Genomic DNA, 144179 nt, shown 5'->3' with positions numbered 1-144179 from the left:
TCCACGGCCGCTGCGCCCCGCCCCCTTGCTCAGCGTGGCCCCCGCCGTGGTCCCTGCCTCCAGCCGCAGCGCGCCCCGGCGTCCCCCTTTCCGGGTCAAAAAGCCACGCAGGTCGAGTGGGGCCCGAAAGGTGCAGGTTTCCTCCCGGTTGGGAGCGATGGCGTCACCCGGTTCACCAGGGCAGCCACCCTCCCTCACACTCACACACAGTCCCTCACACTCACAACGTTCACAGACACAGGGGCACACTCACAGACACGCTCATTCCGCACGCATTCTGTCTCACACTCTCACACACACACAACAAACATTCTTACGCAGTCACACAGACACTTGGTTACAGACATGCTCACACGGTCTCACATTCATGTACATATTCACACACTCGCCAACACATGCACACTCACACATAAACAGCCTTGCTCCTACACACATGCTCTCACGCACACACAAGCCCGGAAGGTGGGGCTGAGGGTGACTCAAGCCATCTGGGCCACTGCTCCTGTTTACTGAGAGGGGGTCATCAAAGCACCGGTTTTTTGGGAGTTTCCTTTCCTTCCTCCCTCGGCTCCTCCCCACCCAGGAAGTTGGGTCTTGGTCAAGTGTGAGCAGGGTGGCCAGTTTGCCATAAGCTCCCCAATTTCTCAGCTGCCCTGGATGCCTCTCTCCTCCTTTGACCTCAGGCCTTCTGGGGCATGTGTAGCCTCCAGGGCCAGGGGCACCCATTTCTCCAGAGGGCTCAGCCCTCTATCCCCAAAGCCATCAATGGTTCCTCAACATCCTCTAAGAATACCCAGCCTGGCTGGGCCTGGCAAGATGTGAGCAATGGCGGGCCTGTCTCAGCCCGGCTCCAGGCCAACAGAGGAGCGAGGCCATCTCCATGCAAGTTCACTAGTCAACACGGAGCAGACAGAATGGACTTTTCATTTTTCTCTTCTTAACAAGACTTATAAAGATTCTTGGACCGAACACACAATACAATATACAGATGGTAATCATAGAACTGAATACCTGAAACCTATATAATTTTATTAACCAATGTCACCCCAATAAATTAAACAAAATTTTTAAAAAATAAAATAGATTCCTGGAGTGTGACCAGCTTAAGCCAGTCCTCCTCCTTGTATTTCTCCAATGACTCATGTGACTAGAGGCAGAAAGTCCAGCATCTCCTGCATCTTCCCCATAGAATGTTCCAGAACCCTGGACAGTCTGACCAGGCTGATGGAGCTCCATCAGCCCAACAGATGCTTGTTCTCTAGCCACAGTAGTGGGGCCTTGCTACTCAGACTCAGCCAGGCCCCAGTGGCAACCCTGCTTAGGCCACTAAAAGGGCACAGCTCTTTGAATTCAGACCAGAGAACCAGAGGAGGCCTCCATTCACAAAGCCATCATGTCAGAGTGACAGGCCAGCCCTCGCACACAGGCCCCTGGGCTCTGAGTTGAACCAGATTCACCAGACTGGCTCCCCCTTCCCTCATGGTGGGTTCCCCTCTAGAGCCTTGGATGTCCCTTCCTGCCTGTCAGAAGTTGTAATGACACTGACCTAAATGAATCATGGGCTGGACCACATTCCTTACCCTGAAGTACAAGACCTCGGCATGTTTGCCCATCTCCTCCCAGGTCCCCAGGCCTGGGACACTGTCTGCCAGGTGCCCACTCCCACCTACTGCCTCACACTATTATATCACAAGGGATCCACTTAAGACTTTGCCAAAAATTCCCTAGGCTGAACTATTTTTGGTTCTTTTAAGCCATTAGGTAGACATTTCAAAGATCTTTCAGAGGGGTTTTCTACCACTTCTGTTCTCTACCAAAGCAATTATCAAACAACATTCAGAATGAATAGATTCAGATACAACCCATGGTTGAGCCCTCTGCTGGTAAGACCTGCTGCTTCTCATCTCCCCGTTCCTCCTCCTCCTTTTTCTTCTCCAACTGTCAGCAGTTATGGAAGCCCTGCTATGGGGGATTGGAGGCCTGCAGCACAAAGAAGTTTGCCTGCAACAGGGCAACCGCTTTGGGGGCCGGCATTCTGTTCTCTGCAATTATAGCAGCTGGGCAGCAGTGATGGGCAGCAAGGAGAACCAATCACAGCTCTCTCTTCAATGCATTTCAAAGGCAGAGCTCTGTTCCCTATAGCAACGTGGAACAAGCTGACACTGTTTCTGGACAAAGAAATGTCTTAGAGGAATGTATGTAGCATTACATGTTCTCTTTGCTGCGTTTCTGGGAGAGTACACACAGATACTAGAGGGACTCACAAAAAAGCAACGCTCAGAAAGAAGCAGCATTTGCTGTAGAGTGTCAGGGGGCTTCAGGCCAGTGAAGGGGCTTCATCAGGCCTCTCCCTGAGTATGATGAGCAGGCCCTCAAGTGACATCTTCCCACATAAAGAGCATTGCCCCAGGGGTCTAACTTGGGCTGAAATGTACTAGCAACTTCTCCCATTAAAACATTAAATATTGCATCAGGAGGGACTTCAACACATGGCAAAACAGTTACAGTAATTGTTCAGACAAGTGGATTCCCAACTTCGCATCCTAAGGAGTGGCCGAGATAACCAGCTCTGCCTTCGTTCTCCTGCTCAAGCTGCACTCGGGCAGCCTACAGGACTTGTGTCTTGTTTTTCACTTGAAGCATGTGAAATGAACTGAGATTAAGAAAGTCAACTACAACTACAACCCCAAACTCGGGCATTTTAAGGCCTTTAGAGAAAGCTGAGGCTGGTGGTGGGTGAGTCGTATGAAGGAACCCAGTCTAGCTCTTTCTTCAAGGAGCTGGGTCTGAAGCAGTTCCCAGGGACAGCAGATGGGATGGGAGTTTCCAATCTGGAAGCCGAAAGGGGCCTGATGAGGCCTGTAATTGCCAGACCTCCTCCATTCTCTGGCCTGGGTAGGAAGGATAAAAAATGAGCATATTCACAAATTCAGGTTGTCTTTAGACCTCCAGTTAATTCATTGTTCTAAGATGTTCATCTCTGTGAGTGATTTGCCATGCAGGTGATTTTTTACAACTAACCAAGTCTGAATTTCCCTCTACCATTTCTCAACATGGATGTGAACAGTAAGCTCCTGTCACAGGGGGCTTCTACGGTGCTATGTGCTGATACCTAACATGACAGTCTTAGGGCTTCTTTAAGTAAAGACTTATTTTCTTTGTAATTAGCAGGCTACTTTGTAATTATTTTCTTTGTAATTAATCTTCCATCCATCTAACAAGAGTTAGACACCAGTTGTATTGTACTTCCTAAAGCTGGGATGAAGGAGCCTGAGGATGTGACCAAAGGGAACAAGGACTGGAAGGGATGTCCACCTGGGCTCTCTGCTGATCCTGTGGCCCAGGGACCGGGTGTCTTTGGCATGCTGCTGTACCTCTGAGGTGGCATGCATCCCCTATTCTGGGTATAGGCACGAGCCTGGTTAAGAGTAAGTCAGGCAGGGTTTATGGAGGTGAGGCCCTGCCAGGGTGGGCACCCAGGCACTTGGGCACATGAAGCATGGGGTTCATGTGGCTCTCTCACAGGAAATGGCCTTTCCTCCCTTGCTGTTTCTTTTTGAGTATGAGGCAAACTAAAAAATTTCCCCACAGATGGTTAGGGAACCAAAATCGGACACTCTAACTTTGGTTTGGGGATTTTGTCTTCTGGTGGGGTACTTCATTCTGCAACTCCAAATGCAGAAACTGCTTGCCGGGCCCCCCAAAACAAAGGCTCTTCTGAGCAGCCACTTCCAGCCTTTCACTCCCCAGAAAGGACATTGTGGGTCCCTGGGCCTCCCTATGGGGAAACTGTTTGAATGGGCATGGCCTATCTGAAGTTGTCTGGGGAACTAGGAAATGGGACCTGGGTGTTCCTTCCTGCTTTGACTCAGGAAGATGTGACATCTCGTTTCCCAAAAGAAAACAAGAGGTAGAAAAGGATGAAGGAAAAGTTCCACATTTGGTTCAGAGCCTTGATTTCATTTTCTTCCTCCATTTTTAAAGATAAAAAATATTGATTTTTACCCCAGGATCAGTCACAAATAAGATCCACTTATGGATCTTTGAAACAGTCATTCATTCATTATGTCCACTAGACAGTTGAGGAATCAGATCTACTCTGAGCCTATTCTGCTTGTAAATCCCCAAAAGCTGCCCTGACCTGGGGGTGAAGGGAATGCAGCTGTCCCTCCCATGGGCCCTGCTAATTAATGCCTTTGAAGATGTCTTCCCTGCTCCTTCCTCTTCAGTTTCCCTCTGCCTGAGCTTATGACTCCCTGGATGGACTGTGAAGACAGGCAGCCATGCACTCATTGAAGTTGTTTTCAGAATTGTGTGTTGTGGGGGTTTTGTCCCTGGACAAGGGTCCAGCTACCACTGGGCTGCTGAAAGACCTGAAACCCTAATAATACAATAGAAGCTCTGACATTTGCCCAAAAAAACAAGACAGCCTAAGCATACACCTCCTTTTGTAGTTAGGCAAAACCCGGTAGCATCATTTAGCTACATGCATTGAAGGTTAAGATCCTTTCAAAATGTTGGAATTTTGCCTAAGCCATTCCTTGCTATCCACTACCCATCACCCATTACTACCACCCACCATTGCTCTTCACCCTTCTGCCCAACAGGTCTCTCCATCTTTCCCCTGACAACCATTCTCTTCCCAACATGCCTTCAACACCCACCTTACAATTCCCCTTGTTCTCCCACATGCCTATCTTCCCTGCCACTCAACGTTTCTCCATCTTTCCTCTGCCAACCATTCTGCCACCACCATTCTCAGCTCCTGGGTGACAAAGTGTGTCACTCTCCCACTCCTGCTCACCCCCCAGACCCAGCTGTTAAGCCAAGGCTGAAGAGCAGGCAGCCGTGGTGGGCTGGGAGCGCATGCCACCACCTCTAAACTGCCTCTTAACCCCAGAGCTCTGACCCAGGCACCAGCTCCTCCTGGAACTGCCCTACTCGCCAGGTCCTCGAGAGCTTGGGCTCCTCTTACAGTCACACTTCCAGGGCTGGGGACCTGCTCTGACAGACCACAGTCTCAAAGGAAGCCCACACAAACTGGTTCCTTTGAAAATGGGCTTGTTTCCAGGTTCCAACAGAGAAGAAAAATCTGTCACTGACCCCACCGTCCTGTCCAGTGGGGAACCACAGAGGCAACACTGTCCTGGAAGTTTCTGTCCTGGATTCTCTAATGCAAGGGAGGCCTGAGGGGCAGAATGGCGGCTGGACAACCAGGATCATCTGCCTGGCTACAGACACGAGCTCCTGAGGTGCAGGAACTTTCACTAACATTCACTGACACTGCTGTGAGCCAGGCACGTTGAGAGGCTCTAGGGGCAGAGAGAGAAATGAGACTAACAGGGTGGGCAGACACACACACATGCAGTTAACCTGCGCACAGAATGACAACGGAGGACCAGCGGTTTGGACAGGGTCCCATGTCCTCGGGAAGCCCCTCCTTGTCTATGTTCCTCATGATAATAGGGAGATAGACACTGTCTAAAATCAATATACAATCTCTTGCCCTGGCCAGTTTGGCTCAGCGGTTAGAGTGTTGGCCTGCGGTCTGGAGAGACCCGGGTTTGGTTCCCGCTAAGGGCATGTACCTCGGTTGCAGTTTGTCCCCGGCCCTGGTTGGGTCGTGTGGGTGGCGACCACTCGGTGTGTCCCTTTCGCGTCGATGTTTCTCTCTCTCTCTCTCTCTCCCCCTCCCCACTCTATCTGAACAAAATATCAAAAAAGGTGTCCTCGGGTGAGGACTAAAAAAAAAAAACAAAAATAAATAAATAAAATCAGTATACAATCTCTATTACCACATAACAAATTAGACCAAAATGGAGTGGCTGGCTTAGACAGCAACAATCACCTTACTGTCTCTCAAGGCTTCTGTGGCCAGGAGTCGAGAAAGGGTTAGCTGGAAGGATCTCTCCTCAGGCACAGTCCACGTCGGTGAACTGAGAACAGCTTGGCTGGCCGGGCGACTCTGCACGGGGCCGGTTCGGGCTTCGTCACAGCACGGCAACCTCGGCACTCGGCCAGGCCGAGGCTGCGAGAGCAGGTGCGCGGTCCCGAGGCAGGGGCTGTGTCACCTTTCGTACCCTTCCACTGGAAGCCACATAGGCTCACTTTTGCCATTCTCTGTTGGTTACAGGCAAGTCACCAGCCTGCCCAGATTCAAGGGGAGGGGTACAGACCCCACCCCTCAATAGGAGGAATGTCCTGGGCACACTGGAGAGAAGCATGCGGCATAGGAAATGTCATTGGGCCACCCTGAGAAAAGTTTCCACAGCTGAGTTCCTTAGGGGCAGAGCCTGAGAGGGATGTGGGGGCATGTGGACTGTTGAGGATATTTCAATAAAAACCTATGAGGGTGGGAGGGAAGCAGGCAAGGGTGTGGGCTCAGGTCAAGTCTAGCCCCAGACTGGTGCCCAGTGGGTTCTATAACACAAACCACACCAGAGTTGCCCCTGCTTTGAATGAAGGGGCCAGTCTTTTGTACCCCCGAATCAGTCAGCCATTGGCTCCGAGCCACCACCACCCCACCCCACCCCCCAGCAGAGAGGAAGAATATAGGCTGGGGTGCATGGCTCCCGTCGGCTGAGGCCATCTCTGGACGAGAAGGCAGCAGTGAGCTCTCTGCAGCCAACATTCCTTGGTGCTGGGGGACGGGACCACCAGCCCTGTAAAGGGGGCCCGGCTGGGGGCCCTGTGTTAGAATGCAGAATGGCCACAAATCCCTCCTTTTCCTGCACCCATGCCATTTTCCTCCACCGAGAGGAGTCTAGGGCATTTCACTAATATGTGGCATCTCTAAAATAAAATAAACAAACAAACAGAAACAGACTTATAAATGCAGAGAACAAACTGATGGTTGCCAGAGGGATGGGAGGCTGGGGGACTGGGTGTAAAAGGTGAAGGGATTAAGAAATACAAATTGTCAGTTATAAAATCAGTCTTGGTGATGTAAAGTACATGATAGGGAATATAGTCAATAATGTTGTAATAACTATGTGCAGTGTCAGGGAGGTACTAGATTTATTGGGGTGACTTCATTGACTTCATAAGTTATGTCTAATCACTATGTTGTATACCCAAAACCAATATAATATTATATGCCAACTAGCCCTGGCCGGTTTGGCTCAGCGGTTGGAGCATCGGCCTGCGGTACAGAGAGGCCCGGGTTCGGTTCCCGCTAAGGGCACGTACCTCGGTTGCAGTTTGTCCCCGGCCCTGGTTGGTCGTGTGGATGGCAGCCACTCGATGTGTCCCTTCACATCGATGTTTCTCCCTCTCTCTCTTCCTCTCTCTCCCTCCCGCTCTGTCTGAACAAAAAATGGAAAAATGTCCTCGGGTGAGGATAAAAAAAAAAAAATTTAAAATATTATATGCCAACTATATTTTAATAAAAATATTTTTAAAAAGAGAGTCTATTCCCTACTTCCTAAGTCTGGGCTTGGTTGTGTGACTTGCCTTGGCCAATGGGACATTAGTGAACATGAAGCAGACAGAGGTTTAAGAAACGCGTGTGCACTGGTGGTTACACTCTCTTGGGGCACTTGGAACCCTGAGCCCATGGAGACAAGTTCAAGTTAACCTCCACTGGGGCCACAGGGAAGAGAACCAAGGCATTCAGGCAAGAGCCTTCATCTGTGGGAAATACGCACTGGGCCCTCCTAAATCATCCAGCCCCAGCCGAGCCACGCGAGTGAGCCCACGCCAGATCAGTACAACCGCTAGATGAGTCCGGCCCAAACTGCTGACTCACAGAATCACAGGCCAATAAGTGATGGTTATCGTAAGTCACTAAGTTCCCGGATTGTTTGTTACTCAGCAAAGCTAACTAATACAGGCACCAACACTGTCCACTATGGAAATCTAGAGGCCCTACAGGCCTGCTAATCCTCTATAATTGCATGGATGGAGAAAAAGAGGAAGTTTCTCATGTGTCCATTCCTTGGCCCTCTGACCCTCTAACCCTATGACCCTTTGGCATGCTACTCACAGAACTGCACAGCCATCAACCAAGAGCATTCCCTGAACAACCAGAGTTCCCCACCCCACAAAGAAGACCTGTGCCTCAGTTAGAAGTTCTGGGGCTCCTGAGGGTCCTCGAGACAAATGGGAATCACCCTGAGGAATTCCCAAAGCAGTGCCGAAGCCCATGCTTTTTGCCCTTGGGGCTCTGACCTGAGGCCCCCAACTCTGGATTTAGGTAAAAGTCAGGGTCATGGGGTCATCTTTCCAGTTGCCACATCCTCAAATTAGAGCCAAGGAGCTATGTCAGCACGTTTGGAAATGCCACACTGCCCCATGCAGAGCACTTTTGGGGTCTCTTGGATAAAGATTTCAATATTAAACATTAAGATTTTTCTATGATTAAATTCTCGCTGGGCATAAGGAAAGAGCTGTAACTACATTTCAGTGTAGCATTTGAAGGGATTTAGTGATTTTCCATTAAAATTTTTTTTAAATGTCAAGGGTACATATCTTTGTTCAAGGACTCAGCCTATGGCAAATTTCAGATTTAAAAAGGCCCAACCCAATGATGGACTTGTGAGCTCAAGAAAGGGAGGTGAAAATCTACAATTCAAAAATTCTGAAACTGCTAAGTTTTCAATTGGCTAAAAAATCATCTCAGTGGAAAATTCTGTAAGGTTTCCATGCATAATCAACGAGATCTGGTTTGGAATTACAACTAAAATGAACCCTTGTAAGAGCCTGCTTTCTGAATAAAATGATCAAGCTCAGATCAAAGGCACTGGTGAGTGATCGGATCTCATTACAGAAAACCCAAATGAAGGCTCACGGTAACGCTACAAGGAGACAGGCCAGACCGCCCTTCCCTTCCTATCCTGGCCGTCTCTCTCCCCCCAAGCCCTGCCTTTTGGGCTGAAAAGCACGCAGAGGCACAGTCTTCAACTTTATGGAGCGATGAGTTCGTCGTAAATATTTATTAGCTATTTGGTAAATACAATTAAATTTCTAGCTGAGCTTTCTTTACATGGCTATTTTATTAGAATTAGCTAAGGCCCACTTTCAAGTCTAAGTGGATACCACAGAGGAAAGCAGTGTAGACATTAAAGCACAAATGAAGAATCAGTCCTGAGCACAGCAGGCGAGCAGTGTCTTCCTGTCTGTGAGGAGCAAAGGGCCCAGTCTGGGAGCCAGTGCTGGGGCAGATGCCCGTGCCCGTGGCTTCCATGACCTCTGCGTGTGGGCACCATCATCTCTCCCCAGCACAGTGTCAGAGAAACCGTGGGCTTCTTCCCCAGGAAGGAAGTGGGCATGCAGGTACCTCTCAGAACTGCACAGCGCCCTGTGGCTGTTGGCCAAGGTCCTACAGTCGCCAGACTGCACAGCCCGGCCCACAATCTCCCTGCTCCTGCTCTGGTGCTCAGGACACTGGCCCCACCCGCTGACCCCTTACATGTGTGTATTTTCACTTTGTAAAAAGGACCCTTCCCCGGAGATTCTGCTCCTGGGTATCTACCCTAGAGGAATGAAAACACCTGTGCACACAAAAACGTGTACACGCATGTTCACAGCAGCCTTAGTCATAGCAGCCGAAAGGGGGAAACTACCCACTTCTTCATCTGATCAACGAGAAACACTATCCGTACAACGATTATCATTTGGCGGTAAATGAGCCAAGTACTGAACCACGCTACAACATGGATGAACCCTGACACCACCACGTTACGTGAAAGAAGCTAGGACTGGAAGGACCACACTCCATGGCCCCACTACTTAACATGCCCAGAACAGGCCACCCCAGAGACAGAACGGGGACTAGTGGTTGCTGGGGCTGGAAGGTGGGAAACGGCGTGACCACTAAAGGGTGTGTGGTTTCTTTCAGGGATAATGAACTTGTTCTAAAATTGTTTGTGGTGATGGTTGCACAACTTTGTGACTGCCAACAACCACTGGATTGTGTACTTCAAAGCAGTGGATGTTAGGGTATGCGGGTTATACGTAATTTTAAAAAGGATTTGCACTGGGTGGTGTAGTGACACCTAGGCTCTGAGTATGAATCCCAGCCCCCCTTACCGGCTGTGGGGCTCACCTCAGCCTCAGGAACGGTGGCGACTCCCCAGCAGCTGTGAGGACCTGATGAGCTACCCAGGAAGCTGCCCTTGGTAAGACCAAGTCCTTGGTCCTCGTGGTTTTAGGCGAGGCCCGGGGGCCTTCCTGGAGGTGGCGCCCTTCGCACATGCCCGTCGAGGCCCACAGGCAAACAGGCCCCACCTACCTGCTCGCTCCTGCCCTGCCTTCGCTGGACCACGCCCTCGGACACAGGGTGGCAAGGGGTGGCCTTGGCCAACACTCAGCGGACATCCTGCCTGGAGACGCCCCCTTCCGGTTCCTAGAAAGTTCTAGAAAGTAGCCTTCTCCTCCCATAGTGCCCTCAGATGGACTCAGACACTGGCAGAGCCAGTGACACCCGTGGGTCTGGCCACAAGTTTGACGTGGCTTTTACGACAACCTGGGCCCATGGAGGGCAGGCGAGCGGGAGCCGCAGCCCACTGCAGGCTGCCTCTTGATGGCGCCGTTTCCCAGCGACGGGCCCTGCCCTGTACGCCTCAGGACTGGGCTCTGATTGGCGAAGCCAATGGTTCGCCTAGCCCACGATTGGCTTAGCAAGGGCAGGTGACCCAAGCCTAGCCAATGAAGTGTGAGAGGCTGGCTTTGGAGGAATGCTGGGAAAATTCTCTTGGTGGATAAAATGACAGAGGCAGAGATGACCTCTCTTCTCATGGTGGTGGGTGTGCAGGTGACACTCCGAGTTGTGTCAGCCACCTGGCACCCATGCAGGGACTCACCAAGAGAAAGGCCGGCCCTTTAAAAGACCACTGACGGGCCAACTGGTCAGGCCAGAGTGGCCCTTTTTTGGGAAAGGTCACTCGCTTTCCTTATCTTTAAGCCAGTGGCCCAGGTTTCCTTGACTTGCACGTGAAAGCATCCTAGGCAACAGTGGGCGAGATGTCTAATGTCAGAAGAGGGATGGCGGGTGGGCACATTTTCCAAGTAGGTTTCTGACTCAGCTACAGGGTTGTTTTCTCCTGGAAACACACTCCTCTTTCAAAGCATGCTTGCATGGTGTGTCTTCTCCATCTGTGATCCACGTGCACCGGGCTCTAGGACTGGCTGCTGCCAAAGAAAAAAGACATCTTGCTTGCATGGGAACTTTGCAGTTCACTTGGATTTTTCCTTTGTGAACCTAATTCTTGACGCTAGCAAGAGAGGATGTCAGGATCCACTGACACTGTGCTCAAGAGGTTCTCCAGAGAGGTCTGAGCCTGTTGCAGCCTGCCCCCTGGATGGTCCCTCAAGGAGGAGCTGCCAGGGAGAAAGCTCTGATACGGCCTGCAGGCTGGAGTTCCCTTTTGGACACTGCAGTCTTCCAGACTCTGACCTGTCCCAGGAGGCTGGGGACTGGTTCAACATCTGCCTCAGTTTCTCTGTTGTCAGTGCACAGGTCCACAGGGTTTCCACATACCTCCTATTTCAGATGTGCCATGATTCCACAAAGACGGTGGCAGGTGACAGGAGGAACAAAGGGCCACTCCTTCCTGTTTTGGAGAATTCATTCATTCATTCAGAGTTCTTAAGGCTCCACAAAAGAAGTAGCGGTTAAGCTGCCTCTCAAGCCACTGTGGGAGGAAGACAGGAGGGTTCAGGCAGAGAACCCAAGATGGGCTGGGGCGAAAAGACACCAGGGTGCACTCAGGACACGGAAGGGCAACAGGGACCCTCAGTGGTCATCACTAGCTATGGTGGGAAGGTCAGGAGCAGGTCTGACTCTTCTCTGTGGGCCCCAGGCAGAGGTCACTGAGGGAGAGGTGACAAGAGGCTGGGCTCCTTTCCAGGAAGGGAACTCCAGGCAGAGTGAGGACTGAGGCAGCCGTGGGCAGAGTGGGCAGCGGCTGAGACCCAGCAGGACAGCAATGCCGAGCATCTGAGCAGGAGCCAGGCCTCCGGCTGGCAGGTGGGAGGCTGGGATTGATCCGAGGTGTGCTCAGGCTGTCATCCACAGGGTTTAATGACCAACTGGACATGGAGGAGGAAGAAGACACAGTGGATGCTGGGGCTTTGAGGGCTCTGGCTCAAGGGCCAGGGCAGGTGGTGCCAGGAGAGTGAGTCTGGGGAGAAAGGGCTATGATGAACTTGGACATACCCTGTAGCATGTCCTGGGGAGACCCAAGAGTGATGTGGAGGTGCAGGGGTGGTGGAGCTCAGGAATAGGAGTCACTGAGGTGAGGACAGGGAACCTGAAGATAAGGAGAACCCACAAGGCCCTCGCCAGCCTTCCTCTCCAGCAGGAGAGTTGTGGCCAAAGGCCTACTGAATCCTTGGACCTTGGGTTCCCCCTCAGTTTCCATAAACCTGAGCACCTCAGAGGAGGAAGGAGCGAATCAGTGGAGCAGAAATGAGGCCCCGGTGACATGTACAGTCAGGACATGCATCGTTTACTTTGGGGTAATAAAAATAACTCAAACTCAACATCTCCCCTGAGCAGCTGAAATTCCCCAATTTTCCAGTGGGGTTAACTTTAGCAAGAGTGAGGTTAAGCCAGCTTGGTGGAAGAGTTTCCAGGCCTCATTCTGGTAGTTGGTTCCACCTCTGCCTCAGTTTCCCCATTATCACTATCAGAATTGCTTTCTCCCACAGTTTCACCCAGGAAGCAGCCCCAGCCCTTGAACTTGAGGCCCCAGATGGGAAGATGAGGCATGACCACGTTTGAACCACCACTTTCTGCTCACTCATACCCCAAGTTCATGGTCCTCCGAACCCAGCCTCCTCACAGTGCTTCCAGCAAGGATTTATAAAGATTTAATAGCTGAGGACTGTTATGAGAGCTCTGATTATTACGCTCTCATTTCTCTTTGAAAATATCTCATGAAGTATTCTTTTAAATAATTGAAACTATATTCTACCAGCAAAATAAATGAAAAGGTGTATTTGGCTCTATGGTGCCCTCAAGTGACTTCTCAGGGCCACCCGTTCTTTTCTGTGTGTCACCGGAGGAATTGGCCTACAAGTTCTGAGCTTTCAAAGTCCATTTTCTTCTTCCCTCAGGCCACTGTTGTTCGCAGTGACACTGGCCAAGTTACGGACCTTCCCAATATACCACTGTCCTGAAGACACACAGGCAAAAAAAAGTCATGCGACATCAGATGTTGACACCAACCCCAAAATAAGGATTTATATGTATTCCAAGAACGCAATCTTATCTATACTTAGGATGTGGAATTCAGCCCTGCTGGTCGGTGAGCTCATCACCTCCAAAAGCCAGAATTTGGAGCAGGGCTCAGCTCGAATCTGTCTGGGGGGTGTCCCGCTGGCCTCTCTGAGCACTGGGCCCTCCGAGTGAGTCCCTTCATGGCCATTGCTCTCTTGTGACAAAAGCGGAGATGTCCTGTGGAGTGAGGCTACAGTGCTGGGTAACAGAAGGAAGGCAGACTGAGCAAGCTGGATCAGTCCGATGTTCTTTCCCACGATGTTCTACGGCCCAGAGGCGTATTCCCTCCCATTTACTCCTGTGGTCTGGTTCTGAACCTTCCTTACAAGAGACTCGTTTGCTGCATGGATTGATGTCCCACCAGGTGCCAGGCAGAGCACCAGGTGGGCCAGGTGCTGAGCTTTTTGTGAATCTCAGTGACCCAGAGCCCTGGTGCCCAGAGCCAGCAGAGCTGGACCGAGAATCATTCTAGCGAATCAAGGGCTGCCAGCCTGGGCCTCCCCACACCTCCTCAGCCACCTCAGACCTTTAGAAACCACCGCTGATGTCACTTCGCTTTAGAACACACAGTGGCTCCCATGGCTACCACAGCGGGACCAAACGCCTGAGTGGAGCCGAGCAGGTGAATAGAGCGCCGACTGTGAGCCAGGGCTGTGTCTGCCACCAGGGGAGAGGGACATGAGGGTGAATGAGACATGGTCCTCCCCTTGAAGGGCTTCACTTTAGGGGGGAGACAGCTAACATCCACACAGTGTGGTCCATACAGGAGTGTACCCGGTGCTCAAAGGTGATGGAGGCAGAATAAACTGGGCCAAGGCACTGGGGGCTGAGAAGAGAGGATGGTGAGCCCTGGTCAGTTTGGCTCAGCGGTTAGAGCATCATCCTGTGGTCCACAGAGACCAGGGTTCGGTTCCCGCTAAGGCATATACCTTGGCTGCAGTTTGTCCCCGGCCCTGGTTGGGTCAGGTGTGTGGCGGCCACTCCATGTGTCCCTTTCACGTCGATGTTTCTCTCTCTCTCTCTTCCTCTCCCTCCCGCTCTATCTGAATTAAAAAAAAAAGAGAGAGAGAGAATGGTGAACTGTGATGCTCAGGAGTGGAGTTTGGGTGGCCAGGTGCCACCCACTGAGATGGGGACCCAGGAGGAGAAGCCAAGGACTGTGGGAGAAGGGCCAGGCACAAGCAAGTGACAGGAAACAGCAAAGAATCCAGCTTCCAGAAGGAGAGAGAGCAGTTATTCATTCAACCGTTTCCCTCCCAGGGCCGCAGGGGACAGGCACCAAGCAGGTGGGGCCACACCAGCCATCAGCAAACAGGTCCCTGCAGCACATACAGGCAGGAGGCCTTAACTGACCTGTCTCATCAGTGAATGTAAAACCACAAATGGGGCAGGAAAGCCTGGGGGTCAGGAAGTTTCTTCTGAGGGGAGCCATAAGGAGGGGAGTCCTGGAGAAGGCCCAAAAGGAGGCAGGGCCCAAGGCTGTGGAGGGCAGTCCGGAGGGTCTCCTAAGGGTATTGGGGAGCCACGGAGGGGTCCCATCGGGGTGCTGACATGACAATCTGCACTGAGGAAGGGCAGAACGAGGCCTGCAGTGTCCCTGCAGGGCAGCAGGGTGCACAGGCTGGCTCTGCACATGGCAGACGTGTAGGAGGTGCAGCTCTCGGTGCAGACGCCCCAGACGTGCGTGCAGCAGCGGGTGGGCGCTCACTGCTCCGTGCGTTGTGACCACTCTCTGTCAGGAAGGGGCTTACCACATGGGAGGTTCCAGAAGACCTGGGACAGACCGTTTTCTGGAGTACAGGGGCCAGAACCCTCTGGGGCAGGAGACAGGATGGCCTCTGGGAGGGGCCGGACGACCTGAGCGGCATCGGTGGGGGAAGGGACACGCACCACGTAAGACAGCAGAAAACGCCGATGCTTAGGACTCAGCCTCTGACAATCCTGTAACTTGCTCCTGGGCCCCATGAGTCCACTCAGAGTCCCACCCGAGCCCTGACCCCAAGGCCCAGCTCTCCCGCTCCCCGGGGCCCAGTGGAGGTACACTGGGATGTCTGGCCTCTTTCCTGCAGCTCTGTGGCCACATGCCCCTTCCCGATAGCGGAGAGCCGATCTCGGGGTTGCTGAGCCCGGCAGGCGGCTCCTTGCAGCACATTTGCTGAGGCTGAAAAGTGAAGGGTTTTGTTGACCTTTAAGTCTGTGGGGGCGTTTTGTAGAAACAAACCTTCTTGTCACCATTGTCACCTTTTCCAAGGCCACATGGTCTGACCTGCTCTCTGGGTGTCTCTATCCTGCACCCCGATTTCTGCACAGCCATGGTGGACAGCGCTGGATGAGGCCAGGTCCTGTGTCAGGCCCGTGCCACCTGAGGGGTTGTTCCAGCCCCAAGGGTCACGAGTTCCTCTGAAACCATGAAGGTCACCAGCCTGCACCCAGCGGAAAGAGTGGGTGTCATCACCCCCAGGGGCAGCCCTCGACTGTCAGGAGCTGCGTTTCTAGTTAAACCCCCAGCCTCCCCTCCTTCTGATCAGCTGTCCTGAGGGGCCGGCTAGACAATTTCCAGGTAACCCCACCTGGGGCTGAACGCTCCGTGCCCACGGAGTTGACCAGCGGCGTCCCCCTGCCAGCAGTGGTCCTGACCTCCCAGGTGAACTGCCTGCGCGGCTTCTTGCTTGCCCTCTGCTTCCCGGCACTTGGACAGGGCTGTGACCTCTGTGAGCTCCAACCTCCTCACCTGGAAAGGGGAGTAAAACACAGACCACACATGCCCTCAGGGGTTTGAGGACCGACCCCACAGACGGGGGCTGGGCCCCCAGCCAGCTTCGGGAGGGACACAGCCGGGCTGAGAAATGCCCAAATGCTGAATCTGAGCTATGACTTGTGGATTGTTGGTATAATTTTTGTTGATTTGCTGGTTATTATGTGTTGATTCTGGGCTTGCACAGCCACAAATATTCACATAGCTCAAACCTCCATCCCTGCTGTTTTCTGGCTAATTCTAGCAAAGCCCAGAATGTTCTGCCAGTGCCTGGCTGTCAGGGGATAATGGACAGGAGAGGGCCCTGCCCCCACCTTCTCCAGGAAAACAACAGAATGCTCAGCCAGAAAGATTCCCAGGCAGGCCGGCAAGCAGTCCATAGAGATGGCAGCTCCGGCCAGGCCGGACGTTCAGAAACCTGAAGCACAGTGATGGGGGCCTGTCCACGCAGACACCCCCAGAGGCGCTGGGAACAGGCCCCAGTGGGTGGCCACACACTGAGGTGCTCCTCCTCCCCCGGGATTAGCACCTGCAAGAGCTGCCTGGGTTGTCTCAATAAACGGTGAACTGCTCAGGCACTGGCTCGTTAAGGGACACATGCAAAATAGGTAACATCCCCATGCCTGCTTGCAGCTGGGCACCACGTGGAGCCACTGGTGGTGGCAATGGTGACAGCATGGGGACACACATGGCTCATGCACAGCACCCTGCTTTTTATTGCACTGATTCCGGGGCTAGGACTTGTCTCCAGGCAGACCCCAGTGTGGCCTTGTGCAGACATGGACAGGACGTGGACAGGGCCCGGACGCCCAGCTCTGGGGAGAAACCAGACTCGGGGAGCTGGGGAAGGCAGAACCCATTTCTGCTACAGGAGAATTCTAGAGAAAATGTCACAGATTCTCCTCCAGGCCTTACAGGGACACATGGCGGCTGTGTGTGGTCCTGATGCCGCCAGGGAGGGGAGGTCCCGGGGCCAAGAGGCTGGCATACAATGTTTACAGCAGCTTTGGAGCTGAAGGTGCTAAAAATAGCTGGGGCCTTGCCCCCTGAACCCACTCCACCTGGCCACTCAGCAGGTGGTGAGACAGGAATAGGCTGGCCGACCCCAGGCACAGGGGGCTCCACCTTGTGGGGGGGTGAGCCAGACAGCGAATCCAAGACCCTAGAGCTGAGCTACAGCAGGAATGCGGAAGGGTCGCATCTGGCCACCCGCTGGGACCCTGTCCTACTGGGCTCTGGGAAGCAGGCCCAGGATAACAAGGAACGGGTCCCACCAGCTTGAGAGCCAACCACAGTCCAGGCAGTGCCCTGAACTTCTGGGCTGGAGTGGGGGTCTGGTCTCCGCACCGGCTGTGTGACCTCTCGGGGTGCAGCCACCCCACCCCACTCTGGGCACCATGAGTCTGATCTCGAGGGGTGGGGGGAACAGGGAGCTGGGCGAAGGTGGACATGAGCCAGGCCACACGAATGGGGGAGTGAGGGAGTGAGCATTCGGAAGTGACATGTTCTGCAGGCTAAAAAGGTTTGGTCACCAAAATACAGCAGCCGGGGCGCCAGACGTCTGGGGTAGAGGGCTGGGCCGCACTCTTGGACACCGAGCTCATGCGTTCAAAATATCACACCTCATGATGACTCACGGCATGGCCAGAGGGCACAAGAGTCTTGCCTTCGACTCCTTTTTAATAGTCGTGGGAGCAGCTGGCTCCTGGACCCGGTCTGAGCACGGAAGTGCCCGAACCTAGAGCTGGGGGCAGGTGGGCAGCTGGGCTGCGGCTGAGCCGGGCATGCCGCTGGAGGCTTAGATTTGGGGGTGGAGAACCCCACGTGCCCCCTGCAGAAGCTGATGTGGGGTCTGAGAGTGCGAATCCAGCCTCGCCTGTCCTGAGCACTGCTGTTCACCCTCCAGTGTCAAACTTCTACTGAGCACCGCTGTGGGGCCACAGGCACGGGGCACCGCCAAGGCCCACAGGCGCAGCCCACGCTCAGCCAGCAGGTGTACACCTCCTGTGCACTGGAGCCTGGCTGGGTGTGGGGACAGAGACAGGCGGACAGTGGAGGAGGTGGGAGAGGGGGGCACAGGACAGGTGTACCCACCGGCCCTTGGGACTCTCCCTGAACAACCTGCTCCCCTCACTTCTGACCTCCTGACAGCCGGGCTGGGCTGGTGCCAGCCGGTACACCTTGGTGCAGGAAGACTGTTGCCTCCACAGCCCCACGGGCCTCTCTGCCCAGGCCACACAGTGTGGCCTCGCCCACAGCCCTTCTGCACCTTGCCGGCCCCGTCCAAGACCTTCTGGGAGGACCCGGTCGCTCTCCCCCTAAGCCCCCGCCACGCCGCACAGCCTGTGTACAGGCTCCTTGCTCTCCTGAAGCATCTGTTTGGGACAAAGGGCCAAAGAGTGGTCAAAGCCTCTTCTCTCAGGGACCTGTGGCTCCAGGTCATTGTCACTGTTCACTGGATACTCCTCGCCTAGTGCAGGAGCCGTAGCAGGCCATGGCTGGCAGGAGCGTGCCTGGCCCTGTAGTGCATGCCCAGCCCACCTCCTGGGATCCCTGCTCTCCCGCTCTGCCCTGCCCCATTTGCTCCTGGCCACCCCAATGGCCCCAGGGCACAGGCAGGCACGGCAGGGGCTGGCCCGGGGCAGTCTCCAGGGCTTCTGCCACCTCAGAACCTTCTTTTTCTTTGTTTAAACGTGCCCCAGGCATGAAACAGCTGGCCACCCACACAGGCATCAGCCAGAATGAAGGAAGGGCTGTGTGTCTGCTTTGCCCTGATAGGAGAGCAACAGCGCCAATCAGGTGCCTCCTTGCCCATCCCCGGGGGTTAGAACCTCTGAAGAGCTGCAGTCAACCCAGCCCCAGGATGTGACTCCTGGGGCAGGTCTAACCCCAGGCTGTCCCTGCTTCCCGGGAGCGCCCGGTGAAGGGCAGCTCCTGAAGCAGAGCTGACCAGCTCCCCTCCGCAGCCTCCACTGGCCCGGGGCCTGGACCCCACTCCCAACACGGGCCGCAAATGCAGAGGACAGAGGGGTTCTCGGGGACATGCCCAGCACAGTGTCTGCTGGAAGGGGGACAAGACCGGAGGGGCAACTGAGTCTCACCAGTGGCCCTTCTCCTCACTGCCACCAGAACTGATGTCCTTTCGGAGTGGACCGAGGACCGAGACAGGGATTTGCTTTCAGACTTCTTGGCCGAGCTGGAGGGCACGGGGATCCCCCTAAAATGGCTTCTAGGAGACTTTTGCACCCCAAGCCTGCCAGAAGTCCTGGGCACAGTGATGGCCCAAAAGTCACTGGGCTCCCCTCCCCACACCTCTAAGTGCACATGGACCCTCAACACCTCCACAGTTGCTTCCAGTAGTTTCTGGAGCACAGGGTCTCCATGGGTTCACCCCCAGCCAGGCAGTCCCCCAAGGGCTCGTGCTCACGGTGTGGGCCTCACTTCACCTCCCCTGGGACACACCCGAGAGTCAGCCCTAGGAATGGGGTGGGGACAGGCATCTCCCACCCAAACCATCTGACACAGGCGTGTGAGGGGAAACTCAGAGTCACTAGTCATCAGAGAGATGCAAATTAAAACCACAGTGAGCTATCACCTCACACCTGTCAGAATGGCCGCCATCAACAAAGCAGCAAACAAGTGCTGGTGAGGAGGTGGAGAAGGGAACCCTGTGCACTGCTGGTGGGAATGCAGACTGGGGCAGCCTCTGTGGAAAGCAGTATGGAGCTTCCTCAAAAATTAAAAAATGGAACTGCCTCTTGACCCAGCTATTCCACTTCTGGGTACTTATATAAAGGAACTCAACACACTAATTTGAAAAGATAAGTACAACTCCTATGTTCACTGCAGCGTTATTTACAATGGTCAAGCTAGGAAAGCAAGCCAAGGGCTCAACAACAGACAAGTGGATAAAGAAGAGGTGGAGCATATATACAATAGAATATTACTGAGCCATAAAAACACACGAAATCTTACCATTTGCCACAGCATGGGTGGACCGGGAGAGTATTATGCTAAATGAAATAAGTCCTATAGCCCGGCCGGTGTGGCTCAGTGGATTGAGCGTCATCCCATGGACTGAGGGGTCCAGTTCAGCTCCTGGTCAGGGCACATGCCTGGGTTTCGGGCTCCATCCCCAGCAGGGGGCGTGCGGGAGGCAACCGATCGTATTTCTCTCTTACATGGATGTTTCTCTCTCTCTCCCTTTCTCTGTCTCTAAAAAAATCAATAAAAATATATTTAAAAAAACAAAACAGAGAAAGACAAACACCACATGATTTCATTTATATGTGGAATCTAAAGAGCAAAACAAAACAGAAACAGACTCACAGATACAAAGAATAAACTGAGGATTTCCAGATGGGGGTGGGGGGGGGTTGGGGGCTGGGTGAAAAAGGTGAAGGGATTGAGCAGTACAGATGGGTAAGTTACAGAACAGTCACGGGAATGTAAAGTGCAGCATAGGGAATGTATTCAATAATATTGTAATAACTATGTATGGCGCCAGGTGGGTACTTAAACTATTGGAGGGATCTTTGTAAAGTATATGATTGTCTAACCATTAGGCTGTACACCTGAGGCTAATATAAAATAATATTGAATGTCAAAAAAATAATTAAAAACAAAAAAACTTCTCTGTTGACATGATGAACCGTTTCTGTCTTCTGATTTTTTTTTTAATCCTCACCCGAGGATATTTTTCCATTTATCTTCAGACAGCGGAAGGGAGAGAGAGAAACATCGATGAGACAGGCACATTGATTGGTTGCCTCCTGCATAACCCCAACCAGGGTTGGGACCAAACTGCAACGGAGACACATGCCCTTGACTGGAATCAAACCCGTGACCCTTTGGTCTGCGGGTCGATGCTCTAACCGCTGAGCCAAACCGGCCAGGGTTGTCTTCTGTCTGGAAACTGAAGGTACATCTAGTCTTTGACCCACACACTTACCACTGCACTGCCGTCCGTTCTACCCGCAGAACTGAGGTGTCGGCTAGAGTCACCCCTTAACGTAAACAACTCGCTTCAGCATTTCTTAGAATGAAGGTCTGCTTGGAACACTTTCTCCCAATTTTTGTTTAGAGAAAATGTCCTTATTTTGCCTTCATTTTGAAGATTTTTCTGGACAGCATTCCTGTTTGACAGTTTCCCATTTTAGTGCTTTGACTGATGTCCCAAAGCTTTCTGCCTGTTGTTGCTGGAGAAGTGGGTGGTTGTGTAAGTGTCCCTCTCCCTGCTTTCAAGATTTCCTGTCTCGTGGCTCTCAGCGGCTGGGCTGTGATGTCCCTGGGATGGCTTTCCGTTGTTTGCACCCTGCGTCAGCTTCACCGAGACTCTCGGATCTCGAATGAATGGTGTCCACAAAATCTGGGGTGGTTTTTGCCGTTATTTCTTCAGATGTGCTTCCTGTCTCTTTCTCCATGTCCTCTCCTTCTGAGACCATTTCACGGGTGCTGGCTGCTTCCTGTCGTCCCACATAGCTGAGGCTCTGTTCATCTCTTCCATCCTTTCTCTCTGTTTTTCGGATTGTGTAACGTCTATGCTCTGCCTTGAAGTACACCAATTCTTCTGCCATTGCTAATCTGCTATGCAAAGCATCTAAAAAATACCACACACATTTCCCACTTCAGTCTTCATACTGTTCAGTTCTAGAAAGTCCATTTAACCCTTTTTAAGTCTCTCGAAGTGCAACCAAGGCTGCTGACAAAGTCCTCCTGGGCTCCACATAGGGAAGGAGCCTCTGGGCTGAGCAGGGTCGAGGCCTGTGGTGACCTGCTGGCCCATCCTTGCATGCCAGGCCTCCGGCTGTCCTGGCCACACCAACAAGTCTAATCATGGTTACCTTGCTTGGCTGTTTCCGCTCCTTTGTTTGCCCCTGGAATTCATGGTCCTTGAGGGCAAAGACCCTATCTATCCTGCTCAGTCACTCTCCCAGGGCCACACTGAGGGGCCCGCCAACTACTTGTTGACAAGCAAATGAACCCCTTGACTGATCGACTCACCTGAGCTCATACCGCAGGCGGACACTGAACTCTCAGGTGGCCTCACCCCCACTCCCCACCCTGCTGCTGGGTCCCCAGGTTGCACGAAGGCTGTGCAGAGCACACTGGCCCCTAGCTCTTTGGTCCGACAGCCTGTCCCAGGGGTCCCAGAGGAGCAGTCCCAAGGGGCTGCCCCGTTCTCTCTGCAGTGATGTGTCCCAGTGGGACTCTACACCTCCAGCCCCAGGAGCCAGACAAGGTGGCTGTCCCAGTCCCAGAGGCAGGCAGGAGCTCACATTCTCCTCTCCTCCCACCTGCTGCTTCCTCCTCTCTGAGAGCTGAGCATCCAAGCGGCACCCCGGCAGTGCGGGTCCGAGCGCCCAGCCCTTCCCTGCGCCCGTGGCTTCTCCGCTGCTGCGCAAACCACGCCAAACCTCAGTGGCCTAAAACACCAGTTGTTCCATTTGCTCTGATCCGTGGGTCAGCAGTTCGGACTGGGTTCGTCTGGGCAGTTCCGCTGCTGGCTCCTGGTGGCCCCAGCAGGGCCGGGGAGCTGCCAGCCGGTCACTTGTCTCCAGAAGTTTGCCCCAAGCGTCTTCCTCGGGCAGCAGGGTTCTCAGCACGAGAAGGCAAACGCTGGTGCCCCCGTCCTGCTGGCTCAGGTTCCGCTGAGCACAGCAAGTCGGCGAGCCAGCCCGGAGCTGGGGCAAGTGACGACACAAAACCCTCAGAAGCATGATTCACGGGGCCATTACCCTAACAGTCCTTGCTACCAGGGGCGTCAGAGAGAAGCGGCCAGGGGGCCACGTGGTCAGGGGCTCACTGGGGCGGAATCGGGGACGAGCCCCGCGGTGAAGGCTGTGGTGCTGGGCCCAGCGTCCCGGGGCTGCACACGGGCCAGGTTGCACCACGGGGAAGAAGGGACCTATGGGATCGACCTCAGTGGTTGGACAGCATTTCAACACGGGCCTGCAGTTGGCGGTGGGAGTCTCAGGGGGTGAGTGGCTACAGCTGTAGGCAAACCAAAGAGCCCCCAGTTCAGCGCTCCCTGTGCCAGCTCGGCCCACTCACAGTGGCCAGGCCCAGTGACTTCTGTCTCAAGGCCAGTGGGCCGAGCTCACTGAGTGACCATAGCAAGAGCCCTGACACTGCCCGTGCTTCCCTCCTCTGCAAAGCTGGGGCCGCCTGTTCAACAGCACAGAGTAGTGCAAAGCCTCGGGACAATAATGGTGACGGACAGGGTTAGCTCCTGGAAGAGTGGGTGTAGGAGGAAGACACAGCGGGCTCACCCAGTGCTGAGCGCAGTGACGGTAAGTTATCGGCATTCACGCACACCCTGAGCCTGTGTGACCAGCGAACCCGCGCTGGCAGGGTGCGACCACCCCAGGATCAGCGGTCTGGGGTACGACTGCTTGGCGCCACAGGGCTATGAGAAGTTCAGCCCTCACTCTGCCCCACCGCAGACGCCAGCCACACGCACACCAAGACTTGCCTTCAGAGAAAGAAAGGGCCAGCCGCTGGCCGAGCGTCTCTACAACAGCAGCTGGGCTGGATGGACACACGTCCACCTACGAGCGCGGCGAGGCTTGCCACCCTTAACAATGGCTGTCACCCTTGCTTTGCAGGTGAATAAACAGGCCAGGAGGTTGAGGGGGGGACCAAGGTCACAGCAGACTCCATGACAGAGCGAGGGCTCGCTGCCTCTCGTCCCGACCCCAGCATTTTCTGGTTGTCCAACTTGGGCAACACATGCTTCTCTCGGTCTCGGTTTCCTCGCCTACCAAGCCAGGACGACAGGCCCTCCGTAAGGTTGCTACCACATTAAGTCAAGGGGTGCATGCTGGGTCCTCAGGGGTCAAGGTGCTCTTCAATGAGTTAAGCAAATGTCACTAAAAACCACAAATCATTAGCACCGGGTGATTATCCACAGTGTGAGACTCACTTGCTGCTCAATTTACTTTTCCTTTTTAACAAAATTTATTGCCTGGCTGACATGACTCAGTGGATTGAGCGTCATCCCATGGACTGAGGTTCTAGTTTGATTCCTGGCCACACGCTGGGGTTGTGGGCTTGATCCCCAGTAGGGGGCGTGCAGGAGGCAGCTGACCTGTGTTTCTTTCTCACATTGATGGCTCTATTTCTCTCAAAAGAAAAAATATCAATAAAAACATATTAAAAAATAATAAAATAGCCCTGGCCGGTTTGGCTCAGCGGTTGGAGCGTCGACCTGAGGCACAGAGAGACCCGGGTTCGGTTCCCGCTAAGGGCACGTACCTCGGTTGCAGTTTGTCCTCGGCCCTGGTTGGTCGTGCGGGTGGCGGCCACTCGATGTGTCCCTTCACGTCGATGTTTCTCTCTCTCTCTCTTCCTCTCTCTCCCTCCTGCTCTATCTGAATAGAAAAATGTCCTCGGGTGAGGATAAAAAAAAATAAATAAATAATAATAATAATAAAATAAAATATTTCAAAATTTTATTTATTTTAGGTAGATAGATAGAAACATTGATCTGTTTGTTCCACTTATTTATGTATTCGCTGGGTGATTCTTGTATGTGACCTGACCGGGGATTGAACCTGCAACCTTGGTGTACTGGGACAATGCTCTAACCAAGTGAGCTATCTGGCCAGGGCAGCGATTTACTTTTCAACCTATTAAGTGCCATGAGTCACCATAGACAAAATGATGGTTACAGATTCTGCAGGACCGAGCCCCTCCAGCGCTGCCCAGGCTGAGCCAGGGGTCCCTGACACAGTCGAGAGAGAGCTAGAGGGTCTGTGGAACTGCACGGCCACCTCCTGTCACCTGTTCTCAGCCAAACACTCAGCCCCTGACTGCCAACAGGGCCGCCCAGAGAAAGGAGCCTTGGGCGCTGGAGAGACTGGGCTCAAGCACCCCTCCCCACCCTTCTGCAGTGTCCATGGAGGATGTGGCGTCTCTAAGTTTTCTGAGCATCAAAAAACATTTCCTAGGCACCTGCCACAGGGAGGAAAACAGGCCAGTGCACAGATCACCAAAGAACCACATGGAATCCTAAAGCCCTCTGTCAGCCGGTGAGGAACCAGAGCCCTGACTTGGCTGCAGGGGGGCCAGCTCATCCCAAGTGAACCACCGGGTCTGCTGAACACCCTCAACCACCACCTCCTCTGGGACGCTATCCTCAGTGCCCCGTGCAAGACGACCCCTTCCCACTCCTCAGTTCTGCGGCTTGATCTCAGCAGAAGGTGCCCGCCGGCCTGCCCAGGCCAGAGCACGGAACCTTTGCTCACCTGTCAGTCAGCCATCGCCCCATCGAGGGCGAAAGGACAGTGGGGAGCATGTGCGAGGTGGAGGACCTGAAATGAGAACCCACAGAATCCTCTTCAACCTGATCGCAATGCACAAGCACCAGCTCTGGCGTTTGAACTCATCTCTCGCCAGTACTCTGGCCACGAGGAACTCAACAGAGCTCAAGTAACAAGCCAAGAGCCCAGCAGACCCCCCTCACCCGTCTGGAATCCACAGTCGTGCACCTCACGCCTCGGGTGCCGGGCACAGGGTGTAACAGGGCTTTCAGCCTCCCGCAGAGGAGGGGATGCCTTTGTTTCTCCTCCTCAAAGCTGTTACTACCAGTGCTGAAGACCGAGATGGATACGGCAGTCCTGACCTCAGGGACTCACAGTGTGGCGGCCCAAGGAGCTTATCAAACACTGCAGATGAAAACATTTCGTTCCCAGTGCCGGGGAAGGTGGCAGGGCCGCGGGAGGTGCATGGCAGATGGAGGGAGAAACGGGTGCGGCCTCTCGGGGGCACAGTGAGCACTATGGATCGAGTGTAAGAACGAACTTTGTACCTGGAATTTCCAATCCTGCTTATTTATTCTACAGCTACTCTTGCATGTAGGCAAAACGATACAGGTTACGTCCAGTCTGCTGATGTTTCAAGTGACACTTCGGTGCCCACTGCCTGATGACGGTTTAGAGGAGTCCTTAGCTGGGATAAGGTCCCGTGGTTAGAATGCCCCGAAGCCGATACAAAGGAACGAAACAACTCACACATGTGCTGATACAGAAAGACACATACCGGTGTGTTGGGTGAGAGGTGAGGTGCAGAACTGGGTACCCGGCAGGGTGGGGAACGTCTGGCCTGCCAAGGTAACCGTAGGCGGAACTCGAAATTCAATGAATCTAGCTTTTGGTCATAGCAACATAAATTTATATTAAGTGAATCATAATAATCATATAAATTTGAGGGACGAGAAAGGAGTGTCTATTATGGTCATGAGTACATGACCGGACAGACATGTGTGCATCTTGTCGGCTGCCTGAGGCCTGTCTGCCTGTATTTTGGTAACTCAGAGGACAGTCAGTGCCAGGAGGCTGGGGGTGTACACGCTGGGAAAGGGTTGACACACTGTGGGAAACTACGGTGATCTGGTGATGATGAGATGAGATGAGGTGATTTCTTGTGATGTTGACGACCTTGACGACCTTGACAGTGATGTTGCTGACATAGACGATAACTCCAATTCAACCTTTATCCACATGTCCATGATCAACAGTCCTCGAAAAAACTGCATCTCAGATGAAGATTAAGGAATTGACAGGACACAGAAAAGACCTTGAGAGTCGGTGATGTGAACGTTGGGTATGTTCCAAATCCAAGATGCAGGATTAGAACAGCAACCAAAGGAAAATTATCATGTCGCTGGTGACACACACACTGGATAGTTATTTAAATTTAACTGGTGTGACATTTTACAAATGGCGACTACAAAGAAAAGCTGATGCAGTGTGTCGATCTCTCCAAGAGAAATGGACAAAAGATTATTTTTTTGCTGAAGTCAAAGGCAAACCTTTGTGCCTAGTTTGTGGTGATGCATTAACAGTAATGAAAAAAGCCAATCTGGAGCGTCATGACAGCTCAAAACATGCAAAACTCAGTGAATTAGGAGGCCAAAGTGTCTGGATAAAACCAATGCTCTTCAGCGGAGTTTGGAATCACAACAAGCCGCTTCCACTGGGCCTCACTGTGACAGAGACAGCGTTATTCAGACGAGGTGTGTAGTGAGCGTGCTAATCGCAAAGAAGCTAAGCCTCACGTAGAGGGAGAGTCTGTGAGGGCGTGCATGGGGGCTGCTGCGGGGTTGTTAGCACCAAAGTAAAATTGTTCCAATGTGTGTTTGTCTTGGAGAACTATCTCTGATTGGATTACTGGCTTAGCACAAGATAGTGAAAAAACACTGAAGGGTTCTGCAGGAGATTTCCAAGTTTTCTCTCTGGCTTGTGATGAGACAACAGACATAACAAATACTGCCCAACTGGCTGTTTTCATTCGTGGGATAACTGCAGAGTTTGACACGTGAGAGGAGGTGCTGTCACTAGAAGCCGTGCATGGCACTACAAGAGGTGAGGACTTGTTTGAGAGACCTGTTTTATCAATGAAAAAACTGGAGTTAACATTTGAAAGTTAAATGGCCTTACTGCAGATGGAGCTCCAGCAGCCATGGTTGGTTCGCAAAAAGGGATTAATTGCATTTGTCAGGAAAGAACTGAATTGATTTAGTCTTGATCTAAGTGATTTAATTCTATGCCACTGCATCCTACAGCAAGAAAGTCTCTGTGCACATTCCTTGCGGCTCAACAGTGTGATGTCAACAGTAGTGGCATGCATAAATTTTGTCAACAGCAGAAGGTTTAACAGCCTCCAATTGAAGGAGTTACTGAATGATCTTGATTCTTGAGTGTGGTGATCTTGTTTATCACTGTGAAGTGCAGTGGCTGAGTCGCAGGAACTTGCTCATGAGGTTTTACAAACTGCAGGATGAAGTCAAGCAGTTCATGGAGATGAAGGGAAAACCTGTCAGGGAACTCAATGATAGCAAGTGGCTGTGTGATTTAGTATTCATGGTGGACATCACCAAGTACCTCTCAGAGCTGAACGTCAAGCTGTAGGGTCCCAACCAGCTTCTCAGCTCCCTGCTTTCAAACATGAAATCATTTGAAGCTAAATTAAGGCTGTGCAAAGTGCATCTCAAAAGGAATAACAGGGTGCATTTGCGAAACTACTTGAGGTATTTAATGAAAGATTCAAGGATGTGAAAAGTAAACCAATGGAACTGAGCATCTTTGCTACACTGTTCAGTGTGAAACCAGCTGATGTGCCTGGTAACCTACAACATGAAATCATTCCACTGCAAAGCAATGATGAGCTGAAAGTTAGGTACAACCACCTACGCTGCTCGAGTTCTGTAAATGTTACATAAGCGATGGTGAACTTCCCACTCTGAGGAGACACGCATTGAAATATGCATCTGTGTTGGGAATGACTTAGTGCTGCAAGCTGGTCTTTTCAAAACTTGTCACTGCAAAGAGTGGACTATGCTCCAGACTGACTGGCGCAAATCTGGAAGGGCAGTTGCGAGTAGCAACATCAGTACCAGCCGACATCACAGCCTCACACAGAGAAGCAGTCCCAGCCATCACATTAGGGGTGAGTTCATTAAAGGTTTGGCCAAATAGAGCAGGCTAATTTTTAAGTGGAAAATTGTGCATGGCCTGAGAATGATGTTATAACTATCCAAATGGCCCTTGGCTGGAAAAAGATTCCCCACCCCTGGTAGGGTGTTGTTTGTATGGAAAAATGACGATTGGCACAGGTAACGGTGGCCTGTGGAGAGAACAGGACAGAGACAGGGAACTGACCGTTCCTGTGTGCCTTTTATTCCAAGTAGACTGGTTGCCTATTTAAAATTAAAAAAATAAACGTTTAGAATTTCTTTATAGTGTAGTACAAAGTGCAGTGCCGACAGAGGCCAGTGGTAGAAACCCTGAGAACGGTTCCGGTTCCGTCTGGTGGAGGGGTGGGCGGGGCAGCCCAAGGCAGAGGGGCGGGCACAGCAGCAGAGACAAGCACTGACATGCACCTGCGGTAGGACTGTCACCTGGTGTAAGACAGAACAAAGGACTGTGTGCTTTTCCAGAAGGCAAATGGAGCGTTTGAAGCAGGCAAGGGCCCTGGTTATGGTGGGGGTGGCAGTGAGTGAGGAAACGAGAGAGGGGTGTTGGGGACAAGGTGAGCTAGGAGACAACAGTTACCAACTCGGGAGCCTGGGAAGGGCTTGAGCGGCCACTGGCACAGTACCCGAGGGAGAGGTGCAAATTCCAGAGGCAGGCGATGTCAGTGGTTCTAGTTCGGAGACGATACGGCGAGGAAAAGGGCTCAGGAAAACGTTGGGAGAGACCTTAGTCCTGGACACGGCGCCCTAAGGTACGGGGGACATGCCAGGGGAACTTGGCCGGGGCGGGGGCGGGGCTGTCACTGGTGCCAGTTGTCAGGCCGCAGCCCCTGCTGGGCGGTGAGGCTTCGAGGGGGAAGGAGACAAGGCTGCTTCAGGTGGGTGGGAAGCCACCGGGGAGGTTGTCCTGGGGGCTGGTCCACCCGGGTCAGGACCAGAGCGCGTCAGGATCACCCACGAGGCCCAGGCACGAGGCAGCTGCGGAGAGGAACGAGAATGGTCTGTGCACCTGCTGGCCACTGGGCGAGTGCACCTATCTCTTTCGCCCCAGCCAGCCCCTCGCCCGTCCTGGGGACCCGGCACAGCACCCACGAGAGGCGACCCAGGAGGGCCAAGCACTGGCGAGCAGCGGGCGGGCTCTTTCTGCGCATGCCCGGGGCGGCCTGACCAGGAGGCCGGATCCGAGCTCCGCGCGGGAGTTGTCGCTCCCTCCCGTGTCTGCGACAGGCTGGTGGGGAAAAGACAAAGTCCTCTCACTTGTGTGCTGTCTCGGCCTAGACCCACCAGAAGGCGCAGTGGTTGTGAGGAGAGTGTGTGCGTAGTTGGGTTGTCAGGTGGCCCCAGGGCACAGCAGCAGTTCTGAGTTGGTCACCACTGTGGCGAGGAGGTGCAGCCCTGCAGAGTGGGTCCGCTGTGCAGAGGACCCTGCCCGCCCTGGAGTCTGACCTCCCTGTACTTCCAGGCTGGGTCCCCACCCCCCAAGAATGCTCAGGCACACCTGCCTGAGGCTGGGGCTGCAGCAAGGCCAAGATGCTGTGTGGTGTGGCACGAGGCGGCCTGTACACTGGTGTCCTTGACCTCTAGTCTGCAGGAGGGGGTCTGACCCATGCTCTGCATGTGCCCTTGACTTGGGGACCCATGACTTGTCTCCTACCCCTCCCCACCCACCTTAGGTCAGAGTAAGAGCCAGGCCCACCCAGCAGCAGCGACAGCGTCCCCCTGCCCCCCCCCCCCCCCAGCCCTGGCCCCTCACCTCTCCACACACTGCTGCACCGCCTCCTGGCTTCCCTCTGCCTCCAGCGCATGGCAGGAGAGCCCGGGCTCTGGTCTCCACAATGCTCCCTCTGGTCTATCCATGAATCACCTCCCTAGGTCACATGGAGCTCTCCGCGCCTTTGACCTCAGGTCATTTCCTTCCTCAAATGCCCCCAGGCAGCACTGGGCATCCTCTCCTTGGTGCTCAGCTGGGTGAGCTGGTGCTGCTGTCTCAACGAGGCCAGGGACACGGAAGTCACGTCACGCCCACACTACGCAGTCACAACAGAGGGACCTACCCGCGAACGTTAAGAGCTGTCTGGGGCAACACTGGATGGGAGAGTCCAGATTTCACGGTAGTTATCTAGCGAACCTACATTCCAGCTGGCAAACAGGACAGAGATGGCTGGCGGCCGCTAGTGTCCCTCACATCGCCCACAGGTGCCCTAGTGGCTGCCCTAGTCCAGAGGCCAGCATCCCGGCCAGATAGCCTGGTTGAGCTGGAAACAGACACACACGCCTTCCCTTCAGAGCGTAAACCCTAAATTCGCGTGAACTCGATGAACTCCTGCACCTCACTTCGGTCCCAACCATAAGATTATCACATACAAAAAGGAGTGTAGCTCACGCAGAGCTGAGGCGGAAAGCTAAAGGCACCCCTGGCCGTGGGTCTCCATAGGGGGGTGGGTTTCTGGGGCATTTACACATTCAAACCCTAGAGCCCAAGGCACAGGCAAGGATAAAGCTCATGCTGTATCAGGGTGGGGTGCTGCTCTGATTGGGGTGGGTGCAGAAAACTGTTTTGTTTCATATTTTATTACATCAATGGCTTGAAAATTTTTATTTAACTTCAGCAAATATTAGAAATAGAAAAATGAATTCTGCAGAATTTCACAAATAAATTTTCCAATCTCCACTAACAAATGTTATCATTCAATGGCTAAGCAATTATAATGCTATGGACATTCACCGTAATGAATGTACTGAAATAGAAAACAGGCAGAGAGACATTAAAATATTACTTACACAGCATTATTACATCATCTTTTCTTTAAAATCCCAACGTGGATTTTATCACTTCAAAAGATATACAGCATTTCCATTATATTTTCAAACTTAACCTTATACATCTTTTAAAATCTTGAAAAAATTTTAAGCAATCTAAAAAGCACTTAGCAAAGTTGATAAGTCTACATAATGGAATCCATCCGCTCCAGGACAAAGTTAGCTTAGGAGAAGGCGGCTGTAAACACTCGTTATCATACAACATGCATAGACTGTACTGACCTTCCTTCTGAATTGTGACGCTACTGCAGTTGTGCTTTGTCTGACTAGGAAAAGCTGCGAGACCAGGGAGCGCGGAGGGGGCTTGTTTCTGAGCACTGCACGGCCTTGCTCAGATGAGCTAACTTCCTGGAGTCAATGTGAGGCAAAGTTTCACTTGATATTAAAAGCTTGAATCCTGGGTCAGTGGATTTAGAAACAGGCTAGAAAGAGAAAATGAGGCTCCCGACTAGGCTGGCTCCACCTTTCCTGTGCTCACATAAGCAGGGTCCAGTTAGTGTAATGCACTGTTTGGCTTATTTTTGGTATGCAATTATACCAATAGTACATCTGATATTCAGAAAGACAAAAATAGGGGTAGTTGAAATTTAAAGTGACAATGAGCACACTTAAGTGGTGTGTGGTATTTGAGGAAACTTTATATACACAGAAAACAACTGCTTAATTAATCCACCATAGTCAAGCTATAAAACAACTATATTTTCATACTCATGTTTTGATTAGAGGTTTGTGACCATCACAGGTCTTATAGGTTAAAAACGATCGGAAACCATTTCATGGGACTGGCGTCTGGGTCACACGAGCTCAGTGAGCCAGTGCAGTGGTGTGTCACCCTGACCGCTGGCCCCCGACGCGCTTGCTGTCAGCACGGGAGGCGGCCGGCTTCCTGGTTAAAAGAGCTACATCACAGAACTGATCACCGTTTCAAACCAGCCAACACGACATTCAAGTAACAAGGTATTTCAATGGATAAGTGAAAAAATTTACCTAACACTTTACACAGCTACATAAAATTAAATAAAACAAACTTTTAATGCATATGCAATACAATTTATATCTTTTAGGATTTCTAAACTAAAACTATCATTTGTTTCAATGGTACTATATTTTGCACAATAACTTATACTTAGGAGAAATCTTTCACAAAAATATATATATAATTATGACATTCACATTGATAATTTTTAAGAAGACAAAGCTTAAGGGAACATTGCATCCGAAGCAGATGTCACTGCGGACCCTCACACATCCAGGGGCGACTGCTGATGCACCGAAGTCTTGATATGTTTACAAGGGTCTTCACATAAATAAGACCAGTCACTTCGCTTTTAGCAAAGTGATTTCTTGCATTTACATCATTGCAAAGACAGTGTAACGAAACAGTTGAAAACACAGTGCTATCTTATTCGTGAAACCACAGCGAAGGCAGTCAGGCAGACAACTCTCTCTTCCTTCTGCCAATGAAAACAACATGCCCCTTCTCCTTAGACACAGAGCCTGGATCCAGCCACTGGGCCGGCGAGAAGACCAGCGCAGGGCCTCTTCAGGGCTGAAGAGCACTCGGTGCCCGAAAGCGAGCGAGGGCTCGGTGCAGCGCAGACAGGCCTGGCACTGGGCGTGCCTGCCTCGCCACAGAAGAACTAGCATCAAGCTCTCTGGCACTGCCAGAAGGGATCAGTTCTTAAGGAAAATAGCCTGGGCGTGAGGAGAGGAACAGACCTGGCAGAGAGAGAGCCCCCTGCAGGAAGCTGCCTCCTGCTTCTGTGAAGAGGAAGGAGGTCGTGAGAAGAAGTAAGGAAGGAGAAACTAAAGCTCCTGTTCAGGCCTCGTGTCCCCAGCGATGTGCAAAACGTACGCACCTCCCCCCATGCCGTCCTGCTGTCTGCAATCACACAGCAGGCTTGCGGTGCACACAAAACCAAACCCTCGTGGCTTCTAGTGTTATCGTGCTCCCCTGTCTGGGCAGGACAGTGGGCTGTGCCTGCCTTCTGCCCTCCCGATGCTGGTCACTGGCTGTCACCTGCCTCACAGACACCCAGTGCAGGGACAAGTGATGAAAGTTGAGAAAGTCCCATTTTACTACCCCTTTTCTGAATGACCTTTGTCCAGATTCCTTAAAAAAAAAAGGTCCAATTCCAAACAGGCTATGATTCTAGCTGACCCTTTTCCTAAAATCAGCTGACTTAAAAAAAAAAAAAAAAGGCAAGGTGCTTGAGAGTCAAAACATCAAATTTTAATTGCATATTTTAAATACTTAAGAATTGTTTATGCCACCTTAAAGCATCACATTTTTTTTCTTTTTGGTATTGAAAGCAGGAAAAATATTTAAATGATGCAAAAACAACAAGAAGCTCCTTTAGCATGTTTAGTGCAGGCTGGGCTGACTGTGGGCGGGAACGGCTGACATCAGACGCAGCTTGCCGGTCTAACCCTCAGCCCCTCGGCAGGTCCACGGTCTGCTGAGAGAATCGAAGTGATTCTGGAAGTCTCGGGACAGTTATTAGAAATTTTCCCTTGTTCCCAGTCCAACCAAAAGGTAGTACATACCGCTTTGTAGGCTGTTCCCTTTCATCTTGGGCTCACTAGAACCAACAAGCTGATCCCTTCTCTGTTCTGTGCTACACTGTGGAGAGGGCGGGGTTTATGTGGTCACATCAGTGCACAAAGGACCAAAGGGCATGTGGAGTGACATGAGAAGGCCAGGCACACCAAGAGGATGGGGACAAACATGTACTTTCATAACCCTCGCCAGCTATGCTAACACCCTGTTGAGCTAACCTGACATTTGAAGTCTGCTCTGTCAGAATCTGCAGCCCCCTTTCCTGTCTCCAATCTCGGTGATGTCATCTTTGGCAAGCAATAAACATTAAAGAAGAAATAAGACACTACAACAGAACAGGATTGAGAACATGGTTGCCAAAAGGAGAAGGCACCAATTCCAAATGTACAAGCACCAGGTACAGTGTGTAGACCAATCTCTTGGAGTTGGGTGGTAGTGGTGGGGAATCGGGAAGAGGGTGGCACTCATCCTGGGGTTGTGATGCTGAGAGCTCAAGGCAGAAAGTGTTGAGGTCCACATTCCTTTGAAGCTACATGTCCAAAGCTGCTGCGAATCAGCTTTTCTACCAAAGGGGAAGGCAGAAGGGAGAGAGTTAAGAGAACTAGACTTATAAACCATAATCACACCCTACTTTCAGGGAAATGGGAGTTGAATCCGGATGTTTGGCACGATAAGGTTGTAATGCAGTCTGCCAATATACTGTGATTTCCAAAAGAGCATGATCTCACTTAGGTGGATGCCTCAGAAAAGAACAAGAGAAACTTTCTAGAAGGCCAACAGTCATAGTAGCTGGAAATGACGTTATGCACAAAGTAGAAACTGCAGGCCATGCAGGAACAGTCGTGCCTTCGGAGTCGGCTACCTGTTCTGAAGCTGCTGACAGGAAGAGCTGCCATTGGTGGGGCTCCGGAGCTCCGCTGGGGAGGTGGTCCCAGAGTCAGGGGCGTGCAGGCCATGAGATCCCCGGCTCGCAGGCAGAGGGGGAGATGCACGGAGCTCTCTGGGAAGCGGCGCCAACATGGAGGAACGAGCAAAGCATTAAGGCAGATGCAGCACAGGGCCGGAAGTATATGCCTTTTTTGGTAATAGCTGCTTGTCCACAGAGATGTGATGCAGATGGCAGGTGATGTCTTGAATACCTGATATCCTGGGGACACAGCTGTCCACACTGAGCACTGGAAGCTACCAGTCTCTCTCAGGAGGCAGACGCGTATCTGACATCTAGAACAGAAGCGGCCTGAGGAATAGAAGAAAAAAGAATTGAAGGGCAGGAAACAATACAAATGGCTCATTCCAGTATCCTTGGGGGGGGGGGGAGGCAGGGGGGTGCGGAGAGGGTGCTGCTAGCCACCCTGCAAACACAGGGTACAGCAAACGGTCTCTAAGGGTGGGCAAGGAAGTGGCTGCGCAGCATGGCCTCCAGATGTCCTAGGTGCCAAGCCTGGCTCTGCTACTTCCCAGCTGTGTAGCCTTACACGGGTTACTGTTTTGAGTTTCACTTTCCTCTTCTGCAGAATATACACAATTATGGTGTCTACTACACAAGTTAAATAAAAACCCCTGAAAAGGGCAGTTAGCATATGCTTAGCAAATAGTCATGCTCCAGGATGTTAGCACTGGCTGGAGGAGTTGCCATGGCACCTACTGAGTCTACAAACAGCCCCTGGTTCCTCCTGGGACACAGGGACACCTAAGATCCCCATGGTGGCAGGATCCTTTAAAAAGCTCCACTCCAAACCTACAGGTGACTTGTGTGCCTCAGGCTCACTGCTCTCCTCATGGTATCTTATCGCTGGGAAATAACCAGGCTACGATCCAGAACCTAAACATGCTGCTCCTTCAGGTGAAGTCAATTTATGGGAACTGCTGGTAGTCAAATCAGGAGACTCCTCATTAGCAATACACAGACTCACTCGCCCATGTTAAATGAGGCTCATATCTGCTCTTCAACCTGTCAGTGTCAGCACTCCGTGCTCTCTCTGACATTCCCCCACCCCGAACCACCCGAGGCCCCTCGGAGAACTCTGGATCTCAAAGCTCTGAAGAAAAAGAGCAGGTCCCCTGTCCTCTCCCTGTAAGGAGATGAGGGGTCCAGAGCTTCTTCACTGTTTATACAATTAGCCTGTGGTGAGACTGGTTTTGTTAGGCGTTTTGACTGAAGGTGCAGAACCTGTCAAGGATACTAAGGGAGGGTTCCCTGCACCAGGACTTGGGGCATCACACACAGTCTGAGGGCAAAGGCGCAGGCAGGACCCCACAGACAGAGACTATGTGAGACAGTGTGTGTGATAGAGAATTTGTGGTGTGTTTTAAATGACCAAAGAGGTGAAGGATTTAACATTTTTTCTTTATTGATTTTAAAGAAAGGAAGGGAGGAGACAGAGATAGAAACATCAATGAGAAAGAACATTGATTGGTCACGTCCTGCACGCCCCCCACTGGGGATCAGGCCCACAACCTGGGCATGTGCCCTGACCGAGAATTGAACCAGCGACGTCTTGGTGCATGGGTCGACACTCAACCACTGAGCCACACGAGCTGGGCAAGAGAAGGATTTTTTTTTTTCATCCTCACCCGAGGATATTTTTTGTACAGATAGAGTGGGAGGAAGAGAGAGGAAGAGAGAGAGAGAGAGAGAGAGAAACATCGATGTGAAAGGGACACATCGAGTGGCTGCCACCCGCACGACCAACCAGGGCCAGGGACAAACTGCAACTGAGGTACATGCCCTTAGTGGGAACTGAACCCGGGTCTCTCCAGACTGCAGGCCGATGCTCTAACCGCTGAGCCAAACCGGCCAGGGTGAGGCGAAGGATTTTAAAGGAAACAAAGATTACACATTAAAGGTAGGCTGGGCGATTCCATGCCCCATAGCAGGGTGGGTACATGGACCCAGGGATGGTCACCCCCACCGGAGGCAGAGAACAAACAATCCACATGGGAAGTGCACCACTAAGGATGGACGTTCTAGACTAATCAGAGAGGAAGGTAAGGACTCGACCGCTCTCAGCCTGTCAGTACATGGCCCAGGCAAGAGAAGATGAAGAAGAGAGCTGACACCCTGAACTGCCTGTCACCTTTCTATGACGAACTGACAGCACCAGCTTTGGTGAGATTTGCAGAGGGAAGAGCCGGTTTGCCATTATTTCTGCTTCCTGGGGCTGAAGTTGGAAAACACATGTGGAAGAAAGCTTTCCTTCTGGCAAATCCTAATGTTCTGTCTCTAGGAAGTCTCACCTTTCAAAACTTCCTACATTGAGTCCAGGGCTTGAGGAAGTCCATTTGCTAAAGGGGCAATGAGCACTGGGACAAAATCACTGCCGAAAGATAGAGACACCTTCGTTTTGCTCAGATGCTACTGTGTTCCAGGGCTGCAGGCTGGTCCATTCATGGGTGTGACTCAGGGGAGCCACTCACACTGGCAGTACTACAAATTCTGTACGCTTATTACAAAGATTTTCTGGTAGGAGGCTCTAGAGAGTCTCATTCCAACACAATCAGCATGTTTAATGTTCTGGCCCGCGGGTGCCGGGCACTGCGTGCCTCTGGCTCACAAGGCACACCTCCGCTTCGCTCAGGCCGGGCCTCTGGGCTACTTCTGCAGCCAGGCTCTTCAGAGCACAGCACAGGCAACAGAAAACGGGCCACTTCAAATCATCCCCACATGGTTGTTGGAAGACTTCGATGAGAAAATGACTTTCGTTTTAAGGCTAAATTAACCCTTACGTCACCGCATCAGTGAACAAATACAAGTGTGAAGTGACGGGCAATGAATGTTGCCCTGTGCTCAGCCCCCTCTCCTCTTCTGTGGATGTGAGGGGCAACCACACAGCAGGGCAGGCCAGGCGACATGCAAGCAAATGGCAACAACATTGTCACAGGAAGCAGGGGGTGTGGTGGGTCCCTGCAGCCTCAGGAATCCTCCTGCCTAACCTCCCCTGATGGGGCTGATGACACAGTGCCGCCACCCTGGAAACTATTAGGTCAGCCACCACCCTGGAAGTCCCAGCCAACCACGACAGCTAGGGCTGTCCCCATCAATACAGAAGCCAGCGGGCCCCAAACAGCAGCGAAGGCTGAAAGTCTGAGCAGCAGAGACAGACCTGGAGCTCCTGGTCGGCCAGCCGTGCACTCCCAGCCAGCTCACTAACCCGCCGTGTGAGGACAGCACAGCGCATGAGGCTGGCTCTCCCTGACCTCCCAGGCACTTCCAACTCCCTGTTCCATGCGCAGTTCTCACTGTGCTTAGAGAAATAACTGGTAATGTGGGATATGCTGTGGCTGCGGGAAACCAGAAATTTTTTTCCCCTAATCCTTACCCCAGGATATTTTTTTACACTTATCTTCAGACAGAGTGGGAGGGAGAGGGAGAGAGAGAGAGAGAAACATCGATGCGAGTGAGACACATTGACTGGTTGCCACCCGCACGACCCCAACCAGGGGCAGGGACAAACTGCAGCCAAGGTATGTACCCTTGGCTGGAATCAAACCAGGGATTCCCTGGTCCCCAGGCCAATGCTCTAACCACTGACCAAACTGGCCAGGGCTGAAATCAGGAATTGGTCCAGGAATTCAAATGTAAATAATACACAGTGATAAAAAGTTGACTGAACTCCATTCACATATGATGATATTAACAGGCAAAAGTCAAGTTACTGACATAGCCACAACCTAAAACATTTCTGCAGCTGAAAAGACCATCAGGGGAAACAACTAGAAAAGGGGCCCGAGTCCGGCAGAGAAGAGACCGTGCTGCTTCAAACGTACCTCGTCTTCCTCTTCAGGGACTTTGACAGAATTATCTGGGGACTTGGCTGGTTTCTGGTTACTGGGCCCATTGGCCTCTTCTTTCCCATGCTCTGCCTCCCATTCTTGTAAAACTTCATCTATGTTGAAGCGGCGTCGATAATTTACAAAAAAGTTTTTCACTTGTACCACTGATTTGTTCCCAATCACATCTGAGATGGCCTGAAAATCTCGGCCATATTTCCTGATGGCTAAGGATGTAAGAGAGCATTTTTACTCAATACAAGAGAAAACCAATTAAAAAACACACACAATTTAGACTCACTCGCATCCAGACTAGAAAACATACAGGCTTTTAGCAGCAGGCGCTGTCTCAGTGTCCCAGACCCGTGAGAAAGTGATAGTCTAGATGCATTCCGCAGATGAATGATGCAGTCCAGTGTGGCCCCGTCATCCAGAAATCGGTACTGGGCCATCAGATGTCACATGGAAAGTGAAGTCACCCAGCAATTACTCTATGTTTGTGGACATTCTGCATCAATCTTTTCAGGATCCCTAGGACTAGAACACCCCCAACCTTAAAACCCTAACACTCAGTCTGCTCGTCAGGATTTTGTACTTTCCTGACTATTCAAGACCCAGCATGTGGCTGTTAAAGCGAACCACTCACACCTTTAAAAGGGACACCTCCACACTGATTTTTAATCTTGTGAGACCCAGAGGAAATTGGTAATGTGGCTCAAATGACTTCCACTGCGAGAACGAATCTTCGGAGAATGTGTTTTAGTGTGAGCACTGTGCTGGGCACAAGTCTCTCCCTCAAAGCCCTTTACGAGAAGGACCTCTCCATACCTTGTACGGCAAGAAGCTGCTCCTCTGTGGTCCAGCGCGCGTTACATTTCTGAATGACCTGGACATCCAAATGAGTCATATTAGCACCCCATGCATCCTTACAAGGATTAATAAATCTTTTTCTCATATCAGAATTTTAACATTGACTACGTTTATAGAATTCCGTCTGCACCTTTCTTTCTAACAGGTGTGTACTGGAGACATATCACATGGCTATCACTTTGAAACACACGAAACTAGGGTATGGCTTCTGAGATGATGTTAACACAATCCTACCTCTGGAAGTCGATACGGTTCTATTCCACCATCAAGTTTTTCTTTGAGAGCACTGTTTGTCTGTTTAATATTCTGAATCTAAGAGAGAAAAGATCACATGGGGTAGAAGTCAACATAAGAAAGCAATATGTCTGCTTTCCACAAGCCCAATTTGACCAACTGTGACTCAGTCGTTTTCTCAAAAATCAGCTTCCCCACGTCCCCGCTCTTTCACTGCCCTTCCCCAGTGAAGAGCGACACGGAGACTCCAAACCAGCCCACGGCCCACGGCCCTCAGGAGCTCTGCAGACTCCTGGATAAGCGGGGTCAGAGAGCCTGCTCCTTCAGCTACGGTCACAGGGCATTTCTGTGCTGAGCACCGGCGGAAATCAAACCCTAGCACTTTTCATTCCTGAATAACCACACGAGCAAATAAGAAAGCAAGGGGAGGAATAGGTTCATTTTCCCAAGAAAAACATCAGAGACATGAAGGAGCAGAAGGTGCTCTTGAAAGCAGAAATCTTATTTAGGCAAATGTAGAAAAGCAGGGATTTTAGAGGTAGGAAGGGGTGGTGTGGAGATGGTGATGAAGGACCCTGTCAAATGAACACTTTTGAGTAATTCTCTCTCTCTCTTTTCTCTCTTTTTTTTAATCCTCACCTGAGGACATTTTTCCATCCTTTGTTCAGACAGAGTGGGAGGGAGAGAGAGGAAGAGAGAGAGAAAGAAACACCGACGTGAAAGGGACACATCGAATGGCTGCCACCCACATGACCAACCAGGGCCTGGGACAAACTGCAACCGAGGTACATGCCCTTAGCGGGAACCAAACCCAGGTCTCTCCGGACCGCAGGCTGACGCTCTAACCGCTGAGCCAAACCGGCCAGGGTGAGTAATTCTTTCTTTTAAAAAACCTTTTATACTTATGTAATTTTAAAATTTTCATTTTCAAGTACTAACATTTCACAGAATTCCAATTTCACATATACTTTCCTCCTATGTTTTACTTCCTCTAAAAGGTTTAAAAGGGCTGGGGGATGTGCAGAAAAAAATTTCCACACTGTGTGACCGAAGGCCTAGTAAAGAAGACCAGTGCTGTATGGACCAGAAACTGGCCCTGTCTGACGTCTACCAGAAACACAGCCCAATCCAACTCTTTGTGCATCAGTGTCACATCCAAAAAGACAACTGAAAAGAGAAGAAAAATATCAGAAACAAGCACAACATTCACCTCGCAATAAAACCATAAATGAGTTACTAAGATTGCTTTAGTTGATTTTGAAAAGGTACAAATCAGAAGAAAATCCCAGAGCGTTGTTCACAGTGAGGTCTTGGGACCAGCACTCCTAACAGAAGTCTCCCCACCCTGAAAACAGCCGGAGCCATGCGGCCCGACACAGCCACTGCCGCCACACTGCTGCCCAGCACTGAGATGTGTCTCGCGCAGCTCAGGAACCGAACTTTCAGCTGTTTGCATCTTAATTTATCCAAACAAACGTAACCACAAGTGGCTACTGGCTACCTGGTTGAACAGCATCATCTTAGACTCTTGTTCTAAGCATTCAGTTACCAGGAACCCATAAAATACTGCATGGTACTCAGATTATGGTCAGTGAATTCTCTTTGAGCTAAAAACTAGGCCTAGAAACTTCTGGCAGGGAACCAGTGAATCCTCAAGAGTCAGGGCCTAGAGTACTGCACGTCCCCCTGCAACCCAGTTAGAATGTCACGGTCCACTCTAGCTGACGGCACACAATACAGCACTGGGCAGACAGTGCATTACAATTAAGTAATGTGTATTTTTCTTTTTTTTTATATGTTTTTTTTAATCCTCACCCAAGGACATTTTTTCTTTTTTGCATTTATCTTCAGATAGAGCAGGAGGGAGGGAGGGAAGGAGAGAGAGAGAGAGAGAGAGAGAAACATCGATGTGAGAGAGACACATTGATTGGTTGCCACCCACACAACCCCAACCAGGGCCTGGGACGAACTGCAACTGAAGTACGTGCCCTTAACAGGAACCAAATCTGGGACTCTCTGGTCTGTGGGCTGACGCTCTAACTGCTGAGCCAAACCGGCCAGGGCTTAATAGGTTTTTTATTGATTGTTTTAGAGAGAGGGGGCGAGATAGAAACAACAATGTGAGAGACAAACATCAACCAGCTGCCTCCTGGACGTCCCCTACTGGGGGAGCCCAAAACTGGCCCAGAGAAATAATATGCATTTTCCAAGGAGACCAACCTATCTTATTATTAACACATGCATTTTCTCTCTAAAATCCATAAAATATAAGATTGAATAAATGGCTATAAGGCAAAACATCCACAGATTCAAAACTAAAAGTCAGCTCTAAACTTTCATCAACCTACAGCTCTGTTCCTGATGCATTTTCCATATTAGAAATAGCCACTGTCACCATGATTGGGTGGCTCCATTGGTTGGAGCGTAGTCCTATGCACCAAAAGGTGGCAGATTTGACTCCTAGTCAGGGCGTGTGTGGAAGGCAGCTGATGGATATTTCTCTTCCTCTCCCTCTCTTCCCGTTCCTCTCTCTAAAAATCAATTAAAAGAAAAATAAATAGCCCTTGCCAGTTTGGCTCAGTGATTAGAGCACTGGCCCACAGACCAAAGAGTCTCAGGTTCGATTCCAGTCAAAAGCATATACCTTGGTTCTGGTTTGGTCCTGGGCCCTGGTCAGGGTCATGTAGAAAGTAGCTAATTGATGTGTTTCTCTCACATCAATGTTTCTCTCTCTCTCTCAGAAGATAAATGGAAAAATATCCTTGGATGAGGATTTAAAAAAAAGACTAAGGGTTTGTTGCCAGCTTAATGCCAATTGGAAAGAAAGCCAGGGTAGCGACAAACTGGGTAAGAGGGTACAAAAGTAATAGGCATTTACTTTTTATCTTATTTTTTGTTAATCCTCATCTGAGAATACTTTTCCATTGACGTTTTAGATGGAGTGGAAGGAAGGGAGGAGGAGGAGAGAGAGAGAGACATTAATATAAGAGAGACATATCAATTGGTTGCCTCCCACACAACTCCGACTGGACCCAGGGATCAAACCTGCAACCCAGTTACATGCCCTTGACCGGGAATCGAACCCATGACCCTTTAGTCCTCAGGCCAATGCTCTAACCACTGAGCCAAACTGGCCAGGGCAGAAGTCATCAGCATTTATTTATTTATTAATCCTCACCTGAGGATATTTTTGCATTTATCTTCAGACAAAGTGGGAGGAAGGGAGAGAGGAGAGTGGGGGGAGAGAGAAATACTGATGTGAGAGATACACATCAACTGGTTGCACCCACACAACCCCAACTAGGGCTGGGGACAAACTACAAGTGAGGTACAAGCCCTTAGCAGGAACCGAATCCTGGACTCTTTGGTCCAAAGGCCGATGCTCTAACCGCTGATCCAAACCAGCCAGGGCAAAAGTCATCAACATTTAAATGGAAAAAAGCAGCCCTACTTAGACCTCCTGGTTGAACTCAACTTTCTTTTTTCTACCCTGCTGTGTGTTTAGTGATTATTCTCTAATGTCAGACCGTTTTATTCTCCACTCAGAAAGATCTGATCGACAGGCTCCGTTCGCTGGCTCACACAATGGTCTCCGCCCCCTTCTCACTTATCCTTGGAGCCCTGCTGCAAAGCTCTGGCACACAGACAGTCTAGGAGTTTCTGGTAATGCGAAAGGGCCCAACGAGGTAGCCCTGCCTCCATCTCCTTTTCTCATGACCTTGGATGCAGATGTGAAGGTTACAAGACTGCTTCTGCAACTTCCAAGGGGACAGATGCAACAAGCAAGGTGACAGGCCAAAAACAAAAAATGCAGAGTGGAAATGTGAAAGAATCAGGGTCCCTGAGAGCACTGCTGAACAGATGAACTAACGCCAGCACCACTGAGGTTGGGATTTCTTGCTATTTGATAAAAATAAATCCTTAGTTGTTTAAGCTATAGTCAGGTTTTGTCATTTTCCAGTGAACGGTTGGTTCCCTGATACACAACCTAACACAGAGCTTCAAGAATAAAACGTCGCTGTGTGACTATCATTTTGAGTCCAGAAGTGCGTTTGGCAGGAGCCCTAAAAGGTTGTGGGAAGTAAACAACCTGTCCTCCCTCAGCAAGTCAGACTCTAAGCCCTCTCTCTTCAACAATGTGAACTGAGTAGTTACCTTCAAATTAAAAAGACCTGCTCTTGACCCACCCTGGCTCTGAAAACCAAAGAAGCTCTTATCTGTCATACTACAGAGTGAGCAACACCTCGGTGGAAGAAGGGCCTCTTTTTCCTTCTTGAATGTCAAGCAGCAAGCACTAGGTCTGCACGGAAGAGGGACAGGGGTCTCCTTGCAGAGGAGGATGACAGTGCACCCGAGAGCTCACGGCCCCAGCAGAGCGAGCTCTTCCAGTGCAAACAGAGCTCCGCACGCTCTCACACAGCAGCCCTGACACCCTGGGAGATCAGGCAGGCAAGGAGTGATCTGCTCATTTGAAAAGAAGCCCAAGAAGATTAAGCGATTCTCCTAAGATTAGAATGCAGCTGTGCCAGCAGCCAAGACAAGGAGCCAATCCTCTGGTTCAAGGGGGCATGCTTGGTCCTGGTCTGTGCCGCCTCCCTGCACCAGTAGAAAGATTGGGCCACTGAACCCACTCTTCTCATCTCTGAAATGATAGCTGGTCTCCTATTTAACCTTCCAAGGGAGCAATCAAGACTAACAAGTCAAAGCAGCAAAAACTAAAAGTAAACCATCAGTCCACAATTTGCCATGAATTCTGGATAGAGGGAGATGAAGAGGGAGACAGGAAGGCGAGGGGGAGTGGGGAAGAGAGAGAGGGGAAACAAATAAAAAGACAATACTAGGCTATTAAGCTAAATTTTCAGTTTCTGTACTATGTAAAATCAGATTAAAACAAGCCATTTCTCACATTAGCCATAAATATGTAGAAAAGGGCCCTGGCTGGTTTGGCTCAGCGCTTAGAGCGTTGACCTGTAGTCCAGAGAGACCTGGGTTCGGTTCCCGCTAAGGGCACGTACCTCGGTTGCAGTTTGTCCCTGGCCCTGGTTGGCTCATGCAGGAGGCAGCCATTTGATGTGTCCCTTTCATGTCAATGTTTCTCTCTCTCTCCCTCTCCTTCCCACTCTGTCCGAACAAAATATCAAAAAATGTCCTCGGGTGAGGATTTAAAAAAAAAAAAAAGGAAAAATGTCCTTGGGTGAGGATAAAAAAATAAGTAGAAAAACGCCCTGGCCGGTTTGGCTCAGCGGTTAGAGCATCGGCCTGCGGTCCAGAGAGACCCGGGTTCGGTTCCCGCTAAGGGCGCATACTTCGGCTGCAGTTTGTCCCCGGCCCTGGTTGGTCGTGCGGGTGGCGGCAACTCGATTTGTCCCTTTCACGTCGATGTTTCTCTCTCTCTCTCTCTCTTCCCCTCTCTCCCTCCCACTCTATCTGTACAAAAAAATGGAAAAAATGTCCTCGGGTGAGGATAAAAAATTAAAAATAAAAAAAAATAAGTAGAAAAGGACTCATGTTTATTTTTATTGATTCTAGAGAGAGGAAGAGAGAGAGAGAACATCAATGTGAAAGTGAAACATCAATCGGCTGCCTCATGCACATGCCCGGACCGGACCGGAACAAGCCCACAACCTAGGTTTGTGCCCTGACCAGGAATCGAACCTTCACCCTTTGGTGCACAGGATGACACTCAATCCAACTGAGCCACACTGGCCAGAGCAGAAAAGGATTCATTTAAAAAACAATATCCCTGCCCTGGCCGGTTTGGCTCAGCGGTTAAAGCGTCGGCCTGCGGTCCTGAGAGACCCAGGTTCGGTTCCCGCTAAGGGCATGTACCTCGGTTGCAGTTTGTCCCCGGCTCTGGTCAGTCGTGTGGGTGGCAGCCACTTGATTTGTTCCTTTCACATCGATGTTTCTCTCTCTCTCTCTCTGGTCCTCTCTCTCCCTCCCACTCTACCTGAACAAAAAAAAAAAGGAAAAATGTCCTCGGGTGAGGATTGATTAAATAAATAAATAAATAAATAAATAAATAAATAAATAAATAAAAAACAATATCCTTTACAAGGACATCAAAAAAGTACCAAATATCTAGGAATAACTCTAACAAAAAATACACAAGACCTATGCAGAGAAAACAAAACACACAGAAATTAAAGACGTCTCTAAGTGGGGAGATAGTTCATGAATCAGAAGATGTTAATTCTCTATTTTGAACTATAGATTCAATATAATCCCAATCAAAATCCTAGCAGAATTATTTTTCTAGAAATTGAGAAGGTGATTCTAAATTTTAAAGGGAAAAACAAAGGGCAATGAATAGCCAAGGCAATCTTGGAGGACTTGTACTACCAGATACCTGGATTTATAATCTACCTAGAATTAGACAGTACATACTGGTGAAGAAGGGACGAACAGGCCACAGCAACCTGACCGTACACATGGACAGTGGACTGAAAACAAAGGTCCCACTGCTCTAGAACAGGGAAAGGACAGTCTTTTCAGCAAACAGCATTCCATATAAATAGACAAACGGCCCTGGCCGATTTGGCTCAGCGGTTAGAGTGTTGGCCCGAGGACCAAGGAGTTGCAGGTTCGATTCCGGTCAAGGGCACATACCTCAGTTGCAGTTCATTCCTGGCCCTGGTTGGGGTCGTGCAGGAGGCAACCAGTGATGCGTCCCTCTCCCGTCTATGTTTCTCTCTCTCCCTCTTTCCCACTCTATCTGAAGATAAATAGAAAAATATCCTTGGGTGAAGATTAAAAAAAAAAAAAGACTAATAAATAGTGATCCTACACATAACAACATACACAGAAAAGCACTTCCAGGTGGACTGAGGACCAAACTGTACACAACACTGGTACACATGACATAACATCTTCCTGACCTGAAGGAAGGCTGTTAAACTCAAGAAGCACTAACCACAAAGGCAAGACTGAGAAACTGGACCACCGTAAAAGTACGAACTTCTGTTAATCAAAAGATACCATTAAGAGACTGAAAAGATAAGCACTGAATGGGAACCCGGACAAGCTGCGTCCCCTGCTCCAGGGGCAATCTCACAAGGCCTTGGACATTTGTGCTGTCACAGCTGGTGGGAGGAGGGCACTCTGATCATCTAGTGGGGAAAGGCCAGAGATGCTGCCGAACATCTTACAATGCACAGGGCAACTCCCCACAATTATCCAGCCCTAAGTATTAATAGTGGTACAGTTAGGGAACCTGATGCAATGCAACCAGAACTCACCTGAACTGACACCACCACTCTGGACACCTGTGGGCACCATTCCTAACACTGGACACTGCATACACCCTAATCCAGCAACCCCACTGAGGTACACACCCAACAAGGGTGCACACAGCGCACCAAGAGTCATGTAAAAGCATGTTCATGTCACCCTGGTCAGTTTGGCTCAGCGGTTTGAGTGCCAGCCCCAGGACCAAAGAGTTGCAGGTTTGAGATCAAGGGCACGTACATGGGTTGCGGTTCATCCCAGACCCTAGATGCGGTCATGCGGGAGACAACCAATCGATGTTTTTCTCTCTCTCTCTCTTCATCCCTCCCTCCCCTTCTGTCTGAAGATAAATGGAAAAATATCCTTGGGTGAGGATAAAAAAAAAAAAAAAGTTCACGTCAATGTTATCTTCCATGACCCAAACGTCTACTCTAGGGCATTTCCACAGCAGTAAGAAAGAACCAGAACCATGGCTCTGTACTACATGGACGGATCTCACATGCTGAATGAAAACGGGATATGAAAGAAACCACATCATGTCATTTTTATATTACATCCAAAAATGGATACCAGTAGTTTGTGGTTTTACAAGTCAGAATAGTGGCCACGTGCCGGAGAAGGTGGTGATGAGCGAGAGGGCACGCGTCAGGCCAGGGCGGCGATGCCGTGCTTGGAGGCATCGTTCCATTTCTTGATTCAGAGAGAGGTGAGCTGGGTCTGTTTACCATGTGAAAATCAGTGCGCACACACAAACATTTATATATACACACACTTAACATCAATTTCAAAGTGAATTTAAGAATAGTCAGTGAGCCAGCACCTAAGAGCTTCTGTCCAACTCCTTAAGGAAAAAATGCCCTTTTGAGATTCGTGGAAAGAACACCCACGTGTGTGAGAAGGGAAACACGTCTAGAGCACCAGTCAGCTCCTCCCGGACCGAGCTGTGGGTACCTGCCGCTTGACTGAGACCAAGTCCATGTCCAGCTGCCGTAGCACCGTGGCCGCGGCAGTGGCGTTTGCAGAGACGGCCTCCACGTCTTCTTGGGAAAGAAACATTCCTTTCGGAGGCTTCCTTTTTGCTCTATTTTTAGCTTGAGTACTATGTTTTTCTTTCTTGATCTGAGGAACTGTCTCAGTAGGGGGCACCTGTATGATACACATATTTTGATAAATGAGACACTAAAAAATTGAACGCCAAGTAAACAGTAACATGTATATTTCCTTAACAGGGCTCCAAACAATCTAAGACAAATACCAGGCTCTATCACAGTTTCCATCTACCAGTTCCAATAAGTAGTTCACAGACCAAAGCACTGGCTACTGCGTTTGGGCTCCACACTCCGCAGTGGACCCCAGTTCCTCCTTGTAGACACACCCTTACTCTGCCACTGAAGCCTCTGGCAGGAAGCATTCTCAGCTTCCTGTGGTAACAGAGGAAGAAAAACCCTGTACTTGTCTGCTGAGCTATATAGATATGAATAAGGAGCTTTTCATCTTCACACCTAGCGATCCAAATGGACACAGGAAGACAGAAAGAAAAGATTCAGCACATGTATAAAGATCTACTTTAATTCTTTAAATCTTTATACAAGTTTAAAAATATATAAATATCAATACGAAACTATGACTTTTTCACTTCTTTTTTTGAAAATGACACAACTTTTAAGGGCAACTGTGCCATAAAAATTTGCTTCAAAAAATATATGTAGTCATTTTAAATGCATGACTGCTGCTCATTGTTTTAAGTGCTTTCTCTGAATCTAAAAACTCCAGAAATGAAATGCAGTGAAATCTTGGCAAGGAAAGACAGTGTCTTACTGTTGACCAATTTAAGAACAAGAAGTTTCTGTAATTGTTCATAATCTCGTCTTGTTAAGAGTATTAACATTTGCTGATAAAGCTGGAAATATCTCGCAGGCAGGCGACGCTGGCAGCTGGGTCCTGGCACAGGCGCTGACAAACCACAGGTGACAACACCAGCAGCAGCACACGGCACTGTCACAGCACTATGCTGCTTAGCACAGACCACCTATTGGTGGTGTGTCTGTTTTAATAAAACTCTAGCGTGTAAACAAACTAAGGTTTAACTATTTTTCTTTCTGCATCAGAAAAGACCTATAAAGCAATTACAAAAATTAATATAAAATCAACCCTTTTCTCTTCTATTTAAAATGTTCCACTGAAGAACCTAACAGACAATGCAATAAAACCAAAGCTTACTAAATATTTCAAGTATAATTTGATTTCCCAAACAATAATTGAGCTAACCCTTGTTATCTGGACTCTCATATAAATCACTGGCAAAAGTGCCACTGGAAAAGAATTACTAGTTTCCCATTTGGGAAAGAAGCCTTAAAAACTTATCTAGCCCTGGCCAGTTTGGCTCCGTAGGTAGAGCATCGGTCCAAAAACCCAGAGGTCTTGGGTTTGATTCCTGGTCAAGGGCAGGTACCTAGGTTGCAGGTTTGCTCCCTGGCCTCAGTCAGGGTTGTGCAGGAGGCAACCAATCGATGTGTCTCTCTCACATCAATGTTTCTCTCTCTTTATCCTCTGCCTTCAACTCTCTAAAAATCAATGGAAAAACATATCTCACGTGACGATTAATCAAAAATAAAAATAATAAACAAACAAATAAACAGTCCTGGCCAGTTTGGCTCAGCAGTTAGAGCATCAGCTAGCAGACTGAAGAGTCCCGGGTTTGGTTCCCGCTAAGGGCACGTACCTCGGTTGCAGTTTGTCCCCGGCCCTGGTTGGGTCGTGTGGGTGGCAACCACTCGATGTGCCCCTTTCATGTCGATGTTTCTCTCTCTGTCTCTTCCTCTCTCTCCCTCCCACTCTATCTGAACAAAAAATGAAAAAAATGTCCTCGGGTGAGGATAAAATAAGTAAATAAAATAAAACTGCTGTTCTCATGCTTTAGAATGTTCTGAGATAGAGAACCCTTGAGATTTTACTGAAAGTAGAGGCTCTGCCTTCAGAAAAACTCTCATACGACCACAAGTCAAAGCCATATATCCACAGTGGGGTTAGCACTCCAACTGACTAAGGAGCTATCCTCCAGGCATCATGGTGGCACCCCAGGCTGCTGCAGGTAGTGCTGGATTGTGGGGTTTCTGACCTGAGCCACGGAGCCCTGGGTTTCCTCGGAGGGCCCTTGGTGGTCCCACATATGCTTTACTCAATTTTACGAAAGGACAAAATGCAAAAGTGCAACTCCCACTTCAAATGCTAAGATCATCCCGACACCCCACTGTTCTCGGTGAACAGTTTACAAAAGTCATCCACAATTATAGGGTTTCATGGGCCTCCTGAATCCAGACACCAGAAACCTCTGGCATAATGACTTTCAAGATGTGAGTGATTAAAACTTCACCATGTGTGAGGCTCACCCTCGTATGACCTGTGCTGTTGTTTCTTCTGAGTAATGAGAGGAGTTGCACTGAGTCCCTGTCAGCCCTCTGCTGTCACCTCCTGACCTAGAGTGTGCAGAGCCCTGGGCCAGTGACAGCTTGGGCGAGCTGCAAGGCTGAGGGGAGGAGCCATGCTCTAGACCAGGCCTCACGAACACCACTTTCTAACGGCCTGAGCCAGCAGCTCAGGAAAGATGGCATTGAGGACTCCGCCCTAGATAAACCATGATACAGCACTTAACATATTAAGTAGAATAAGTAAGAGGAATGAATGTTTTGCTCATGGGCTAGCAATAAAATTTGTTTGCCTAAAGGGAAAAAAATACCTCCTTTTTGCTCTCCTTATTTTGATCAATCTCAAGGTCAATTGGATTATTTCCATTTGCTTCTTCTAGTTCATCCTCGCTGAAAGACAAGAAAAAGTTACTGAAAGATTATTTTGTATTATTTTTACTTAATATACAAATAAACCGATAAGTTAACAATGACATATTTAATGTGAAATTTGTATGTTTTCAGACTACTGAGATAAAAACATTTTTATAATTCAAATAAAATATCGATTCCATAGTTCTTTTAGTCTAAATGACAAATAAATTATTAATATAGTTTCTAACTCCCAAACCAGGCCTAGAAACCTGTTGCTTTACATATGTGAAGTGTTTTCTCTCAACTGAAAAGATAAAATTTAGGACGTTTACTTTATTTTCTCATAATCACCTAGTGGAGAACTGGGACATGCCATTAGATGTAAGTGAGAAATTGTTCAAGAATGAAATCCCAGCCCTGGCCGGTTTGGCTCAGCGGTTAGAGCGTCCGCCTGCGGTCCGGAGAGACCCGGGTTCGGTTCCCGCTAAGGGCATGTACCTCGGTTGCAGTTTGTCCCCGGCCCTGGTTGGTCGTGCGGGTGGCAGTCACTCGATGTGTCCCTTTCACATCGATGTTTCCCTCTCTCTCTCTTCCTCTCTCTCCCTTCCACTCTGTCTGTACAAAAAGTGGAAGAATGTCCTCGAGTGAGGATAAAAAAAAAAAAAAGAATGAAATCCCACTGCACTGGAAACAAATTCACCAAGTAAAAATGCATCCCAAGCCCCACCTGCCAGCACTTGACCACCCAAGTCCGAGCACAGGAGTGGCTTTCTGGTTGCGGGACACCTGGTATTTTAAACTAAGTTCATCTCAGAAAGGATACTCAACTGATGTGGTGTTTCAAATGCTTCTGCTTATACCCTTCCATGAAGTAGTTCTTATTTTAAAAGGCAAGAGCTCTGTGGTAGTTGGGAGCATCATCAACATGAGAAAACAAGGTCCCAAGCAGCTGGCCCACAATGAAGTCAACTGAACGGTGGTGGCGCAGAGTGTTCATGTTTTCAAATGTCCACAGCCCACTTGGTGTCAGGAATCCACCCCAGATGATGACCACGCCCACTGCCCTAGCTTCTCCTCACCCCCCACCCTCCAAGGCCCAGGTAGTATAAGTTCTGGCTGAGGAAAGAGGAAAGAGTGCCCAAGAAAAGAAAGACCTGGGGTTGAGGGAATTTTGCCCAGTCACGGCCATTACTATCACAGGCAGGTCCCATCAGAGACAAGCTTCGGGTGCTCCTGTCACAGCAGGGTGCCCTCCTCAGTCTGCATCCTGAAAGTGGTGAAGGTACACGCAGGAGGTGGGAGCAAAGAGACCACCTGGGGTGTCATTTCATGCCCAGCACAATAAATCCCAATCTATTTTTGTATCTGATTCTGATTTCAGCTGAGTAGACTGCATCTGTGTGCAGTAATAAATTTAACTTACACAGAGTCAACGAGACCTGACAGACAATGGAAATACAAATTTTTAATCAAAAGTTGCTGCAACACTAACAACACTCAGTGAGTAGGTCTGCCACACTTCTTTGGTTATTAAGAGTACTAATCTACACGGACATTAGGTTGGGGAAGGCAGGAGGGGGATGGGAGTGGGAAGGAGGGGGTCAATGGGGATAAAAGGGGACATCTGTAACACTTTCAACAATTAAAAAAAAAAAGAGTACTAAAACAGACCCATTTGCATGTAAGCTGAAGACCAAAAAACACGCCAATGTCTCAAGGGCAGCAATATCACAGACTCTTACATTGGAAAGAGCTTTGGAGATACTCAGCATCACTCTCCAAAAGTAATACTCAGCTCTCAATCTGTTCCCACGTTCTTCTCTTTAGTTTGAAATCATAAAATACTCTTCTGCAATAGGGCCAAATTATTACTAATTTACAAAAATAATATATTATACAAAATGTGGAAAATATAACTTTAAAAAGCCACCTATAGTACCACCAACCCAATACAAAAACCATTATGTTGCATACCGGCTTCTGGACTTTAAGCATCTTCATTTTAGAGTTGAGGAAAAAGGAGCTCGGGTAAGGAGTATTTGAACTAAAACTGGCCTACGAGTGAGCAGAACCTTCCCAGCAGAGCCTAGAGCCTAGAGCCTAGAGCCTAGAGCCTATTTCTGTGTGAGCACACAGCCACTCCCACTGTGCTGCACTGTACAGAAAGCTGAGGAAGTGATGACTAAGATGTATCCTTTCACTAAGCAGCCGTAGAACTAGCATTCACTAAGAAATCATGAAATGTTTCTCACTCACAATACACAGAACAGATGGTCAGAGAGGGAAGAAGGAAACCTAAACCGCACTGCATCTTTTAACATACCAAATATGAAAACATGCTGAATGAATCTGTACACCAAACAGATCTCAACCTAGGATATAATAGATCCCTGCTACTAAAAGAAGACACCCTTGTCCTTGCTGGGAAGCTCAGGTGGTTGGAGCGTTGTCCCGATATGCCAAGGTCAAGGGTTTGATCCCTGGTCAGGGCACATTCAAGAGTCAACCAATGAATGCATAAATAAGTAGAACAACAAATCAGTGTTTCTATCCTACACTATTTCTTCTCTCTCTCTAAAATCAATTTAAAAAAATAAAATAAAAAGACTGCCATAAGGGGCATGAAAAAATACGAGGGAAAGTCCACTTATTCAACTGGAAGTTACTGACCGCAGAAAGAGCAGTGAAAAAAATGCCCGCAGAAACTAACCCTGATGCACTAACACAGCCCATCAACAGTGAGTGAAGCATACTTGTAAGCTTGGTTCCAGCAGGAAGGCACTAGTGAAATCTGGTCACTATCTTTCCTTTGTGTGTCCACCAGCTCACAGGATTCTAGGGACTCCGAAGGTCCCTGAATGGTGAGACATCCCCCAGGAGCCACTGACCTTTCCTCCCGCTCACGCTTCTGTTTGCGAGCATGTCGATCCATCACACTGGTCTTAGTCCTCGTCTTCTTCCAAGAGTAGTAAAATTTCACCAGACTTGCTATAGACTTATCCGGAAGCTAAATATAAAAAATGAATTGATTTAAATTTTAAACTAGCCTTTCAGAATCAAATGTGTTTAAATACACTCAATTAGGATCACTCTCATGTATTCAGAAATGTCGTAAGTCACAGCTCTTGTCCAACACAATTCATGAAAGGACTCTCCTCAACACATTTTCAAATTACTAAGTGTGACTGAGGGTGAAAAAGCCCATGAAAGATTGTAAAGTCAGTTTAAGATGAATCAGAGTTTTCACACACCTAAAGCTTCTAAAATCACTTGTGGGTTACTTTTAAAAAAATTAACTTTAGCTCTAACGTAATTCAGTGGGGCTTTGTGGTAGAAACCCACCAAACAAGCATTATAGATTGTGAGAAATAAGCAAACCTCTTCCAGGCTGACAGGGCTCCACTACATCAGAAAATCATGGAAAACCACTTCCCTACACTAACCTTCTGGGGAATCTGAACGAGAGGCTGGGGCGGGGAAGACTCACAGCCGTCAAGCTGCGAAGCACCAGGAAATGCTTCACTGCTGTAATCTGCAGCCTCTCGTTCCCCCAACAGCAAGTAGTGAGCTGCTGTTTGTAAAGGGAATTTTATTAAAAATGGAATACTCATGCCTGCAGGTGACATCCCTGTCCCTCAGGTATGCTGCAGAGAAAAGGGACTGATGGAGGGGGAAAAAAATCAAAGGTCTCATCTACTTACCATTTGTTGGATTCTATGAAAAGTTTTCCCGTGAAAACTAAAGGCTTGCTCAAACAAGACTTTATCTTCCACAGTCCACTCATCTGGGAAGGGGGTAAAGTTGGGCAAATCAGCCAATGATTTTTCAATATTATGCTTATGCCAAAAGAGCATCCCAAGAGCCTAGAAAAATAGTATCAGTAAAATTTTAGGCCAAAGATGTGAATGCAACATTAAAATGGAAATGAGATTGGCAAGAGAAGAGTGTGTACATTTTTATACCCAGAAGAATTAATAGCTAACTCATGTACACTGCTACGTGGTTCTCACAGATATATGACCTTTTGTGCACTAACTCATTTATCCCACAGCCCAAAGAATAAGGTCTATTATTCTCACTTCACACATTAGAATTTGGAGACCCTGAGAAGTTAAGTAACTTGCCAACATCACAGAGCCAGTGAGTGGCTCTGGACCCTGTGCTCTTGCAGGGTCACGCTCTATCTAATGCCTCTGCACAAGGAAGGAGAAGCTAAGTTACAAAAGTACTCCACTGCTTTGTCATCCCTTTGCTCGAAAAATGCAAACAGCCCTGGTGAGGTTGCTCACTTGGTTGGAGCCTAGTCCTGTGCACCAAAAGGTTGCAGGTTTGATTCCGGGTCAGGGGACACACCTAGATTGTGGGTTCAATCCCCCAGTTGGGGCGCATAGGGGAGGCAACCAATTGACGTTTCTCCCTCACATCAATGTTTCTCTTTCTCTCCCTTCCTCTCTCTCTAAAATAAATAAAAACATATCCTCAGGTGAGGATTTTTTTTAAAAACTTGCAGCCCAGCCAGTGTAGCTCAGTGGATTGAATGTCCTCCCATGAACTGAGAGGTTCTGGTTCGATTCCTGGTCAGGGTGCATGCCTAGGTTTTGGGCTTGATCCCCAGTAGGAGGCAGCCGATGGATATTTCCCTCTCACTTTGATGTTTCTATCTCTCTCCCTTCCTCTCTCTTAAAAAAAATCAATAAAACATATAGTTTTAAAAACCTTGCAAATATAAAAGGTTTTTTTTCAGCTCAGGAAGAAAAAAAAAAATATAAATAGATGAGGAGCAAATGAGAAACGAGAGAGATAACTCAGGAATACTTTCCTGAGAAAATCTGAATTAAAAATGATCATACTTTTGAAGATCAGAGTACTTAAAAATTCGTATATTTAGCAATCAGGCACCCAATAATATTTACACTTTCTCAATAAAACTTAAGAATCAATCATTTTCTGGGTCACCTGGTGACATTCACGAGCAGAGTTGGAAAGAAACAGCACACATTTCTTGCTTTGAAAGATTCTGGAATTGTCTTACTGTAAACTGCCTTTTTAAACAGTTCTACCAGGATAGAATAATTAAAAATAAAGCCAAGGCTGAGAAAAAAAAAAAAAAAGAGTCCAATTCTACCTAATTTTAATTACTGGTATCCTCGAGGCATTAGGATAAAAGAAAAATGTTAACTTACAGCCTACAAAGTCTAGACCAATGCCAATGCCAAGGAAAGCACAAATCCAACTTAATGTGCTTATTTTTAATAGTAATTAGAAATAAGGCTAAAATAAGATATCACACTTTTGGAGAAAAATTAATCCTGTGGATTTCTCATTAGCAGGTTCCAAACAATTTTGAAAGCCTGAGCCAAGTTTTACAGTCTGAAAGTGACTCAGAACAATTAATATTAAAACACTATAGGTTTGAGTGTGACAGAATGAATCAGGAAAAAACCATCACACAACCACAAAAATGACAGATCACACATTCACACAAGACTATGTTACGCCCCAGTATCCCGCACCTCCGAGCCCCCGCTGCCCAAAACCTGCAGCCTGGCAGAGACACAGACACCACCCACCAAGGAGAGTCCTCGCACACTCACCTCGGGCAGCGGAAAGGGACCAGTGTCCCGTGTAATACTGTGAGTAACCACCAACACTGCTGATGACGAGACACTACTACACTACACACAGAACCAAAAGAATGCGATGGGCTAGCTCTGAAAACCCATTTCTAGCTACAACAAAAGAAAGCATGTCGTTACCTGCTCCATGTTGTACCCGTGCTTCTCTTTAGCGATGGCGATGTACTCGTCCACTGAAAAACAAGACAGGGGCGGTAGACAGAGCCGGGGCGCTAGAGCGGTCTCCAGGCTGTGAGTGGCTGTGCCTCAGGCCTGCTGCACACAAGATCAAAGGGGAGAGCAGCAGGAACCACACAGAATCATGGGGTCCAATCCCGCTGCAGAGCTTACATAAATAAATCCCACAGGGAAATGGCCGAAAATATACTCAAATATTAACAGCACTGATCTCTGGATAGCAAGACTATCATTCTTTAAAAAAAAAAACAAAAAAACTTGGTCCTACTTGTTTTCTATAAACAAGTATTTCTTTGGTACAGTAAAAAATATTTAGAAATAGAAACACTAAATTAGGGTTTGTTTTTAGTCTTAGCCAAGGCAAAAGAATAAGCAACCTACTGTTATATTTTAAAATCTAGGAGATAAATGACATGAACCAGTGACTGGTATTTGCTTTCAGGCACTAAGGAAACAGTGAGAGAAACTGACTGCCAGAAATGAACCTACTTCCACTCTACATTTTTTTGTCTTCTCTCCAGAAATATAAGAGACTACTCATCTGTAGCACTTCCTTATATTCATATATGACTTTTCTACATAAATTACAAAAATAACTCAAGCCCCCCCAAATAAGTAGCAGAGAATTGGATGAAACAGAGTGAAGACCCACAGCCGGACCCCTGCCCCCGAAACCTCGCTCTGCAGCGAGAGGGCTGACTCGAGCTGCTCGCCCAGCCACAGACAGAAGGGCAGCACCGAGTCGAGTCAGAGCTCCAGAGTCTCAGCACACTGCTCCATCATGCCACAGCCATGGCTCCCAGCTGCGGCAGAACTGACAACCAACCCAGGGAAAAGAAATCCATTTAGAAAAATAATTCAGACTCTTTTATTAGCATGTATTTCTAAAGCTAGAGAAAACTTTTCCACTGATAGAGGGAAAAGTAAACTTAACTCAAACAGTAGCTACACACAGCAACATGAAGGCACCATTTTCTACTTTCTTCTTCAACAATGAAGTATGTGCAGACTGGCTGCTTGCTTCCCTTAGAACACAATGACATTCCAAAACAATTCACTAAATGACATCAAAACTAAATTCTTTATGCCCAGCAGGTGTGGCTCAGTGGATGAACCTTGTCCCATGCACTAGGACATCCCAGTTTGACTCCCGGTCAGGGCACATGCCAGAGTTGCGGGCTTGGTCCCTGGTGGGGTGGTGTGTGGGGGGCGGCCATCGGTGTTTCTCTCTCACATCGATGTTTCTCTCTCTCTCTCTCCCCCTAACTCTTTCTCTAGAAGTCAACAAAATGTATTTTTAAAAAAACCTAAATGGCCCTGGCCGGTTTGGCTCAGCGGTTGGAGCGTCGGCCTGCGGTACAGAGAGACCCAGGTTCGGTTCCCGCTAAGGGCACATACCTCGGATGCAGTTTGTCCCCGGCCCTGGTTGGTCGTGCGGGTGGCAGCCACTCGATGTGTCCCTTCACGTCGATGTTTCTCGCTCTCTCTCTACCTCTCTCTCCCTCCCGCTCTATCTGAACAAAAAATGGAAAAATGTCCTCGGGTGAGGATTAAAAAAAAACCTAAATGATTTTACTTATTTATTTTTAATCCTCACAGAGGACATGTTTATTGATTTTTTTTTTAAAGAGTAGAAGGGAGGGTTGGTGAGAGAGAGAGAGAGAGAGAGAGAGAGAGAGAGAGAAACATTGACGTGAGAGAGAAACATCAATTGGCTGACTCTCATAAGTACCCCAACTGGGACTAAACCCACAAACTGGGTATGCACCCTGACCAGAAATTGTACCCACCACCTTTCAGTGTACAGGAAGACACTCCAACCAACTGAACCACACGGGCCAGGGCAAAAAAACTAAGATTTTTTAAATGGGGGAGGGAATTGCTCCAAAGTGTGTCCCTTGCTTATTACTTCACAACAGGGTGGATTGTGCCCAATACAAGAGAAATGCTCTAAGGCAGCGGTTCTCAACCTGTGGGTCACGACCCCTTTGGGGGTTGAACAACCCTTTCACAGGGGTCGCCTAAGACATAATAGTAGCAAAATTACAGTTATGAAGTAGCAACAAAAATATGTTTATGTTTGGGGGTCACCACAACATGAGGAGCTGTATTAAAGGGTCATGGTATTAGGAAGGTTGAGAACCACTGCTCTAAGGTTCTAAGGAAGTGCTAAGTGAGGGTGAGGCGTTCACCCTGGGAGGGACCTGGGTGCCAATGCAGCATGGACCTGTGGGTCAAATGATAAAAATAAGGTGATGATGGTGTCAAGGTCAAGAATATGTCAGAGGAAGAGGGAAACCAGTGACAGTGAATTGAGGAAACCCTAGAGAGGGTCTGCTTTTAGGGCTTCTTCTAATACAGATTTGGTGAGCACGCAGTAAATGAACTTCAAGCTTCTGCCATACAAACCCATCTCTGCGAGCACACGGATTTCCAGACACAATTACTCACCTGAACAGAGGGAGGAACAGAACATGTGGCGTGTGCACAGTCACCAGGCAGTCACGTGCTGTTTAAGCAAATGAACACACAGGCTGACTGCGTGCACCGGGAGCCGTCTGCCCGCGGCTCTTGGGCAGGTTTCTCTGCCGAGTCTGTTCTGCTACCTCAGTAACAGTTCATTGAGCCTGTCCCTGTTGTTGCCGACCACACTTAGCTAAAAAAAAATTAGCTGGAAATCCCAGGGAAACAAAAGCATTCTTTGAGTGTACTCTATTTTCATGTTTTGTTTTTCAACATAAAAATTGGCTTGGAACAGTAAAACAGACAAAAACACTGGATTCTGACTGCTGAACGAATGCTGAGTGCTGAGGCAGGCACAATGTCAGTGTGTTTAGATTCCTTTCCTGACAAGTGAAACAGTGGCACAGGTTAGGTGTTCAGGAAGAAAGAGGTCAAACCCTGGCTCCATCTCCTGACAGAATGAGTTTAAGGGCAACAGCGCCCAGCACGTACTAAGCACTATATTTAAGACCATGTTTCCTTGAGCAATTCCTTGACCTTCCCAGGAAGTAGTTCTCACCAGTAAAACTGGGTTACCACCTGTGTGAAAGCAACACACAGGGGACTCTCCACCTCCTCCTCCTCCTCCTCCTCCTCCTCCCAGAATGTCTGCACTGGTGTCCGCTCAGAATGAACATAGCCATCTGAACTAGTAATGCTGCTGCCAGGCCTTGTCTCGTCCTGCGTTCCTACTCTATTTCACTGACTTCCCTTTCCAATCAGGGGGACATGGCCACCCACCATCGTTTCTAGAATCCCTGACTCCTCCCACCTCCTTTACTCCTTTACAGAACATGCCAGTAGCGGCTGGGTAAGACATGATGAAAATGAAAGTGTGAATTTTTCAAAACCTCCCACGTGATTTCCTTAAACAAAACTAAGCTTTCAACCTAAGAGAATAAAATCCACTCCCTGCCCTGGCCGGTTTGGCTCAGCGGTTAGAGCGTCAGCCTGCGGTCCAGAGAAAATCCACTCCTAACTGCCCTCATAAAAAACAAAGGATGACCAGAGTTGCCTAGAGTAGTGGATAAAAGATGAAACAAGAGAAACAAACTGATCTGAAACAAAAAAAAACAGGAATTCTTGGAGCCTTTTCTAGTACTTTTTTTACCTGTGGCAACAATAATCTTGATTTTGCCTTTGAAAGATTAAAGGTTAGTGGAGTCTATCCCAATCTGGGGGCGAGGCGTGGCTGCAGGCATAGTCATTAAGGAAGGTGTGATCAGGATGCTAGGCAAAGTCCACGTGGCCAAGGAAATGCCAGGACATTTCCATGAGCCCGGACCTTTGTACCAGCAGCCCTCTCTGGTGCTCAGAGAACAGTACCAGGGAGTCTGGTGGGAGAAGGCATCTAACCACCATGCCTTGTACAGCTTAGCTGACATTTAGTTTGTCTGTCAGAAGCAGAATGCTTGGTCAGAGTTAAGTGCACTCTGCTTTGAAAGCAACCTATCACTGCATGATGAGATATTTTTGAAAACTTAAAAACTCCCATGGAAACCACCAAGGAAAATTGTCCAATCCTAAATTATGATGGACAAAGATATACATCACTCTGATTCTTTAAGAAATACAAAGACTGTACACATCATCTGCTTTTTTGACAAGAATTTAACATTATGGAAGGCACAGGTAACTGAGTTACGTTTTCAGGGTAAATCACTTAAAGGTAGAGTGTGTGTGAGATTCATCAAGAAAATTTACAATATAGTCAATAATATTGTAGTAACTATGTATAGTGTCAGGTGGGTACTGGAAATATCGGGGGAAACCACTTTGTAAAGTGCTTGTCTAATTGCTATGCTATACACCTGAATCTAATACAAAATAATACTGAATATAAACTGTAACTGAAAAGTAAAAATTAAAAAAAGGAAAAAAAAATTCACAAGAAGCCTAATCAAGCATTTGCTGAGTTACCCTTTCTAGCTACAGAACCTGTATCAAGCAGCAGGCCAAAAGACAAGAAAAATGAACTGTTTCCTTCAGTGGCTTGAAACAACACAGGTATCAGAAGAGAACATAAATACATAAAATAATGGTGAAGATGGAGGCTAGCAAGGGAATGCAAAATAATCAGTAAATGATGATGATGATAAATCAAGAAATGCTTCCTAAAGATTCAACAGTTACACTGATTAAGTAATAACAATACCTAACATTAGAAAATTTGACAGCCACTGTCAAATTCTTTACAAGGGTTATATCTCTTTAATTATCTCCAATAAATCTATTATCATTCTCATTCTCAAATGAAGAGACTGAGGTTCAGAGAAGCCAAGTAATTTGGCCAGGGTCGCCCAGCTGGTAAGTAGCAGAAACAGGACTTTTATAAACTCAGAATGTCTGACTCCAGGACCCATGGCATTGAACCTGTCTATACGCTATCCTCTCTCCTGAGTAAAGGAGATGAAGGGAGAAGACCACTTCAGATAAGGACAGTCTCCATGGCAGAGAGAACTGACCAAGGCTAATCAACACAGTATATGTAGTTTGAATGGAGTGAAGAAAATAGAACTGTGGTTGATGAAGGAAGTGGCGGAAACTGAAGGTAACAGGCAAACAGCTGCCTTGTGCTATGCTTCATTTGTTTCTATATTCATGTTTTAACCCAATGAACTACATGCCCTTAGTACTATTAGTAAGAGTTTCTAATTCAACTGTAAATATAAGGAAGAATGCCAAGGAAAACTGCCACAGTAACCTTAACTCACCCATCCCTTCCCCTAGACACTGCAGAGTCAGAACACCTTGTGATCTTACACATTCTATGCAGAGCAAGCAGCAGACACCATAAGGTGGGTTGAGGACAAAGCTATAGCTTCAATACAGCTTTTTAAATTTTTTATTATAACATTTACAGTAGCATTAGGTACTGAAAAGGAAACATGGCACCCATTTCTCTCATTATTCAAACTGAGTGTGCCAATGTTTTCTTCAAGGATATAATAAATATTGTGGCACCTCTTTTTATTATTAAAATAAAAATGAGGTATCACTAACTCAGAATCAAAAGGAGCTTAAATCATTTAAGTACAGCAATTATGCCACCTGGTGGGCACAACTATTACTACAGTTAACATTTCAACCAACCCCTCTCCCCCAGTATCTTCAGGGGAAAAGAGGGCACAAGAAACAAGAGAAGCCACAGACTCTGCCAGAGTGTAACATAAAAACCAGTCCTTTCTAGTCAGTAATCAAATACACTTCCTCTATGAAAATGCTATTTTTAATGTAGTTTTATTAAAATCCCACATTATAGAAAAAGCTCCCCCCTTGCCCTGGCCACTTTGGCTCAGTGGTTAGAGTGTCGGCCTGCGGTCCAGAGAGACCCAGGTTCGGCTCCTGCTAAGGGCGTGTACCTCCGTTGCAGTTTGTCCGCGACCCTGGTTGGGTCGTACGAGAGGCAGGCAAGCGATGTGTCCCTTTCACATGGATGTTTCTCTCTCTCCTCTCTCTCTCTCTGAACAGAAAAATGGAAAAATGTCCTTGAGTGAGGATTAAAAAAAAAAAAGCTCCCCCCACCCCTCTGGCACCCAGTCAATACTACAAAACCCAGCCCAGTCTCATAGACGATTGGATCAAGTGGCAATAAGAAATTATGAGTGCCCTACCTGGCCAGTGTGGCTCAGTGGTTGGGCATCGACCCATGCACCAAGAGGTCGCTGGTTCGATTCCCGGTCAGGACACATGCCCAGGTTGCGGGCCTGATCCCCAGTGGGGGGCGTGCAGGAGGCGGTCAATAAATGTTCTCTCTCACTGATGTTTCTATCTCTCGCTCCCTCTCTAAAAAATCAACCAAGAAAAAAAATTAAAAAAAAAATTTTTTTTAATCCTCACCCAACGGTATTTTTTTCTATTTACCTGCAGATAGAGTGGGAGGGAGATAGAGGGAGAAAGGGAGAGAGAGAAACATCGATGTGAGAGGGACACATCAACTGGTTGCCTCCCACACGACCCTGACCAGGACCAGGGACGAACCACAACCGAGGTACATGCCCTTGGCCGCAATCAAACCCACAACTCACTAATCCGAGGGCCAACCAATGCTCTACTGCTGAGCCAAACCAGCCAGGGGAAGGAAGGGAGGGAGGGAGGGAGGGAGGGAGGGAGGGAGGGAAGGAAGGAAGGAAGGAAGGAAGGAAGGAAGGAAGGAAGGAAGGAAGGAAGGAAGGAAGGAAGGAAGGAAGGAAGGAAGGAAGCCTCACATATTCAAATGTGGCCCTGGCATCTACTCCTGCCTACTCTGCACTTCTATTGCCCCTCCATCCTGCCTCTGTGCCACAGTTTCCTTATCAGCATTAGAGTGGACTGCTATGATTTTAAAAGTGTTGCTCTGGCCAGTCTGGCTCAGTGATTAAAGTTGGCCCTAGGACTGATGGGTCAAGGGTTCAATTCCGGTCAAGGGCACATACCTGGGTTGCAGGTTCCATTCCAGGCCCCTGGTCAGGGTCGTGCTGAAGGCAACCAATCAATGCCAATCAATGTGTTTCTCTCACATCTCTCTCCCACCTGCCCCCCCTTCCTTCTTACTCTTTCTAAAAATCAATGAAAAAATATCCTCAGGTGAGAATTAACACAAAAAAAAGTCTTCCATGGCTAACATTGTATGAGTTATTCTGTTGTTGTTGTTATTAATCCAAACCAGAAGATATTTTTCCACTGATTTTTAGATACAGTGGAAAGGAGGGAAGGAGGGAGAGAGAGAGAGAGATCAACGTGAGAGAGACACATCAATTGGTTCCCTCCCAACCAACTGGGGTCAGGTATTAAACTTGCAACCCAAGAGTATGCCCTTAACTGGGAATCGAACCCAAGGCCCTTTGGTCCTCATGCCGACGCTCTAACCACTGTACCAAACTGGTATGAGTAATTTTTAAAGCTATTTAATATTAAATCTAAACTTTCTGTGCTGCATTTTTAAAATTTTCCAGTAAAATAAAGGGATCAAAGCATTCCTCCACTTTTTTTCTAGTACCCAAACATTTGTGTATCCTCCAGAGAGGCTGATGTAGAACCTTCCATATTTTAAAAACTGACTGCCAGCCCTGGCCAGTTTGGATCAGCGGTTAGAACATCAGTCCACAGACCAGAGAGACCCAGGTTCAGTTCTTGCTAATAGCCCGTACCTCAGTTGCAGTTTGTCCCCAGCCCTTGTTGGGGGTGGCATCCAGTTGATGTGTCTTTCTCACATCGATGTTTCTCTCTCTCTCTTACTCCCTCTCTCCCTCCTGCTCTGTCTGAAGATAAATGCAAAACTCCTCAGGTGAGGATAAAAAATAAATAAAAACTAATCGTCACTAGAATGACGACATCTAGTTGTGACTAATGAAAACAGTAACTACCATCCGGCCGGTGTGGCTCAGTGGTTAAGTGTCGACCCATGTACCAAGAGGTTGCTGGTTCGATTCCTGGTCAGGGCACATGCTCAGGTTGTGGGCCCCAGTGGGGGGCATGCAGGAAGTGGCCAATCGATGTTCTCTCTCATCAATGTTTCTATCTCTCTCTCCTCACTTCCTCTATCTCTATAAATAAATAAAGGAAAAAAATGTTTATAAAAAAAAACAAAAAAAAAACATTAACTACCTGTCTTGTCAACAAAGCTCAAAGCCCATGGTAAAGAGTAAAGTCAGCGAGTAACACACTCTCCCTGGGGTCTCTCACATCAAGTCAACTTACTTGATGACTCAGTCCCTCAGCAGGCAACTTCGTACTCAAAGTAACTTCATTTATTCTCATATATGTTTTGCTTTGTACAATATGAGCTAAGAAAAGAGTCATGCTCAAAACAAGGTCTGATGGAGAAAAGGGGACTCTAGTACACTGCTGGTGGGAATGCAGACTGGTGCAGCCACTATGGAAAACAATATGGTGTTATCTCAAAAAATTAAAAATTTAACTGCCATCTGACCGAGTGATCCCGCTTCTAGGAATATACCCTGAGAAGACTGAAACACCAATCAGAAAGAATATATGTACCCCCATGTTCATAGCAGCACTATTTACGATAGCTAAGATCTGGAAACAGCCCAAGTGTCCATCAGTAGACGAAGGGATAAAAAAGCTGTGGTACATGTACACAATGGAGTACTATGCAGCTGTAAGAAAGAAAGATCTCTTATCCTTTGAGACGACATGGAGGGACCTGGAAAGTATTATCCTAAGTGAAATAAGCCAAGCAGAAAAAGACAAATACCACATGATCTCACTTATATACGGAATATAATGAACATACAGTCTGAGGAATACGGTAGACCCAGAAACATGGAAGTAGGGCACAGACTGACATCCCTCAGAAGAGGGGGTTGGGGGAGTGGAAAGAGATAAACCACAGAACTTATATGCATGTATGCATAACCAATGGACATGGACAACAAAGCCAGGGATGGGGCGAGGCGGGGGGGATGGGGAGGAGAGTGTCAATGGGGTAAAAAAGGAGGAACATCTGTAACAAAAAAAATTAAAAATTAAAAAAAAAACAAAAAAAAAAAAAACAAGGTCTGAATATTCCTTAACTAAAGGTAACATTTCCCTGACACTAAAAGAGAGAAAAAGCCCTGGCCGATGTAGCTCAGTTGCTTGAGCGCTGTCCCATGCACCGATCTGTTTGATTCCTGGTCAGGGTGCTTGCCCGGGTTTCAGGGATGCTTGCCCAGTGGGGGGACATGCAGGAGGTGGCCAAAAGATGTTCCTCTCTCACAATGATGTTTCTGTCTCTCGCTCCCTTTCCCTTCCTCTCTCTAAAATCCATTAAAAAAACTTTCTTAAAGAGAGAGAAAATAAGGCCAGCACTGTCAATTTAGCCTTAATCTCGCAGCTGACTGCTGTGGAAGAGCCCTGGCCCCTGTGTCAGCCCTTGGTTTCCATCAGGAACCAGCAGGCTACGCCAGCTCCTGTCCTATAAAACAGCAGTAAGATCAGATATCCTTCCCCAGTCCTTTACAATGGAGCAGAGGAGTCAAAACACACAAACGTAAAGTGTTATCAAAATTAATTCCTGCCTGGCCTATGTGGCTCAGTGGATTGAGTGTCTTCCCATGGACTGAGAGGTCCCAATTCAATTCCTGGTCAGGGCACATGCCTGGGTTGCGAGCTCCATCCCCAGTGGGGGGCGTGCAGAAGGTGGCCAATGGATGTTTCTCTCTTCCTTCCTCTCTCTTCAAAGTCAATAAAAACATATTTTTTAAAAATTCCTTCATAAACATTTGCGAGATTCAACTATAGGTAAAGGGTGCAGTTTAGAACCATACAATTAGTTCAGCAAGAGAAACCAACTGAGGGCTTGAGTGCTGTTAGAGCTGTGCTCCCTCCAACTCTAGTCCCAGCCCTGACTGATGAGCCATCTCAACAGCTTCTTAAAGCCCTGGTGGGCTCCACCCTGCTTTGTATATGTGTGTGCATGCATGTGAGTGTGCACACATATGGGTACATGTGCACGTATGTGTGCATGCATGTGTTAATGTATATATGTACATGGATGTATCTGTATACTTTGTGCATATATACAGTTTTTATGAAGTATGACATGCACAGAGAAAAGCACACATGGAAGGACACGACTTGGTGAATTTTCAGAAACTGAACACCCCTCAATCGAGGAGAGAATCAGCTGCACTCTAGATGGTTTTCATTTGTTTTTATAATGCTCCCAGGGGATTATGATGGGCCAGTTTTGAGAATCAATGAGTCAGAGCATAATATTAATGTGTAAAGAGCATGCATGGGTTTGACAACATTCCCCATTTTAATGTGATCAAAATAATCTTAACAAGCACAATATATTTTACGGTTTGGGTATTAAAAAGATTATGACAATACAAAAACCATAGAAGCAATAAGAAATGTGCTCAGCCCTGGCCAGTTTAGCTCAGTGGTTAGAGTGTCGGCCCGTGGAACAGAGAGTCCTGGGTTCGGTTCCCACTAGGGGCACGTACCTCAGTTGCAGTTTGTCCCCGACCCCAGTTAGGGTCGTCTGGGTGGCAACCAGTTGATGTGTCTCTTTCACATCAATGTTTCTCTCTTTCTCTTCCCCTCTCTCCCTCCTGCTCTGTCTGAAGATAAATGCGAAAATGTCTTCGGGTGAGAATAAAAAAAAAAAATTTAAAAGAAATGTGCTTTGACGTTTGTGAATTTGTGAGTTAATTTCAGTCATGCAACAACAACAACAAAAAAAACGTGCTTTCAGTGACTGGAGGTTCCTGTTTAAATAGCAGATTTCAAGCCCACCTCCTGCTAAGGGTTACTAGCTGCGCAGGAAGGAGACGGTCACAGAAGGATTTAAAAGCCTACAAGTGTGACTTCTTATAGCTAGCATACAAACCTCGCTCCACGGGGCATTTGTCTTTCAGCCCTGCCTCTTCTAACATGTAAAGACAATGGTCCTTCCCTCAGTGCAATCAAGATAAATCCATCTGCATACAAGGGCATAGGAAACAGGGGTCCTAAATGAAATTCCAGTAGCCAAGGGTGGGCTGGGTTATAGGAAGTGCACAGGATTACACAAGGTTCAGCCCACACCAAATTTACATGTCACGTGCCCTCCCTCTATGGACCCCCACAGGGGGAATTTCTGTTGGGAGGGGGCACATTTTCTCATTGTAAATCCTATCATTTTCAATGATTCAATGTTGGGGAGGGAAGAATTCTTGATCCAGTAAAGAAACCTGAGCCTTCAAAGCAGGCTGCAGAAGAGTGATGTTTCATAATAAACTAATATGTTTTACATTTAATTTTTCTCCACTGACTCAATAAATCTTTTAGCCCTACTGTATGCCCAATGCTGCTTATGTTGAACAAAAAAATAAAATAAAATAAAAAATAGCCCTAGCTAGTTTGGCTCAGCAGTTAGAGCATGGGCCCACAGACCAAAGAATCGATTGCAGTTGGTCCCCGGCCCTGGTTGGGGTCATGTAGAAGGCAGCCAGTCAATGTGTCTCTCTTACATTGATGTTTCTCTCTCTCTCCCTCCTTCCCAGTCTATCTGAAGATAAAGAGAAAAATATCCTCAGGTGAGGATTTAAAAAAATAAAAATAAAAGTCTTTGCTTTCATAGTTCTTGAAATCTGGCTGATTAATAACACAAGTAATTAATTCCAAGTGTCATTCGTGCCAGAGAAAAAGAACTTTGAATGCACTTAACTGGGAAATCTGATCTGCAGAATCAAGGAAAGACTTTCATTTCTACTGGAAAGGACATTTTAAGTTCCTGCTTATTCATGCGTTATTTATAGTAAGAAAAAAATGAAAAAACATAAATGGTCAAGAATAGGAACATAGTTAATAAATTAAGCTACATGATGAAACTTTATTCAGGATCAAAATTTAGCTCAATTTCTAATCAGGAAAATTAAACTTAAGAAACTATTATATACAGCCCTGGCTGGTTTGGCTCAGCGGCTGAAGCATCGGCCTGCGGACCAGAGAGTTCTGAGTTCAGTTCCCGCTGAGGGAATGTACCTCAGTTGCAGTTTATCCCTGGCCCTGGTTGGGGTCGTGTGGGCGGCAACCACTTGATGTGTCTCTCTCATGTCGATGTTTTTCTCTCTCTCCCTACCTCTCTCCCTCCCACTCTATCTGAAGATAAATGCAGAAATGTCCTTGGGTGAGGATGAAGTAACAAACAACACAAACCTATTATATACAGTATGATCCATATGTGCTTAAAATCAGAGTGCACACAAGCCTAGTGAAAAGACATGAAAGCAAAACATTAACAGTGGAGCCCTGGCCAGTTTGGCTTAGCGGTTAGAGCATCGGCCTGCGGTTCAAAGAGACCCGGGTACGCTAAGGGCAGGTACCTCAGTTGCAGTTTGTCCCCGGCCCTAGTTGGGTTGTACGGGTGGCAGCCACTCGATGTGTCCCTTTCACGTAGATGTTTCTCTCCTTCTCTTTCTCTTCCTCTACTATCTGAACAAAAAATGGAAAAATGTCCTCAGGTGAGGATAAAAAAAAAAAAATTAACAGTGGTTATACCATGTTTTGAGGTGAAGGAAATTTAGGCTACTTTTAATAATAAAAATAAGCTTATGTGTATATGTAACTAGTTTTCTGAACCATTTGAGAGAATCATATATTATGACCCTGTGCTAATCTTAAATACTTGGCATATATTTACTCGTATTAAATACTCAGCATTTATTTTCTAATAGTAGTTTCATAACTCGCTTACATAACAACACAATGGTAAATTTAACATTGAAACAATAATCTGTGACTGTATTCCAATCTGGCCAATTGAGCCAAACTGTACTTTGTATTTGCTGAAGAATGTTAAAGTTAAATCTCAGTTCTTTCATCAATATGCAAAATTTTTAAGTGCCAACATATATTTTTACAAAACCACATGCCTTCATCACACCTAACAAAAAAACCAGCATCCCTGGCATACGAGACAATGTCACACTCACTGGCTTGTCTAAAATGCAGCAGCCCAACAGTCTCTATTACTGATAAGAACGTAGAGTGTACAAGTTCTGCATTTCATTGGAGGCAGTGTAAGCCAGTCTGGCCACTTGGAAAATAATTTGGCAGTCATCTCGTAGAGCTGCCTATCTACTTCTGGATGGGTAACAAGAAACAGATCAAAGAATGTTCCCAGCAGTAATGGCTGTAATAGTAAAAAACTAAACAAAAATCCATGAGTACAGAAAGGATAAATTATGATATAACAAAATAAAAATTTTAAGTTATAAAGGATGAAGATAAGACACACTGATATGGTTAAAAAAATATCAAGTAATCCTTGACTTTAATGGAGGGCTTCTGCTGCAGTATGTAAATTTAACTATGTCTTTCTAGTAAGGCTTGCTCATTCTGACTACCTCTAGAGCATTAAAAAGAGAATGGAAGTAGTAAAAATAATTTTCACAGGCTAAAAAACATCATTTTAATCATAAGCTTCAAGCCCTTTGATAGTCATTTATTCATAAAAAGTTGAAAACCAAGGCCAATGCTAGCTCATCCTATCCCAATCCCTGCATATGCTCCAGTCACAGAACTAACAGGTGAGAATTTTAAGCCCACTTTTCCCTCTAGTCAATGAACTCACAATCTACCAGGGTGGTTTCCCATTAGACTGAAACCTATACAGGCCAGGGACTTAAGACTGTTCATTCTTGTATTCCTCCAATGCCCAGCACATACATAGCCTCTCAAATATTTACTGAGTAAATCAATGGTCACCAAAAGGTGAGTGGCAAAGAAGAAAGAGTTAGAGGATTCCATATGACCCAAGTTGCAAAACAGCCCAGAAGCCTACAACTACCTGAGTGTCCACTCCTCCATCACTTTTCCACTCACTGGACAAGTATTTATGATATAGCACCCACACGCCACAGAGGGTTGACAGAGAACTGAACAAGCATACCCAGCTCCTGCGCTCAGTGGTCTTCAGTACAATGGAGAGACCTAAGTGGTGCTAGGTTGGGTGACGATTAGTGCAATGAAGAAAACGAGGGAAGCAGGCAGTAGTGGTCTCTATGTTACAGCATGGTCAAAGAAGGCCTCTCTGATAGTGACACGTAAGCAGTGACAAGGAGCCTCTGTGGGAGGGGCCCTGTGGACATTCAGAAATAGAGGGTTCCAGACAAAGACATCAGAAAGGCTCTGGGAGCATGTTTTAGACAAGTTCAGGAGGGCAGAAGTCAGTGCAGAGGATTCAGGGCCTTGTGCCCAATGGTCAGGTCTTTTAACTTTAATTTATAGTGGGCTGAATGTTTTGTTGTTTTTGTTTGTTTAATCTTCATTGTTGAAAGTATTACAGATGTGTCCCCTTTCCCCCTTATTGACCCCCTCCTCCCCACTCCCACCCCCTGCTGCTTTCCCCAAACTATTGTCTGGGTCTACTGGCTACACATATATGCATAGAAGTTCTTTAATAAAGACTCCTGACATTTACCACGTATCTATGAAACTTTCACACACAATATAGTCCTGAAAATGTGTGCTGAAGTCAAATGTGCTAACATAGAAACAACTTTAGTGTGTGCTGCAGGTCCAAGGAGAATTCTCATTCCAAGAAAGCTAAACTTATTCTAAAATCTCTAATTTGACTTTGTTTTTTGACACAATTTTAAAGTCTATGTCTGGCGTGTTATATGTGTTAATTTCTTTCTTTAAAGTTAATAGTCAGCCAGCTTTTTAAAAAAAATCATCCAACTTGCCCTGGCCGGTTTGGCTCAGCGGTTAGAGCGTCGGCCTGCGGTCTGGAGAGACCCGGGTTCGGTTCCCGCTAAGGGCATGTACCTTGGTTGCAGTTTGTCCCCGGCTCTGGTCAGCCGTGCGGGTGGCAGCCACTCGATGTGTCCCTTCACGTCGATGTTTCTCTCTCTCTCTGTTCCTCTCTCCCCCTCCTACTCTACCTGAACAAAAAATGGAAAGGTGTCCTCGGGTGAGGATAAAAAAATAAATCATCCAACTTGATTGTCTTCGGCACAGCGAATGAGTTCCTTCTTTGTCTATTTTAAAAGAGACCCGTGCTTCTTACCATTGTACCAGTTTCTCATTTTTATAAAATAATAGCAAACACTAAAATTACTGTAAAAGCAGTGGCTGTATATGACCTACAAAATACATAATGCACTGACTCCCAATAGCCAAAAGTTACCTTGTTAATGTCTACGTCCAAGGCAGCTGAGACTAGGAAATTTTCTTCTTCAGGAAACTATCAACATTGAGTATGGCTGAAACGCTGGCTTCCCCTCCAGCTCCAATTCACCTCTTTTAAACCCTCCTAGTTTTGATAATCTTCAAGTGGTTCTCTACAAAGTCCGAACCTTGAGTGGGTCTATGTGTGAGCACAGGGACCAAAGAGGAGTGCTAGGAGTAAATACACCGTACTACACCCAGCACAGCAACATCCCCATGGAGAGAAGACTGCCCAGAGCCATTAGGTGGGACCGAGCAAGGTGGGCATCTAGAGTACAGACCATGTAGGATGAGCAGAGAGCCCCTGAGGGAGGGCAGCCTGGAACCTGGTGGGGTGGATGCCCACAGGCATCCCTACAGGGGGTAGCTGCACACATCACTATACAGTGACTAGGAAGCAGAACCAATGGGCGACGACATCAAATCCACAGAAACACAGTGGAATCAAGGATGAAACAGTATCTACGCTCCTAGACAGAAGTGTTCTGCTTTAAAGGCAAGCTTAAGCCCACCTGGACCAGCCCCTAGCCCCACACTCCTATAACCTCTATCTCCTTTGAGCAAGTTCAAGTCACTTCCTAAATCGCCATCAGCCTCCCACAACAGCACTGGCCCGATAAGGTCATCAGATTCTCTTACCAGGAACTGAACTCTGATTTCCTTACAGGCAAGCCTCGTGTCCCCAGTCCCCAGCTCTACTCTAAACCACAAGGCTACCAAGAGTTTTCCAATGTAAATTATTTTGCTTCTAGCTAAAATTCCTCAAAAATCCTCATCCGTTTAAGAAGTCTGCCTGCCTTTCCAGTTTCACTGCTTCTCACTTCCCCAGGAACAACACGTCTCCTGGTCAGGTTGGTCTCCAAAATAAAGCACAGCATTTCCCCCCACATCTGCACATCTGAGCAAAGGCAAACGCCAACCTTCTTCCTTCTGTCTAGAATGCACTGTGCCCTTGTCCAGCCAGCAAACTCATTCATTCCTCAATATTTTACTCAAATGTCAACTGTTTCCAATGCTTCCCTGGGTTCTACCCAGGAAAACGTAGCACTTCCTGCTGGGTCCCAAGGGGAGCATCAGAACACTAAGTCCACAGGAGATGCTTGATGCTAAAATAATGTGAGAATCAACTGTCCTCTTCTTGAATTAGTGAACACTTTTTACTTTCTCCCACTGTCCAACCTCCAGATTCCACCACAGTTTAAACCTCATTCACCCCATTGTCCCGTAAATCTCATGCAAATAATTTTCCGCTATCATTTAATACACTATTTACACCCTATTGTTCTCATCTATGTTACTTGAAACTACATACATTTCTTCTACATGAAATGTCTCTACAAGCAAATTTTCTAGGCATACCCCAAAAGTTGTATCTTAGATAGAGCCCAAAGCAACTAGTGTAATATCAGCATTTAATTATCATTTATTTAATGAAGGAAAACGTGAAGGCAGATGTGTGTAATAATGCAGTCTGTAGACCAGAAGTCTAGCTGAAACTTGGCTACTAATGAGGTGTGGGACCTTAAGCATTAGATGGAACTCAGTTTTCAACATCTGAAAAGCAAGAGTTAGACTAGAGGAAATATATATAAATTGTTTGTTTACACATTCATTTTCCCTCTTTCTCCACGAGAACATAGCTTCCTGAATCCCTCACGGCTGGTATACTAAAGCACACAAAGCTTCTCAATAAAATTGTAAATCAAACCAATTCTCACTAAACTCAAATTCAATGTAACCCTAATCGAGACACTTCTGGAAACAACTTGATGCCGTGAGTCTAAGATTCAAGAATAAAATACATGAGCCAGGAATACTGAGAAAAATAAATGGTACCAAATCAGGAATCAACCAATACATCAATGAAACAAAATCAAGCGTCCAGACATAGACCAAAGTACATAGAAGGTCAATGTAAGCGAAGGACACAGAGTTCAATATTCTAGGTAGAACAATGATGTGAATGAGGAGGGAAGGACAGGAAAAACATAGGTATACATGTCTGTAATATTGGGGGGAGGGGGCTGCTCTTACACATGATAGTATATTAGAAGCCACAAATAAGATTAATAAATTTAACTAAATATAATTTGTTTTGTTAATCCTCACCTAAGTATCTTTTTCCATTGATTTTTAGAGAATGTGGGGGAGAGAGAGAGAGGAACATCAAAGTGAGAGAGACACATCGACTGGTTCCTCCTGAATGACTCCCACTGGGCCGGGGATCGAACTTGTAACCCAGATACGTGCCCTTGACTGGAAACAAACTCACGACCCTTCAGTCCACAGGTCGACACTCTAACTGCTAAGCCAAACTGGCCAGGGCTGACTAAATATAATTTTTAAAAAATAAAACAATTATAAGGTTGACTGCTATTTACAGAGGAATTAAAAAGTCAAAATACAAAGATGCTCAACCTCCGTAATAATTAATGAAAAGCCTTTCCTATTAGTTCAACAAAGTTTTAAAAAAAATTAAATTCTGACTCCAGATGCCAACAGGCAATGCAATAGTGAAAGGCACTAATACAAACTTGAACTGTAACAACAGAATCGTGGTTGAGATTTTATTGGTTGTTTTGAGGATAAGTACACAGACATTTCCATTTGTACACAATTCTTCACACAGGTACCAAAAATGTGAAGTCGTGTAGTTGTGATTTTTTTCTAAACAGTTATTCCAGTGACTTTTAAGTTTAAAATTTGGAGGCTAATTTTCCTTAATAAAGTATCAAGTACCAGTATCTTCAAGTGTGAATATGCTGTTACATCGAAGCCCCACTAATTCACAATATAATATCCTATATATGACATAATTTTTCAATCTTTCACTGAACATTAACAAAGTTACTAGGAAAACTGGACTACCATATCAAAGATGTTACAGAGTGCACAAAATTCTGACAGGGAGAGCCAAGATCAAGGAGCAGTTTTCTTTAGGAAACAATTCTACCAAAAATATGGGAATAGAAGTAATTAAAAATGTTCAAGACATATTAAATGAACAACCAACTCCAAATTGCCATTTAGTTTGTTTTGTATTATAGGATATTAAAACTACCCCCATCTATGGAATGTTAAGCTGACACCCAAGACAATCAAAGCCTCTCATATTCAATATCCCACTATTTTCTGGTTGTACCAAAAAATTACCAGCAAATGATTTCACCTCTTTTAAAAAAAAGCACTTACACTTTTAAAAAGGGATGAGGTGAAATTCCCCCCTTCCTAAAAATGTTTCTAGAGCTACTAAGAAAAACTTGCACTTATAAAATAGTTGATAAAAATATTCCTCTGGATTGTCCAAGGGAGCCAGGGACCACTAATAAGACATGGTATACAATGTTAATCAGACTTGGCTTCCTTTTCTCCTGCTTCATCGGGGGCTTTATCAACCTCCTCTTTTTTTAGTTTCTTTGTTTTTCTACAGTTAGATCTTTAGGTCCCTGGTCAGCCACTTTGTCCTGTTTTCCCTTTGTTCCCCCTTTCCCTTCGTTTGCACTTTTTTGTTGCAGATTTATCCTTTCCTACTGCTTTTGGCTTCATTTTCACTTTGCAGGAGCAGGTTTAGCTGACAACCTCCTCTTGGGCTCCTTCTTTGCTGCCCTCTCCACAGAGCTGACCTTCCTCTTGGACATGGGCATCATGGCAGCAGAGCAGGTAGGTGCTGGGTGCCTGAGGACCAAGAGGCACCTAGGGACTTCAAGAACCTGGACTGCCCGCTCCTGCTGCTTCTCCCACTGCCCAAGTTGCTCAGACCCACTATGGGGACAGTGGGAGAACCAGAAGAAGACGGATTAGGAGCCCACCCCCCGCCCCCGGCCACTATTCTTAATATTCAGTTCTGGGCACCATAATTTAAGATGGGCATTGTGATCAAATGCAATATACCCAGGAGGGCAAACGAGATGAAAAGAGACCTAAAAATCAAACCATCTAATAAACCTTAAGCAGGTTTAACTTGGACTGGGACAACCAAGGAGGCAGGATGACAACATCTCAAAGACGCATACAGAGAAGACTTATTCAGCAGAGTCCAGGAAAACAGAGCTGTACTGGCAGGCAGATTTCCAGCTCTCTGTTAGAAAGAACATGTTCAAAATGGAATAGATTGCTTTTGTAAGTTATTGAAAGTGCTCAGAAAGGGAGAGGGAATATTTTACAGGTCCTCCCCAGAACAGTAAAGGCATCAGAAATGCTAACACACTTCCTTCTGCTATTCTGTTCTCCGTTATAAACTCATCAAGCAGCAGCTTGATGGAGGCAAAATTAAGGCACTCTTAAAATCAGATTATACCAAGATTATTATAGCTAAATTTAGCATTACTAAGAGTAGTTGAGTTTCCCATGTTCCAAATAAGGTATCGTACCAAAAAAAGATCCTTCTTGGCCTAAATTAAACATGTTTCTCTACCATATGAGCTCTTCACACCTTAAAATGCTAATGCGGGTGTTGAGTATACAAGAGAAGGATATTTAATATGCATCATCTTCACACTTACTTGGCAGTACTGTGTTCACACCTATTTTAATACTGCAAAACATAATGTGGGAACTCCTGATCAAAGCCCAAGAGTTCCAGCCTCTACTCACAATTTAAGTTTTCTGATGAACATTTACCACTGATAGCTTTTAAGATTCCGGTCATGTCTGGCTGATGTGGCTCAGTGGTTGAGTGTTGACCCATGCACCAAGAGGTCGCCAGTTCGATTCCCAGTCAGGACGCATGCCCAAGTTGTGGGCCCAATCCCCAGCGGGGGGCATGCAGGAGGCAGCCAATCGATGTTCGCTCATCGATGTTTCTGTCTCTCTCTCCCTCTCACTTCCTCTCTCTCTGAAATCAATAAAGAAAAAATAAATAAATAAAAAAAATCCCTGTCATGTTTTAGAGAACTGATGGTTAACTTATTTTTTTTGTCAAAGACCCTTTTGAAAATCCAATGTCATTTCTTCAGAAACACATACATGTACCCCAAAATTTTGCATGTGATTTCCAACTTCACAAATCCCCATTAATTCCACCCAGACCCTCACTAAAAAATTCTCAAAAGAAAATTTAGTTTTTCTTCTTTATTTGAAAATTGCGAAGGCTGTGGTAATATAGTAAATATAAAATTATTCCTGCATGGTGTCATTTCAACAGGAGGGACAGAAAAGTAAACTATACAATACAGCTAACATTACTAATAGCTCTAGGACTCCTATCTCCACACACAAATCCAAGATAGCTCAAAATATTCATCCTGATAAGATTTTAAACACATGAAACAAATAGCCAATTCCAAAGTTTTAATCTAGCTAGGCTGAAGTCTTTTATTATAATGCCCATTCCAAGAACATACATTTGACGTTTGTAATCTTTCCAGTTAGAAATCGTTCAGCTCTTCATCCCTATAATCTATAATTCCCAGCTGCGGAGTTATACACTGCATAATTTTCCTCCTTCCACTCTAAGCCTTTCCTCCTGGCTACTTCAATATTAGCTTGCACAGCATTTTGAAAGAGCAGCTTGTGAAACCATAGGTTAGAAATCTTTCAATCATTGTGACAGGCCACAATAAAGAAATATACACTTTCAGTCCTGGCCGATTTGGCTCAGCGGTTAGAGCGTCCGCCTGTGGTCCAGAGAGACCCGGATTCAGTTCCCGCTAAGGGCATGTACCTCGGTTGCAGTATGTCCCCAGCCCTGGTTGGTTGTGCGGGTGGCAGCCACTCGATGTGTCCCTTTTGCATCGATGTTTCCCTCTCTCTCTCTTCCTCTCTCTCCCTCCCACTCTATCTGTACAAAAAATGGAAAAATGTCCTCGGGTGAGGATAAGAAAAAAAAAAAAAGAAATATACACTTTCAAACTCTTAAAATTATTTATTTTAAAAATGTAAAAGAACTGTAAAGTACGTAGGGACTTTTAGCTACAAAGCTTATTTAAAACTTTGCATTAAGTAAGAAGGTGGAAAATAAAGGTGCTCTAAAACTTACGTTTTGCTTCTGATAGATTCTGATTAGGTGACCAGACCAGCATGCCAAGATTGTCTCGTTCTTGACTGCGTCGTGCTAATTTAGCTTGGAAGAAATAAAAAAGAAAAATTTTATTGCAATTTAACAGACATACAAAGCAATGATTAACAACACCACTCTGAGCTTTTAATTTCAGAATATGATGATGACATCACCCACCCTTTACTGAAATTTATCCCAATAGAACCCGAACACTTCCCACCCCAGTGTAATTGGGAGAGGTGGGGGAGAGACTCTGGAGTCCACTGAAACATTTCTCTAGGTCTTTTCCTACTTTACTATTACTTATTTAGTAAATAGGTACGTATGAGGTAGGTATAATGATTATTATCATATTATCATAGTCAGGACTGAACTCAGAAAGGCTGCAATGTGCCCTGGCTGGTTTGGCTCAGTAGTCAGAGCGTTGGCCTGCGGAATGGAGAGTCTGGGGTTCAGTTCCCGCTAAGGACATGTACCTCGGTTGCGGTTTGTCCCCGGCCCTGGTTGGGGTCATGTGGGTGGCAGCCACTCGATGTGTCTCTCTCACATTGATGTTTCTCTCTCTCTTCCTACCTCTCTCCCTCCTGCTCTATCTGAGGATAAATGCAATAATGTCCTTGGGTTAGGATTAAAAAAAAAAGAAAAAGAAAGGCTGCAATGTCCCAGGGTTTAAGCACAGTGTACTATGATGCTCTGCTTTCAGACAGGGAACATCCAGAAAGAAAGCTACATGTGGCCAGCTACTCAAAGGTTCTTTTATTATTATTTTTTTAAAATCCGTACCTGAGGATATTTTTCCATTTATTATCAGACAGTGTGGGAGGGAGGGAGGAGGGGGGAGAGAGAGAGAGAGAGAGAGAGAGAGAGAGAGAGAGAGAGAGAAACATCAATGTGATAGAACCACATCAACTGGTTGCCTCCTGCACAACCCAACCAGCCAGGGATGAACCACAAACGAGGTACGTGCCCTTGACTGGAAGTGAACCCGCGACTCATTGGTCCATGGGCTGATGTTCTAACCGCTGAGCCAAACTGGCCAGGGTTCAAAGTTTCTTTTAAAATGTGAATCCTTGCCTTGGCCGGTTTGGCTCAGCGGTTAGAGCGTCGGCCTGCGGTCCGGAGAGACCCGGGTTCGGTTCCCGCTAAGGGCACGTACCTCGGTTGCAGTTTGTCCCCGGCCCTGGTTGGTCGTGCAGGTGGCGACCACTCAATGTGTCCCTTTCACATCGATGTTTCTCTCTCTCTCTGTTCCTCTCTCTCCCTTCCACTCTACCTGAACAAAGAATGGAAAAATGTCCTCGGGTGAGGATGATAAAAAAAAATAAAAATAAAAATAAATAAATAAATAAAATGTGAATCCTTGCCCTGGTTGGTCTTGCTCAGTGGTTAGAGCATCGGCCCACAGACCAAAGGGTCATGGGTTTAATTCCCAGTCAAGGGCACATACCTGGGTTGCAGGTTTGATCCCCAGCCCGGGTCGGGGTCGTATGGGAGGCAACCAATTGATGTGTCTCTCTCACATAGATGTTTCTTTCCCTCTCTCTCTCCTTCCCTCCCTCTCATCCTTCCTTCTACTCTATCTAAAAATCAATGGAAAAATATCCTTGGGTGAAGATTAACAACAAAAAAAATTAATTAATTTAAAAATAAATAAATAAAAGGTGAATCCTTCATGTATGCTTAGAATACCCTCACCATTCCCTGCCAGAGTAACTTTTTGGTGACTTGACAACAGGAATCCAAAGATTCTTTCAACAACTTTATTAAAGAATAACCATTAAAAATATTTAACTTCTGAAATGCATTCAAGTTCTTAAAAATCTAGGCTACACGCCCTGGCCAGTTTGGCTCAGCAGTTAGAGTGGCAGCCTGTGGTCCAGAGAGACCCAGGGTTCCCGCTAAGGGCATGTACCTCGGTTGCAGTTTGTCCCCGGCCCTGGTTGGTCGTGCAGGTGGCAGCCACTAGATGTGTCCCTTTCATATCGATGTTTCTCACTCTCTCTCTCTCCTTCCTACTCTGTCCGAACAAAAAATGGAAAAATGTCCTCAGGTGAGAGGAAAAAAATCTAGGCTACAAAACAATAGACAAACAGGGGTACCAGGACCATAAAAAAGAAGCAAATCTCAACATTTGTGACAACATAAATGGACCCAGAGGGCATTATGCTAAATAAAATAAATCAGATAGTGAAAGAGAAATACCATATGATTTCACTTATATGTGGAATCTAAAACACAAATAAACAAAACAGAAACAAACTCACAGAAAAAGAGACTATTTTGATGGTTGCCGTGTGAAAGGAGGTAGGGGAGGTACAAGAAAATCGGGGAGAGATTACATAGTACAAATTGCCAGTTATAAAAGTAGTCACAGGGGTATAAAAGTACAGCATAGGGTTTATAGTCAATAATATAAAATCTATGGTGTCAGGTGGGTACTAGACTTATTGGGGTGATCACTTTGTAAATTATATAAATGTCTAACCACTATGTTGTACACTTGAAACTAACATAATAATGTATGTCAACTGTAACTGAAAAAAATAATTATTAAAAAATTTTTAATTTGGATCACAAATTAAAATTAAAAAGACTGAAAATAAGGTTTGATGATAATGTGGAGGAAATGGAAGTCTCATATACTGCTGGTGGGAATGTAAAATGATACTATCACTTAGGGGGAGAAAGTCTGGCAATTTCCTAAAATATGGTATTATCCATTCAATGGAATAAAAAGGAATGAACTATGTAAGCATGCAACAAGAATAAATCTCAAAACAAGTATTCTGAGTAAAAGACTTGCAAATACAGAAAGGGGGAGCCTAGATAAAATTCTGTGATGCTTAAGAGAAACTGATGGTAATGGTATGAAATCAGGTTTCAATGGAAATAGAAATATAGATGTGTGTACACATGTCTGCATGCACACATACACATATTTATTTCCCAGCTCTGTCCACTGAGAAGGCCCTGATACAGTGACAATCCAGCAACAGCTGAGCACATCTAGCCCCCAGATCTTGGTTTCTAAATACCATTCACCATTAAAAGAAACTAGGTCTCCTTGGAGAAATGGCTGATTGTAGGGCTAGGAGAGGAAATGTATGAGGACCCTGGCCCTGACCAGTGTGGCTCAGTTGGTTGGAGCATTGTCCCGTACACCAGAAGGTAATGGTTTGATTCCTGGTCGGGGCACATACACAGGTTTTGGGCTCAGTCGCCAGTCAGGGTGTGTTCGGGAGACAATTGATTGCTGTTTCTGTCTCACGTTGATATCTCTCTCTCTCTCTCTCTCTCTCTCTCTCTCTCTCTCTCCCCACCCCCATTTCCTCCCTCTCTTCTCTCTGAAATCAATAAAAATATATATATTAAGAGGACCCTGGAACATCTTGTTTCTTACCAGATGATAAGAAAGTATTCAAAGAATAATAGGACATATCTCTCGTTGGCCAAATCTGGGAACATTTGAGCAACAAAATAAATGACAGTAATGAAATAACAATATATGAGTCCATACCAACATAAACAAACAAAAGGATAGATAAAGAGGGAAGTCAAATGGGACCAGAATAGCCAGGTCAAAATTGGAAGACTCACGTGCCACTCTATTTTAAGACTTACTATATATAAAGGCACTGTATTCTAAACAGTGTGGTACTGGCAAAAGGATAGACACACAGATCAATGGACCATAACAGTCCAGATATACACCCATATAAATATGGTCAGTTATTTGTAACAAAGGTGTAAAAGGAAGTCAATGGAGAAAAGGTACTCTTCTCAATAAAGGGTATTTTAAAAAAGTGAACCTCGACCTACACTTCACACCTTTGATAAAATTCAAAATGGATCTCAGATATAAAAGTAAAACCTACAACTATAAGACTTTTAGGAAAAACGAGAAAATCTTTGTGAACTTGGGTTTAGGAAAAGATAGGACAACAACAGTAATCTATAAAAGTTTAAAATGGTAAATTGAGCTTAATCAACTTTAAAACTTTTGCTCTGCAAAAAACACTGTTAAGAAAAACTATTGACTGTGAGAAAAGATTTTTAAGTCACATATATGACAAAGGATTTGTATCAAGATATATAAAAAACTTCAAAAACTCAGTAAATAACAACAAAAAAAACCCCACAAGTTTTTAAAATAAGCAAAGATTTGAATAACCACTTCACTGAAGAAGATATACAGAGGGCATATAAGCACATGAAAAGATCCTCAACACCATTAGCCAGCAGAGAAATGCAAATTAAAGCCATGCTGAGAAACAACATACAGTACACCTATGAAAACCTCTAAAACAAATGAAATGAATAACACCAAGTACTGACAAAAATGAGGAGCAACTAAAACTCTCATATAGTGCTGGTATAAATACAAAACAAAAAGCCACTCAGAAAAAGCTTTGCAATTTTTATAAAAATATAATTATATTTAACAAATAACTGACCCAACAATCCCACTCTTAGATATATACCCTATAGAATTAACATATGTTCACAATAAAATTTGCATACATTATAGCAGGTTTATTCACAACCACCAAAACTGCAGGAGGCAGCCAATGTTCCACTCTCACATCTCAAATCGATGTTTCTCTTTCCCTCTTCCTCTAAAAATCAATAAATATATATATATATCTTTAAATGCATGGCTGGTGGGACTACAAATTGGTGCAGCCACTATGAAAACACTATGGAGGTTCCTCAAAAAATTAAAAATAGAGGAAGCATTTGAGATCTTGCTCCCTGGCATATGTCATCAGTCTGACTCAAATAAACTCTTATAAAAATTCAAAAAATTAAAAATAAAAATAAAGCTACTATATGAACCAGCAATTCCATTCTGGGTATTTATCCAAAGAAATCCAAAACACTAATCTGAAAAAAATGCATGCATCCCTATGTCCACTGCAGCATTATTTACAACAGCCAAGATATGAAGGCAACGTAGGTATCCAACCAGGTGGTAGAGCCCTGGACAGTTTGACTCAGCAGTTAGAGCATCGGTCCGTGGACCAGAGAGACCCAGGTTTGGTTCCCGCTAAGGGCTTGTACCTTGGTTGCAGTTTTTCCCCTGGCCCTGGTTGAGATCCTGTGGGTGGCAACAAGTCGATGTGTCTCTCTCACGTCAATGCTTCTCTCCCACCCCCTCCCCCCCACCCCCCGTCTATCTGAAGATAAATGCAAAAATGTCTTCAGGTGAGGACTTGAAAAAAAAAAAGGGAGGTACACTACCCTGACTGGTATGCTCTGTCCAATGTTCCAATGCTCCATGGTTAGAGTGTCAGTCTGCACATCGAAGGGTCACAGGTTTGATTCCAAGTCAAGGACACAATACCTAGGTTGCCAGTTCGATCCTGGGCCCTGGTCAGAGCGTGCAGAAGGCAACCGATCAATGTGTCTCTCTCACATTGATGTTTTTCTCTCTCTCCCCCTTACCCCACTGCCCCCACTTCCACTCTCTCTAAAAACCAATGGAAAAAATATTCTCAGGTGAGGATTAACAAACAAAAAAAATTAACATCACAAAAAGAAGTGGTACACACACACACACACACAATGTAATTTAATTTGGTCATAAAAAGCAATAAAATCTTACCATTTGTGACACCTTGGATGGAGCCAGAGGTGAGGAACATCCACCCTTGAGACGTATAAGGCCCACGAAATCAATAGCTAACATCACACGCCTCACTAAATTAGCCTGACCAAGTATAGCAGGCTAATTTTTTTTTTGGTACGTGCCCCGAGCAGAAACCGAACCCGGCACTCTCTGATCCGCAGGCTGACGCTCAACTACTGAGCCAAACTGGCCAGGGCAGCAGGCTAATTTTTTTTTAATCCTCACCGGAGGATATTTTTCCATTTTCAGATAGAGTGGGAGGGAGGGAGGGGGTGTGTGTGTGAGAGAGACACATCAACTGGTGTCACAACCCCGACCAGGGCTGGGGACTAAACTACAACGTAGGTACGTGCCCTTGACCGGAATCAAACCCACCACTCTTTGGTCCGTGAACCAATGCTCTAACCACTGAGAAAACCAGCCAGGGATAGCAGGCTAATTTTTAAGTTGATAATCTTGTATGGCCCTCAAATGGTGGTATAAATATTTAAATGGCCATGGCCGAAAAAAGGTTCCCCACCCCATGCTAAGTGAAATAAGTCAGACAAAGACAAATACCATATGATTTCACTTACATGTGGAATCTAAAGAACAAAGTAAATGAACAAAGAAAACAGAAACAGACTCATAGACACAGAAAACAAACTGATGGTTGCCAAATGGGGAAGGTGTTGGGGGACTGGGTGAAAAAGGTGAAGGGATTAAGAACAAACTGGTAGTTAACAGAACAGTCATGGAGATTTAAAGTACAGCACAGGGAATATAGTCAATAATGTTGTAATAACTATGGTGCCAGGTGGGTGCTGGACTTTTGGGGGGGATCACTTCATAGGTTATATAAATGTCTAACTGTACTATGCTGTACATCTGAAACTAATATAATACTGAATGTCAAGTGTATTGAAAAAAAACTTAGAAAATAAACCCAGACCTACCTGGAAGTGAGATTACAAGGAAATGGAAATCACCAATTCCCATCACAAGAAAAATGAGACCACGTTCACACTACTAGTGGGAATGTACATTTCCAACTCCTTTAGAGAGAAAGATGGCAGTAACAACACAGTTCAAGTATGGATACCCAGCAATCCATTACTAGACAGAATATATATATAGTCAACAGCAACATTTTTCAAACTTCAGTAAAACCTTTAAAATTAATTTATTGGGCCCTGGCCGGTTTGGCTCAGTGGTAGAGTGTCAGCCTGTGGACCAAAGAGTCTTGGGTTCGATTCCAGTCAAGGGCATGTACTTCAGTTGCAGTTTGGCCCGTGCCCTGGTCGGGGTCACGCAGGAGGCAACCAATTGATGTGTCTCTCTCTCGAGAGTCAATGTTTCTTTCTCTCTCCCCGCCCCCCACTCTGTCTGAAGATAAAAATGGAAAATAATATCCTCGTGTGAGGATTTAAAAATATAATAAAATAAAATACATAAATAAAATAAAATTAATGTACTGGGCCCTAACCACATTTTAAGTATTTTTTAAATATGTTTTTATTGATTTTTTTTTTTTTTTTTAGAGAGAGAGAGAAACATTGATGTGAGAAACATCAATCAGCTGCCTCCTGCATGCTCTCCACTGGGGATCGAGCCTGAAACCTGGGTTATGTGCCCTGACCGGCAATCAAATTGGGACCTCTCAAAATGGGACAATGCACAATTCACTGAGCCATACCAGCCAGGCAAGCCAGCATTTAAAAAAAAAAGAAGAAGAAAACCATCATGTTGTTTAATTATGTGTAAGAACTATTGGTGGAGATTTTTTAAAGTTTTAAAGTCCCTGCCCTAGAGACTCTTTAAGATGGACACATGGAAGGATAGGAGGCTGCTTAGTCTTGTGTGTCAACTTGGGTAAGTAATAATAACCAGTCATTTAATCAAACACTGATATAGGTGTTGCTGTGACGGCATTTAACAGTAGTGGTTAACATCTATAATTAGCTGAATTTAAGTAAAGTACCTCCATGATATGGGTTGGCCTCATTTAATCAACTGAAGGCTTGAAGAACAAAACCTGCAATTTCCCAGAAGAAACTGTGCCTCAAGACTGAACCCTCAACTCCTCTTTGCAGAACTGCCCTATAGATTTCAGACTTGCCAGGCACCCACAATTACACAAGACAATTCCTATTAAATACCTAAACAAACACACACACACACACACACACACACACACACACACACTCCTCCCTACCCACACTAGTTCTGTTTCTCTGAAAAACCTTGCCTGATGTGGATTGCTCCCACAACACTGTTTATGGTATAGAAATAGATGGAAATCTTAAAAGTCCATCAATAGAAACTGGTTAGCTGCAGTATGTGCATTCAAAGGAATTAAATATAGAAAATAAAATCAGCCCGGCTGGTGTGGCTCAGTGGTTGAGCATCAACCCATGCACCAAGAGGTTACCAGTTCAAATACCGGTCAGGGCACATGCCAAGGTTGTGGGCCCAATCCCCAGTGGGAAGTATGTAGGAGGCAACCAATCAATGTCCTCTCTCATCGATGTTTCTATCTCTCCCTCTCCCTTCCTTTCTCTCAAAAATCAATAAAGAAAAAAAATTTTTTAAGAAAATAAAATCAATCAGATTTACAGATAGCAACAATCTTCATTACAAAAGTCAAATTAAAAGAAATGCATGATACCCCACTATAAAAATTAAATATATAAAAAGGAAGCTACATGTTATTGGGGGGTACATACACTTAAAGTATAAAACATGCGCAATAAAGATGTTTTAAAATCAGGTAACAGCCACTCTAAGAGGAGGCTATCTTGCTTTGGTTGTTATCTAGAATGCTTCACTGCGTTCTGCAGTCTGGGTGGCAAACACTATTTTCTGTAGTTTCTATGTTGTATTAATTTCAAAACATTTTTTAAAATAATTAAAAAGAAAAAAAGAAGCCTGTGTGGCTCATTTGGTTGAAGCATCGTCTGTGCACTGAAGGGTCTAAGGTTCATTTTCCAGTCATGGCAAGTACGAGAAGCAACTGATTAATGTCTCTCTCTCACACATGGATGTTTCTCTCTCTCCCTCTCTCTAAAACCAATTTTAAAAATGCAGGGGGGCTGGTTCATCCTATAACACAATACTCCCAACCCATCACCTCTTCTCCATGGCCCAGCAAAAACTCCAATTACTGAACGGCTAGCTGAGGACATAACCTTAAAATTATTCCATATTACAGGAGTTCCCTTATAAGAGGTGAGTTAGAAAAAAGAGAACATGAAATCCTTTCAAATGTTTGGCAGAGAAGAATATTAGAAAGGGCTACAGAAAAAATAGCCACCAAGAAAATGTTGACAGTACATAGTGTGCTGCAAATTACTTTAGGCGTCCTGAAGGGCAGTTTGGCAATGTTTCCAAAGCCTCTAGCAATTTATCCTAAAACAAAATAATCAGAGAGCTTTGCAAAAACTCACCTACAAAGTTGTTCATCAAGTGCTGCTGAAAATGACAATGAAATTGGGAACAGCTCAAATTTTCCACACGAGACTTAAAAAGTTTGGTACAACTCTAGAGTGGAAACCATGCAAACATGGTCCTAGCCAGGTTGCTCAGTGGTTGGAGTATTTTCCCCGTACACCAAAAAGGCTGCAGGGAGGCAATCAATCAATGTTTCATTCTCATTCTCTCCCCTCCCCTTCCTCTTTTTAAAAGCAATAAAAACATATCCTTCGGTGAAGATTCTAAAAAAGAAAGAAACTATACACACATTAAGAGAAGCTGTGGACTCCTTTCAACAATGTGGGAAACAATGTTTGCGTTACATGCAGCTAAGTTAGCTCTGACCCTATGAATGAGTGGTGTCCACGACAGCCCTGTTCAGCCCCTGTAGACTCATGCTTATGGCTTCTTTTGTGGAGTCTATCGTATAGTTGGTCCTCCAAATACAAAAGGAAAACAGAGCAGACTACAAAGAAGTACTGCATACTACAAAATCAACCAATGTTAACAACTCATGTCCAGTTAAAATTACTTCCATAAACATAACTACAGATACTGGACTAAAATCCTGGTACAGCCAGTTCCTCAGTCCATCTCACCTGCAGATGACTCTCCTCTCCTGCGCTCACCTCTAACAAGAGCACCTGCCATCCTTGGAGGTGCTCTCCCTCCAGTGCTTTTCCCAAACCTTGAAACTTAATATAGTATTATGTTGTTGACTAAATGTTTCTGAATGAGAAACTATTTTCTTCCCTCTGAAGTCTATGAGGTTAGAGGATGCTACAGTTTGATGAAAGAAGAAGAAATAAATATTCATTCTTTTGGTGGAACCTAGATAATTATTACTAACTTTTCCATAACTAACCCAGATGTGTGAGGATTTTATCAGACTCCTACCTACACAATCTCTGTTTACAAAGTGCTTTATCCCTTTGAAAGAGTTTGGATATTCCTGGTCCCACAGTCTAAAAAAAGCACTGCTAGCCCGGCCGGTGTGGCTCAGTGGTGGAGCATGGACCCATGCACTAAGCGGTCACCACTTCAATTCCCGGTCAGGGCACATGCCCAGGTTGTGGGCCCAATCCCCAGTAGGGAGCATGCAGGAGGCAGGCAATCAATATTCTCTCTCATAGATATTTCTGTCTCTCTCTCCCTCTCCCTTCCTCTCTCTCTAAAATCAATAAAGAAAAATAAATAAAAAACTTTCTACTGTGATTTAAAATAGGAATTAAGAAATTCCTCTATTGCCCTGGCCGGTTTGGCTCAGCGGTTAGAGCGTCGGCCTGCGGTCCAGAGAGATCCGAGTTCGGTTCCCGCTAAGGGCACGTACCTCGGTTGCAGTTTGTCCCCAGCCCTGGTTGGTCGTGATGGTGGCAGCCACTCGATGTGTCCCTTTCACGTCGATGTTTCTCTCTCTCTCTGTTCCTCTCTCTCCCTCCCACTCTACCTGAACAAAAGATGGAAAAATGTCCTCGGGTGAGGCTAAAAAAAAAAAAAAGAAATTCCTCTCTTTTTGATATACAGTGATATACAAACAATTTAATAATAGACTTTTTAAAAATCTTTATTGTTGAATGTATTACAGATGTTCCTCATTTCCCACCCCCAATAACCCCTCCTCCCCACTCCCGCCCCCCCTCTTGCCTTTTTCACACTGTTGTCTGTGTCCATTGGTTATGCATATATGCATATAAGTTATTTGGTTTATTTCTTCCCACCTCCCAAATTCCCCTTCCCTTTGAGGTTTGTCAGTCTAGCAACCAATTTGTTCTCCTTAATCCCTTCACCTTTTTCGCCCATTCCCGCAACCCCCCTCCCATCTGGCAACCAACAAAATGTTCTCTGTATCTATGAGAATGTTTCTGTTCTGCCTGTTCATTTTGTTTGTAGATTCCATTGTCAGTAGATATGTATTCATTGCCATTTTGTTTGTTCATATATTTTATCTTTTTCTTCAAAAAGACCCTTCAACATTTCATGTAATAACGGTTTGGTGGTGACGAACTCCTTTAACTTTTTCTTGTCTGGGAAACTCTTAATATGGCCATCAATTCTAAATGACAGCTTTGCAGGAGAGAATAATCTTGGTTGTAGGTTAATAATAGACTTTTTGAGGTATCACTTCATTCCTGTAAGCAATGATCTTCCATTGCGCATGTAGTCTGAAGCTACAACCATTACTATTCTAATTCAAACAGTAACACCTAACAAAAGTAAACCTCATTATAGCCCAGAAGAACATGGCAATATCACAATACACAGTTTTACTGGTTGCTTTATTTTTTTAAAAATCTGAACCAATTTATAAGACTGTAATTTATACAACTCATACCATATTAAGGAAACATCCATCTTTAATATTGTACTTGAAGATGAAAATTACCATATAATCTCTCATTGGCACACTAACCTGATAATATCACTTGAACAATGACAGAAAACCAAATGCTATCAACTTCTTTTTGTTTTAAAGAGCAACTTAACTGTCAGTGTCCCTCTTTTTTTTTTTTCTTAAATATGGTTTTATTGAGTTTTTAAAGAGAGAGAAAGGGAGAAAGATATAGAAACATCAATAAGAGAGAAACATAGATCTCCTGCATGGCCCCTACTGGGGATCGAGCCCACAACCCGGGCCTGTGCTCTGACTGGAATCGAACCAGGACCTCTCAGTCCATTGGACAACACTCAACCCACTGAGCCACATTGGCTGGGTATCAACTTCTTAATGCTAGTTACAAAAAGGAACATCTCATTTTTTTCTTAATTTAGAACAGATTGAAAAGTTAACTTTATTATACAAGATATAAAAAGAAACTTATTTTTGCCCAAAAAGTAACCTATACAAAAGTATCTGTTCAAATATTCATAATTGTTAAGAAAATCACTTACAAATCAGGACAAATATCACAAAGTATATCAAATTCATAGAACTATACAATCTATAGATATAACACAATTCCTATCAAGATACCAATGGCACATTTTACAGAACTAGAATATTCCAAAAATTTATATGGAACCTCAAAAGACCCTAAATAGCCACAGCACTCTGGAGAAACAAGAACTAAGTCGGAGGAATTACATTACCTGATATCAAACTATATTACAAATCCATAGTAATCAAAACAGCCTGGTACTGGTATAAAAACAGACATACAAATCAATGGAACAGAAGAGAGAGCCCAGAAATAAACCCATGCCTTTATGGTCAATCAATATTTGACAAAGGAGGCAAAAAGATACAATGAGGTAAAGATAGTCTATTCAATAAATGGTGTTGGGAAAAATGGACAGATACATGCAAAAAAATTAAACTAGACTACCTTACTATACCACATATAAAATGGGGTAAAGACTTAAATGTTAGGCTAGCCAGTGTGGCTCAGTGGATTGAGCGTCATCCCATTGACAGAGAGGTCCCAGGTCAATTCCTGGTCAGGGCACATGCCCAAGTTACAGGCTCAATCCACAGTAGGGGGCGTTCGGGAGGCAGCCAACAGATGTCTCTCTTACATGGATGTTTCACTCGCTCCCTTCCTCTCTCTCTCTAAAAAATCAATTTAAAGAAAATGGGCAAAGGACCTGAACAGACACTTCTCCTAAGAGGACATACAGGTGGCCAACAGACATTTAAAAAGATGCTCAAAGTCACTAATCATCAGAGAAATGCAAATTAAAACCATGATAAATCTAACCTCACACCTGTTATATTTGACTATCATCAATAAATCAACAAACAACAACTGGCCTGAGAATCATCCCATGCACCAAGAGGTCACTGATTCGATCCCCATCAGGGCACATGCCCAGGGTTGTGGTCTCAATGCCTGGGATTGTGCAGGAGGCAGCCGAGATGTTTCTCTCTTCCTCTCCTCTCTAAAACCAATAAAAAACATATTTAAAAATAAATAAATAACCCTGGCCAGTTTGCTAAGTGGTTAGAGCACTGGTCCTCGAACCAAAGAGTCTTGGGGGTTCGATCCCCAGTCAAGGGCATGTACCTCACTTACGGGTTCAATCCCCAGCCCCAGTCAGGGCTATTTGGGAGGTAACCAATCAATGTGTCTCTCGAGGGAGGAAGGAAGGGAGGAAGGGAGGGAGGAAGGGAGGGAGGAAGGAAGGAAGGGAGGAAGGGAGGGAGGAAGGGAGGGGGGAGGAGGGAGGGAGGGAGGGAGGGAGGGAGGGAGGGATTTATTTATTTATTTATTTATTTATTTATTTCCTCACCCGAGGACATTTTTCCATTTTTTTGTTCAGATAGAGCGGGAGGAAGAGAGAGGAAGAGAGAGAGATAGAGAAACATCGATGTGAAAGGACACATCGAGTGGCTGCCACCCGCACGACCAACCAGGGCCGGGGACAAACTGCAACCGAGGTACGTGCCCTTAGCGGGAACCGAACCCGGGTCTCTCTGTACCACAGGCCGACGCTCCAACCGCTGAGCCAAACCAGCCAGGGCTCAGGTGAGGATTTTAAAAGATAAAATAAAATAAACAGCCTTGGCCAGTGTGGCTCAGTTGGTTGGAGTGTCCATCCCATATACCAAAAGGTGACAGGTCCAATTCCCAGTCAGGGAACATACCCGGGCTGCAGGTTCACTCTCCAGTTAGGCAGTTAGGGCACATACGGGAGACAACCAATAGATGTTTCTCTCTCACACAGATGTTTCTGTTTCTCTGTCTGTCTGTCTGTCTCTCTCTCTCTCAAATCAATAAAAATATCCTCCGGCGAGGGTTGGTAAAAAGGATGGATGAACCTGAAAGTTTTGTTTTATACTCTGGATAGTTCTCCAGGGTGAAGATAGACAGTCTAATTACATACCAATTATGAAGTTCTTTTCATCTTCAAAAGCCATTAACTAATAAATCCTCACAACACCTCTGTGACATATCAATTTTCTTCTGAAGTGAAACTACCTCACTAGAAAAGTTAATATAAATTAGCTCCAAGTGGAAGTAAATCAGGTTTTTAAAAAAAAAATGTTTTTATTGATTTTTTAGCAAGAGAGGGAGGGAGAGAGACAACGTCAATATGAGAGAGAAACGTCAATCGGCTGCCTCCTGCACGCCCCCACCAGGGGACAGAACCCACAACCCCGGCACGTGCCCTAACTGGGAATCGAACGGGACCTCAGTCCATGGGACAACGCTCAATCCACAGAGCCACACCTGCCCGGCATTAAATCAGTTTTAAATTAGGGTAAAATACTTGGGTTTGAAGGCACCAAACAACAAGCCAATATGCCTATATGCCTTAAATACAAGCATATGAAGTCCCCTCCAAGGACTCGCCACGAGAACACTCCAGGAGGGAAGCCCTAAATCTGACACTCGGCACACACCAACAGCCACAATGTGATGAGAAACATTTTGCAAAAATAGCTTCGAAAACCTTTTCCACAAGTTTCTACCCTGTATGTGTTTGGGTTTACATAGTCAACCTAGTGAAAATGTATAAGGGAAAAACCCAGACTAGCATCAAGGAAAGTTTTGTTTAATAATATCTGAGCAAACTGAATTCAAAGAATGAAAATAACTGGTTTCTACTCAAATGAACGGGTTCATTAAGAAACATTACAACTCATACAAGCTCAATCTTAACTTTGGAATCTGGCTTGCAAATTTTTTTCATCGTTTTTATTTTATACACATACCAATGGGAGGGAAAGCAGGGACAAGATAAAAGGAATATTTATTGCTCATCTATTATGGGCCAGGCACTTTCACAAACATCAGTTCGTAATCATACTTCCCGTAAAATCTGAAAGACCAGCCCAGGTCAATATGGCTCAGTTTGTGAGTGTCATCCCTTGCACCAAAAGGTTTCAGGTTCCATTTCTGGTCAGGACACATTGGAACAACCAATCAATGTCCCCGCTCACATCAATGTTTTTTTCTCTCTCTCCTCTATCCCCTCTCTCTAAAATCAATAAGCATATCTCCTTGGGTGAGGATTAAAAAAACAAAACTGGAAAACCATAAAAATTTAGTAAAATGTCACGATAAAGGGAAAAGCAAATTACGACAGCACCAAAAGGTACTGAGAAGAAGGACTGCCAACGAGGTTGGAGGAAAACAATGAGCGTTAGTCACTCAGCTTCCTGCCATTCTAAAGTACAATGCGTGAGATGCTCCCTTGGAAGCCAGTGTCAAAACAAATATAGAAAAAAACTAAGAAAAATGTTGCCTCCAATAAGGGGTTCTTCAGGAGATGTCTCCTTTTCATTGTACATTCTGTTTTGCATCATTTAACTTTGTACTTTCATACCTGTATTACCTACCCAAATATTCAATAGAATTTTATCTAGAGAAAAAAGTCAATCACGGGGAAAGAGGTGTGGTGAAAACCAGACTCTAAATCACACAGATTAGTCTTGATTGCCATCCTCTGCCAGGGAACAAATAGTGAGGGAAACCTGTATCTGTAAAAAAAAAAAAAAAAAAATCTCAGCTGGGGGCCAGGCCCAGGCAATAAAAATGAGTATGCTGGGAAAAAAATGCAGTTTGGAGAATTTTCACCCAAATTAGGGTCTCAATGACAGGACACAGTAAGATATTTAAAATGCAGCTGTGTGTGGATGGCACAAACTTTAAGGGAATGTTCGGAGGAACAAGCAGATACACAAGCTTAATGTAAGGAAGAACAGAAATAGTACCACCCACCACAGAAAACACTAAGGACACAAGACTTAGGCAAAAGTCTGAGAAATCTGGTTGCTGCCTAAAAAGACAGTAGGGAAGAGGGTGCCTATAATTCCCTTTTCGGCATTCCTTCATCGTCCAGATAAATGGGCACCCAAAACACAAGGTCTTCCTTGTCATTCTTTTATTTTATTTTATTTTATTTTATTGATTTTTAGAGAGGAAGGGGGGAAAAGAAAGGAGGGGGGAGAGAGAAGCATCGATGTGACAAATATTCCAAACGCCCCCCAACCAGTGATCGAACCTGCAACCTGGCCATGTGCCCTGACTGGGAATCGAACCCACGACTTTTTGGTGCACAGGACGATGCTTTGACTGAGCCACACTGTCCAGGACCCTGTCTGCCATTCTTAGTACATCAAACACTTATTGTTTAGTACAACAGCCCTGGAATGGGACCAGCTCTCCTAGATTGCAGGAGTTACCTAATCTCACTAGACCTGTTCTCTACTCTGTAAGCATGGAGGAAGCAATTCCCTTCCTCACAGAGATGAAATAAAATAACATTTAAAACAAGTAGCAAAGGTCCTGTCCTATAGTTGTAGCTTAAAATAATCAACCCAGACACCAGGACTAGATTTCAATCATAAGGATGTTTTTAAGAGACTTGGTTACAATGCTCTCATCTAAACCGGACCTAGCAATTCCTACATATTCCGCCAGCTCAGCATAAAGATCCTCTAGTTCAAGATTGTTTTTTTTTTTTAAAGGCCTTCTGATAATCAACTCAGGCAACCCTCAGCCACAAGAAATCAGATACAGGCAGCTATCTAATTAGGGAACTTGTTCATTTTGCAAGTACATTTACTCATATCACCATTTCTATTTCAGTCTCAAACTATTCTTTAATTCTATATTCCTCATTAGTGGCAACACTCAAAACTTACTATCAAATTATTCTAACCAATCACAGTCAACAACTGACTGTGCAATGATGACAGTGCTATCAGCTACTAGTAAATTAGGAGTTAACTTTTAAAATGAGAACATTCTTATTAAGATATCTGGATTCTTTCACAATAGCCAAAATTTGGAAGCAGCCCAAGTATCCATCAGTAGATGAGTGGATAAAAAAACTGTGGAACATTTACACAATGGAATACTACTCAGCCGTAAAAAAAGGAAATCTTACCCTTTGGGACTGCGAAGGGTGGACCTGGAGAGCATTATGCTAAGTAAAATAAGCCAGTCAGAGAAAGACAAATACCATATGATTTCACTCATATGTGGAATCTAATGAACTAACAATCAAAATACAGACAAACTCATAGAAATAGAGCAGGCAGACAGTGGTCAGAAAAGGGAGACTGAAAGGACTAGAAAGGGAGGTGAAAGGATTGAGCAAAACAGAAAAAAACTCATGGCCATGGACAACAGTGTGGTGATTGCTAGAGGAAGATGGAGGAGAGTATGGGGGCATAAATGGCGATGGAAGACTTGACTTGGGGTGGTGAGCACACAATACAAATGATGTGTTATGGAACTGTGTACCTGAAACCTGTATAATTTTGTTAACCAGTGTCACCCCAATAAAATCAGTAAAAAGGGGGGTAAAGATATCTGGATTCTATTATGAGTTCAAGTCTCATTGCCTAATACAGCAATTATTAGTGAGAAGAAAATTAAACTGTTCAGTGTAAGAGTAAACCATCCAACATTTAACAACTAAAAGTTAATAACTCTAAAATGAGCCTGGCTGGTGTGGCTCAGTGGACTGAGTGTCGTCCCATGGGCTGAGAGGTGAGAGGTCTGGTTCTATTACCAGTCAAGGCACATGCTGTGTTGCGGGCTCAATCCCCAGCAGGGGGAGTGCAGGAGGCAGCCTATCCATGTTTCTCTCTCACATGGTGGGGGAGGGAGGAGAAGAACTCTAAAATGAGTCCCATCCTGTTCAAATACCTCAGGAAGTCAGTTCCTAACTCAGCTGTAAAAAACACCACCTAATGCCAATGAGCAGAAACAGAGCCCAATAATCCCAGGGTTTATTCCTTCGGATACAACTGCAGAATAACCAATCTCTTGCAAAAATATACAAATTTCAAAAAGTATCTGGAATTCAGTTTCCCTGTGAGTAAAATGAAAAGGACTGAACTTGATCACAAGTCCATTTAATGAAATGGCATAATCTTGTCCTTTTTTTTTTCATCCTCATCCATGGATATTTTTTCCATTGATTTTTTTAGAGAGTGGAAGGGAAGGAGAGGGATAGAGAGAGAGAGAAACATCAATTGGTTGCCTTCCACATGCACCCTGACCAGGGGCAGGGGTTAAACATGCAACCCAGGTATGTGCTCTTGACTGGAAATCAAACCCTCGACCCTTCAGTGTGTGGGCCAACGCTCTAACCACTGAGGAGCCACACGGGCCAGGGCATCCCATCCACTTTTAAGTTTGACCTCCCTTTTCCACTATCCAAGGAAATCGTTTGTTTGTTTTTTACTGAATGGGTATGGTGAGGTTTGTAAAATCTGTGTGCTTTTTTCACTCACTTCCCCCGGAAACTTGATTACCACACTGACTTCACAACAGACTAATCTTAATCATGAAATACTGCCGATGACCCTTCAAGCTCGTTCTCCTTTCTTCTGTGCCTTCATATACATCCAGGCTAGACAACCAATTCCTTTTCTTGGAAATCACTACTCCTAGTGCCAATTTCTACATCAGTCAGAGTTTTTGCTGTAAACAAAACCAAGTCTAGCTAGGGTAAGTGACTAAGTGGCTCACACAACCTCTAGGAGGGTTGGTGAATCAGGCTTAGCGGCCACACAGCCAGTACACCACCTGTGGCCCTGCTCAGCGGAGATCCTGCAGCTACCCCTGCTACCCCGCGAGGGCCTGCTGCTCCTGGAAGCTGCACAGCCTTCAGCCACCTGGTCTACTTCACATCACTTGCTTCCCTTCTCAGCTTTGCCCTGATTCATGGAGCAAGTCACATTTCTAAGGCTTAACTACAAGGAAGGGTGGGAAAGCACATTAGCTTTAGAACTAATAAGGTGGGAAATTCCCCCCAAAGACTTCAAAAAGTGCTGGAAAACAAAAAGCACAACCAATAGTCACAAGTGGTACCACACTGGCCACTCAATTCCTAAAGCCCCTGTTTATTTTTTCTCGGCTTTCTCCCTCAATTGTTCCCTAAAGTCTGGGGTCATAGCTCTCACTTTCCTTCCTCCACACAGTGGAGTGAGTCACTTGCAACTCTATTAGCTATTTCAGGTTATTTCTAAGCAACATGCTTACACTGCTACTGAATTGTTTACTCAGTTTCAAAACTATCAACTCACTACCTTATATAGAAAAAAGAGGACCTGGTCCGGCCGGTGTGGCTCAGTGGATTGAGCAGTCCTGGTTTGATTCCCTGTCAGGGCACATGCCTGGGTTGCAGGCTCAATCCCCAGTAGGGGCAGCCGATTGATGTTGCTCTCTCACATAAGTGTTTCTCTCTCTCCCTTCCTCTCTCTCTAAAAAATCAATTAAAAACATTTTAGAAAAAAAGAAGAGGATCAGGCTTTCTTATACAAACAACCTCTCCCTCCAATTATCCCACAATATGCTTAGCATATTTTGATTAAGTCAATATATTTATTGTTTATGGTTACATAAATACTATTCATGCCCTGGCCGGTTTGGCTCAGCGGTTAAAGTGTCGGCCTGCAGTCCAGAGAGACCCGGGTTCGGTTCTCGCTAAGGACACATACCTCGGTTGCAGTTTGTCCCCAGCTCTGGTTGGGTCGTGCGGGAGATAGCTACTCAATATGTCCCTTGCACATTAATGTTTCTCTCTCTCTCTCTCTCCTCCCTCTCCCCCTCCCACTCTATCTGAACAAAAAGTGGGAAGATATCCTCGGGTGAGCATAAAAAAAAAAAAAAATACTATTCATTGCTGAATTATGTTGGATACTATTATTACAGGCCCGCTTTTGTGCACTCTGTTTTAGCTGGAACTAATAATTGTCTTTTTTTCCTTGCTTGATTTTCTGTATACCTAATACTAATTTACTCCCAAACTTCCACTGAAAGTCTAAATCTCAACACATCAGGTTATCTACCAGCAGTGTATTTCCTGGAGATATTCCTCTGGAGCCCTGTCTTCCTTCACTTGCCAATCTGGGCTTGTTTGACGCTTGTACAACTTTTATCCCAAGATTTCTCTTTACCATCACTCTAGGAATTCCCTTCACTTTAGCTCCTTTTTGAATTCCATTACCTGGATCTGGATCCCAAGTCTGAGCTAAGCTTTCAAGATTAAGCAAATACATGAATATACTGAGAATAATGAGAACCAGGACTCTCATTGTCAAAGAGAAGAGTTACCAAAAAGGGGAGGGGGGGGGCCTGGCCAGTTTTGCTCAGTGGTTAGAGCGTCAGCCCTCGCACCAAAGGGTTGTGGGTTCAATTCCAGCCAAGGTCATGTACATCAGTTACAGGTTCGATCCCTGGCCGTGGTTGGGGTCGTGTGGGAGGCAACCAATTGTTGTGTCTCTCTCACATCAATGTTTCTCTCCCTCCCTCTAAAAAAAAATTAATGGAAAAATACCCTCAGGTGAAGATTAACAACAAACAACAACGAAAAAAAAATGTGTCTTAAACACTTTTATAGTGGAGAATCCTGGCAGACACTGAGGGAACAAAAAAGTATGTCTGCAACTTACTCTCCAATGATCCTCAAAAGGATGCATGCATATAGAAGAGAGGACGGATAAACCGCCCCCCCCTTTAAAAGAAAATAAAACCTTACATGTCTAAAGAATGTCTTCGTCTTCACACTTCACACATCCAGTCTGGCATAAACCCCCTAGACTGAAAGTATACTCCTAGAACCTTGAGGACACCACCCCACTGTCACCTAGATTCCAGTATCATGAGGATTCACAGTCCACTGTTGTGACTTGGTTTGTCCCCTCTGGAAGATTTTGGGATCCTCACTGTTCTGAAATACTGTGTACCGATTTATTTCTTCTTTTCTTCACTGTGCTGGGCACTTGGTGCATCTGTTCAATCTGGAGGTTTGTGACCTTCAGTTCTGGAAATTTTAAATGTTAATTTAATCACTGTTCCCTCTCAATTTTCTTTTTCTCTCTCTTTCAAGGACACATAGTAATTCAGATGCTGGATCTCCTGAACTGGTCCATTACCTCTGATATATTCCTTTCTGTTTTGTTTTTATATTACATTATGCCATAATTGCTTTAATTATCTCTCTCCCCTTTCTACATACACACACATCACCATCTGAAAAATGCATACATAATAATATTTAACTCCTTCAGTATGCACCTCCTAGGAAGAAGGACATTCCCCTACATAACCACAACGCCACTGCTATATGTAATTAATTAACATTAATTCACTACCACTTAATGCTCAGTCCGTATTCACATTTCCACATTTCCTCTTCCAGCCTCAAATAATATTTAGCAGTCAAGGATCTAATCAAGGTTCAGACATTGTCCATTCTTCTCTTTTTCATCTGTCTTTTTGCCTACTACTTTCTGGTAGATTTCCTCAGTTTTCTATTGAAAATTTCCCCTGGCGTTCTATTTTCCAAGTCTTTCTTGTTCTCTAAATGGTTCCCTATTTGATATCATCCTATTTTTGTGTCCTGATTTAAACATCTTTTAGTTCTTTAAGCCTTTTGTTTTTGAAGTTTAACTTTTCTTCTGCAACTTGCTTGTATTTCCTGTTTCTTCATTGGTTTCTTTCATCTGTTTGTGTCAGACTGTTTGGGGTTTTCTTCATGTTTATAATGATCCTGGACTGTTCAGTCATAGTTAAGAAGGAAGTACTAACTGAAAAGCAGGTTAAATTTCATGTGCACGATGGGCTTACTGAGAAAGGTAGTGAGGCTTACCACAGGCTACCAGACAGGGTCTGTTTCTCTAAGAGCCATGAGACTGTCTTTTCTAAAGCTGACCACATTATCTCCCATTTCACAGGATCTTCTCAGAGTGTGACCAACTGGGACTCTTGCCTTCAAAAGGGGAGGTCTATGGTTCCCTCCCCCTTGAACCTGAGCAACTCTGTGACTACAGCAGAAATGACATGATATGACTTCTAAGACTAAGTAAAAAAGAGATGAAACAGATTCTGCCTAATTCTCTTGGGATACAGACTTCTGATGTTTGGGTGGTAAGCATCCATGTAAGCGACCTGGGTGCCCTGAAGATGCTGGGAAAACTAGTGCACACACAGAGACCTCATGGAGAGGCCCAAGACCACATGTAGAGAGAAGCCCGGTGGACACACTGCCTCCTCACATGCCCTGTGCCCACTTCTACTTTTCCAGTTCCACAAACTGACTGCAACCACAGAAGTGACCTGAGCCAGAATCACCCAGCAAAGCTCTCCCCAAATTCCTGTCCATGGAAACCATAAATTATATTAAGTCGCTTAATTTTGAGGGTTATTATTTAGGAAGAAAGAATAAGTGGGACAGATTTTGACACTGTATTAACATTTTTTTTTCTTTTTTGTATGTGCCCCTAGCAGGAACCGAACCTGGGACTCTCTGGTCCGCAGGCCAACACTCCAACTGCTGAGCCAAACCGGCCAGGGCTGATTTTGGCACTGTAAAGGAGATGCCGCTGCAACAAAAACCTAGAACATGTGGAATTGGCTTTGGGACAGGTGGCAGGTGGAAACTAGAAGACCTGGCGGAGGTTCTGAAAGCCTGAAGGGTCTACAGCCATACCACCCTGAATGTGCCCGATCTTGTCTGAAAGCCTGAAGGGCCTCAACAAGGAGAGACTTAGTGGAAGTAAGAAAACGATTACCGTATGTTAGAGAAAAGGGACTCTTGTTACACAGTGGTGGAAATGTGGCCTGCAGTAAAATGAAAAAAAAGGAAATGTACCCAATAAATTTTATGACCTATCCAAGGAGATTTCCAGGCAGAACACTGAAAGTACCATCTAGCTTCTTCACACTGCCTAGGATAAATGAGAGGGGAGAGAGAGAAGCTGAGGAACACAAACTGTTAAAAATAAAGAGGTCAGGACTTGCTGGGTTCAAAAATATGTATTTCTCATCCTCACCCTCTCCTAAGGGCAAAATAATTCTCAAAATAAGAAATGGCTACAGAGGGAAAGATCAAATCCAGGTTATGATTGAAAAACTTTATTAAAACCTCAGAAAGATCCTAGAAAGTTTAAAACTGGCATTTCAAAGAGACCCAAGGCCTTCTAAAGATCTTAAGGGCTGCCTCTAAAGAGCCTCTCCATTAAACAGAGCTTCTAAAACTGTAACAGGTGGCTGTCCCATAGCAGACTCGGAGGAGTCAAAGGAAGTGAAGGACTTATCACAAAGAGATTTGTAAATATGGCTTTTGTTTAATGGACTGGATTATAAATTAACACACAGAGAACCTACAAAATTTTTAAAGGAATTGTACCAGTTTGGACTGAAAGATAAAAAACAGTACAAAATGAAGACCTTTGTTTTTCCCCAAATACAACAAGCACAAAGCAGGCTAAGAAAACGACTTAGCTATGAAAAGCAGCCATTTTTTGGAAAAAATATTTGCATACCATAGACCTGACATGGGATTAATATTCACAATATACAAAGAACTCCAAAAACTCAACAAAACAACAAAAAAACAATTCTAAATGGACAAAGGACTTCAATAGACATTCCCCTGACAAGGATCCAGGCATTCCTCATTTTATTGTGTTTCACAGTACTGTGTTCAATGTTGTGTTTTTTTAAAACAAATTGATGGCAATACTCTCCTGTCAGCAAAAAGATTATAACTTGTGCCCTGGCCAGTTTGGCTGAGCAGTTAAGAGCGTTGGCCCGCAGACCAGAGAGTCCCAGGTTCAGTTCCCACTAAGGGCATGTACCTCGGTTGCAGTTTGTCCCCGGCCACAGTTGGGGTCGAGTGGGTGGCAACCAATGTGTCTCATCTCTCTCACATCGATGTTTCTCTCGCTCTCTTCCCCCCTCTTCCCTCCCACTCTATCTGAAGATAAATGCAAAAATGTCCTCGGGTGAGGATTAAAAAAAAAAAGGAAGGAAATTTGGCCATTAGGCTACAATATAGATGAACCTTGAGAACATTATACTAAGTGCAATGAGCCAATCACAAAAACACAAATACTGTATAATTCCACTTACATTAGGTACAATATTTAGAGTAGTCACAATGACAGACATAGAAGTAGAATGGTGGTTAACAGGGGCTAGGGCAGTAACAATGGGGAGTTCACGCTTAATGGGTACAGAGTTTCAGTTTTACATAATGAAAAAAGTTCTGGAAGTAGATTTTAGGTGATGGCTGCACAATATTATAAATATATTTAATACCACAGAACGATACACTTAAGAATGGTTAAGACGAAAAATTTTGTGTTATATGTATTTTAACACCATTAAAAATAAACCCCAGTGCCCTGGCCAATTTGGCTCAGTGGTGAGAGCACTGGCCCACAGACCGAAGGGTCACAGGTTCGATTCCCAGTCAAGGGCATGTACGTCGGTTGCAGGGTCAATCCCCAGCCCTGGTTGGGTCGTGCAGGAGGCAGCCAACCCATGTGTCTCTCTCACATGAATGTTTCTTTCTCTCTCTTCCTCCCTCCCACTCTATATGAAAATCAATAGAAAAATATCCTCAAGTGAGGATTTAAAAAATAATAATAAAACAACAACAAAAACCCAGCCATTACTTACAGAAAAGGATAGTTCAGAAGGCAAAACAAAATTCTCAGAGGGTAGAGCTAAACACTTTGGCAAATCATTCCCTCCCCCCCAAAAAAACCTGGCCGGTTGCTCAGTGGTTAGAGCGTCGACTTGCGGTCCAGAGAGACCCGGGTCGGTTCCTGCTAAGGGCACGTACCTCGGTTGCAGTTTGTTCCCGGCCCTGGTTGGTCGTGCGGCTGGCAACCACATGATGTGCCCCTTTCACATCGATGTTTCTCTCTCTTTCTCTCTTCCTCTCTCTCCCTCCTACTCTACCTGAACAAAAAATGGAAAAATGTCCTTGGGTGAGGATAAGAAAAAAAAAAAAGAACTGAGTCCTGATCAATGAACCAGCAACTTGTGCCTGGCTGAATTTCAGAAAAGCTGTGGACTAGTGACTGTTGTGCTTGTTTTCCCCTTTTCTGAACACGTGTGTCTACAGCAATTACTCTAAGTCTGACCAGCCATTTTTAGTTGGAAGGAGTGTCACACGACTTGTCTCTTGAGTTTACATGTTCAGATCTAGAACCACACCTGAAGAGCCTCATCTGGTCACAACTGGGCCTGATTTAGATGACAAGATCCTGAACTTGGAGCAGCTGTCATAATGGGATGAGAGTGGGAATATTGGGGGAAAGTACATAAATATAATTTGCATGTTGTAGTAATGCATTACAACCAAAGGGTAAATTGTAGTTAATCATGTTTTCCAAAGATGGCCAGAACATCATCCTACACGTTCTCCTGACAATCTGAGTCTGATTCAACCTCTATCAGGAGAAGGTATATGCTGTCTCCCCTTGAGCCTAAATAGACTTTTGACTATGGCAGAAATGATGGTGTTTGACTCTTGAGGCTAAGTCATAAAAGGCAATACAATTTACACTTGGTTCTCTTGTATTTGCCCATGCTGAAAGACCACACAAATAATGATGTTTGGCCAGCCCAAGACACTTCAGCATCCTCCCTAAAAAAGAAAGGCAAAAAAGCCTTGGCCGGTTTGGCTCAGAGGTTAGAGCGTCGGCCTGCAGTCCTGGGAGACCTGGGTTCGGTTCCCGCTAAAGGCCCGTACCTCGGTTGCAATTTGTCCCCGGCCCTGGTTGGGTCGTGTGGGTGGCAACCACTCGATGTGTCCCTTTCAAGTCAATGTTTCTCCCCCTTCCTACTCTATCTGAACAAAAAATGGAAAGATGTCCTCGGGTAAGGATAAAAAAAAAAAAAGGCAAAAAATAAATAAAGAGAAAGGCAAGGAAGCCAGAACTGCTCAGCTGAACACTTCCTAAATCCTGAACGCCAGAAACTGTGAGAGATAATAAAATAAATGGTGCTGCTTTAAGGCAATAGTAATGGCAACAGTAATGCAACAATAACTGGAATACAGGATGACGGAAGTCAGAGGCTGTACAGATCTTTACACCTGGGCCAGTTTTCTCCGAAAGAGATCTTTTAATCTGTTGCCTAGAGGGTACAAGCCAGGCTGCAAGAATTCTGAGATGTTCTGAGATTCTCACCATTCAATATGCAAACTTACACATAACCTATGCACCTACTCATCTCTCATGCACAGTCCCATCCATCCTTCCCCTTTCAAATCTAGTGTCCCTTTAGTTCAAACTCTACTAAGAGAAAACTTGTTCTCTGATGAACAGGAGAGGGGCAGTTGCTAGGTTGCTGAAAGTAAAGCCAGAATCTAAACATCTAAGGACTTCCTATAGACTTTTGGTCAGCCCTCCAGTTTAGCCCCACCCATAGCCTACCTAAACCTTTGGTGGAGATGACTGGTACTTCCATTTCCCAGGCCTTTCTGAGGTTCTGCAGCAGCAATCTGCTTGCTTTTTACTGGCATCACTACATCTTCTGGTTTCAGCTTTCTCAGTTCCTCTATGGTAATTACTACTTTACCTTACCCTATTTTTTCAGTTTCCAAAACATTAGTGACATCTTCAGACTGCTCTGCTTATAGTATCCCATTACTTAAGGCATAAAAACCCAATCTTTTTATCTCCCTTCTTATATGGTTTGTTTATATCCTCTCAAATCTAATCTCTTTTCCATTTCTAATGCTTAGTTCAGCCTTCCTGATCAAGTTTAGAATACTATAAAATCTTTAAAACAGCCTTCCTGACTCCATTCTCCCATACTCCAATCCCTTAATGTCTCAGAACCCTTCTCTGTCCACTATGCTAGCACACACTAAGTGCTCAGCAAATATAACTATTACCATTAAATCAACAGACCAAGACTTTTATAAAGGTTTTCTTTCTTTTTAAATCCTCACTTAAGGACATTTTTTTTTTTTATTGGTTTTAGAGAGAGAGGAAGGGGGAGAGAGAGAGAGAGAGAAATTTTGATGTGAGAGAAACATCAATCGGTTGCCTCCTGCACACTCCCCACAGCAGAGGTACGTACTGGAATCAAACCTGCAACCTGGATATGTGCCCTGACCAGGATTCTAACCCATGACCCTCCAGTGCATAGGATGCCACTCCAACCAACTGAGCCACACTGGCCAGGGCTAAGATTATCTCTTAATCCTCATAACAACCTTGTGAGATATTATCCCCACTTAACAAAGAAAATAATTCAATAATTATCTGTGGAAAGGAACTGTCTCTCATTTTCCTCTTGCCACATAATCACAATAATCTTACCCAGCTCTAAAATCTTATTTTCTATGATTCAAAGGTAAGAAACTGGAGGTACTACATACAATTTATATTAAACATAGATTTTTCAAGATCACAGACATTTGTTAATATTGAAATTTAACTTAACAAAAAAGTGTATTCCTTTGATTCCTTGTATTTCTACTTATTCCTTCTTTTAAATGAAGAAACTGAAAGGACACTGGGCCAAGACACAGTTGGTGCAGGGGTGGAAGGAAAGGGGTAAAAACTACACATATCCAAAGGGAATGTAGTCACAATGATATCAATCCCTGTGTTAACCACCCTGGTCCCAAATACTGGAACTTATCAAATCACAAGGGAGGTTATCTCAAGTGTTCCCAACGATATTCAGAAATAGAAGATTCCCTTGATACATATGCAGATTCAGTGCTGCTCAAATATTCGATATAACTTCTCCACCAAGTTTGAGTCACAGCAACACAAGTTCAAAGCTAATAAATGAGGACACAACTATCTGTGTAAAACCAGCCTTCATACTACATTGGACACACTACTCAAAACCCATAGGAACTACATTAGAAACTGGAGATAAAGCAGAAATAAAACATGGCCCCTGCCTTCTTGGAGCATACAATCTAGTTGGTAATAAATATTAAACCTTGTGCAAGTTATTTAACTTCTCTATGTCTCATTTTCCTTATCAATAAAATGGAATTAATAGTAACTGCTTCCTAAGATCTTGTAATGCACTGATCACAGTGGCTAGCACATAGAAATACATAAATATTATCTATTATTATTAAATAACTACTCAAGCCCAGTGGGTGTGGCTCAGTGGACCAGGTTCGATTCCCGATCAGGGCGCACACCCAGGTTGCACTTTCAATCCCCAGTAGGGGGCATGCAGGAGGCAGCAGATCAATGTATATTTCTCACATTGATGTTTCTCTCTCTCTCCTTTCTTCTCTCTAAAAAATCAATAGAAACATATTTTTAAAAAAACTTTAAATAATTAATTCTTTAAATTATAATCTGACAAGGTAGCGTCTAGGGAACTGTGTGACATGGAGGATGCAGTAAGACACCAATTACATTTCACTCTGTATGTTTTTGAAATTTAGTTGTTTTAAACCAATGACACATTTAATTTGAAAGTTAAAATTTCAATCAAAATAAGAGACAAATTCTCAATCTCCATGAGGCTTTTTTGGTTAAGAAATCATTTGGAATAATAAAGGACTACCTACAATATCTGTTGTCATCCTGAAATTTGATATGTACTCTAGGATGGATCAGGTGTTCACATCCAGTCCACACATATTTGAATACTGACCTTTTATGCCTTAGAGGCCAAACTTACAGCACACAACCAGTTATCTCAACTAATTCTCTTCTATTTCAAACATTCAGTTAATTGCCCTGGCCAGTTTGGCTCAGTGGTTAGAGCGTCGGCCTGCGGTCTGGAGAGACCCGGGTTCGGTTCCCGCTAAGGGCACGTACTTCGGTTGCAGTTTGTCCCCGGCCCTGGTTGGTCGTGCGGGTGGCAGCCACTCGATGTGTCCCTTCACATCGATGTTTCTCTCTCTCTCTCCCTTCCTCTCTCTCCCTCCCACTCTATCTGTACAAAAAATGGAAAAATATCCTCGGGTGAGGATAAAAAAAAAAAAAAAAAAACATTCAGTTAATTAAAAACAAGACTGGTCCTTTCCACTATAAAGGGTTTATACAATTTCACAGTAATAAGTCCAAGCTACTCTGTTTTGTTACCTTCCCCCACAAAAGGTAAAACAGCCAAACACTTTTTAATGAGAAATTTTTATTACATTCCAAGCTAGATCTGCCTAGCAACAAGTTATAAAGTCATGTCATCCTACTTATGTTCCCATGGATACAGTCATGAACAGTACAGCGGCAGCTGTACAAATCAAGAAAATAATCCCAAGAGAATCATATTTAAAACTTGGATTGAAAACAATACTATAAAGGTAGGAATAATGTATAGTAATCCTGCCCATTAAATCCACCTCTCCCTACAAGTCCCAAATAGTCTTCCATTAGAATCTACCCCCTTAGCACTGGTTAAGTAGCTCAGCTGGTTAGAGCATCATCCTGATATACCAAGGTTGAGGGTTTGATCCCCAGTCAGGGCACATATAAGAAACAACCAATGAATGCATAAATGGGTAGAACAAACTGATATCTCTCTCTCTCTCTCTCTCTCTCTCTCTCAAATCAACAAATTTAATTTTTTTTAATAAAAAATTTCCTCCCATAAACCTATTCCCACGCAGTGTTTCTAAAAACAGCTATTAGTCAGGCTTCAGAAACAACCTCTACATCAGAGTTGATAATGACCTTGGGCTCTTCCCAAAACTGATACGCAATTCTTTGTGATGAAGCAAATTTGTCAAATTGGGTTGAACATAGGGTAGAAACCTATATTTTAAATCTGTAATCTGGGTAAAGTCAAATATTTTTATTGGTTTTCTAAACTAACATTTTAAAAAACTGACATCTGGCCCTAGCCAGTTTGGCTCAGTGGTTAGAGTTTCAGTCCAAAGACCAGGGAGTAGCAGGTTCAATTCTGTCAAGGACACGTACCTCGGGTTGTGCAGGAGGCAGCAGGTCGATGTGTCTCTCATATCAATGTTTCTCTCTCTCTCTCTCTCTCTCTCTCTCTCTCTGTCTCTCTCTCTCTCTCCCCCTCCTTCCCTCCCTCCCACTCCATCTGAAAATCAATGGAAAAATATCCTCAGGTTGAGGATTAAAAAAAATAAACAAACAAACAAATAAATAAATAAACACTGACATCTTAAGTAAAAGAAGTACATAATCCAAATTGTGGAAAAGATAATTATTTTATTTTTTAAATATGTTTTTATTGGGTTTTTTTAGAGAGAGAGGGAGGGAGGGAGAGAGAGAGAAACACTGATGTGAGAGAGATACACCAATCAGCTGCCTCCTGCATGCCCCCTCCTGGGGAGCAAGCCCAAAACCTAGGCACGTACCCTGACTGGAAATCAAAACAGGACCTCTCAGTGCATGGGACAATGCTCAATCCACTAAGCCACACCGGCCAGGCAAAAAGACAATTATTTTTAATGTGGATATTTATTCCCAGAGTTTAAACACCATAGGAACTATTTCTTATCTTTATTGATTTTGAAGGGAAAGGGAGAGAGAGATAGAAACATCAATGAGAAAGAACATCAACTAGCCACCTCCTACATGCACCCCCCTGGGGATTTGGCCCACAATCTGGGCATATGACCTGACCAGGAATCGAACGACGCTCAACCACTGAGTGACACTGGCTGGGCACAAGAGCTATTTAAAAAAAACCTAAATTTTGATGCACTGAAACTAGAGAAAATAAAGAAACAGGCCCCCTTCCCCTTGCAATTTAAGGGCATTCTTCCTTTGTTCAAGAAACTTTTTCCTAAATTGTAAAACTTCTAAAAGCACAAAAAGGGCATAAAATAAAGATTAACAATACCAGAAGTCATAAATAAAATGACAAATCTGTCTGTATAAAATTTAAAACTTTTTGAAGAACCAAATGACCCAAACATCGTCAAAATAAAAACATTTACAGTCCAGCCAGTGTGGCTCAATGTTTGAGTGTCAACCCATTCATCAAGAGGTCACCAGTTCGATTCCCGGTCACAACACATGCCCAGGTTGTGGGCCCGATCCCCAGTGGGGAGCATGTAGGAGGCAGCCCATCAATGTTCTCTCTCATTGATGTTTCTATCTCTTTCTCCCTCTCACTTCCTCTCTCTCTAAAATCAATAAAGACAAGAAATATTCAGAGTGATGAAAAGCAAGAACCTACAACCAAGATTACTCTATCCTGCAAAGCTGTCATTTAGAATCGATGGCCATATAAAGACTTTCCCAGACAAGAAAAAGTTAAAGAAGTTCATCACCACCAAACCGTTATATAAAATATATGAACAAACAAAATGGCAATGAATACATATCTATCAACAATGGAGTCTAAAACAAAATGAACATGCAAAACAGAAACATTCTCATAGATACAGAGAACATTTTGTTGGTTGCTAGATGGGAGGGGGGTTGAGGGAATGGGTGAAAAAGGTGAAGAGATTAAGAAGTACAAATTCACTGCTAGACTGACAAACCTCAGAGGGAAGGGGGTGGGGGGTGGGAAGAAATAAACCAAAGAACTTATATGCATAACCAATGGACACAGACAATAGAGTGGGAAAAGGCGGGAGGGGGGCAGGAGTGGGGAGGAGGGGGTCAGTGGGGGAAAAATTTGGAACATCTGTAATACATTTTACATTCAACAATAAAAATTTTAAAAATTAAAAAATAAATAAATAAAATCAATAAAGAAAAAATATTTTTATTCATTTATTTATTTTTATCCTCACCCGAGGACATTTTTCCATTTTTTGTACAGATAAAGTGGGAGAGAGAGAGAGGGAGAGAGAGAGAGAGAGAAACATTGATGTGAAAGGGACACATTGAGTGGCTGCCACCCGCATGACCAACCAGGGCCGGGGACAAACTGCAACCGAGGTACATGCCCTTAGCGGAAACCAAACCCAGGTCTTTCTAGACCGCAGGCCGATGCTCTAACCGCTGAGCCAAACCGGCCAGGGCAAGAAAAAATATTTTAAAAAAAACATTTACAAAATCTGTATCAAAAAACTAGTTCCTTTAATATATAGAGTTGCTATAAATCAATAAGTAAAATGAATAAAGGTCACAAATAGGCAGTTCACAGAAAGAAAAAAACAAATGGTTCATAAATATATGAATAGCTGTTTAAATTCTTATTTAAAAGGACTGATAATTACTCATGAAATAAGGATACTTTCAAAATCCATTTGGAATGATAAATAGCCTTTTCAGAAGGCAATTTGGTAGTTTTTATCTAAATGTTGATCCAATTGCTCCAATGCTAGGAATCTAGTCTATAAAAAAATTAACCCAAGTGGGCAAATATTATATGCAGAAAAACAATTATGTAGAATTAGTTGTAATACAGAATATCAGAAACAAGAAAATGTCCATCAGCAGGGTCAAATTAAGGTTAAATCCATACAAACGTACACAATCATTATGAAGAAATATAATTGCCCTTAGCTCATTTCTATATATGTATAATACATTCTAATAAATACATACAGCTTTAGTGTTTTTTATCATATCAGGAGATTTTAGAAATATATATGAAAGAAAATTTTTAAGCTTGCACGAGAAGTGGGACAGGGAAGGAGGACTTAGAACTTAGAAACAATAGAAGCACATTCAAAAGAAACCAGACATTTGACTAAAAATAAAGTTGTAATTAAATATTTAAATATTCTCAGGCAATCTTGAGAATACATATTTGCAACAGATGATCAAGTGTTAATACTTTAATAAGAAAACTATAAAAACCATATTCAATGGGAAAAGGACATAAAGACAAACTCATCATACAATACACAAAAAATTTTCCATCTCTTTGGAAACTGGAAAAATACTCATTAAAATAAGGCAATCTTTTGCTTATCAAATTTATCTATTTGTTAAGTGCAAGCAAGAATATATAGCAAAACAGTTTATAGTAAAATACTGATGGTATAACATGGCACATGGCTTCTAGAAAGCAATCTGTAATATGTCTGAAGATCTTCAAAATGTTCACAGGTAAGACCCAGTAATTTCACTTTTGGGAATCTATGGAAATAATCCAAAATATAGGAAAGTGCTATAAACAGATCCACTGCAAATTACTTACCAGAAAAAAAAAATTTAAACTACCGTTGCCAACAATAAGGAGTTGGTATGTCTGTAACCTATTCCATGGAAAATTATCCAATTAAATGTTTTTTTAAACCATGCATATAGAAGACAAATATCATAACAATGCTAATAGTGAATTTATTTTTTGTCAGGCACTGTTTTCTGAGTACCTTATGTGTATTAATGCCCTTAATAATACTGTTGGGACAATATTAAGGGCATAAAGTAGTAGTTCTTGAGACTGGTTTTTCTTTTAAGTCAGCAATGATTTGAGGATTTTATGAAAAGCTATGGATCCTGACACTTTCCACAAAAATCCACATACAACTTTTCACATAACTTCATAGGGTTCTTAAGTCTTAGGTTAAAAAACCCGACATTCAGTATGTTAACAAACAGTTGTATGCCCAGCCGATGTGGCTCACTGGTTGAGTGTCAACCCATGCACCAAGAGGTCGCCAGCTCGATTCCCAGTCAGGACACATGTCCAGGTTGTAGGCCCAATCCCTAGTCGGGGGCATGCAGGAGGCAGTCAATTGATGTTTTGATCTCTCTCTCCCTCTCTCTCTAAAACCAATAAAGGAAAAAAAGGAAGGAAGGGAGGGAGGGAGGGAGGGAGGGAGGGAGGGAGGGAGGGAGGAAGGAAGGAAGGAAGGAAGGAAGGAAGGAAGGAAGGAAGGAAGGAAGGAAGGAAGGAAGGAAGGAAGGAAGGAAGGAAGGATTGCATGAAAAATATGAAGGCAATACAGCCAGAAAGAATTTCTCCAGGGAGGTCAAATCTTTGTATTTAGTGGAAAATAAAGAATACATGGTGCAGCCCTGGCCGATATGGCTCAGTGGTAAGAGCATCACCCACGGACCAAAGAGTTCCAGGTTCAATTCCAGCCAAGGGCACATACCTCGGTTGTGGTTCATCCCCGGCCCCGGTTGGAGTTGTGCGGGTGGCAACCAATCAATGTTTCTCTCTCACATCGGTGTTTCTTTCTCTCTCTTCCCCCTCTCCCTCCAGCTCTATCTGAAGATTACATGGTTCAGTCGGGAAGGACCTTTATAAAAGTTACCAAAATGAAGAGTGGAGGGGAACCAGGAGAATTTTAAGTCAACAAAGCTAAGGTCCAATCCAAGCTTTGACAATTAGTCTCTACATCACATAATACTGGGCAAGTCAGTCTTAGCTCCCTTGTGTGTAAAGTGCCAATGTTCTTCACAAGACTATTTTAATAAGTACATATAAAAGGTGACCTATAAATAAGCCTCTCTCTAAGAGATCATTTAATACTTTTAAAAATTAATATTATCTATGCTAAAGTCAACTTAAAAGTAAACAAACTTGCTAACATTTTCCCTGAATCTCAACATACATGTTCAACAAATGTAAAGAAAGTCCAATAGTCATCCTGATTTACCAACCTACCTCCTCCCCTTCCCTAGAAGTAGATAAATGACCACATGCAAAGGTAGTCTTCCTTACTACAAAGGTAACTAATATCAGGGCTGCTGCATCATTTAAAAAATAAATAAAATAAGACATAATATAAAACCCCTATGGAGGTGTCATAACTATGTAGAATTTTTATTTTGTATCTACTACCTGAAATCACTGTTACGGGAACACTCTGCCCCTAGATGACAGAGTATAGAGCTTCATCAGACTATAGTCACATTAGCAACTTCTTCAACCGAAGGCAGATCTCACTATTCAAATCTGCAGAAACTTGGCGTGGAGAGGTCTGTTTTGTTTTGTCAGGACTAGTAAGGAAGGCATTACACTGCATTCAAGCCTAGAATTCTCACTGACACCTCCCGTCACCAGCCAGGCTGAGTCACAGAGCTGCCTCCGGTAGGCACTCCACAACCACAACATCCTCCCCCTTGGAAACGTCCAGGAAAGACAATGGCCCTTCATCCTACTTGCTGGAGCACAAACACGTGCAGTGCACAGGCATATATGCGGGAGACATTCTGAAGGCATCTCACATCAAAGTGGGATCTTAAAGGTCATGTCTCAGAAATCTACCTTTCATTATACAGAAAAGCAGGATGGTTCATTTTACAATTTTCTTTTACAGTCAACTTTTCAAGATTTAATATTCTATTGAGAATAAATTCCATTTTGGATTACAAACTAATTTTCCTTCAAAGTATAGTGTAAAAAGAACTTGACCCCATCAAGTTTTCTGGATCCCACCTGGCCCCAGACCCCCTGTGAACTGTGCAGGCCCCTATTACAGCTCCACGACTGCTGGGTACCTGTAACAACTTTCTACAAGGCTGGGAGAGAACTTGAGAGCTGGAGGAGACCTTTGAGGCCATCTGATGAACTGTGGAACGGAGCTGCAACTTAGGAGATTAGGTTCCAAGCAATCATGTGAGGTGAAAACAGCACAGAGTCAAAATCAACCAAGAAAAATATCTTAGGAAAAGTCCCCACTGGAGACCAGCAAAAAGATTCATCTCGGTGAGCTCAAAGCCAGTTCCCCCCACTGTTAAAGTAAAAAGCTCCTCTATCATCGAGCACTCAAAGTTGTTGGGTTGCGTACAGATATCATGTTCAATTTAAAACATGACGACCATACTTAACACAGTCACATTTCACACTGGGAGAATCACAAAGAAAGATTCAAGGTAACACCTATTTCTTGCTTCCGCCAGAGCACCAATATGAGTATGATGGCCATGACTATCTGTCCAGGTTAGTTGTGGAGAGTTCCAGTTTATACCTGTCAACCTGGCATAAATTTTAATAGGCCCCTGTTCACTGTTTAAAGCAGTCTGGACTAGTCTACTACCAATGAACTTACTCCCACGCCTTGTGTAGTCAGCTCTCACAACAAATCTGGGCTGGCCTGTGAGTCATGTTAACCAAGGAAATGTCAGAAGTGATAATGTGCCAGTTCTGGGCCTACACTTTAAAAAGACTAGCAGTTCTGCTTCCTCCTTGATATGCTTGCTTTGGGGAGCCCTGAGCCACTATGTAGGGAATCTACCCACTGGAGACCGCTCTCACTGGAAAAAGAATAGGCCCTAAGACTACATGGAAAAGAAAATAGGTCCAGCTGTCCCAGCATCTCAGTGCAGCCCCCAGATGGCATCAACCCCAGCCACCTCCAGACAACAGCCACATGATACTCCAAGTAAGCCCAACAGAATGGCTACCCAGCTGAGCAAGAAACATGACATAAGAAATGACAGTTATTTTTTTGTATACATTACATGCTTTTTTTTTATCCTCACCCGAGGACATTTTTCCATTTTTTGTTCAGAGAGAGTGGGAGGGAGAGAGAGGAACAGAGAGAGAGGGAAACATCAAAGTGAAAGGGACACATTGAGTGGCTGCCTCCTGCATAACCCAACCAGGGCCGGGGACAAACTGCAATCCAGGTACGTGCCCTTAGCGGGAACCAAACCCAGGTCTCTCTGGACCGCGGGCCAACGCTCTAACCACTGAACCAAACCAGCCAGAGCTACATGCTTAATTTTTTTTATTTTTTAATTAATTTTTAGAGAGAGAGGAAGGGAAAGGGAGAAAAAGACAGAAACATCGATGAGAGAGAACACTGACTGGCCTCCTCCTGCATGACCCTCACTGGGGATTGGGCCCACAACCTGTGCATGTTCCATGACCAGGAATCAAACCAGTGACCTCTTGGTGCATGGGCCAACACTCAACCACTGAGCCACACCAGCCCCTGCTAACAGTTGTTATTTTAAACCATGAAATCTGTTACACTTTCCTATGTGAGACAAGGGAACTCCTGTCCTTTGTGGAAGACTCCAGAGATGGGTGGAGCTGATTGATAACTTCCGCCAAACAGAGCAAGACTCTGTAATGGCAATCACCACTACTCTTCTATTCTTCTGGACAAGGGATGGACCTCAGATGCAGGGACCCAACAGGGGTCTGACCCTATGAAGACCTGGGAAGGCCAGAGCTGAGCAAGGCTTGTAGTTTAGTTATTTTTGCACTGATTTTAGACAGGACTTCTAAATTTGAGTGGTTGTTTTGTATTGAGTATATGCTAGGCAGAAACTTTAAATATTGAACACTATTATGGGGTTAAACAGCCTGCCCAAGATTCCCAAGTTCCTGCATGACTTAAAACGAAATGACATCTCTATATCTAGGAGGTGGCATTGAATGTAAAAAACAGTTAAGAATATAGGATCTAGATCAAATTACCCCAAGTTCAGTTCTGCCACTTAATATTCTGAGACCGCAGAAAAGTTGTTTAAGCTCTCTAAATCTCAGTTTCATCGTCTGCACAACAGGAATGATACCACTTGTGTTGTAGGACTGTTATGAGGATTAAATAAGATCATCTTTGTAAAGCTCTTCAGCACAGAGCTGGTTCTCACACACACACACACACACACACACACGGAGCTTGAGGGAAAGGAGGCGAGAAGGCTGGCGAGGTGCCTTCAGAACTATAAAAGGCATATCCATAAAAGACATGTAAAAGGCATCTGTAAGCCAATAAAGGTATTCATTGCTGAGAACTGCAGGCTAGAAACCTATATTTTATAAACTTCATGGGAAGAGTTTCTGTCCATGTTTTTAAGCAATCAGAACGTTGTTAATTGAGAGACAAATTGTCACCAGGCACTATCCTGAAAGCTGGGGCATAAAAGCTAACAAGATCAAAAAGCCCTCACCTCACAGAGCTTACCTTCTAGTTGGAGGAGTTAAACAAGATAAACAAGGAAGTATGTTGGGTAATGATAAGAGTGAATGAGAGAAAAAAATAATGCAAGGAAGGGGACAGGAAAACAGCAGGGATATAGCTGCAAGTTTTAGATAGAATGACCACAAAAGTCCTCACTAAAATATGACATTTCAACGCAGAGAGAGAGAGAGAGAGAGAGAGAGAGAGAGAGAGAGAAAGAAATAAGGCCATGAGGCACAGAGTAAGGAGAGAGGCAGAGGAACAAAGAAAAAGCAATTCAGGCAGAAGAAAAATGAGTACAGAAACCCTAAGAACAAAGCATATCTCACAATGGTCAAGAAACAGCAAGCAGACCTGTGGCTGGAGTGGAGAAAAAGGGAGTGTGGTTGAAGCTGAAGTCAGGGATGTAGGGACTAAATTGGCATCTTGTTCTACCTATCACGGAAAGAGATGGTTTTGTCATGGTTAGTTTTAGGCGTCAATCTGATCAGGCCATAGTGTGCCCAGACCCAGATATTGGTCAAATATTGTGAGTGCTTCTGTGAGGATGTTTTTGGATGAGATTAACATTTGAATTGGTACACTGAGTAAAGTAGATTGCCTTCCATAATGTGGGTGGTCCTCATCCAATAAGCTGAAGAGCAAAGAATCTTGAGCTGAAACAGTGGATCTCCTTGTTCTCAGGCCTTTGGAGTTGGACTAGAACTTACACCATCACTCCTCTCGCAGCTCCAGCTTACTGACTGCACATCTTAGACCTTCTCAGCCTCTAGTCACATAACAAAATTCTTCTCACAATGTGTGGATGTGTGTGTGTGTGTGTGTGAGAGAGAGAGAGAGAGGGAGGGAGGGAGGGAGGGAGGGAGGGGGAGGGGGGGGAGAGAGAGAGAGAGAGAGAGAGAGAGAGAAATATATCCTACTGGTGAACTCGGACTAATTAGGTTTCAAAGAGGAGTGAGCCACTTGGGATAAATAGGTCAAATAAGGTGAGGCCTGCAAGCTGACCACTGGCAATATGGAGGTCACTAGTGACATTATAAAAAATTGTGGAGGAGCAGTGGGGGCAAAGTCTGAGGGTGATGTGTTGAAGAGAGAATAGGAGAAAAGAAATAGAAAGTAGAATACAGACCATTACCAAGGGGAATTTTTTAAAAATATGTTTTTATTGATTGTTTAGAGAGAGAGAGAGAGAGAGAGAGAAACATCAACCAGCTGCCCCCTGCACACCCTGGCATGTGCCCTGACTGGGAATCGAACCAGGACCTCTGAGTCCATGGGATGACGCTCAATCCACTGAGCCACACCAGCCGGGCAGCCAAGGGGAATTTTTTAAAAAACAAGGAGAAAGAGCCTGTTTATATGCTGTTGAGAATATAACAGAGAAGACAAATTTGATGGGGCAGATAGAGGGTGATGAGTGATGTCTCTTGAGTAGACAGGAGGCAACTGGGTTCACTGCATATGCAGAGGAACCAGCCTTGGCGGGGAGTATGAAGTCACAGAAGATAAGGCCGAGGGTCAGGCGCACAGTGGAAAGGTAGCACAAAGGCAGTGGGAGCCTATATGGACGTTTTCTTCCAATTGCTTCCATTTTTCCCTCCGTGAAATAAAAAGGATGTAGAAAGACGAACTGAAGATTTAAAGTGAGATATTTAAATGCTGTCTATGTGAGCCCTGGCCAGTTTGCTTAGTGGTTGGAGCATCAGCCTGCGGACCAAAGAGCATCAGGTTCAATTCTGGTCAAGGGCACATACCTTGGTTGCAGTTTGGTCCCCAGCCCTGGTTGGGGTCGTGGGGGAAGCAACCAATCAATGTGTCTCTCTCACATCAATGTTTCTCTCTCGCTCTCTTTCTCTCTCCCTCCCTCCCTCTCTCCCTCCCACTCTATCTGAAGATAAATGAAAAAACATCCTGGGGTGAGGATTTAAAAAACAAAAAACCAAAAAACATAAATGCTGTCTGGGTGAGTAACTGCAGCAGTAAAACAGAATGTAATAAAATGTGCCTGCCTGATTTTGGTGATCATGACTTTAAAGTGAGACTAGTCAGTATAGTTTCTCCAGCCACATTCAGCTGTACAAACAGAGGCCAAGAATAAGCAAAAGGTTGGATTCAACAGGCTATAACAGATGCAGTTCATGCACCTCACCAAATCCACTCAGACTTGCCTGCTGCTCTACTGCCCAGCTGGCACAGCCCCTCGAGGTCTAGCAAAAGCTCACAAGCTTCACATGATCACAAAGCCCAGCCCACTACAGGTGTCTTCTCTCCTAATATCACTAGCTGTCTCTGTCTCCCCCAGGGGTAAGGGCTCGACTTTCATGGCCTTCCTTGTGTCCACTGTGGCTGAAGCCACAGCAGCTCCAATGCCCAAATTCAGCTGCTTTTCCAGCAGGTGCCTGGAGAGGCAAAGTAACAAATCCAAAAGCACAGAATAGTTAAGACCCTATGGGGCAACTCTGACCATTAAAAGACAGGAGATGGGAAGTAGCCACAAAATAAATTTCTCAGCTGACCTCCCCACATACTTGTCCCCTTGGGAGTGTTCTGGAATTCTTCTATACTTCCAGTAGAAATGTAAAATTTAAAAAAGTTTGCAGTTTCTTAAAAAATTAAGCATACAACTACTACATGATTCCATTCCTGAGTATTTACCCGAGAAAAGGAAATGCATATTCATGCAGGCATTCACAAATTCTAGTACATCTATGCATGTAGTACTACTCAGCAATAAAAAGAAAAAATCAATTGATACATGCAAACATGTGAATGAGAATCAAAATAATTATGCTGAATGAAAGAAGCCAGACAAATAGTACATAATTTAAGATTCCATCTATATAAAACTCTAAACAATGCAAATTAATCTATAGTGAGAGGAAGCAGATCAGTGGTTGCTTGGGAGAGGAGAGGCAGGTAGGAGGAATTACAAAAGGGCAGAAGTAAACTTTTGGGGATGGTGGATATATTCAGTATCTTGTAGTGATAATTTTACAGGTGTATACACGTCAAAACTAATCAAACTGTAAACTTTAAATATAACAGTTTATTGAATGTCAATTATACCTCAATAAAGCTTTTTATTCCTTTACTTATTTATTTTTGCTAATCCTCACCCAAGGATATTTTTTCCATTAATTTTTTTTTAAGAGTGGGACGAGGGAGGGGTAGACACGGGAGAAACATCGACGTGAGAGAGACAGATTGATAAGTTGCCTCCTGAATAATGAGCCCCAACAGGAGCCACTAATCGAATCTGCAACCCAGATGTGTGCCCTTGACCAGGAACTGAACCCATGAGCCTTCCCAACACTCTCTCCACCTAGACACCCTGGCCAGGGCAATAAAGCCTTTTTTTTCCCCTTTAATGCAATGTTGGTATCATGTTTGAATCCTGATCTAAACAAACCAAGTGTTTAAAAACAGTTGAGTCCTGGCCAGTGGCGTCGGTTCACGTATCAAAGGGTGTCAGGTTCAATTACAGTCAAGGGCATCTACCTTGGTTGCAGTTTCTATCCCTGGCCCTGGTTGGGAGCGGGTGGGAGGCAACCAACTGATGTGTCTCTCTCACATGATATTTTTCTCTTTCTCTCTCCCCCCCCCCCCGACTTTCTCTAAAAATTAATGAAAAAAAATATCCTCAGGTGAGGATTAACAACAATAAAAATAAGTTGACTAGAGACTTAATTATACTAGGAAATAAGTATTCATTTTATTTACTTATTTATTTTATGAAACACTTCATGAATGTGTGTGTCATCCTTGAGCAGGGCTATGCTAATCTTCTCTGTATCATTCCAACTTTAGTATATGTGCTACCAAAGTGAACACAGTATTAATTTTATTTAATTGTGAGATTGTAAGATTTGTTGTTAGATTTTTTTATTAATGTTTTTTACAAGACTTTATTTATTTATTTTTTTTAGAGAAATTTTAGGTTTACAGCAAAATCAAGGAAGGCAGAAAGATTTCCCATATATCCCCTGCCACAGACATGGAAAGGCTCACCCATTACCAACAACACTCACTAGAATGGAACATTTGTAACAAATGATGAACCTCCATTGATATATCATAATCACACAAAGCCCATAGCATACCACAGAATTCACTTTTGGTGTTGTGCATTCTATGGGTTTGAGCAAGCATATAATGCCATGTATTCATCATTATGGTATCATACAGAGTATTTTCACTGCCCCCAAAGTCCTCCGTGCCCCAACTATACATCCCTCCCTCCTACTCTAACTCCTGGCAATCACTGATCTTTTCACTGTCTCCATAGTTTTGCCTTTTTCTGAATGTCATATAGTTGGAATCAGAGTATATAGCCAGATTTTAAGTCATATTTTACAGATAATATACTTAGAGATGGCTAGGTAGGTATGTCAAGATAGGCCTCACCGAGAAGGCAACATTTGAGCTAAGATTTAAAAGAAGAGAAGGAGCCCTGGCCGGTTTGGCTCAGCGGTTAGAGCGTCGGCCTGCGGTCCTGAGAGACCCGGGTTCGGTTCCCGCTAAGGGCACGTACCTCGGTTGCAGTTTGTCCCCGGCCCTGGTCGGTCGTGCGGGTGGCAGCCACTCGATGTGTCCCTTTCACATCGATGTTTCTCTCTCTCTCTCTGTTCCTCTCTCTCCCTCCCACTCTACCTGAGCAAAAAATGGAAAAATGTCCTCGGGTGAGGATAAAAAAAATTAAAAAAAAATAAAAAAATAAAAAATAAATAAAAGAAGAGAAGGAGATAAAGTCAGAGAAGTAATGCAAGACCAAACTGAGCAGCTCTCTACCTCACTGTGAGGTCTTTCTTTGCTTTTACACCTGAGTGAAATGAGGCTACCAGGAGGTTTTGAGCAGCAGAGAAACATACAGACTTATAGCTTAATATACAGAACCAGGATTTATTAAAAGCTACTGCAGTAATTTGAGTTACAGATTATGATAGCTTAGATATTAGCAATGGAGGCAATGAAGTAATTCTTATATTCTCCAAGCTAGTACAGATAGTCTGTAGACAGGAATACAAAACTTATATAGGCTTTTCCTGCCCACAAGAGGCAGGGGAGAAAACATAAAGGCTAATAATTACTTAAAAATAGAGAAGTGATATAATAGAGGTAAGCAACAAGGTACAATAGGAAAACAGATAAGGTGAAGCCAACCTAGTGGGGAATGGGAGAAGAGTGCACAATAATTCTCATGATGTTGCCTGAAATATTACGTCTGGGTATCTCGATTTCAAAATTCCTATATCCCTTATTTCAGTAAATGGCACCAACCATCAGCAAGTCACCTAAACCAAAAATCCAGGAGGTACGATGGCCTTCTATGTCCCACATCCAATCTGTCACTAAAGTATGCCTATCTAGCTTGGCTGGTGTGGCTCAGTGGTTGAACATTGTCCCATGGACTGAGAGGTCCTGGTTCAATTTCTGGTCAGGACACATGCCCAGGTTGTGGGCTCAATCCCTGGTAGGGGGCATGCAGGAGGCAGCTGATCGATGTTTCTCACATCATTATTTCTATCTTCCTCTCTCTCTAAAAAAAAAAATATATATATATATATCAATAAAAAGATATTAAGAAAAAAAAAGAATGTCACCCTGGTTGGTTTGGTTCAGTGGCCCGCAGACTAGACACACCAGGGTTCGGTTCCCACTAAGGGCATTTACCTCGAATGCAGTTTGTCCCTGGCCCTGGTTGGGGTCATGTGGGTGGCAGTCAGTGTGTCCTCTCTCACATCAATGTTTCTCTCTCTCTCCCCCTCCTGCTCTATCTGAAGATAAATGCAAAAATGTCCTCAGGTGAAAACAAAACAAAACAAAAGTATGTCTATTCAACAACTTAAGAGCTTTCCAATCCATCCTCATTTCCCTCCTGAATCATGACTCTCACAGAATCCCCTCATCAGAACTTAAATTGGGATGTCTGGTTTGTTCACAGTGCCTAGAACTATGTCTGGCACGTTGCAGATGCTCATTTAAGTTTCCGAATGAATGAGTGGTCTTCCCTACCTTCCACGAACCCATTCGTGTTTTTTTTCATCCTCACTCGAGGACATTTTTCCATTTTTTGTTCAGATAGAGTGGGGAGGGGGAGAGAGAGAGAGAGAGAGAGAGAAACATCGATGTGAAAGGGACACACTGAGTGGCTGCCACCCACATGACCCAACCAGGGCCAGGGACAAACTGCAACTGAGGTACATGCCCTTAGCAGGAACCGAACCCAGGTCTCTCTGTACCACAGGCCAACGCTTTACCGCTGAGCCACACCAACCAGGGCCATGAACCCATTCTTACAAGCCCTCCTCAACACAACAAGTAATGATCTTGCCAAACTGCAATTGTATTCACAGCACTCTGGCTTAAAATTCTCCAGTGTTACTAAGGAACAATGATTCTCCAAAGTAGAGCAGTGTGGTTTTAAAATGCATGGTCAAGCCCTTGCCAGTGTGGCTCAGTAGACAGAGCATCAGCCAGTGCACCAACAGGTCTTGGGTTCAATTCCCAGTCAAGGGCATGTACCTGGGTTGCAGGTTCAATCTCTCCTAGCACTGGTCCGTGTGTGTGAAGGAGGCAAGCAATCGATGTCTCTCTCTCGCATCGATGTTTCTTCCCCTTCCTCTCCCACTCTCCCTTCCTTCCATTTCCACTCTCTCTAAAAATCAATGGAAAAAAATATCATCAGGTGAGGATTAACCAAAAAAAAAGAAGCTTGGTCAATATGACATGTAGGATTTCATAAAAATGTTATACTACTATTTTCATAATACAAACATTAAGGAAAGTGTGTTACTTTATTTACTTATTTATTTTAATTCTCACTCGAGAATATTTTTCCTTTTTTCTTTTAGAGAGAGTGGAAGGGTGGGGGCGGGGAGAAAACATCAATGTGAAAGACACATTGATTGGTTGCCCCTGACACCAACCCAACTGGGGCCGGGGATCAAACCTGCAACCTAGGCATGTGCTCTTGACCCGAATCAAACCCAAGACCCTTCGGTCCAGGGGCCAACGCTCTAACTGTTGAGTAAAAAGGCCAGATCAAAAGGTATGTTATTTTTATGAGTCTTTATGGTTGTTAAAAATCACTTCAACAACATTTAAAATAAATTCCAAATGGGGAACGACTGCTAATAAGTACAAGACTTCTACTGGGTAATAAAAATGAAATTAGAGCCTGGCTGGTGTGGCTCAGTGGTTGAGCGTCAACCCATGCACCAGGGGGTCGCTGGTTCGGTTCCTGGTCAGGGCACATGCCCAGGTTGTGGGCCAAGTCCCCAGTGGGGGGCATGCAGGAGGCGGCCAGTTGATGTTCTCTCTCATCGATGTTTCTATCTGTCTCTCCCTCTCCCTTCCTCTCTCTCTAAAAATCAATAAAGAAAAAAAAATTTTCATTTCATTTAAAAAAAAATGAAATTAGAAAAGTGGGGATGGCTGCACAATTCCCAGTCTGGGCATATACCCCTTTGCCAGTTCGATTCCTGACTGGGGTAAATACAAGTGGCAACAGATCAATGTTTCTCTCTCTCCTTTCCTCTCTTTAAAATTGGTAAAAACTTATCCTCAGGTGAGGATTTTTAAAAAAGCAAGGCAATAGACATCTTAAGGAGAATTATGTTCCTGAAAAGCTAAAAACTGAAAAACACATCTCATCTTACTTTTCCAGAGTATAATTCCAATTTCACACATGTGCTTAAATTGTTTTGTGTGCATGTGTGTTCTTTACAATTAAACAGTCAACCAACAAATGTTGTCTAACGGGTAAAAGTTACGTGCCTTTAGAATGCTTCATTTATTATCATTAGCTTTGTCTCAACTGCATTCAAGTTTACAGAATCTATACTTCAAACCACTGGTATTAACACTTTCACTTTGCCACTGCTAATTGTTCTTAGTAAGGCAGAAAGTGTCGTTTTAAAACTTTTTATATCAATAAAGCTCATCAAAAATTATCCAGAAATTCAATATACAAAACTAAATAAAAATTCATCTATTTTAATTTATACCCTGCTTTAGCAGGGTAAGGGGTCTACATCCCTACCCCCCAACCTCTCAGCAAAATGGTGTGCAAAAATTGCAATGCCATGGAAACTAAGCTGTTGGTAAGCAAGCAGAACGCCAAGCAAGGCTCAAAACCATAGTTCATCAGCTGATATATAAAACCCTAATTCAGTTTAGAGTATCAATATACGGCATATGAAAAGCACCAGATGTTCAAAAATCAAAAAGACTTCTAGCTGAAAATGACTAAAAAACAACAGAAATTTCTATAAAAAGTGCTTCAAAAAAAATACACACACACTCAAACACAGATAAATACTCCTTTTACTAAATCACGCCAAGATGGAGGTCCAAGACAATCCAAGAATAAGATATTTCTAAATTACACTTTTCTCAGAAGTGCATTAATTGGAAATAATAAAATTTAAATATTTACTTTTTAAAGAATAGTTAATGCAAAAAAATTTTCCTTTGGAAAATTCTGGGCTAGAATTATCAGATTTCAAGGAGTATGACAGATCAGACTGAGTACTTGATCACAAACATCGAAATGATCAGTGGCTATATGAAAACATAAAATTTGGGAGCTGGCAGGGGTGGTTCAGTTAATTAGAGTATTGTCCCACACACCAGAAGGTTTTGGATTCGATTCCCAATCTGGGCACATACCCAGGTTTCAGGTTCAATCCCCAATCCCAGCATGTGGGAGACAATGTTTCTCACATCCATGTTTCTCTCTCTCCCATCATCTCTCTCCAAAATCAATAAAAACATATTCTCAGGTGAGGATTTAAGAAAATTTTTTAAACATAAAATTTGGTATTACCATTTCCAAATGTTTTCATGAACATAAAACCCAAATTTAGAAGTTTAAAAGCTATTAACAACTTCAAGAAAAAAAAAACAAAGATTGGGGTAAAAGAAAACATATAAATATGTATTCACGAAATACAACCAATTCCTCTATATTCCTTTCTTTTTTTTTTTTTAATCCTCACCCGAGGATATTTTTCCATTGATTTTTTGAGAGAGTGGAAGGGAGGGAGGGTAGAGGAGGAAGGGGAGTGAAACATCAATCAGTAGCCTCCCCCACTTGCCCCAACTGGAGCCAGCTATCAAACCTGCAACCCAGGTACATGCCCTTGACTAGGAAACACTCATGCTCCTTTCAGTGCTCAGGCTGATGCTCTGACCACTGAGCCACAGCGGCCAGAGCTATACTCCTTTCTTTAAAAATCTAGACTTCTGCTTCCATTTAAAGTGGAGTGACATGAATCAGATTTACCATATAGTGTCTAAAACAACTAGGGACTGGACAAATATAAAAAGCAATAATTATGAAGACATTGGACACCAAATAACAAGTACAATGAGTGATACCCGAGAAAGGGGAAGCAAAGTAAACCCTCTAAATGTCCCAAGGAAAGTCGGGCAGTCCCCCCGAGTTGAGGACATACGTTGAGTATAGGGAAGCCAAGGTAGCTAGAGTTTATAGGGCAGAATATCAGAAAAGAAAGAGCTAGACAGAATGAGAACTCCAGAGATCTGCAAAAGGTCCCCCTTGAATATTCAGCATAGTATTGATCAGCACGTGCCTGTAAAAACACATTGGGTTTCTGGGTAAAGAATCACCATTAAGCCCTGGCCCATTTGGCTCAGCAGTTAGAGCATGGCCCTCGGACTGAGAGGTCTCAGGTTCAATTCCCGGTCAAGGGCATGTACCTGGTTTGCAGGCTAGATCCCCAGCCCCTATCAGGATTGTGTGGGAGACAACCAATCAATGTGTCTCTCTCACATTAATGTTTCTCTCTCTCTCCCTCCCTTACACTCTAAAAAAAAAAAAAAAATCAAAGGAAAAATATTCTTAGATGAGAATTAACCAAAAAAAAAAAAAAAGGAAAAAAAGAATCACCATCAAAAATAAAAGGGAATGCCCTGGCAGGTTTGGCTCCGCAGTTAGAGCATCGGCCTGCAGTTCAGAGACCCGGGTTCGGTTTCCACTAAGGGTACATACCTCGGTTGCAATTTGTCCCCGGCCCCAGTTGGGTTGTGCGGGTGGCAACCACTCGATGTGTCCCTTTCACGTTGATGTTTCTCTCTCTCCCTTCCTCTTTCTCCCTCCCACTCTATCTGAACAAAAAAAAATGAAAAAATGACCTCGGGTGAGGATAAAATAAATAAATAAATAAAAATACAAGGGAATTATCCATGAGGCTCACATAGCATCAAGAAGAGCGCCTGCCTACTGCCAATAGCCAGAGAGGAAAACCTCAGAATTCATGGACTACTGAGTAGAATACTCAATAGGGTTTGGACTCAATAGTGGCAATTAATTAGTCCTAGACTAAATGCTGCTCCGATCCCACCTAACAAAGCTTAAAAGCAAGATCTGAAATAAACTATTTCTAAAGAACTTAACCATCTAGAACAAGCTCAAGAATATTTATAGGAATACAAAAATATCCAGCATCCACCACAGTAAAATTCATAATGTCTGGCATCCAAATAAAAATTACCAGACAAGCAAAGAAGCAGGAAAAGACAACCCATAATGAGAAAAATCAATCAATTGAAACCAACCCAGAAATGGCTCTGATGACAGAATAGTGAACAAGGGCATTAAAGCAATTATAACTCTATTTCAACGTTCAAGAAGTTAGAGGAAAGACTGTGGTATGCTAAGCAGAGACATGAAATACATTTTTGAAAGTACTCAAATCAGCCCTGGCCGGTTTCTCAGTGGTTAGAGCTTCGGCCAGCAGATTAAAGAGTTGCAGCCCTGGCCAGTTTGGCTCAGCGGTTAGAGCGTCGGCCTGCGGTCCGGAGAGACCCGGGTTCGGTTCCCGCTAAGGGCACGTACTTCGGTTGCAGTTTGTCCCCGGGTTGGTTGTGCGGGTGGCAGCCACTCAATGTGTCCCTTCACGTCGATGTTTCTCTCTCTCTCTCCCTTCCTCTCTCTCCCTCCCACTCTAACTGTACAAGAAATGGAAAAATATCCTCGGGTGAGGATAAAAAAAAAAGAGTTGCAGGTTCGATCACAGCCAAGGGCACATACCTTGGTCGCAGTTCATCCCTGGCCCAGGTTGGGGTTGTACGGGAGGCAACCAATCGATGTCTCTCTCTCACATAGATGTTTCACTCTCTCTCTTCCTCCCTCCCTCCTGCTCTATCTGAAGGTAAATATTAAAAAAATAATAATAATAAAGTGCTAAGTTTAAAAAAAACAAGTACTCAAATCAAACTTAGGTAAGAAACCTATAATAGCCTGGCCGGTGTGGCTCAGTGCTTGAGCGTTGACCCATACACCAAGAGGCTGCCACTTTGATTCCCAGTCAGGGCACACGCCCAGATTATAGGTTAAATCCCCAGGGGAGCATGCAGGAGGCGGTCAATCGATGTTCTCTCTCCTTGATGTTTCTATCCCTCTCTCCTTCTCCCTTCCTCTCTCTCTAAAAATCAATAAAAAGCCCTGGCCAGTTTGGCTCAGCGGTTAGAGCATCAGCCTGCAAACCTCAGAGTCCTGGGTTCGGTTCCCGCTAGGGTTGTGTACCTCAGTTGCAGTTTGTCCGCGGCCCCGGTTGGGGTTGTATGGGTGGCGACCGCTCAATGTGTCTCCCTCACATCAATGTTTCTCTCTCTCTCTTCTTCCCTCTCTCTCTCCCACTCTATCTGAAGATAAAAGCAAAAATGTCCTCAGATAAGGATAAAAAAATTAATTAATTAAAAATCAATAAAGAATAAAAATTTTATATATATCTATATATACTGAATGAAAATAAGAACAGATTAGATACTGTACAAGAAAAGATTAGTAAACCTAAAGCTATAGCAATAGAAAGTATTGAAAAAAAAAGGACTGAACAGAGCATCAGTAAGTAATGAGACTTTCAACAGCCTAATATAGGGTGTAGCAAATGTAGGTTCACAGTTGTTCATATAGAAAATAATATAATAATTAATAAACAGCACTAGCCAGTGTGCCTCAGTTGGTTGGAGCATCATCCTTACACCAAAAGGTCACAGTTCGTTCCCCAGTTGGGGCACATACCTAGGTTGCAGATTTGGTCCCAGGTTGGAGCACATACAAGAGGCAACAAATCAATGCTTCTCTCGCATCAGTGTTTCTTTCTCTTTCTCTTTCAAATCGATAAATAATAGTAATAGTTAAAATAATAATACAAGAATAAACTCTTAGCATATTCACAACTGTAAACCTCTGCCCCACCCTGTATATGTGTAAATGTACACATTAAATGTGTACAATTCATTTTATGTCAATTATACCTCAATAAGGCTGTTTTTAAAAACCTAATCTTGAGCTTACTCTGGGAGACTTCCAATCACAATGGCAGTGCAAGTAAATGTGGTATCATCTCCTCTCACAATCACATCAAAATTACAACTAAACTACAACACAACCATCATTCAGAACCACCTGAAATCGACCTGAATGGAAGTCCTACAATTATGATATTAAAGAAGCAGCCACAGCGAGAGTGGTAGGAGGGGCAGAGGCACAGACAGGCTGGTCCCACACCCACCTGTGTCGGATAAAAATCAGGAGGGACACCTCAGCTGGGAAGGTCCTCCCTGAGGAGTGAGGAATGAGGGGTCCCCATCTCACACCAGGCTCCCAGCTCAGGGTTCCAGTGCCAGGAAGAAAAGTCCCCATAACTTCTGGCTGGAAAAACCAGCAGGAACTGAGGCTGAGGGAGGGTGCAGCTGCTGGAGCGCCAGGCAGTTCCTCTTAAAGGGCCCAGGCACAAACTTACTCGGACTTGTTCACTTGGACTTGTCCCCTCTAAGCTCGGAGGGGAGGCAGCTTGAGGGGTGCCAGAGACATACAGGGAAGAACTGAGCTGTTTGGCTTCGGGACGAGGGCTGGAGAGGCAGTTTTCTTCAAGACAGTCTTGCTGGCGGAGGCTGATGTTCCTTTGGTGAGCCCTTCCCTGGGGTGGCAGATGGCTCCTACATCTGGGACTCCAGCAACCTGGCTCATACCGTTTGCCCTGCCCTGGTAATTGCCTGAGGCACCGCCCACCCCAACCAACTTTCGGGCCCATCCAAGCTGTTTCCAAAGGCTTTTACCATAGGATTGGCCTGTCTTGGATCCTGCTTCAGTTTCCTAAAATCTCTCAAAGCAGCAGCATCTGGTCTCAGTGAGCCCCATACTTCTTGTTAAGTGGCCTCAGGCCTGGCACTAGAAGCAACCAGCCTTGGTTCACAATTTGGCTTTTCTTGGGCACCTCCAAGCTCAGCACAAGCAGCAGTCATCTGCAGATCATGGTAGCTTATGCCGGGTGACCCCAGAACGAACACAGGCAGTGACTGACCTTGTCCCAGAGCCAGCACACCCAGTGGACAGCTTCAGACCACATCGAAACACCATCACCCAACCACCTCCACAAGGGACACACTCAAGAAGTGAACTCAGTGGATACCAGAGCCCTGCTGAAGTAAGTCTTGCTCTGTATGGTGGGCCCCTACATAGCTGATACTCCAATGTAATCAGAGGCCAGTGGTCAGTGGGCACAGCCAGTCCTTGCAGCTGATCAGCCTGAATAAATCCCTATTGATGCGCCAAAAGCAATCAAGACTCAATTACAACAGAAGGGTGTACAGTCCCCACTACCTTGAGGGCCCAGCTGGGGTGATCAGGAAGGCTGTGCCACTGGATCCTACAGGACACCTACTACAATAAGCCACCCTACAAAGCCTAGGAGACATAGCAACTCTAATTCTAATACATAGAAACAATCACAAGGAAGCAACCAAAATGAGGAGACAAAGAAACATGTCCCAAATGAAAGAAAAGAACAAAACTCCAAGAACTAAACAAAATGGAGATAAGCAATCAATCAGATGCAGAGTTCAAAACACAGGTTATAAGGTTGCTCAAGGAATTTGGTGAGACCTTCAAGGAACTTAAGGAGACCTCCAAGGAACTTAGTGAGAACATCAACTACATCAAAAAGGACCAGTCAGAAATGAAAGATGCACTAACTGAAATAAAGAATAATTTACAGGAAATCAATAGTAGAGTAGGTAAAGCCAAGAAGCAAACCATTAATTTGGACTATACGGAAGCAAAAAACACCCAATCAGAACAGCAAAAAAAAAGAATCCAATGAGCACAGTGTAAAGAGTCTCTGGGACAACTTCAAGCATACCAACATTCGCATCATAGGGGTGCCAGAAAGAGAAGAGAACAAAAAAACTGAAAACCTGTTTGAAACAATAATGACAGAAAACTTCCCTAACGTGGTGAAGGAAACAGACATGCAAGTCCAGGAAGCACAGAGAGTCCCAAACAAGACGAACCAAAAGAGGTCCATACCACTATACATCATCATCAAAATGCCAAAGGTTAAATAGAGAGAATCTTAAAAGCAGCAAGAGAAAAGCAGTTCGTTACCTACAAAGAAGCTCCCATACGACTGTCAGCTGACTTCTCAAAAGAAACTTTGCAGGTGAGAAAGGAGTGGCAAGAGATATTCGAGGTTATGAAAAGCAACGACCTACAACCAATATTACTCTATCCTGCAAAACTATCATTTAGAATCGATGGACATATCAAGAGTTTCCCAGATAAGAAAAAGCTAAAGGAGTTCATCACCACAAAACCAGTATTATAGGAAATGTTGAAGGGTCTTCTTGAAGGAGAACAACAAAAATATGAATAAAATGGCAATTAATACATATCTATCAACAATTGAATCTACAAACAAAATGAGCAAGCAGAACAGAAACAGACTCCTAGATACAGAGAACTTTTTGTTGCTTGCCAGATGAGTGGGGGCTGGAGGGATGGGTGGAAAAGATAAAGGAATTAAGAAGTATAAATTGGTTGTTAGACTGATGAACCTCAAAGGAAAGGGGGGAGGGAGGGCAGGATGAGATAAACCAAATAACTTCTATGCATATATGCATAACCAATGGACACCAACAATAGTGTGGAGAAGGCAGGAGGTGGGTGGGATTGGGGCTGGGGATCAATGGGGAAAAAAGGGGGGGAACATCTATAAAACATTCAACAATACAGATGAGTTAAAAAAATAATAATAAATAAATAAAAACAACCTTTTGCCCTGGCCGGTGTTGCTCAGTGGTTAGAGTGTTGGCCTGAGCGCCAAAGAGTTACAGGTTCAATTCTGGTCACAGGTATGTACCTGGGCTGCGGTTTGGTCCCTGAGTAAAGAAGGAGGCAACTAGTAGATGTGTCTCTTTCACGTAGATGTTTTTCTCTCTGTCTGTCTCTCTTTCCCTCTCTCCCTCCCTCCCACTCTATCTGAAGATAAATGGAAAAACATCCTTGGGTGAGGAATTAAAAGATAATAAATACATACATACATACATAAATGTCAATGGAAAAAATAAAATATCCTTAGATGAGAATTAACAAAACAAAAAAGACCTAATCTCTCAAGACATACTGTGGATTATTTAAATCCTACACTTAGTATAGCCATACATCTTTATCATCTTTTTGGCTTAATTACGTACTAAAGAACCAAATCAACAAACAAAGCTTTCCATTTCCCAAAAAATGTTCTTCTTGCTTTCTGAAGAAGCCTTATTTTGAATACCTTAATGGTAATATCTTAACAAATACTCTACTAGAGGAATTCAGTACACAGCTATCATGTTTATCAGACTTTTCCAATATCACATTTCACCACGCACCTTAATTAAAGAGGCAAACTTCTGAACTAATTATAAAAATTAAAATTATAGCCTTGGCCAGTTTGGCTCAGCGGTTAGAGCGTCGGCATGTGGACCAGAAAGTTCCGGGTTCAGTTTCTGCTAAGGGCATGTATCTCAGTTGCAGTTTATCCCCAGCCCCAGTTAGGGTCCTGTGGGTGGCAACCAGTCGATGTTTCTCTCCCCCCACCCCCTTCCCGCTCTATTTGAAGATAAATGCAAAAATGTCCTTGGGTGAGGATAAAAAAAATAAATAAAAATATAAACTTTGCCCTGGCCGATTTGGCTCAGCGGTTGGAGCGTCAGCCTGCGGACCAGAGAGTCCCTGGATAGGTTCCCTCTAGGGGCACGTACCAAAAAAAGTAAAAAATAAAAATATAAAGTTTGACCTGGCTGCTGGGGATCGGTGGTTAGGGTTATCCCATGCACCAAAGGGTCTTGAGTTCAATTCCCAAGTTGTAGGTTACATTTCTGGCCAGGGCCCGTACATGAAGCAACCTATAGATGTTTCTCCCTCACATCTATGTCTCTCTTTCTCTCCCTTCCTCTCTCTCTAGAATCATGGAAAACATATTCTCAGTTGAGGATTAAAAAACACACAAAAATGCCCTGGCTGGTTTGGCTCAGCAGTTAGAGCATCAGCCTGAGGTCCAGAGAGACCCAGGTTCAGTTCCCGCTAAGGGTACATACCTCAGTTGCAGTTTGTCCCTGGCCTTGGTTGGTCATGCGGGTGGCAGCCACTCAATGTGTCCCTTTCGTGTCGATGTTTCTCTCTCTCTCTTTCCCTCCCACTCTATCTGAACAAAACACAAAAAATGTCCTCAAGTGAGGATAAAAAATAAATGAAATAGCCCTGGCCGGTTTGGCTCAGCGGTTGGAGCGTCGGTCTGCGGTACAGAGAGACCCGGGTTCGGTTCCCTCTAAGGGCACGTACCTTGATTGCAGTTTGTCCCCGGCCCTGGTTGGTCGTGCAGGTGGCAGCCACTCGATGTGTCCCTTTCACGTCGATGTTTCTCTCTCTCTCTCCTCCCGCTCTATCTGAACAAAAAATGGAAAAATGTCCTCGGGTGAGGATAAAAAATAAAATAAAATAAAATAAAATAAAAAACTCAAAAAAAAGCAATGAAGGTTTCAATTCATCAGAACAGTGCTATCTAATAGAACTTTCTGAGTCAATGGAAATGTTCTATTCTGTGCTCTCCAGTACAGTAGCCAGTAGCTACATAGGGCTACTGGGCATTTGAAATGTGGCTGGTATGACAGAATTATTATTATTACTTTATTATTATTTTTTTTAATCCTCACCTGAGGACATTTTTCCATTTTTTGTTCAGATAGAGTGGAGGAGAGAGAGAGAGAAACATCGACGTGAAAGGGACACATCGAGTGGCTGCACGACCAACCAGGGCCGGGGACAAACTGCAACCGAGGTACGTGCCCTTAGCGGGAACCGAACCCGGGTCTCTCTGGACCGCAGATCGACACTCTAACCGCTGAGCCAAACCGGCCAGGGCTATTATTATTTTTTTAATCCTCACCTGAGGATGCCCTGGCCGGTTTGGCTCAGTGGTAGAGCATCGGCCAGCAGACCAATGAATCACAGGTTCGATTCCGGTCAAGGGCACGTACCTCAGTTGCAATTCGTCCCTGGCTCTGGACAAAGTGGTAAGGGAGGCAACCACTCGATGTGTCCCTCTCACATCGATGTTTCTTTCTGTGTCCCTTTCTCTCCCTCTCTCCCCCTCCCACTCTATCTGAAGATAAAAAAAATTTCCTCCAGTGAAGATTAAAAATAATAATAATAAAATAAATCCTCAATGGAGGATATTTTTCCATTTATCTTCAGATAGAGTGAGAGGGAGGGAGGGCAGGAAAGAGAGAAAAAAAATCAATGTGAGAGACACACATTGACAGGCTGCCTCCTGCACGACCCTGACCAGGGCCAGGGACCTAACAGCAACTGAGATACATACACTTGACCAGAATCAAACCCATGACTCTCTGGTCCTTGGGCTGATGCTCTAACCACTGAGCCAAACCAACCAGGGCCAGAATTAAATTTTTAATTTTATTTAACTTTTTTGTTGATTGTGTGTGTGTGTGTGTGTGTGTGTGTATGAGTGTGTGAGAGAGAGTGTGTGTGTGTGCGCGCGCATGCACGTGCGTGTGCGGGTTTTGCTTAATCCTCACCCAAGGATATTTTTCCATTGCTTTTTAGATGGGGGTGGGGGAGGTGGGGGATATCAATGTGAGAGAGAGGAATTTTAAAAATTCCTAATTTTTAAAACTTCAATGAAAGGACCACTTTATCTAAAACGTCTTCCTGGTTTCTTCAATACCCCTACACCACAGGCAGGATTGAGGTGGCTCCACTAGCCCATGCCTCATAGTGCCCTCTGTGCATTGTCCACAGCAATGTATGAGAGACTGGCAGAATGGGAAACGGGTAGTGACTAAATGGTTATGAGATTTTCTTATGGGGTGATAAAAAAACACATTTTGGAACTTGACAGGTGGTGTCTGCACAACACTGTAAATATCCTAAATACCACTGAACTGTTCACTTTATTTTTTTGAGTTTCTTTTTTTGTTTGTTTTTTAATCCTCATCCAAGGATATTTTTACATTTATCTTCCAACAGAGTGGGAGGGGGAGAGAGAAAGAAACATCGATGTGAGAGAGATACATCAATTGGTTGCCATCCACATGACCCCAACAGGAAAAGGGACTAACCAAAAGCGAGGTACATGCCCTTGGCCAGAATCAAACCCAGGACTCTTTGGTCTGCAGGCTGATGCTCTAACTGCTGAGCCAAACCGGCCAGGGTTGAATTGTTCATTTTAAAATGATTAATTTTGTTATATAAATTTCATCTTGATTAAAAAAATTTTTAAGAATGTACCTAAGCACATGGCTCAGTGAATTAAGCATCAGCCCAGGAACCACAAGGTCACCAGTTTGATTCCCAGTCACATGCCCAGGTTGCAGGCTTGATCCCCAGCAGGGGGGCGTGCAGGAGGCAGCTGATCAATATTTCTCTCTCTCTCTCCCCCTCTACCTTTCTCTCTCTCTCAAAGAGCAATAAAAACATATGCATAAATAAATAAACTTTTAAAAAGGCACAGAAAACAAGAAAAAATCAGCTTTTAACTGCAAGTTAAAAGCTCATTTTTCCTTGGGTTTCCATATCTTAAATAACTGAACTTGGTGCTTAATTATTAAATGCCCTATACAAAATGTCTATGTCTATTCAAGGAAAGTCAGTCAAACCAAGCATATGTTCTTTTTTTTTTTTTTAATCCTCACCTGAGGATACTTCTCTATTTATCATCAGATAGAGTGGAAGGGAGGGAGGGAGAGACACACATCAACTGGTTGCCTCCCACACAACCCAACGAGGGCTGGGGACAAACAGCAACCAAGGTACGTGCCCTTGACCGGAATCGAACCCGAGATTCATTGGTCGGCAGGCCGACACTCTAACCGCTGCGCCAAATCGGCCAGGGCCAAGCATATGTTCTTATTAAACTCAGAACCTTGTTCAGCTATGACAAGTTAACAGAAGATAAACCTAAACTGGCAGCTCAAAGAACTATGGACCGTCGTCTAGGCAAGTGGAAGTACATGACAGCACTACCTCCCATAAAACTTTACAGTACTGAGTAGTGGGAATGTACTTGTTCAGAAAGCATCAAAGCATAAAAAATAGCTTGTTCAAATTACCTATATGTACAAATAATTCTATTTAGAAAAAGGACTGACAAACACAATATATGTTATTTACCATACATAAGTATGTACTAAAGTACAATAACATGCCTGGGGATTCCAATGGCCTCGAGAGTATGCCACTCAGATATCCCTTCAGAGAGCAAGTGCTGACAGGCCAGCAGCCAGCGGGCTGGCACCTTTGGGATCCACTGCAGCATGCATACAAAGGCCAGGCCAGCAACTGAACACTGCAGGGCCATTCCTGCCCAATGGACTCCTCCAAGAAACAATCTCTGCTCTGGCAGAGATTTTCTCCAATTGCACTGCAGCCTTGGGCTCCCAGATCCGTCATTTATCTTTCTTCTCTGTCTTCCTTTATAGGTATCACACCTACAACCATTCTGAAGGCTTTAGCCACCTTACCTTCTTCCTCTCCTCTTTATCCTCCACAGGCATTTACACCTATGACTCTTTTGCCTATGAATTCTGTCTTGGCATCTGCTTCTCAGAGGATGCAAAGGAACTATCACAGGAATAACATAAATCATTTTCAAAGTAGCCAAGGAGAGAGTGGAGAAATTAGCCTCAGCTGCACTTGAAGCAAATATAGCTGAACATTAAGCGTTTAAATCACAGTGGTGAGTACATAACTGTATGTGTTATTTCCTGTTCTATTTGAACTTTTTTTTCTTTATCGATTTTTAGACAGTAAGGGGGAAGGAGAGAGAGACAGAAACATCGATGAGAGAGAACACTGACTGGCCACCTCCAGCATGCTTCCCACTGAGGATCCAGCCCACAACCTGGGCCCTGACCAGGACCTCCTGGTACATGGGTCGACGCTGAATCACTGAGCCACACCAGCCGGGCTGAACATTTTTATAAAATAAATCTATCTTTACAACTCTATTCTACTTTATGGTAATATGCAAAGACATTCAAATATGTACAATAACTACCTAAGTCACTTCAATTTTTGAAGTTTAACTCTTATCTTGTTCTAAAATTATGAATATATATTCCTGTTCACAATTACTGGACCCAGTAAGTAACAAGGCTCTGAAACATCTAAAACCATGAAAGTTTGAAATTTGCCCTCATATGGCCTCAAGTTTGCCTTGAAATATTTTTAATACTTAGGTACTGAAACACAGACATACAAGTCACTTTCTCTCTCTAGAACACAGGAAGATGGATAATATGGACATTATCATTTTCTCTATCATTATTATGAGGGAAGAAAAGTCCAGAAATTTCAAAGAATTGGATCTAGTGTGCAATTTTTACTAAGATCCACACCTTTAAAGAATTTGACTAGTTTGAAAAAGTAGGAGTTTTAGGGCTTACTATTAGTATTTCCTTTAAAAAACACTAGCCGCCCACCCATTGTGACTTAGTGGATTTCCAGCTGGATCCCCAGTAGGGGGCATGCAGGAGGTGGCCCACTGATGTTTCTCTCTCATTGATGTTTCTATCTCCCTCTCCTTTCCTCTCTAAAATTCAGTAAAAACATATTTTTAAAAGTAAAAAATAAAAATAACTAAAAAACACTTCAATATTATTTTTAAATATTTCTCTCATTTTAGCAAAACACTTTTGCCACCCTACACCAACTTTAAAATACTGCATTTAGCCCTGGTCGGTTTGGCTCGGCGGTTAGAGCATCGGCCCGCGGTCCAGAGAGACCAGGTTCGGTTCCCGCTAAGGGCACCTACCTCGGTTGCAGTTTGTCCCCCGCCCTGGGCAGCCACTCGATGTGTCCCTTTCACGTCGATGTTTCTCTCTCTCTCTTCCTCTTTCTTTTTTTTATCCTCACCCGAGGACATTTTTCCATCTTTTGTTCAGGTACAGTGGGAGGGAGAGAGAGGAACAGAGAGAGAGAGAGAGAGAAACATCGATGTGAAAGGAACACATCGAGTGGCTGCCACCCGCACAACCGACCAGGGCCGGGGACAAACTGCAACCGAGGTATGCGCCCTTAGCGGGAACCGAACCCGGGTCTCTCAGGACCACAGGCCGACGCTCCAACCGCTGAGCCAAACCGGCCAGGGCTCTCTCTTCCTCTTTCTTCCTCCCATTCTATCTTAACAGAAAAGTGGAAAAATGTCTTCGGGTGAGGATAAAAAATACTGCATTAAAAAAAAAAATCAACATTTATATGCATTTATAAAAATGCATTTAGAAAACTCAACCAGAGATTGAATATATATATTAATAAAACTTCCAGAACACAAAACAAAAAATATTGTCATATTGCAATTATACCCCTTCCTATCATTTCTAGGATCACAATATTTTCCACAATTGCTATTTAATGCTGTAAGAATTATTAACCCTGTCCAAATCATGAAATCATCATTCAATACCCAATACCTACCTTTTTCAGACTTTCACTGTGCTACTACAAAGTCACTGTAACCAGAAAGTGATTTCAAGTTCTCTGTTTCTGCCCTGGCCGGTTTGGCTCAGCAGTTAGAACGTCAGCCCATGGACCAGAGAGTCCTGGGTTTGGTTCCCACTAAGGGCACATACCTCAGTTGCAGTTTGTCCCTGGCCCCAGTTGGGGTTGTGTGGGTGGCAGCCACTCGATGTGTCTCTTTCACATCGATGTTTCTCTCTTTCTTCCTCCCACTCTATCTGAAGGTAATGCAAAAATGTTCTCTGGTGAGGATAAAAAAAAAAGTTCTGTTTCTTAGTTTGTTTTTTTTAATTGATTTGAGAGAGCGAGAGAGACGGACAGACAGACATTGATTTCTCTGTTTTTAATATAAGCACTAACTTATTACATACTCCTTAGCAAAGATCACTGCTTTCCATTAGAACAAAACAGAAGCTTTATTTCTTACTTTAAATTATGCATGGAACCTGTGAGAAAGGCTCAGAAGACAGTGAAGGCTAAACTTCTAAGACAATTACAACAATCTCTGTAGCAGAGAGAAAAATATAAAGTTTGATAAACCGGAGAAGAATATAGTAATTTGGACAGAACTTTGATGTTTCATCTCCAAAGACTTTTTTAAATTAAATTGCCCCACAGTACTTTATAATGCCAAGGAAAATAAGTAAGAATAAGTCTAAATTTCTTCAGTACAAATGACCTTTAACTCTGCTTTTAAACAACTCTGCTCTGGTCAGCCTCAACCAGCTAAACTTCTAATCACGGTCATCACCCTCAGAAGGAAAGGCTGTCATAGAATCTGCCTCCAAAACATTAACTCTCAAAGACAAGTTTAAAGCAAAAGAATTCCCTAGCTCAGAACCTACCTAATGTGTACGTCCCAGGGATGGATTCAAGGTTTATTTTATACATCCAGAAACTTGATTTGAAATTAAATTAAATTATGAAGGAAAAAGGCCCTGGCTGGGTATCTCAGTTGGTTAGAGCGGCATACCAATACCCCAAGGCTGCAGTTCAATCCTGTCAGGGCACATACAAGAATCAGCCAATAAATGCATAATTAAGTGAACAACAAATCTACGTTTCTCTTTCTCTCTCCCTCTCTCTACACCACCCCCACTCTTCCTGCCTTTCTCTACACCTCCCCCTCCCTCCCTCTCTCCCCCTTATTCCCTCTCTCTTTCTCTTTCAAATCAATAAACAAAAAATTTTAAAAAAAGAAACCTGATCTGAACAGGTTTACCTATTCTCTCTGGACTTCACTGTTCTTTTCTACTACATAAATGTTTTTGTACTTCTCTCTCTTTTAGGAAAACAGTATTTACCAAAATTGCAGCAAGTACTTGCAACTTAAAAGCAATCATCTTCGCCCAGATTGAGCGTCATCCGATGCACAGAAGAGGCTGCTGGTTCGATTCCTGGTCAGAGCACATGCTGGGGTTATGGGCTTGATCCCCAGTGGGGGGCATAAGGAGGCAGCTGATGGATGTTTCTCTCTCACTTCGATGTTTCTATCTCTCTCCCTCTTCCTCTCTCTAAAAAAATCAATAAAAACATATTTTATAAAGCAATCATCTTCATTCTTTCCAGCTGGCACCAAGCCATGGACATCTCTTGGGACAACTGGCACAAGCATCGTAAGACTGGGGGCAAGAGGAAGCCCTACCACAAGAAGTGAAAATATGAGCTGGGACACCCTGCTGCCAACACTAAGATTGGACCCCATCGCATATACACGGTCTGAGTGCGGGGAGGCAACAAGAAGTACAGAGCCTTGAGGCTGGATGTGGGCAACTTCTCCTGGGGCTCAGAGTGTTGTACGCACAAAATGAGGATTATTGATGTTGTCTACAATGCATCCAACAACGAACTGTTCCACACCAAAACCCTAGGCAAGAACTGCATCGTGCTTGTTGACAGCACACTGCACCGACAGTGGTACGAGTCCCTCTATGCACTGCCCCTGGGCCGCAAGAAGGGAGCTAGGCTGACTCCTGAGGAGGAAGAGATTTTAAACAAAAAACAATCAAAGAAAATTCAGAAGAAATATGATGAGAGGAAAAAGAATGCCAAGATTAGCAGTCTTCTCAAGGAGCAGTTCCAGCAGGGCAAACTTCTTGCATGCATCGCTTCCAGACCAGGCCAGTGTGGCCGGGCAGATGGCTATGTGCTGGAGGGCAAGGAGCTGGAATTCTATCTGAGGAAAGTCAAGGCTCGGAAAGGCAAATAAGTTCTCTTCCCTCCTGTCTTAGATCATGTAATAAAGGTGTTTATCCCGCCCCAAAAAAAGCAATCATCTTCAAATATATCAATGTATGATTTAACAGCTTCATTATAATCCAATCTTACCAATGCAATAATGCAGGGACCACTCCTCAGCAACTTAAGTTACACGAATGATAAGAGCAGAAAATGTTTACTTAATACTCACTATGTGCCAGGCACTGTACTAGGCATTTTATATTCATTATTCAGTTAATTCCTTCTTTTGAAGAAGTTCCATTATCTCTTTTACAGATGAAGGCAAAGATGAAGTAACTTGCCCAGGGTCAACACACAGGTGGCCAGAGGAACTACCAGGACCTGAACCCAGGTTTCACAATTCTCACAGCCTACTCTATATTGCTTGTGAAATAAACATGAAATGTAAAGGGTGATTGTAACTGACATAACCATAGACTGTTAGTGATGAAAAATCTAATTCATAACTGAGGAAACTGAGGCTCCTGGAGATAAAATGACCAACTCTACCTTCTATCACCTTCTTAATCACAGAGGCAGGGCATTCAATCTCCTGATAACCAGCTCTAGGTGTTCTCCCTACCACACTACTTAATGAAGTTGATCACTTACAAGATTTATCATTACCCTGACCTCTCATTTGGGTGAACAATGCCTCAAAGTATGTTTTAATCACGAACTATTCACCATAACTTAAGAATTTTAGAATATCTGTAAAACTGATTTTTACAATGAAACTAAAGCATAGAAAATAACGTGTTCAAAGAGGTACAGAGAATCACCAGTAAAAAGAAATGAAAAGCAGGTGAAGATGCTCCATTCAGTAAGATGCTCTGTTCAGTAAAATTTTTCCACTTTAAAGTGTAAAACATTTTTTAACGCCAGTCAACTCTGAAGTGATATTTGAGCCAATGACAACCACAATTTTCAAATCTCATTAAATCTATTGGATTCAATGTTCCAAATATGGGTTGTATGTTTCAAGTACCGTTACCACAAAAATATTCACCATTAACATTTCCTCTTCTATAAGAATCTTAATTTTACTATTAGTGATACTGAAAACCAACTCAGGTTAAAAGTTGACAACAACACATGCTTCAGAAAACAAAGAACTTGAGTCAACCTTAAAATCCTGTCCCTGTGCTCCTCTAGCTAGAAGATAACAGAACAAGCACCAAACAAATGATCAAAGAAACATACAGGCTATATAGCTTCTTCCTTTGCATGCTTATTGGGAACATTCACATTTTTGTACAGAAAACAGTACTCATTTCAAAACAAATCATGCTTTGCAAGTGTATAAAATAACTAACCACAGGTAGGATAGAATAAGCACTCCTCGGTTACTCAATTCTATGATTACTAAGTTCTAACAGAAACCAATGACAACTCGGCACACGCTACGGCACTGAGAATGGAAAGATAGCTGGGGTAGCACAGGAGAACAAAGATGAAGTTAAAGGTATAGAACTGCATTCTGGTCTTCATTTTTAAATCTAATTGATAAAACTTTTTCTATCGTTGTAAACATAGATGGTATTTTAATTACCAAGTTATGCCATATTCCACTGATTTAATCTAGGTCTTATTTAGATCAGAAGAGCTGAATCAGCATGTCAGGACAACAGTGCTCTATCCACTTCATCCATTACTTTAAAGGACAACAGAAATGAATTTTCCTTTACGATTAGGGATTATCTGATGGTCCTAGTTTCAACCATTTGCTTTTAAAGGTAAATAGGGTCAAGTTGGAATACCATGAATACATAAAACCAATCCACACTATACCTAACGTATACTTGAGGAAAGAATCTGTCTTACATCTAAAGACAAAAAACACTTTTTTTCCATGAAACAAACATGGTGACCATTTCTATTCCAAAATGGAAGTCGTCTCTTCCCTCAGACTTTAAGTTATATGAGAATACACATTAAAAAAAAAAATCACTAGGATGCAGTAAAGTCCCACAATTTTCAGCAATACCTAGGATTGTGTCCCAATGCTCAGACTGGCAAAACAGGACTTAATATTATTTCATAACAGTTAGATGCCTTTCTAGGTTAAAACAAACAAAATAGGAAAATTGGAAATGTTAATACCAAGACCCAATCAACTGGCAGTAAGACTATACAGAACAATGTTTTGTTTTTTGAATGGCAAGTGTCTAGCAAATTTATGTTTGTACCTATCCCATCAAAAAGGCAAGCACAGCTCAAATACGATCCGATTACATTTGCTGTTTCAGAGAACAACTCTAAAGTTAGGCTCCTTACCAACAATGCAGAGATCGCCATCAATACCTACAAGAATGTCAGAAATCTATTCCTGTGGATGCCATCAAATATGCCCTTTTCCTTAGCCACATCCAACATTTTTAAGAAAAGATTTTAAAGCTAATATAACCCAAATGTACCCAAACTGTCCAACTTACTAAAAGATTTGTGCAAGTTGATTTTTTAAAATATGGGGGGATAACTTGGTGACAAGCTTTGCTTTATATCCTGTGTGTTAAAACAAAGATGGACTTGACCTACAAAATGAAGATAGGGTCAACTGTAACCAAAAAAACAGTATGCTTCCCCTGGTGGCCAAGCAAGGAACGGAGAAGGCGTGCACGGGAGAGAAAGCCGGTCTCCCAGTTCCATCCCGTCCCTCTGTAAATGAGAAGTGACTACCAAAAAAGGAAGGTGTGGGGGAAGGGGAAACTATCAAAAAGACTAACACGAGTTTGAAAAGAATACAAACCTGGGTGTTAGACTACATACATTTAAGAGATTTAAATCCACGGACCAAAATTTAGAAGGCACATAGGAGAAAGGTCGTTTATTTCCAGGGCATCCAAGAGCCCCCTCAGGGATCCCTGTGTGTTTTCACTTCAAAAAACACCCAGAGTTTTGCACCTTAATAACAGCTTAAGAGCAATCGCCTCTTTCAGGGACTAGATCCGTGCAATTTTCTGCAGCCTTGTTTCCAAGGAAAAGCATGTAAGCACTTCTTTTCTCAAAGAAACTAGCGGGGTCACCTACATAGAGAACCCCCAGCTGGAAAGCCCTCCAACCTTGAGGGCTGCTAACTCCAGGTCCACAAGATCCTCTTTTGAATTGTATGTCTGAAAAATAACTAACACCAGGTCCTCTGAAACATGTTCTATGCCAACAATCTTTAAAGACAACCTCACGCGGAGACGGGCTAGAATCTCATGCATTAAAATCTGACGAATTCCTTTGTCTGATTGGATTTTTTCTGGTACCACTTTAAATTTGCTTCCACACCAAACAGCAGCGAGGGAAGTACATGCTCCGGTCTAGGATGTAGGGGCTGCTTAGGGGTGGCAATCGCTGGTTGGGCTATAGCTTCGGCAGGTCCTATTCTTCCATAACCCCTTCCATCAAAAATGGGGGGGGGGGGGGCACACGCATTTACAGACAGGTCTTAGGACTGCGGCGGGGGCCTCTGGGGGAGGAGGGGGTGCGATCCGAGCCCGGGGGCCGCAGGAGAAGAGGCCCGGGGGCAGCACTCGCTAGGAGAGCGCCGGGTCCGAGGCCGCCCCGGGTCCGGGCTCGCGGGATGCTAACTCTCCGGCGCGGCCACCCTCCCCCCGGCCGAGGCGCAGCTCGTCCGGACCCGGCACCGCCGGGGCTCCCAGGCCAGGGGTGGCAGCCCGACCCGCGCGGTGGGCAGAGGCACCGGCACCCCACGCCGGGTGTGCTCCTTCCCTCCGCGTCGCGCCTGCTGTTCTCCCCACGGACGGCAGGGCGAACACACAAAAAGAAAGTTGTCCAAGGGCTCTCCGCCCCCCTCGGGCTCGCGGCCGGCCGGCCCGGGGCGCTACTCACCGGGGTCGAAGTCGGGCACCGCCGCCTGGTACTGGGGTCCCACCCGCATGCCGCCGCCACCTGCGGGGAAGCAGAGCAGGGCGGTCAGCGGGCGCGGGCGCGGGGCGGGCGGCGCGGGGCGGCTGCCACCTACCGTGCTCCTCGTCGCTGGACGAGCCCGAGCTGCCTTCCTCCCAGGAGTTGCTGCTGCTGTTGCCATTGGGCGCCGCCGCGGCCAAACTTTTATTCTGCCCATTATTGGGGGCGGCGGCGGCCGAGGCGGCTGAGGAGGAGGCGGAGGCAGCAGCGGCGACGGCGGCGGCGGACGAGGCGGCCGAGGCGGAGGCGGCCGAGGCGGCGGCGGTCGAGGCGGCGGCGGCGGCCGAGGCGGCCGCACTGGCCGCGTTGTTCCTCCCTCTCCGCTTCCCTGACACCTCGGGGCCCTTCTCCACCATGGTCGGCATCGGAGGGGGCCGGAGCCGGGCGAAAGTGACGGGCACCCCGGCTCCTGAGGAGGGGGCGCCGGGATGGGGCGGGGGGTGCGGGCGGGCGCGGGGCCGGACAGGCGCGGCGGGCGCGAGCTGGGGCTGGGGCGGCCCTGGCGGGCGGAGCGCGGGGCCGCTTCAAGCCCCCAGCGCCGAGCCGAGAGCAACTTTCGCTCTCATCGCCGCCCGCACTTCACTGGCACTAACTACTCGGGGAGCAGCGGGCGGGAGGGGGGGCGGGGCCAGGGCCCGCAGGGGGAAGCCGCGCGCAGCCCAACCCGATGCGGAGCGGCCCCGCCCCCGCGCGCTCCCATTGGCCCTTGTGGGATTTGGACGGCGAGCGGCAGCCCGGTTGGCTCGGTGCACCCGTCTATCCAAGGGACGGGGCGGGAGAGAGGAGAGGGGGGCTCGGGCTTCCGTTGGTCAGGTTCGGTTGACGCGTATCTCCCGCTGTACGTGGTTTGAGGTTTGCAATCTCTCTACGCCCCATGATCCATCTCTCTAGGCAATAGCGAGGAGTTAGCTGCCCTCCCCGCCCCCTCCTCTGCCGCGGCTCCCAGCCCCTCACCGCCGCGCACCCCCGGCGGCCTCGACCCCCACAGCCCCCGAAGGGCTCCACTGAGGGTCCCATCGGCTT

The 144179-nt window shown here is 45.0% G+C and overlaps 1 protein-coding gene, 1 long non-coding RNA gene, 1 other non-coding gene and 1 pseudogene across 4 annotated transcripts; 1 reads left to right on the top strand and 3 right to left on the bottom strand.

The window, feature by feature from the left end:
- Window positions 1-33526: 33526 nt before the first annotated feature.
- RCOR1 (REST corepressor 1) lies at window positions 33527-143734 on the bottom strand. Of its 2 annotated transcripts, none has more exons than XM_036257588.1 (12): window positions 143212-143734; window positions 143079-143138; window positions 77650-77733; window positions 56469-56521; window positions 54414-54575; window positions 53601-53719; window positions 50670-50748; window positions 47885-48079; window positions 39707-39784; window positions 39431-39488; window positions 38600-38829; window positions 33527-35069 (listed from the first exon to the last, which is right to left on the bottom strand). In XM_036257588.1, the coding sequence occupies exons 1-12, from the start codon at window positions 143519-143521 to the stop codon at window positions 35028-35030; spliced, it is 1470 nt and encodes a 489-aa protein (XP_036113481.1). In that variant the 5' UTR covers window positions 143522-143734; the 3' UTR covers window positions 33527-35027. The 2 variants fall into 2 exon arrangements, 1 of the variants encoding a protein (XP_036113481.1); XR_004959053.1 differs by lacking the exon at window positions 33527-35069 and adding an exon at window positions 38928-39045 and having other exon boundaries at window positions 38715-38829.
- Window positions 68884-76421, bottom strand: LOC118627310. Its single transcript, XR_004959079.1, has 3 exons — window positions 76266-76421; window positions 70393-70581; window positions 68884-68933 (listed from the first exon to the last, which is right to left on the bottom strand). It is a non-coding gene; the product is annotated as an uncharacterized LOC118627310 (long non-coding RNA).
- LOC118621533 lies at window positions 118912-119017 on the bottom strand. Its single transcript, XR_004957716.1, has one exon. It is a non-coding gene; the product is annotated as a U6 spliceosomal RNA (small nuclear RNA).
- LOC118627294 lies at window positions 138601-139227 on the top strand (annotated as a pseudogene).
- Window positions 143735-144179: the final 445 nt, after the last annotated feature.

The sequence above is a fragment of the Molossus molossus genome, unplaced genomic scaffold (genome assembly GCF_014108415.1).
Source record: "Molossus molossus isolate mMolMol1 unplaced genomic scaffold, mMolMol1.p scaffold_m16_p_1, whole genome shotgun sequence".
NCBI lineage: Eukaryota > Metazoa > Chordata > Mammalia > Chiroptera > Molossidae > Molossus > Molossus molossus.
Note: the sequence above shows the minus strand (reverse complement) of the source record. Positions and strands in the feature narration are given on the sequence as shown.

What these genes read in the sequence shown, in the direction of transcription:
- RCOR1 (XM_036257588.1), bottom strand. Translation starts at nt 143,521, where the DNA reads ATGCCGACCATGGTGGAGAAGGGCCCCGAGGTGTCAGGGAAGCGGAGA. An exon ending in GCAGCTTCTTGCCGTACAAG is followed by an intron (nt 38,830 to 39,430) that starts GTATGGAGAGGT and finishes TTACATCCTTAG; the next exon opens with CCATCAGGAAATATGGCCGA. An exon ending in TCCCTGAAGAGGAAGACGAG is followed by an intron (nt 35,070 to 38,599) that starts GTACGTTTGAAG and finishes TCTATTCCTCAG; the next exon opens with GCCGCTTCTGTTCTAGATGT.